Source organism: Ictalurus furcatus, chromosome 8, assembly GCF_023375685.1.
Source record: "Ictalurus furcatus strain D&B chromosome 8, Billie_1.0, whole genome shotgun sequence".
Taxonomy (NCBI): domain Eukaryota; kingdom Metazoa; phylum Chordata; class Actinopteri; order Siluriformes; family Ictaluridae; genus Ictalurus; species Ictalurus furcatus.
The window spans coordinates 24,959,223-25,087,801 of record NC_071262.1 but is presented as its reverse complement, the minus strand read 5'-3'; the positions used below and the strand labels follow the sequence as shown (position 1 = coordinate 25,087,801).

At 40.2% G+C, this 128,579-nt stretch overlaps 11 protein-coding genes across 19 annotated transcripts in view; 6 read left to right on the top strand and 5 right to left on the bottom strand.

Annotated features, from left to right (window-relative positions):
- The window catches only part of LOC128611860 (C-terminal binding protein 1), a 30,707-nt gene extending 26,703 nt beyond the window's left edge, over nt 1-4,004 (bottom strand). Inside the window, exon 1 of the mRNA XM_053631692.1 lies at nt 3,618-4,004. Within this exon, the coding sequence (XP_053487667.1) occupies nt 3,618-3,624 (7 nt within the window). The 5' untranslated portion in view covers nt 3,625-4,004. The remainder of the gene's footprint in view (nt 1-3,617) is intronic.
- A 3,813-nt stretch (nt 4,005-7,817) lies between these two features.
- Nucleotides 7,818-19,193, top strand: maea (macrophage erythroblast attacher, E3 ubiquitin ligase). Its single transcript, XM_053631693.1, has 9 exons — nt 7,818-7,991; nt 10,486-10,671; nt 11,989-12,192; nt 12,406-12,528; nt 12,765-12,841; nt 12,952-13,060; nt 13,879-14,012; nt 14,404-14,599; nt 17,334-19,193. Exons 1-9 carry the CDS (start codon nt 7,896-7,898, stop codon nt 17,427-17,429), a joined length of 1,221 nt encoding a protein of 406 aa, XP_053487668.1. The 5' UTR covers nt 7,818-7,895; the 3' UTR covers nt 17,430-19,193.
- Nucleotides 19,194-20,990: 1,797 nt separating this feature from the next.
- On the bottom strand, nt 20,991-25,978 carry aldob (aldolase b, fructose-bisphosphate). Its single transcript, XM_053631694.1, has 9 exons — nt 25,821-25,978; nt 25,018-25,130; nt 23,737-23,948; nt 22,751-22,805; nt 22,462-22,622; nt 22,283-22,366; nt 21,786-21,960; nt 21,503-21,702; nt 20,991-21,322 (listed from the first exon to the last, which is right to left on the bottom strand). The coding sequence occupies exons 2-9, from the start codon at nt 25,127-25,129 to the stop codon at nt 21,227-21,229; spliced, it is 1,095 nt and encodes a 364-aa protein (XP_053487669.1). The 5' UTR covers nt 25,130; nt 25,821-25,978; the 3' UTR covers nt 20,991-21,226.
- A 4,470-nt stretch (nt 25,979-30,448) lies between these two features.
- On the top strand, nt 30,449-42,532 carry rnf20 (ring finger protein 20, E3 ubiquitin protein ligase). The gene is made up of 22 exons (XM_053631679.1): nt 30,449-31,240; nt 32,265-32,444; nt 34,498-34,566; nt 34,663-34,761; nt 34,945-35,092; nt 35,197-35,382; nt 35,550-35,665; nt 36,744-36,890; nt 36,999-37,073; nt 37,251-37,370; nt 37,612-37,791; nt 38,011-38,146; nt 38,263-38,384; nt 38,680-38,833; nt 39,408-39,675; nt 39,766-39,883; nt 39,996-40,145; nt 40,589-40,801; nt 40,895-41,020; nt 41,297-41,437; nt 41,573-41,677; nt 41,791-42,532. Exons 2-22 carry the CDS (start codon nt 32,286-32,288, stop codon nt 41,965-41,967), a joined length of 3,009 nt encoding a protein of 1,002 aa, XP_053487654.1. The 5' UTR covers nt 30,449-31,240; nt 32,265-32,285; the 3' UTR covers nt 41,968-42,532.
- Nucleotides 42,533-43,841: 1,309 nt separating this feature from the next.
- Nucleotides 43,842-53,587, top strand: si:dkey-74k8.3 (transmembrane protein 109). The gene is made up of 3 exons (XM_053631680.1): nt 43,842-45,486; nt 47,896-47,998; nt 52,119-53,587. The coding sequence occupies exons 1-3, from the start codon at nt 45,268-45,270 to the stop codon at nt 52,490-52,492; spliced, it is 696 nt and encodes a 231-aa protein (XP_053487655.1). The 5' UTR covers nt 43,842-45,267; the 3' UTR covers nt 52,493-53,587.
- zgc:66433 (uncharacterized protein LOC321250 homolog) lies at nt 53,582-85,628 on the bottom strand. 4 transcript variants are annotated; one of them, XM_053631677.1, is made up of 13 exons: nt 85,550-85,628; nt 73,687-73,769; nt 68,827-69,001; nt 65,562-65,694; nt 63,121-63,279; nt 61,748-61,813; nt 58,958-59,113; nt 58,565-58,676; nt 58,078-58,463; nt 56,615-57,947; nt 56,091-56,218; nt 54,700-54,787; nt 53,582-54,258 (listed from the first exon to the last, which is right to left on the bottom strand). In XM_053631677.1, exons 2-13 carry the CDS (start codon nt 73,751-73,753, stop codon nt 54,095-54,097), a joined length of 2,967 nt encoding a protein of 988 aa, XP_053487652.1. In that variant the 5' UTR covers nt 73,754-73,769; nt 85,550-85,628; the 3' UTR covers nt 53,582-54,094. The 4 variants fall into 4 exon arrangements, with proteins under 4 accessions (XP_053487652.1, XP_053487653.1, XP_053487651.1 ...); XM_053631678.1 differs by having other exon boundaries at nt 73,687-73,766; nt 85,550-85,568; XM_053631676.1 differs by lacking the exon at nt 85,550-85,628 and adding an exon at nt 80,661-82,212.
- A 134-nt stretch (nt 85,629-85,762) lies between these two features.
- On the bottom strand, nt 85,763-89,371 carry LOC128611858 (lysozyme g). Of its 2 annotated transcripts, none has more exons than XM_053631688.1 (5): nt 89,113-89,371; nt 88,873-88,953; nt 88,562-88,761; nt 87,659-87,797; nt 85,763-87,318 (listed from the first exon to the last, which is right to left on the bottom strand). In XM_053631688.1, the coding sequence occupies exons 1-5, from the start codon at nt 89,114-89,116 to the stop codon at nt 87,185-87,187; spliced, it is 558 nt and encodes a 185-aa protein (XP_053487663.1). In that variant the 5' UTR covers nt 89,117-89,371; the 3' UTR covers nt 85,763-87,184. The 2 variants fall into 2 exon arrangements, with proteins under 2 accessions (XP_053487663.1, XP_053487662.1); XM_053631687.1 differs by having other exon boundaries at nt 88,873-88,956; nt 89,113-89,369.
- Nucleotides 89,372-93,134: 3,763 nt separating this feature from the next.
- On the bottom strand, nt 93,135-103,449 carry LOC128611859 (lysozyme g). 2 transcript variants are annotated; one of them, XM_053631689.1, is made up of 6 exons: nt 103,344-103,449; nt 95,437-95,459; nt 95,130-95,213; nt 94,845-95,041; nt 93,922-94,060; nt 93,135-93,461 (listed from the first exon to the last, which is right to left on the bottom strand). In XM_053631689.1, exons 2-6 carry the CDS (start codon nt 95,438-95,440, stop codon nt 93,328-93,330), a joined length of 558 nt encoding a protein of 185 aa, XP_053487664.1. In that variant the 5' UTR covers nt 95,441-95,459; nt 103,344-103,449; the 3' UTR covers nt 93,135-93,327. The 2 variants fall into 2 exon arrangements, with proteins under 2 accessions (XP_053487664.1, XP_053487665.1); XM_053631690.1 differs by lacking the exon at nt 103,344-103,449 and adding an exon at nt 101,244-101,262.
- On the top strand, nt 97,060-99,242 carry LOC128611857 (lysozyme g-like). Of its 2 annotated transcripts, none has more exons than XM_053631686.1 (5): nt 97,060-97,171; nt 97,333-97,446; nt 97,529-97,725; nt 98,140-98,278; nt 99,031-99,242. In XM_053631686.1, the coding sequence occupies exons 1-5, from the start codon at nt 97,153-97,155 to the stop codon at nt 99,162-99,164; spliced, it is 603 nt and encodes a 200-aa protein (XP_053487661.1). In that variant the 5' UTR covers nt 97,060-97,152; the 3' UTR covers nt 99,165-99,242. The 2 variants fall into 2 exon arrangements, with proteins under 2 accessions (XP_053487661.1, XP_053487660.1); XM_053631685.1 differs by having other exon boundaries at nt 97,062-97,171; nt 97,330-97,446.
- On the top strand, nt 101,301-108,886 carry LOC128611856 (lysozyme g). Of its 3 annotated transcripts, XM_053631681.1 has the most exons (7): nt 103,693-103,784; nt 104,668-104,742; nt 104,990-105,256; nt 105,662-105,745; nt 105,827-106,032; nt 106,265-106,403; nt 106,955-108,886. In XM_053631681.1, the coding sequence occupies exons 3-7, from the start codon at nt 105,163-105,165 to the stop codon at nt 107,086-107,088; spliced, it is 657 nt and encodes a 218-aa protein (XP_053487656.1). In that variant the 5' UTR covers nt 103,693-103,784; nt 104,668-104,742; nt 104,990-105,162; the 3' UTR covers nt 107,089-108,886. The 3 variants fall into 3 exon arrangements, with proteins under 3 accessions (XP_053487657.1, XP_053487659.1, XP_053487656.1); XM_053631682.1 differs by lacking the exons at nt 103,693-103,784; nt 104,668-104,742; nt 104,990-105,256 and adding an exon at nt 101,301-101,457; XM_053631684.1 differs by lacking the exons at nt 104,668-104,742; nt 104,990-105,256 and having other exon boundaries at nt 103,661-103,784; nt 106,955-108,884.
- A 709-nt stretch (nt 108,887-109,595) lies between these two features.
- Nucleotides 109,596-121,923, top strand: ids (iduronate 2-sulfatase). The gene is made up of 9 exons (XM_053631674.1): nt 109,596-109,883; nt 110,076-110,212; nt 111,896-112,073; nt 112,233-112,321; nt 115,861-116,061; nt 116,180-116,350; nt 116,571-116,697; nt 117,945-118,118; nt 120,183-121,923. The coding sequence occupies exons 1-9, from the start codon at nt 109,811-109,813 to the stop codon at nt 120,722-120,724; spliced, it is 1,692 nt and encodes a 563-aa protein (XP_053487649.1). The 5' UTR covers nt 109,596-109,810; the 3' UTR covers nt 120,725-121,923.
- Nucleotides 121,924-128,579: the final 6,656 nt, after the last annotated feature.

Genomic DNA, 128,579 nt, shown 5'->3' with positions numbered 1-128,579 from the left:
TGGTCTGGTGCTTTAAAACCTTTATCCACAGATCCTCCTTGTGACGAGCTAGTGATTAACAAAACTAAACGATATCACGATAATTCACGCCATTTCTACGATGCGCGGTATCCATAACGACGTATGGGTTTGCTAAAAAAAAAATCATAAATAAACAAAAAATAACTATGCTAATAAAACTGTAATGTTGCATTTTTAATTGGGGAAACTCTACAACTTTGAAAATATGTGGAGTAAAAAAAAAAAATGGGTAAAAATTTTGAACATCTTCCGATTTTAAAATTCAGTACACAGATTTTATCCTGAAATCAGCTACATCCAGAATGTGTCACTGTTTTTCAAGTACAAAACAATATTACCGCAAAGTGTATTGCGTCATAATCACAATATCAGTGTATTATATTCATCATACTGCCCAGCTCAATAGCTAAAAATCCTAGCTCAGATACTGAAAACTTGACCGTGTCGACCGATGAGGAAACGTCCGCTTACTGAACTTTCGTGTTTAAATAGTCAGCTAGTTGTTTAGGATAGTAGGAGGATTCTGGGGCGCCTTCAAATGGCATAATTCACAGATTCATGACTAATCCTAAAAGGGTAAAGGTTAGAGATGTTCAGCCTATTTAGTAGTCACTTTCTTATTAAAAACGAAAACAATTTTATATCCTATAAGTAAATTAAAAGTTGGATTTAAAATGAGATATTTTAAACAAGGAACCCCTTTTATTTCTTTATGTCCCTATTTAAGATTATATTTAAAAGTACATTTCATTACAACCCAAGTATTAAGCATATAAAGCCGGCCAATACTGATGTCTTTTGTCCATTAGTGGCATTTTCCATCATGCTCTGTTTCCACTGTGAAAATGGCAAAGTAATAATGTAGTAATGATTTGGTGACACTTTACACCCACACTGGTCTGATCAATCAATTGATAGGAAGAAAGGAAGACATAGGAAGAAGAGCGGAAGAGAGCCGTCAGAGGACCGTGACAGCTGGATGGCTTAAAACTACAATATGCCATTGTGGAATGGAACGAGAGAAACTGGGGAAAAGAGACGAGTGGGGAGAGGAGAAGCCCCTGAGAAAGAAAGATTAAACTGTATGAGGCATGCACGGCTGCTGCCTCGCTGACACACACACACACACACACACGACAGCATGGAGAATTGTTCAATTCAACCCTCCCACTTGTAATAAATTCTGTGTGACCGCACGCCTCCTATTCAACTCCGCTTGTAACGAATACAGAGGCTGTGGTTATGAGGCAGTTGTGCTAAAAATGACGCTGCAGTCCACCATTACAGTAAAGCCCATTTTATCCAAACGATCCCTGCAGCGGTAAACCTATCCCTACAGCCAAGGTTGCCATTTCCTGAAATGATCCTTCTCCTTATTTTGAAGGCGCTGATTTGAGGTGCTTACTGTTGACAGTTCAGCATGACCTTTGGACAATGTTCCATTGCTAAAGATCTCACCCGAGATAAGAACGATGACTAAATGTGAAACCAGAACGAGTGGTACATAAGAAAACAGACCAGTAAGTCTGAGGGGAAAGGGGAAAAAAAAAAAAGAAAGGAATATTCACCCACAACACTACGTCAATCAGGTTTGCTGTTGTTTTGTGCTATATGCACCATGGAGATCGCTCTGAACGAGGCGTGTCGCAGACTCGCATCGTTTTCCTACTTACGCTAAACGTAACAGCTAAGACAAATCTGGTGTAACCAACTGCCTCTTTAGTAGTGCACTGGAACTTCAAGACTAATGTTCCTCACACCAAAACCCTTTTACTTAATGCAGACTTTCATTACTTGTGAGCTACAATTCCGTCTTATTTTTGTTGTGAGGCACAATCTTGGGTTGTACTCGAGTTGTTTTCATAGCTGTACTAACTCCCACACCCTCTCTGACAGGATTTTAGCTGGTCTAGTTGTGCTACTGTGAGGATATGTTGTTCTACAGAGGCCAGAAAATACTCGTGTAATGCTTGGGCCTGTCCTAGATCATCCCTCAGTTCTCACTCGTGTTTAACGGTAGCTTAACAAGCTAGATAAATATGGAGAACAACAAATGCTGTCTCAATTCGCCTACTTATACTATGCACTACAAGTATGGACTCTTTTTGTGAAGAAAAAGTACATACTTTTGAGTGTGTAGCAAGAGAGTATGCGAGTACTGGGACACACTAACACGTCACGTAACGTAATAGAACGTTGTTGCCTAGTTAAGCATGCTGCCGCCGTAGACAACCTCCTCGTTGCATTTCAGCTTTTCTTCATTCGTCATTTCTTATATCATTTATACTATATCATTTAATTTCCCATTTCGTTGAGTTATTTTTCCACATTTCATTTACGCCTCTCTAAAATACGCATCACAGACGTTACACTCCTCCACCATGTTTTCAGGTTGAATTCGGCGAAGCAAACTGTCACAAAGCTCCTCCTCCTCCTCCCTCACGCAAGAAGCTGTAGACCATACGGGTACTTTTGGGATGCTCGTTTCAACATACTAGGATCTGGGACACGCTCATTCTAATCTCGGATAGTATTTAGGATGGATAGTAGATAGTAGGCGAATTGAGACGCAGCAAAAAAGAGTTTTTAACGAGGGCCTGTTTTTAACGGTGGAGGCTTTCCCATCATCGTTTCATTTACCCGTCCCTCCTGGAATTTGCGATCGCAGAAATTAACAGAAAACCAAGGAAACGCCACGATATTCGGAGGAGTTAATGCAGATTTTGGCCAAGACACGTCACGTGAGGTCATCACACTTCGTTCAGCCAAAGCCCTCTTTGTTTCACGTGCGTCGAACGAGTACAATGAAAAGGACTCATTTACCAACAAACATCACCATGAAAGACCACGCAAGATAATTTCGTGCGATTGCAGTTTCGCCAATTCAAGTAGTTTTCTGGAAAACAAAAAAGCACAAAAATCTCAAACAAAATCAAACATTTTTGGCCGAAACAATCACAAAAAAAAAAAAAAAAACTCGGACTGATTTACACCTGTCCACTTTAACGAGGACAACAGCCGAGCCTATTCTATCCTACCCTATTCTATACGTTTAATTGGCGTTTAATTGGACGAACACAATACTAGTTCAGGATGAGTCATCGAAAAGAAAAAGTTGTCGTTTTTTTTCGCCCCGTAATGCTATCGTAATAGTGTGCATAACATTAACGGACATTTTCAAAAAAAACTCTGAAACACCCATTTTGATATCTGAAGGTTAATTAAAATAACTGATCAGCCTGGTTGGTTAGAAATTCAATCACAATCATAACCCTGAAGATCTATAATCTTGTATTAGTGTGTTTCTCTAATGTAAATTCACATCCTACACACCAAATCAAAGGCTTCACTGTTTTGTTGTTTGTTTGTTTTGGGGTTTTTGGTTGTTTTGTTTTTTTTCTTTTTACACCTAACACTCTTCCCGCGAATGCAGTGTGTTTAGCTAGAAAGCCGGCCGACACTAAACCAGTCCCTCCTTACTGCCTCTCCCTGCCTGTGGGGAAAACAAAAACAAAGCCTGTGTCAATGCACATGACGAGCCAGCTGGCTACAGCACACAGGAAGTAGGTGAAAAGGGGGCAAAAACAATCACAAACCTTGCATATCGCCCGCTTTCGGAGCCTCAATCAGTCCCTCAGCGTGCCTGAGATTCGGGTATCCATTGCAGGAAAAAAAGCTGACCAATCACAACCGACGGAACGCGAACCAACCAATCAGTGCTGGGCAACCTTTGGGAACGAGCCAATCGGATCACGGCGTGCTGTAACTGCTGTTCCAAACCCCTCCCTACTTTCTACTAAGGCACACTATTAAACCGTGTATAACACTGACTTTTACAGAATATGTAGTGCACTATTTAGTGATTTGGGATTGAAGTATGAATGGCTCATGAGGGAGGGTCACTGTCACTTGCTAGGACAGGAAAACGAAATCTGAGCACGGGGTGGAGAACCAGGGGAAGAGGGGAAAGAAGGGAAGGAGGTGAATGTGTGGGGGAGGGTTGTTTCACCAGAGATGAACAGGGAGTGAGGTGGAATGGCCAAGCTAACATGAGTTGTTTTTGCTGGCTGAGGATGAAAGGTTAAAATGAGTTTTGGTATAAGGCTGGGTTGGTGAAAAGGTTTTCCATTAGTTTAGAAACATTTCCCAACACAGTAAGTTTAGAAGCATTCCCCCATTTTGACCAAATACAGGGTCGGTTAAGGCAGACTACAGTACATTTTGTAAATGTCAGTACCTTACAAACTGCTTGACTACTTAAAGGTGCAATAACTGTTTTTTAAAAATGTTCTTACGTGTACAAATAACCTGGAAGATATGTAAAACACAATGAAATACAACGTTTTTAACCGACGCCTCAGCACAAGTGTATACAGTGGTTGAGAAAACCGTGTGGAAAATTGAAGTCCGGTCCAGAACGCTTGTTTGTGTTCACACCTGGAGCGATCAGATGACAAGAGAACAGCCGAGACGCACACCTGGCATTAAAGTGCTTCTCCCGTGTTTCCAAATGAAAACGCTTTTCACACACATTTATTACACCAGCCTGCTGTTGCATTTCTTTTCAGTCTTTTCATGCAAATCTTATTTTATCTACGTTTATGGACTGTTTCGAAACGTTTATCGTGTGGTCTGTTAACGAAACTTATAAACGAACGGGAGGTGAGACTGCAAGAAGCAGCTGCTTTCATCTAGGATCGTGTTTATCCATGATCGTAGCAGTAGAGTACGGAAGCCCGTTTCCAACATAGAAGAAGAGAATAAATAAATAAATAAATAAGGTCATTGCAACTTTATTTCTCACAATTCTGACTTTTTTTTCCTCACAACTGCAAGTTCATATCGCACAATTTTAACTTTTCTCACAATTACAAGTTTACATCTCACAATTCTGGCTTTTTTTCCCCTCACAATTTCAAGTTCATATCGCACAATTTTTCTTTTTTTCTCTCGCATCTACGAGTTTACATCTCACAATTCTGACTTTTTTTCCTCGCAATTACGAGTTCACATTGACATTCACATTGACTTTTTGCTACTTTACATACAAACACATGCTGTAAAGTAAAGATGCCTTCAAAAATAATTCATATTTTTCTACATAAAAGAAAATAATAGAAAGTGTAAACAGTAATAAACTAAGGGAAGTCGGTATGTTGTGTGCTTCCTTTTAAATAGTAATCTCAGGTATTATTTGTGCCATTTTATAAGGAAATTAGCTGGTAAGTTTTCTGAGCATCTTGGACAATCTGCCACAGTTCCTCTGGAGACTTTGACGGTCACATATGCGTCTTCTTTTTTTCTTTTTTCCCCCGGAGCGGTCTGTTATGTAATATGTTGTTTTCTTTTCTGGCGTACAAATATTTTTCTGAAACATTACATTTTTTCTTGGAAAAGTAATGTTTGGAAATATGAAAGATTTTTTTGTACTGACTCAATAATGCAGAAAAATAAACATCTAATACAAAAACTGTATAAATAAAACTACAAATAAAATCCTTGTTTGCAGAATAATGATTTTACAGGAATCATTTTACAGACTGCATCTGCTTATATACGAGCTAACAATGTTTTTAGTTCCTGAAACATTCTGAGAAAGTTCCATTTTTTTGTTCCTGTTTGGTTTTTCAAGAAGGTTTTCTTTACGGAAAACTGGAGTTTCAATATGAATTACGTTCACAGAACGATACCCTAATATTCCCATAACTAATGGCATGTTAAGTTTGTAGTAACAAAAATAATAGGCTTACCTATTTGGTGACCTTCCTGTTATGAGCAACATTATAGGAACATTCCTGGAATATTAGTTTGTAGTTACAGAAAAATAGTACCTAAAACAACCTTTGGCAAACATTCCTTGTCAATTGTCACATAATCATAAAGGTATTTTTCTAGAATGTTTTGGGAAAAGCACTGACTTTGCTAACTGAAGTAGAATGTTCCCAGTCTGTTATGAAAAGGTTCCCAAAAAATAACTAAAATCAAGGAAAATGATAGTGTTAGGGAAACGCTCTATGTTTGCTAGGATGAAATTATTGTGTGTCACAGGCAAATTGTAAAAAATGGGGATTGTGGGCACAATCCAGTTATCTTTTACATACTAAAAATCTAGCTATGCAAGAAAAATGCATATGGGCCAGCCTACTAATCTAATAGTCTAATAGCCTAATGCAACATAGCATGATTACCTCTTAAGACAATCTCACATAAATATCAATTAAAATGTCCTACTTTATTAACTCCATGAAACATTTCTATCATTCTATCATATACAATGCCCTCCATTAATATTGGCACCCTTGGTAAGTATGAATAAAGAAAGCTGTGAAAAATTGTCTTTATTGTTTAACCTTTGGATCTTTTGTTAAAAAAAATATTCACAAAAATACTCTGCTCTTATGGATATCAAACACTTGCAAACAAAACACAGATTTATATATAAAAAAAATTGTTAAAAATGTGTGTGGCACAATTATTGGCACCCTTTTAGTTAATACTTTGTGCTACCTCACTTTGACGAGATAACCGCTCTGAATCTGCTCCAATAATGCCTGATGAGCTTGGAGAATACATGGCAATGGATCTGAGACCGTTCCTCCATACAGAATCTCTCCAGATTTCAAGGTCCACTCTCCTCTTCAGTTCACCACACAGGTTTTCTGTGGATTTCAAGTCAGGGGACTGGGATGGCCATGGCAGGACCTTGATTTTGTGGTCAGTAAAGCATTTATGTGTTGATTTTGATGTATTTGTCCTACTGGAAGATCCAACCACGGCCCATTTGAAGCTTTCTGGCAGAGGCAGTCAGGTTTTCATTTAATATCTGTAGATATTTGATATTTGTTAATGCCATGTATCCCAACAAAATATCCAGGTCCTCTGGCAGAAAAACAGCCCCAAAATATTAAAGAGCAACCACCATATTTAACCGTGGACATGAGGTACTTTTCCATATGGCGACCTCTCTGTGTGTGCAAAAACCACCTCGGGTGTTTATTACCAAAAAGCTCTATTTTGGTTTCATCTGCCCATAGAACCCGATCCAATTTGACGTTCCAGTAGTGTCTGGCAATCTGAAGACGCTCGAGTTTGTTTTTGGATGAGAGTAGAGGCTTTTTTCTTGAAATCCTTCCAAACAACTTGTGGTGATGTAGGTGACTTCAGATTGTAGCTTTGGAGACTTTCTGACCCCAAGACACAACTAACTTCTGCAATTCTCCAGCCGTGATCCTTGGAGATATTTTGGCTATTCGAACCATCCTCTTCACAGTGCGTTGAGACGATATAGACACACGTCCTCTTCCAGGTCAATTCATAACATTTCCAGTTGACTGGAACGTCTTAATTATTTCCCTGATGGTGGAAATGGGCATTTTCAATGCTTGTACTATTTTCTTCCCATTTTGTGAAGCTTAACAACCTTTTGCCGCACATCACAGCTATATTCCCCGGTCTTACCCGTTGTTATGAATGACTAAGGGAATTTGGCCTGTCTGTTACCTTATATTTATACCCCTGTGAAACAGGAAGTCCTGGTTGAACAATTTCCTGTTCCTAGTCACCCAGGTGTACTAAAAATGTAAAATATCAATGGGAATACACACAAATTTGAATGCTACAGCATGCAAAGAAACGCTACACAGTTGTGCACAACAGTTTAAGGGAAGACCCACATAACTTATGTTATGATCAGGTACTTACAGTGCATACAGCGTATATCTAATTAATTCCCTTAGCAAGGTTCAACATTTCAGAGCTGTAATTCCTCATATCGTCAGCAGGGTGCACTAGAGAAACCTTTTACTGTGAAATCCACTGTAAGGGCGACTCATGAACAAGCGTATCTGTCACTAGCGCCTCGGTTTGCTCTGCGCATGCGCAGCGGTTTCCCCAAAACCAAGATGGCGGTGCAAGAAACAGCTGCTCAACTCTCTATGGCTCTTAAGGTTCAAGAATATCCAACTTTGAAGGTTGGTAACTGCTTCATTTTTTAACCGACACACTCGTGAGAACGGTCGGGTCCGGTTAAGCTGGTTTAGGCCAGCTGTGTGGCGAACACTGTAGTTTAAATGAGATGTCAGGAGATTTTGAATCAATGTACAACTGTGCGGGTTTGTTCAGGGAGCTAAAGCTAAACAAGTTAGCAAAACAACTCAGCTGAGAGAGAGAGAGAGAAAGGGGGGGAGACACAGACAGACAGATAGACAGGAAGGGGGAGGAATGAGAGATTTATTGGATATCAAGGTTTTAGTTAGTGTACTGGTTTAAAAACAAAAAAATAGAACGAAGTTGTTTTTGTCCAGTCTCTGCCGTAAATGTAACCCAGCTCCGTTAGCGTGCTTTGTTTAGTAAAATCAGCTTTAAATTCTGGATGTCATTAGAAACGCTCTGATGCTCATCGGATCATGTTATAGCCTCCCCTGCAGGCAACGGCTGTTTTAACTGCCCACTGAAACAACCAGCTACCTCCTGAATGAAATAAACGGTGCATTGGAACTAAAATGGCCTGAGATTGCTACTAGCTAACATGGCGTCAATTCAACATCCCATTCTGATTATTTTTGCCGTTAGCTTGCCATCCATATAAGATAAATACTGTAGCTTGCATTATCTACTAACCTTCCCTAGTGATTGTAATTATACGCACACACAGGAGCACTGTGCACACATGCAATCGGTGTACTCTTTTGTACAAGACACATGTAGGTGCTGATCAATAACATGCCCATGCGGGAAATGCTCACACTGACCAGGATGTCTGTGCATGCAGATGAACTACATCCCGATCACATTCACGTGTGCACAATCATGGCAGAACATGTGATGGCTGCTTTGCCACCTTTGTTCTCTGCGCCACTGCTTTTTTTTTTTCCTTTTCTCTCCTCCTCCTCCTCCTTCAAGCATGAAGCATGCTGTAACACTGCTCGGGAGAGCCTCATGTCGAGATGCTTAATATCTGTGGATTGCTTGAGCTTAAACCAGAGAGAATCTGTAGTCATTGCATTGCATTGCCGTCCGTGTGCACGCAGGGAGAATTTAAATGCCACGATCTGCTCATTTGTGCTGCTTCCTGTCAGATGCACCTAGCACATCCAGATCATTCGTGTCCACCGTTGGAGGCACGACATTGCAAGCGGGTGAATTAATTTGTTCGTCGTCTTATAAACCATGCCGACGGAATCCACGGATGACTTGCGTTAATCTTTAGAATGATCTTCAATGGCATCCAGCTCATAATTTTTTTGGAATCATGGGCTGGGTTGGGTATTTCAGAAACTTCTGGGATTTTCACACAGGACTCGTGTCTCTAGAGTTCGCGAAGAACGGTGGGGAAAAACTAAAAACATCCAGCGAGTGACAGCGGGCGGAAGCGCCTTGTTGTTTTTAGAGGTCAAAGGAGAACGGTCGGACTCGTTTGAGCTGACCGGGAGGCTGCGATAACTCAAAGCACTCTTTGCAAGAACGGTGTGCAGAAAAGCATCTCAGAATGCACAACATGGTGAACCTCGTGGTGGATGTGTCAGTGCCGCAACAGCGAAAGACCACGCCGGGTTACAATCCCATCAGCCGAGAACAGGAATCCGAGGATACGGCGGGTTCAGGCTCACGGAAATTAGAGATCCCAGGAGATCAGCCAGTTCTGAAATACTCAAACCAGCCTGTCGGGCATCAACATCCATGCCACGGTCAAAGTCACAGAGATCATCATTTTTTATTATCTAACGTTTGATGTGAATTTACATTGTTTATTATGCGGCCACGTAATAGGCTGGTTAGGTGATTGCATGAATAAGTAAATGTACAGGTGTTCCTAATAAAGTGGTTGGTGAGAGTATCACCAATACCAAATTAGCACATACCTCTAACAGGACAATGTGAGGTAAGGAAGCATATACACTATATGGCCAAAAGTTTGTAGACACCTGACCGTTACTCCCGTATGTGCTTGTTGAACATCTGGGAAGGCTTTCCACTAGATTTTGGAGCGTGGCTATGGGGATTTGTGTTCATTCAGCCATAAGAGCTAGATAGAGTGAGATAAAGGCACTGATGTTTGGTTAGGAGGTCAGGGGTGCAGTCAGCGTTAACGTTCATCTCAAAGGCGTTCAGTGGGGTTGAGGTCAGGGTTCTGTGCAGGACGCTCGAGCTCTTCGACTCCAACCTTGGCAAACCTTGTCTTCACGGAGCTCGCTTTGTGCACAGGCACATCGTCATGCTGGAACAGGTTTAGGCCTCTTGGTTCCAAATAATTTTTCACCGCACTGTACGTCATACTTTATAATAAATCTCAGCTGGAGTGAGTGTATCTTGTATGTTTACATCCAAGTGACCAATCCATGTGACCAAAAGGAAACTATTAATACGAACAGGAGTAGCTCCTTTAATGAATCAATAATGGTTATCTTTATCCTATCAACTGACATAGTTGATTCATGACCTGATTCATGGTTTTGTCCTCCGCAGGTTCCTTATGAGACCTTGAATAAGCGCTTCCGTGCAGCGCAGAAGAACATAGACCGCGAGACGAGTCACGTGACCATGGTGGTGGCCGAGCTGGAGAAGACCCTGAGCAGCTCCTTCCCTGTTGTGGACTCTGTGGTCTCCCTGCTGGATGGTGTGGTGGAGAAATTAAGCGCACTCAAACGGAAGGTAAGTTCCTTAGCAAGTTTAATCGTCAAAAAACCCCATTTAATCGCCAAAAAAAATCATGTGCTTTATTTAATAATTTTTTTTTCTTTATATTTGCAACAAAGGGACTCTGATAGCTCTTTTCCATCAAGCTGGCCCAGTTCTTATTCCTTCCAGGCTTTTCCACCATAAATGAGCCACTTCTCAGTCTGCAAGGTTTCTTCCAATCCTTTTAGCAAAATGTTGTTGGACTGAAATAAAGGACCAGTCATGGTCAGGGACTTTCCAGTATCATTTTAGCACCATGATAGCTCAAGTTTCCTTCCATTCAAATAACATGTGAGGGTGGTTTTGAGGAATTTTAGCAAATTAAATATTGGAACTGTGAATCAGTGGTCTTAAAAAAATAAAGAAAGAATTCCACTGAATTGATTTGGAGCTACATTGCTGGTGTTCATTCTAACAAAATGTCCGTTGAGTAGTTACACAGATTAAACACATAAAAGTGTTAAAGTATATACAGGTGCAATTGCGGGTGTTTTGAGTTAACTCGCTGATTAGAGCTCTTCTCAGGTCGAGGTTTCTGTCTTATAAATTCTTTATTCTAATATTTTGAGATAGTGGATTTGTGATTTCCGTGAGCTGTAAGCCGTAATCATTGAGATTAAAACAGAAAAAGGCTTCAAATATTTTACTTTATGTGTAATGAATCTAGAACATATGAAAGGTTCCACTTTTTGAATTAAATTACGGAAAAAAACGAACTTTTCCATGATATTCGAATTTTTTGAGACGCACGTATAGAGCAGTGCTGCGCAAGTGGAGACCATGAAGCATAGTTGCGATTTTTAAAAATTGCAACCCACCTTGTATTTACTGTTGAGTATTTATAGATATTAAGCTATGTGACTGAAATAGGTTTAATCTGAAACTTAATAAATAAAAATAAAAAATCTGTTCTATCAGTGGATAATTTGAGAATTGAAATCTCTGTGGCTGCAGTCTATTGCCATATTACTGTACACATTGAATAATGAGCCTAATATTTGAACATTTCATGAAATAAACAAATCTTATTAAAGTGGTTCATGGAATTTATTTTTCAAAAGTTCAAGAGACTCTAGTCTATAATGTCTCTGTTGTGTATAGAGACTGAAGAATTTAACGTTGGATGTTAAAAGATTTTTTAGAGCTAGTGGTATTACACTTTACACACGGTGTTCGGAAACTTTCATAATGGTCCAGCACTCAATCTGGTGGTTTTCTGGTTTCTGGTCATTGGAGGTGTAGGGTATGATATCTACAGGGTTCTAACGCTCGTTTTAACATCTCCTGAAGGCGGCAGAATCAATCCAGGCTGAAGACGAGAGCGCTAAGCTCTGTAAGCGGCGTATTGAACACCTGAAGGAGCACAGCAGCGACCAGCCGGCTAACGTAAGCGTGTGGAAGAGGAAACGCATGGACCGCATGATGGTGGAGCACCTGCTGCGCTGCGGCTACTACAATACCGCTGTCAAGCTCGCCAAACAAAGTGGGATCGAGGTGCATCTCTGGTCCTCACTCTGGTGTTTTTTTTTTCTGTGTGTGTGTACATCAAACCAGACATATAATTATCTAAATTACTGACCTACGACACATGAGGTGCCGAAAAATGTCAAATTCATCCCTTGAGGGTCAGGAAAGGTTTCTACGTTTGTCTTTAGTCTTTTTTATTTTTATGATGAATCAATTTCCATAAATTTACATATTCGCCAGGATTTGGTCAACATCGAGATGTTCCTCACTGCAAAAGAAGTGGAGGAATCACTTGAAAGGCAGGAAACAGCCACCTGCTTGGCCTGGTGCCATGACAACAAGTCTCGTCTGAGGAAAATGAAGGTAACGCTGTTCAGTTCGGAGTTAGAAATCGGATAGCTTCGGTTCTGATCTAAAATCTGATCGGCTGAGCTGTCTTGGAAGGCGCTTTAAAATCCACTGCTGTTTCTTGCATACTGGGATACTGAGTTTATACTTATTTTATTACTTAATTCCATAACAGTTTTACTGTCATCTTGTATTACATTTGCATAGGGACATTGCTAACGTACTGTTTTAAAATCGCTCCTCTGTCTCAGAGCTGTCTGGAGTTCAGTTTAAGGATCCAGGAATTTATCGAGCTCATTCGACAGAACAAACGCATGGACGCAGTACGGTACAGTGACCTGCTTCTGTGACCTAAACAGATTAAGGGCTGTTTAAGTACGTATAGTTTGTAAAAAAATTTTTAAAAAATAATAATAAAATGACCCGTGTGTGTTGTAGACATGCACGGAAACACTTCAGCCAAGCAGAAGGTGGGCAGTTGGATGAGGTTCGGCAGGTGATGGGCATGCTGGCATTTCCTTCCGACACTCACATTTCCCCATACAAGGTGAGGATTTTGTACAGGAGTCCTTTATCTCAAAATGAACGGATGTGTAGATCTAGGGTTTATCCCAAGGTGAACAGCCCCTAAGTGTTTTATTCCTGCTCCCTAAGTGTTTTATTCTTATAGCCCATTAATTTACCAACAACATGTGCACTTGAAACTAAAGACTCCTTCCATTAATGTTAAATAAACATCTCCTTACAGAAAGCTTCCTCGTTTCAACAATTACGATTGGTTTTCTTTGTTAAACAGCACATTTATAATCTGTTAATTATAAGCGTCAGTCATTAGCTGTTACTATAGAAACGGGAACGCATTCGAACATGTCTAATACCGATACAGATTCGTGTCTAATACCGATACAGATTCGTGTCTAACCTGATCAATTCGATAATTCTGTGAAAGGGTTGGGAAATGTTGGCTATCGAGGATATGTATGTTAGTACCTGCTCAGCTGAAATCACGTGTACATATGAATATCTAGAGAGAATGTTCTAGTGAGGCCTCATAAATGAGAATCCCAGTGAGAGTGTGAGTTGCTAGTGCTCAAATGATTCTTATATTTATTCACTGATGTGTGCTATATTGAGGTGAAGGGTAGCGGTTAATGTAGGTGGAGTTAATGAAGGTTAAACTCAACTGCAGTTTGAAACACCCACTGATCACTGAGAAAACCGGTATAATTATGTTTCAAGGAAGGTTAGTTGAGATTGGAAAAGCCCAGGAAAAACGATTTCCCCCCCAAAAAAGATGTGAACAGTTTCAGACTTTGGGGCTGGAAGCAGTGAAATGGTTTACATTAAGCTTGCTGTCTCTCGTAGGACCTTCTGGATCCAGGCCGCTGGAAAATGCTGATCCAGCAATTCAGATACGACAATTACAGATTACACCAGCTGGGGAACAACTCTGTGTTCACCATCACTCTGCAGGCAGGGCTGTCTGCCATCAAAACCCCGTATCCTCACAGCAATGGGCTTGATTACCTCCAGCACACCACATTTTCCTACATTTTCCTAATAGCATCTAGAGTTACTGTTAACGCATCCTTAGTATACAGTTGAGTGCAAATGTTTGCACATCCTTAAAGCAAATGTCATTTGTAGCATCAGTATGTTTACTGTGTTCGGTTCCTCACAAGATTCTTCATTATTTAGTTAAGAAACAGTTTATGTAAAGGTATTAAGAGTAGTATTTCTCTTCATGAACGATAAATATTCTCTAACATACACGCATGTATATAGATGTAATTATTTTCAAGAGAATAGGGATTTGGTAACAGTACTGAACTTCTTTCTCTTTCCAAAACTAACCAGTGTAAGTTGCTGGCCTTGACTCTTGGCTCACAGACAGTGTTACAAAGAGGATGGTTCCTCTAAAAACCCAGACTGTCCTGTATGCAGCAAGTCCCTGAACAAACTGGCTCAGCCTCTCCCCATGGCCCACTGCGCAAACTCTCGCCTGGTGTGTAAAATCTCCGGGGAGGTCATGAACGAGAACAACCCACCCATGATGCTGCCTAATGGCTATGTTTATGGCTATAATGTGAGTAGAGAGCAGGTGCATGGCAATCTTGTAGGGTGGGGGGGGGTTGGAGTTGGGGGTTGGGGGAGGGTGGGGGGGGCAAGCATTTATTTTGCTGACATGGTTTGGGTCTACTTGTCCCCTGCTTTTTTTCTGACTGATCGTCTTTATCCTCTGAAGAAACATTTCTATAGGATGGGAGTGCTCTTTTCCAGGACGACGCCTCCCGCAATCTGCAGGGCTTTCTGAATGGTGTTCATTGTTCCAGTACAGTTCCAGAAACTAGTACAATGTATGCCAAGGCACATTGAAGCTGTTCTGGTGACTCATGGTGGCCATGACATTTTGTTTTTCCTTTAATTTGTCACATCTGTGTGTGTACATATACAGGCAGGTCCATAAGTATTTGGACAGTGGTACAATTTTTATACTTTGGTCTCTGTAACCCACCTCAATGGATTTGAAATGAAGCAGAAAAAGATGGGATTAATTCAAGCAGTTTGACCAAAAAAATATTGCATTAACTGACTGCCTGAACACTCTGGAACCCATGGACATCACCAAATGCTGAGTTTCCTCCCTGGAGGTGCTTTGCCAGGTCTTTCTGCCTTCAGTTTTGCCTTCAATAAGTGAAAAGCAGTCACATCATCAATAAGCACTGTTGACCCAGTTCCACATATATGCCCATGCCATAACACTGCCTTCACCATGTTTGACTGATGACACGGTATGCTTTGGATCATGAGCCCTTCCTTTCCTTCTCCATACTCTTCACTTCCAATCATTCTGGTACAAGTTCACCTTGGTTTCATCTGTCTAAATAATCTTGGTCCAGAACTGGTCAGTTTTTTTTTGTTTATTTGAACCTAGACGGTTCTTCCGATTTTCACCAGTATTGGCTCAGATCATCTTCAGACTATGCTGGCAAAACATTAAAAGTTTTTTGATAGACCCAACCGTTCTTGATAAAACGGGCAAACGAATTCAACGAAGAGCACGCCAAATTGGACACGAGGCTATATCTCTGCAATGCTTTAGCATATTGAGACAAGTGTTGGTACATGTCATCACAAGCATGACCTGAAGCTACATGCAGTGTTTTGGCACAGTGCCACCTATTGGTCAGGAGATATGAAAAATGGAATTTTTTGCTTATAACTTGGCCAAAAATCACAAAACTGGTCTCTTTAGATTTGATGCAGCATGTCGACAAGTTTTTCCCCTGTTGGTCATTTTGGGCGTCAGCCATTTAGAATTTTGTCGTAAAATGCTTTACTTGTATGCTATTATAAAACGCCTTGGCATTTCGTAGGAAACTTGGTATGTGTCTTTGGCACCATGCCCTGAAGGTACTTTAAATGTTTTGGGGCAGTGCCACCTTCTGGTGAAAAATTATAATGAAATGCCAAAAAAATGCTAATTGGTTTTGATTTTGCGTAGTGAAATGAAACTGGTCTTATTACATTCCTTGGGTCATTCTGAGAACATGGATACCAATTTTGCCATAGTCAGCCAAACTTCCTATCCGCCATTTTGATTTTCTTTAAAAAACCTACCTTTTTGAACTCTTAGAACTCCTAGAAAATTGTTCATCCAATTTTTACAAAATTCTAAGGCGATCTGACAAAAAGTTATCAAAAGCTTTTTGATAGACCAAACCATTCTCGAACAACACACAAATGAATGGCGAGCACACCAATATGGATGTGAGTCTCCAAAACGCTTTAACGTTTTCATACTAAACTTAGTATATGTCATAGCCATCATGACTTAGGGTACCTGTATCATTTCAGAACAGTGCCACATAGTGGTCATGATATATGAAAAAAGCACATTTTTATAACTTATGAAAGGTTTGCCCTGAAATCATGAACCTGGTCTCTACAGATTCAGTGGGGCATAACAAGTCGTTTGATATTACATTTTCGAATGTCAGCCATTTTGAATTTAATCTTAAACACTATATTTTATGAACGACTCGGCGCATTGTCACAAAAATTGGTAGGTGTCATCAGGACCATGCCCCGAAAGTACTCAAAAATTTTCAGGACCACCTTGTGGTCAACAATTGTATTGCAATGAAAAAAATGCTAATAGCTTTTGATTACTTTTGCCCATTGTCATGAGACTAGTCTTGCTAGATACCATAGGTCATGCCGAGAATGATGATGCCAGTCGATTCAGCTTGCTGTCTGCCATTTTGAATTTTGTTGAAAACTTGCTTTTTCAAACTCCTATTAGACTGTTGGCCCAATTTTCACCAAATTCAATTCGGATCATCTTCGGTTTATGCTGGCAAAAACTTATGAATTTCGTGTTGATATACCAAACGGTTATCGTTTAACGTATCAACAAATTTGATTGCATGATCCCAAAATGATTCGGAGGCTGTATATGTGCAAGGCTTTAGCATATTGACACCAAACTTTGTGCGTCACTGTGACCCCACACTGACCACACCCCATATAATTGGGCACAGCGCCACTTATTGGTCAAGCATGATAAGCAATTAAATCATATAACAATTGATTGTATTTATGACTTTTCATCCATTTTGCCTAAAATTATATACAAATGACTAAAATTTCTCTTTTTCACAGTTGGTCTTGATGCTCCCTGCCATGCTTGTGTAGCTCCCCCTTTACCCTCTTTTGTGTTTGGCCCCTTAAAATGCAGCTATATTTAAATTTTACTTGGCTTTTATGAATACAATGGTATTTAAATAGTATGTTGATGTTTTTTATTCCCTGTACAGTCTCTCTTGTCTATTCGTCAAGACGACAAGGTGGTGTGCCCCAGAACCAAAGAAGTCTATAACTTCTCCCTGGCTGAGAAGGTTTACATCATGTGATGAGGCCTCCAGAGCATAGTTCAAGCTGTTTTTGTTTTGTTTTTTGTTTTTTTGTAATGATACCACCTTGGGCTCGACGAATCCCAAAACGATGAAACCTGTAGTCTGAAGACCTCTGTTCCTCAGCCTGTGTTCCATGAGACTGAATCCAGTTGCCCTCTGCCAAACCTTTTCTGAGAAAAAAGGTTTCTAGTCCATTGGAGGTTTTTAACTATACAACTGAATGATGAAAATAGGGAACAACGTGGCATAATTTCAAAAAGTTTGATATTTCAGCATTTTCCTTTACTGGCTTCTTGACAGTTGTGCGATGACAAACGGACATTGTCCCACATCATATATCTGAGAGCTTCTGCCTTTTTAGTGTGCTTAAAAATGACCGTTCGTTTTAATCAAGAGTGCTCATGTTATTTTTTTAGACCGAAGTGTTTAGAACATAATAGGGTCCACTTTCTAATATCTTTCCTGAGCACCTGTAAAATCTCTTACCAAATATGGTTGGGTAATACCGGCACATTCTCACACTCCATGCTCACTGCCGTTGCAGTTACCTTATAGAAAGTGTAGTAGCGTCAGTGGCAATACTTCGCACATAATTCTCAGTTGATGTAACTAGGTGTAGAAAGACATTGCAGTTTGTTGGTAGCTATTTGTGAAGGGTTGTTATTAGACTAAACTTTACATCACATGCCGTGTTTTGACAGGTTCATCATTACAATACAGACTACTTGTGTCCATGACCAGCATACAACGTGTTGGGTCAAGTGTAGCAGGATTTTATTGTGACAAAGTCGAAAATATGAAGGTTTGTGAGGACAGTGGTTGTTACTATACAAAATATCCGTGATCTCATGCTAGATTTAGTGGTGTTTCAGGATTCAAGAAGAATGCATTCGTTTAGAGGTGTGCAGAAAAGATTTTTTTTTTTAAATAGCACTCCCGCCTGCTATAGTAGAAAGACCGATTCTGCAGTGTCGCAGTATATTCTGATGAAGCTAGCTGGTTTTAATTACCCAAAATATACAGAATCAAGTAATTACTACCACAGCTACCTTACCCAGGATTAAGCAGGTAATGAAATTGAAACTGAGTGATCCACGGGGATCCACAGGGATCTCACAGGGATCCTAGTCTCGATGCACACCTCTGCATTCATTCACCAAAGCAATGTGTAGTGTCTGAATCTCAGGTTAGATTCACATCGTACATGCTACATACCGTAAAGCCTGACTCACTGTGTCTCCGTACTTCACAAGACCATCATTTGTTGCTTCCCTTTTCCGAAAAATAGACTGTCTTCCTATTTTGTGTTAGGTCTTAATGGTAAGGGCTACATAGGTTTCGGATTGATAAGGTCTTAACCACTTTGTCATGTGAGTTTTAAAAAAAAAATATATGCTTCAGATAATCATAAGCATTTTTCGACGAAGCACTAAATAGTTTTGTGTCGTTGTTCGACCATACATTTTCTATTCTAGACTCCACACCATTCAGATTTTCCCAGTCAGATAGCGGTTAGGTTGTCTACAAGGACCTATTTTATTTTATTTTTTAAGCACACTGTCCTTTTTTTTTTCTTTTCCCCTTTATACTTGGCAAGCTGCTTTCAAATGTGCTATTTTATTGTAAGTGTGGAAAGGCTACTTAGATACTGCTCTTGCATGTGTGTACTCATAGAGTAGTTGGGTTGTTCATGTTTAGTCAAATAAAAAAATTATTTGAATAAATGCTGTGCTTGTAAATGACTTAAACACACTGCACGAAAAAAAAAAAATACAAACACTTGGGTACCACAAAATAAAGAAAAATGGAACCTTGATTATGGTAGAAATGAAGATGTATAAAAAAATTATCTATACTGCACACATTATATATAAATTACACATTTTTATTGTTGTAATTACTGTGGTACAAGAGGAATAAACCTCTGTGAGGCATGTGGTTATAGGAAAACAAACAGCTGGGTGATGTAATGGCCTAATGTGAGATGGAGTAACTGTTACCACCTTGATGCTGATTATTTTCCAATGACAACGCACCCCCAAGGGTTTTATTCCTCTCATACAACAGCAATTTACCAATTCTCACTGGTATTTATTAAACGTTTATATATTATACAGGATATCATAAGGGTATACTTTTGGCTAAACGTTCATGTTAATAGACATTTTCTGTGTTAAATGAATAAGGGAATGTACTTTATTTCCCTGAAAGGTTACCTCAAAATACTGTTGTCTTTCAGCCATTTTGTTACAACTGTGGAGGTATACTTGGAATCATTGACCTCCTGGAAGACACAGTTGTTTTAACTTTCTGGCCGATGTCTTGAGGTGTTGCTTCAGTATTTCTAGATAATCCTCGTTCCTCATGATATCTATTTTCTGAAGTGCACCAGTCCGTATTCCATGACAACATGATGCTGCCACCATCATGCTTCACAGTTTGGATGGTTAAAAGCCTCACCCTTTTTCTTCCGTTAATAACTCCCAAAATTATGGCAGAAATGGTCCCGTTTTTGTTTCATCTGACCAGAGAAAACTCCTCCAAAAGGCTGGTGATCACCTGAAAACTTCAGTCTGGCTTTTTTTTATGCTGGTTTTAATGTAAGGGCTTCTCTTAGTTGCTTGGATTTTCCCATGGTATCAAGAACAAAAAGGTCCTGTCTCTACATACAGCCACAGGAGACTCCCAGTTAAATCCTAGTTATGACAACTCAAAGCTCAAAAGCTTCTAAAAGGCATTGAATACGTTTTTCAATCAAATCTTTTCGACTGTTTAAAAGAGACAGTCAATTTGGTATGTACCAAATTTGACCCACTGGAAGTATGATATTGCGAATTAAAGCTGAATATATCCTTCTCGAATCAGTTGTTTCAAAATGCCTTCATGAAATCTATGGTAAGATGAAATGTGCGGAGTTGTACCGAACTGAGTTTGAATATTGTCCACCTAGGTGTATGTAAAATTTGGACTTAAAATTTGAATAAAAAATGTAAGTCTGAATTGATTCATTTAACTGAGTTTGTATGGGGTGAAGAAATTTAAGTGCATAAAAAGAAACAATATGTATTAAAGGAAATGACAAAAATCTCAAGTAACCACTCTTTACATCCGGGGCGAGCAGAAAAGCATCTCGCGCAACACACAATGCATCAAACTTTGAGGCAAGAACAGGAATCTGAGGCTACAGTGGACAGGCTCACCGAAACTGGACAGTCAAATATTGAAAAAAGACCAGGCAAGGTTTTCCTTAATCTTGTTCAAATGTACTTCTTTACACAGAAAGACAAGAGAGAATTGAACTGGTCATTAGTGATAGTTTTCTGTTTGTCCTTCTATGAGAAAGAGTAACCTTGCCTCATACATAGCAGAATAATCCGTCCTTTATCCTACAGCTATTTCACTCCCACTTCTATGATGGCTCTTGCCAATCAGTCAGTGACTGATGACCTACATACTGCACACTACATACAAGCACAGGACCTTGTTGATCTAAAACGTATAATTCATGTTTGTCTCAGACTCACACGTACTAGAGAAGAAGGAGAAGAAGAACAAACCCCCAGTGCATGTTTCTTTTATTTATTTAACATATAGTTTGATTAAAGATCTTTATAAAAAGCATTTGCAGATTTGGTCATAAGGTTGTAGAATAGGAATCTGCGCATGCAGAAGGTATATGTCTAGAAATCAAGTTAATATTACATACAATGTTATCTTGAACAGTTTTTGGTCACTTTGTTTTCACAGTTTTGTGTGGTCCAGGAAAAGTTGGCGTTAATGGTGGTGTGTTTGGTCTAGTAGATGTAGCTGGCAGTGTGGAGGGACTGCGTTGCAGCCTGGTCAGCCTGGCCTGTCGGTTTGTACTCGCCTTTAGATGCCAGACTGTTAATCTGTGGGAGGGAGGGAGGAAACAGGACAAGCATGATGTTCACGTGCCAGATCTACATCTGCTGCTTCATAAAAAGATTCTCCTTCCCTTCTGTTTCATAGAATGAATTTTATTCACCATTGGCACAAATTGGACCATCCTAGGACGTCCTTTTGACAAAGTTGCCTATTTCAGTGCTCACCTTAGCACGAGTGCAGAAAGCCTCCTGTGCAGCCTTCCGGTTTTCTGTTTTACCCTTCCACGCGGCGAGCGCTGAGGCCTGGAGAGCGCGTCCGTAGGAGAAAGTCAGCTTCCAGGGCTTGTGCAGTGGAGTCTGGTTGATGGCACTGAGATTGAGTGAAGCTTCCTCCTCACTCTGACCTCCTGACAGGAAGCAGATGCCTAGAAGACAAAATAATCACAGTGAGTAAAGATTCAAAGAAAGATTCTTTCCTAATAAACTGTCCGAACGTGCTCCAAGTCACCTGGAACAGCGGCGGGTACAGTGCGTCTGAGGGCACTGACTGTTGCCATGGCAACCTCCTGCGGGGTGTACTTCTTGGGGCAGGAGTGTCCAGCCGTGACCATGTTAGGTTTGAGCAGAGTACCCTCCAGATACACATGGTGGTCAGACAGCGCCTTGTAGACTGCAGCCAGGACCTAATGAAAGAAATAAGGATTAGGAAGACTGGCAAGTATGCCTCACTGCAGAACAAAAAGTCCATTGGTTTGGAGTCAGACCTGATCCAGCTCCTCCTACCAAGGTAGAGCTGTGCAGAGTCGTGTATTTAATTTATTTGTTTACTTCCATGTTGTACAGCATTGTGTGTGTTCAAGTTAGGTTTAAGGCTTAGGCTTATAGGAGGAGTTAGATCAGATCCAGCTCCACCGCCTATTGGTTCTGCAATGAGGACTATCTTAAGACTGAAGCGAGTCGCAGTTTTATTCTTGCTTTCTTTTCACGGTCGTAGAGGAAGCTCACCTTCTCTGTGGCGTACTGGCAGCGCTGGAGGTCATGATTGCCATCTGGGAGAATCTCAGGCTCGACGATAGGCACCAAGCCATTCTATTAAAAAGAAAAAGAAAAACATTACTTGCTTGCTCAGATGCCTTCATGTATTATGAACAAGTTTCAGAATCGTTTGTGCTCTGGGGGTGTACCTGTTGGCAGATGCTAGCGTATCTGGCTAGTACGTTGGCGTTTTCAGCAATAGCAAGAGCCGAAGGGCAGCCGTCAGAGATCTTCAGCACACAGCGCCACTTAGCAAAATCACACCCATCCTTCTTATACTGAGCACAGCGTTCACCCAAGCCATCCAGCCCTAACACACACAGGGGTAAGAGACTAATCAAGAGCTGACAGATGCTCATAGATCTAAATGACCTGATCAAGTCATGAAGCGCTGAACGTTATTCTAATAACAGCCTTGAACCATCATGCTAGGTTTACCCTGTGTGGTTGTCTCGCCATCTGTTCCATTCAGCCCTGCTGTGCCTTTGTCAACCTGGCAACACAAGACAAAACACAGCATTATTAAAGAAAGACAATAAAGAGTACCAATTAATACAGTAAGGGATTTTTCCATTTGTGGACACAGATTATATTATGTGAAGATGATTTTCAATGGATAATTCTTACAGACAGTGTGTGTGTGTGTGTGTGTGTGTGTGTGTGTAAAGCTGGTCTAACCTGTTGCAAATTTAGACCTAAAATTACATCATGCCTCTGTCATTTGTGAAGCTTCAGTTACATCAAAACCCTGGATAACGAACTAACATGACTGTTGTTGAAATTCAGTTTCCTTTGAATACTTCATGGCTATTGAAAACGGTTATGTTTTAAATCACACTAGCGCGTTACGTTATCACTTTGGACACTACGGACTTGATGATGTCCAATCATCATGAAACATTCTGGTTTTATCCTCAATTAAAAAACCAACAAGCCATGTTGCTGCTTCACTAATCACACCATCGAGGGTGGTGGTAAAAAAAAAATTTCTTTCTTGATGTGATGCATCAGGGAAATTGACAGTTTACAGTAATTAAAGTAAATGCTAAAGTAAAGTAAAGGAGCTGCAATTGTTCATGTTTAAAAAAAAAAAAAAGAAAAAGAAAAGAAATTGGACTATAATTTTTCATACACTCATCAGTTCTTATACAGTATTTTTCCTGTGTTTAATCAGCTGAAAAAACTTTGCTGGGCCTGCATCTGGACCGCAGTGTTTTAGAGTTTAGCGGTGAAAAGAGCTTTTCTGCCGTTACGCAATCTCTATACTTGATTACTCTACGTGCACTTTGTCCTCATATCCAAGCAACGAGCTGATCGACTGCACTTTGAACATGCAAGACAAGAGTAAGCAGCTGTGCAACTGTAATAATATGGCTCAGATGAATGGTTCTGTACGACAAACAGTGCAGAAACAGCATTATTACCTTAATGCCAACCACAATTCCCTTATCCTTGACGACCTTGGGGAAAAGGACACCCTTGTCTGATTTCTGATACAGTGTCTCGTGGAAGAAAATGACTCCTCCTATACTCTGAGAAATGGCGGGATCAACGGAGAACAGGAGGTCTCGGAAGAAGCGGCGGTTCTCCTCTGTGTTCTCCACGTTGATCTTCTGCAGACGATTTGCCATGGTGCCTGAGTCAGGAATGATATACGTGATTATTTAAAAAACAATTTTAAAAAATCTTATACCACATTACCTTTGAATGCTCAAATCTGATTGGTTTATATTCATGTGCTTGTTCTAATACGTTATTGTTCCTACAGATTTTGGCGAGGATCTGTAAAAGCGCTAAAGCTGTGACTTTCCGACATGTAAAAATCTTCAGGACCGAGGGCTTTCCGGTTACACAGTAATGTGACAAGCTGGCAAGGTTACAACTTTATACCAGTTACAATGCAAGTGATAACAGGTTAACTAACTTGTTAAATGTAACTCCAAATGGATAAAAATTCTGATTATGAATGATGCGTCATTCTTTAATAAATAAAAATTATTTGTGTTGACAAATTGCAGGACTGAGTGGGACGGACTAAATAAAAGGAATAAAACACTTCAGAAAGTCCTGTTATTGAAAAATAATCCACTTTGGGGTCGAAATGGAACACCGTCCCGTCACTGATTATTTTCCTGTAACAACATGCACCGTTGTGTGTTATTGCTGTCTTGCAATCCTACGATGAGACATTATATTATGTCAGCAATTTCAGCGAGTTCAATTTCAGGTTCAACATGCCACTATACTTTTTCTTGTCGCTTGTGTAGTACCACCAAGAGTACATCTTTTATACCTGTAGTACGTATCTTTTACCTATAACAGTGTATGAGGTTTCAAGTAAAACATACATAAGTGGTCCAAGGTCCAATTATGCATGCTAAATTTTTATATATATATATATATATATATATATATATATATATATATATATATATTAAAGGTATAAATATGTACCCTTGATGATCTCAACAGAGTGACAAGGAAAAGTACAGTTTGGTACCTTTATTTCCAAGCATATGTAATGCAAATGTAACAGAAACTTTCATTTGAAGCCAGTTGTCTCTTTTCTAACAGGTCTATTTGTGCAATCCAGGCTTTGTGCAATCTTTTTGTCCTCGCGACTCAAGTGAACCTTTTGTTCCTCATCAACACCATGCAACAATGATTAACTCGGAATGATTAACTAAGATAACACATGCATTAACCTGTGGACTCATCTGCAGCCAGGATACCCTTTCCAGGAGCCACAATACGTTGGGCGATAGTGGCCAGCTCCTTCTTCTGCTCTGGAGAAAGGGACGGGTACTGGTGGGTCATCCTGGGGGGAAAAAGTGATCAGACGATATATTATATGTGGTTTAATCAGTAAATCTTAATGGCTGCATATTTGTTTTCCTTATGATTTAGCAACCGTCTGCCCTCTTGCACATTTAGTAAATATTTAGCTGATCTTCAGTCCAGAGGTGCTCCTCCCCCTGAATCCATGGTCTCAGTGTTCACTTCTACGAGAAGACAAGCCAATGAGCTGGAGTCAGTTTGAAACAGGGTTTCGAAAGAGACTATGTGTACTCTGAGCTTTGGTGATTTGTTCCAAGTCAGAGCAAACACTGAGCCATTCTACTATGCAAGGCAGAATTGAGTCTATTAGTCTGGGCTAGTTCTGCAGATTTGACATGTATTGACTCTATACTTTGAGTCATGCAGCGTTCATAAAATGATCACTTATAGTACGTTAGAATGAATAAACGTGTAGCAGTCTTACACTGAACTCGATTAAAGAAAGTTTTTAGAAATATAATTACACAAAAAAAAGTTTGCATTTGTCTCTTCAATACTTCACCTGGAGTACATTTTTCTACAGTAACACAACTCAAACACACCCAGCACGTTTCCAACTGGATCCAAACTGCACGGCTGCTTCTCAATACTACTATTCTTTTCAAATACAGGATTAAATATAACAGAACTATATATATTTTTAAAAAAAAAACATTATTATTATTCTTACTTGGTTGTTGTATTTTGTGTACCGCCGGTGATGAGCGATGAAACAGGTACTTTATCCCTCACTTGGGCTGTAGTGCAGACTGCAAGGAGCAAGTGAATACAGCGCTATTTATTTCAGCCTAAAATGGAGGCTGTCTCAGTGAGTCTGTATGGGAGTTTACTTTCTGCAGTCGAGCTATTGGTCGAGGTATATCAGAATGTCTACGTGTGTGTGTCCGTGTACGTGTAGCCACGCTTGAACACGCAAAATGGCCTTACATCATCCTTGCAATATTTAAACCCTGTAGCAAATGCACAGTTTTTCCCCCCCTCTCAAGCTTGGCCCATGGCACAACAATCCAAACCCCAAACTGAATGAGTAATCTCAAATGAACTTTTAAGGGTTTAAATTAACATGCTGTATTTTGAATGTTTTAAAGTTTGAATGCTGCTTAGTGTCATAGATTTATATAAAAGAAACTAAATGTACCTAAGCAGGAAGTATGGGGCAAAAAGTTACAGGCAGATCTGTTTAGATAGACTTGCCAGTCAGGTTTTTTAAGTTTCTGCATTTGTTTTGTACTTAGTCAGTGCTTGTTTTTAACTTTGGTGTCTGGGTTACTGATCAGAAGGTCAGGGGTACCAGCCACAGCAACGCCAAGGTGCCGCTGTTGGGCCCTTGAGTAAGGCCCTTAACCCTCCTTGCTCCAGGGGTGCTCTGACCCCAACTTCCTAACAAACTGGGATATGAGAAGACAAGAATTTCACTGTGCTGTAATATATACGTGACCAATAAAGTCGCCTTCTTCTTCTTCTTCACTCTGTGATGTGAATTGTAGACTCATGCACAGCATGTTGTTATGCGTTTGAGTGCAAAAGTTTGCATCCCCATGGTTTCTACAGGTGAAAAAAGAAAAATGTATGTTGAATTTATGTAAAGAACGCAAAATGCAACAAGGCGAGAAGTTTCTGCGTTTGCTTCGTCCATAGTCGAGAGCTTCTTTTTAACTTTCACTCTGTTGTACGAACTGTAGACTCCTGCACGGCCATGTTGTTATGCGTTTGAGTGCAAAAGTTTGCATCCCCTTGGTTTCTAGGTGAAAAGGAAAAATGTATATTTATTGGGGGGGGGGGGGGGAAGGCTGAGATATTTCAAAATGAAATGTGGACTTATACTGCAACAAAGCAATAAACTGCTGAAATGAAATTTAACTTAATGTCACAATCAGCTTGAAAAGAGGTGTCTGGAGACAAAGTCTGGCAATGCAACTTATTTAATACCACATTTATAAAGGGAAATGCAATCTCTTGAACTGTTTTTTTTTTTTTTTTTAATATAACTTGCCATAGACAGTTGATTTTATTTATTTATTTAATTTAAATTAAATGTCTTGTTGCTATAATTCAGAATGAATTAGTGTTATCAGGCCCTAAACAGATATGAACTACTCACTATCACACTGTCACTTATACAAACTAGAGATAATCTGTACAGGTACAGACTCAGTGCAACACTCGGCACATAATACCTGAGAGACAGTACATGACACATCCTCACAACTACTAAAACCCACAACCTTCCACTGTCCATTTTATTATTATTGTTGTCCATATTGTTGGTACTGCTGCACAACAACAATTATTATTATTATTATTGTTGTTATGCTGTTATTATTCATTCATTCATCTTCAGCAAACTCAGTCAATTGCAGGTACACGCTCCATTCACACACACATTCATACCTAGGGACGAGTTAAGTAGCCATTGCACCTAGGTTTTTGGGCGGTGAGAGGAAACCGGAGAACCCCACAACCATGAGGAGAACATGGATTGACCCAGAGACCTTGTAGCTGTGAGGTGGAAAAACTACCCACTGCATCACTATGCTTCCCTTTGTTGTTGTTGTTGTTGTTAACACTACCATTATTATTGTTATTGTCAATATTTTTTCACGATTTGGCCACATTGTACTTGTACTAAATGCTCGGTAAAGCCAGTTTGTATTTCTTGCATGCATGCAATCTTTTCCACTTGACTGCATAATAGACATTTTAATAATTGCATTCAGGCAGTATAAAAACAATTTTTCTTGACAAGATCAAATAAGTACTTGGTGTCACAGAGGGCCGATTATTATTATGCCAGATCATTTCTGACTTGCACAACATGTACCATTGTGTGTACCATGGACTTATATTTTCAAAAGAAATATAAGAATTTAATTGGACCCTACAGCGCTTCAACACACTTGTGAAATGTAGGTGACATGACTCTCAAAACATCTGAAAAGTCTCAAACGACATGTACGTTGTATTGTTTTAGAAAAGAGTATAAAATTATATTTTCTGTGAATTGTATGTTTTGAAAGGAATATTGATTTTACTACTTTGTGAAAAAAATAGCTCTTTATCTGAAAGAGATTATCTGAAAGGTTGCCAATTACATACGTAAAAGGATTGAGTAGGGGTGGTGGACAATTGCCCAATAGCTGATGTTATCATATCAGCACATTAGAGTGGGCCAATGGAACTGATGCATGGTGCTGAGAGTGAAAAGAAGAGCAAACTAAGAAACACTCATCAGTGATGTAAAAGAGCTGAGTGCTGACGTGCATGCTATTACCCCAATAGTAAAAAAAAAAAAGCTGAAAAGTTTCACAATATGGACTCTGGACCTTGGGACAAGAGTCGAAAATCATGCAGGAACAAAGTTCTTAAGCTTCTGATTCATGCCTAGAGGACAAACAGAATGTAGTAGTGAGATAATCCGCACTGCAGAATGGCGTGGACCTGATATAACTCCTCCTATAAACCTACCCTCTCAAAACACCCTACGCCATACAACTAGCATGCTTTTCCAGCCTGATACACACTGATATCTCTCTTGCACTTGAACTTTAGGCTCCGCAGTGAGGGGTACTCAGACCAATTTCAGCACAGGCGTGATGCTCACGTGGTGGTGCTGATTCAGGTGAATCAGACACAGCCTGACCAATGTATTCCCTCAGCCCATATCAGGATATCCATCACAGACTCATGATGGCTTTTAAGACAGTAATGTCTGAGGGATCGGAGATCACGTGCATTCAGAAGTGGTTTTCGGCCTTGCCCTTTACACATCGAGATTTGACCGGATTCCTTGAATCTTTTAATTATATTGTGCACTGTAGAAGGTGAAATGCCCCAAATTGTCTTTGGGGAATGTTGTTCTCAAATTGTTGGATTATTCGCTGATGCATCTGTTGGCAGATCGGCGAGCCTCGACCCATCCTTGGTCTTGAAGGACTAGGCCTTTTTTGGAGGCTCCTTATATACTATGATTAGATGATTACCTCACCTGTTTCACATCACCTTCTTATTTCAACTCGCTACATCACTATTAGTCCTAAATTGCCCCTGTCCCAACTTTTTTGGAATGTGTTGCATGCATCAATTTCAAAATAAACGTTTATCTTCAGAAAAATTATGCAGTTAATTAGGTAAAATATCAAATACTTTGTCTTTATACTTTTTTTTGTTTAAATACAAGTCATTTACAAATCATTCCTCTTTGTTTTTATTAGCATTTTCCATACTGTCCCAATTTTTTCCTAACTGGGGTTGTAGAATGGTGGGCTATAAAATGAGGGTTTCAATTTTTCAGAGGACGAAACTAAAACAGTCATTTTTACAAGAAAAAGGAAAGACGAAGAATTACATTTGAAGTTATATGGTAGAATAGTGGAAAGAGTGCAAGTATTTAGTTTTTCAGGTATGTTTTTTTTTTTTTTTACTCAAAACTGACATGGGGAACTCATATAAAGAAAACTAGAGGAAAATGCAAAAAGGTGATTAATGTCATGAGGTGTCTGACGGAAACAGAATGGGGTGCAGACAGATGTTCTATGAAGACAGTATGTGTGGGCCTAGTGAGGTCAGTACTGGATTATTGGTGTATAGCGTCAACAACGCTTTTAAAGAAACTAGATGTGAAACAAGCACAAGCACTAATAGCAAGCAGCGGGACTTATAGAATGACTCCAGCTGCAGCATTACAAGTACTGATGGGTGAAATGACACTGAAATTAAGAAGACGTTAAGCACGTATTGGATACAGTTAAAAGGATACAATGAATCCTATCCAACAAAAGAGGTACTGAGGCACTGTTGGGTAAGAGAACCAAAGGGAATATCAAGTTGTGGATGGGTGGGTAATAGGTTGGCAGAAGAATTAGCTCTTTGTAGGAGGGAATATAGTCGAATTGTGGCAATCTCATTTACACCAACATGGATGTTGCACTCCCCAGTAATAGCTTTATCGGTATTTGAGAAAAACCAAGGAAATAGGATAGGACCAAAACATCAATAATGATCAGAAGTATGAAAAGATATCCACTGTTGGATCAAAAGCTCCTGAATCTGGACACACAGGATTCACGTTTGCAGTCCCAAGCAGAGGGGTAATGGTCCATAAACGCACAACAGATCACTTGGGAATGTTCACAGTAGAAATGTTGGCACTGATATGGACATTAGAATAGGTGGAAGAGGTGAGAATAGAAAAAGTGGTAATATGTACCAACTCTATATCAGTCCTACACAATATAAAAAGTTACGCATCTAAAAATAAACAGTAGTTAGTGAATGAGATAATGCAAAAACAATCCAGGATAATTAGCCCTGGAACGAGGGTGTGTTTTACATGGGTGCCAGCACACGTGAGGATAGTAGAGCAGCGGATGTGGGAGAGGGTGGACGTAGACGTTCCAATGAGCAAAATGGAAGGGGAAAATATAATCAAGAAGACAGTGTTGCAAAGATGGCAAGAGGGGTGGGACACCGAATCCAAAGTGAGCCACTTTTTATTTATTTATTTATTTATTTATTTATTGCATATAGAGAAAGGTGGGACTAGAAATATCTTTTGGAGGAAACAGAAAAGAAGAGGGGATATTTACAAGGCTTAGACTAGGGCACTGTGGGTTAAATGGAACATTAGTAATCATAGGTAAGCACCAAGATGGACAATGTAGGCGCTGTAGAGACAGGGAGGATGTGGAGTGGAGCATGTTATTTTACAGTGTCACCAGTAAGCTATAGACAGGAAAGTGGATAGTTTAAAGGAGAAGGGACCGTGTTTAGAGAAAGATGTCGGCTCGTACTTCTACAGGTTTTAAAAGATACAGGATTTTTTTTAAGGATATAGGTGGTGGTGTTTATTTATTTATTTATTTGTTGGCACTCTACGCATCGAAGTTCCTCTAGGTGGCGATAATTCTCCAACTCATGGTAGCCAATCGAGGTTAAAAACCTAACGAAGAAGAAATAGAAGAAGAAGTGCAGTACGGTAGTTACGCACTTTCAGACGTAGACTTCATTTCCGTTTCCGGGAGCTTCCTCCCCTTCCAAATGTTCCGCAATATCAACATTTAGATACTGAGCAGTTAAACACACTAAAGCGAGGTTTGTATGTATAAAACGGCATTGTATAAACTCTATTAATAAGCGGGGTTTTAACAGGATTGTCTGTACTAAATTATTTCCTCTGTGTGGGTTGTTTTATGGAGCTTATGTCTAATAAGAATTCCGGTTCTTTTTCATATTTGCCAACTGTAGCTCTCTAGGTAGATTAGAATGATTTAGAAATTATTTCTGAAAATAATTATTGGATTCCAACCGCATATGAAATCATCATATATATTTCTTCTTCATAAAGTAAGTCAGTAACACTACAGAGTAGCCCGTTGGCGTTATCTAGTAACGTAGCCTCTTGAAGCTAGCTTTGGAAGCTAGTCACTGATTAGCTAACGCTAGCTTAGATGACTACATTTACAAAGAATAAACCAGACAGCATTAGAGTAACGTTTAATATATCAGAAATAAGCTTGGTTATTTACTTTACCTTTACACTTAGGTGCAAAAGTGTTAAGATTTTCTCCTGTTCGAGCTTAACTGTGTGTGTGTGTGTGTGTGTGTGTGTGTGAGAGACAGTTGGATAATATATATATTATATATTATATATGTATTTACATTTCTAGAACGTTCTGGGAACGTTTGTTATCAGTTCCTTCCTAAAACATGCTGATATCATAACCTTCCCATTCATCCCCCTAACATTCCTATAACCTTTAAATAACGTTAGTTTATAGTTACAAAAGTAATAGTGCAATCTCTTTAAACATCCTGAAGGGAAAAAAATGCATATAAACACAATCTTTGGTGTGCTTTCCTTATTTTTAACCCGTTCTTGTATAATTATATTAATGGAAGGATGTAGTGTATTAAAGTCCCTGGAATATTCTGGAAACAGCGGTGACTTCCTGTTATGAAACGGTTCTCTTTAGGGAAATGTTCTCTAGACTGTTAGTTCGCTTAACCAGGTTTAAAATAAGGACTTTTCTGTCATATCTGAAGCTCGGCTTGTCCGGTAGGAATCTTTTTATTTTGTGTAACCAGTGCGCTTAACGTTTCTTCTGTTGTGTTGCAGAGGGACAGCCGGCGGTACAGGATGTCTGCTCAGAAGCGGCCGTGTGATCCCAGCAGCTCCGCTGGTGCTCCGCCTGAGAAAAGGAGAGACCGAGACGGAGGAGACGGAGGCGAGGGTCTCAGCACCGGAGCAAGCAATGCCGTAGAGACGGTCATCAAACTGGGTGGCGTGTCCAACTCGGTGAGACGTGTGAGGTCTATGAAGATTTTAGGTCATGCAGTCAATGAGTGTCTAGGAGGAATTGGTGTAGAGATAGTGGAGATGTTTCTCCAGGGATGGAAACCTAACAAAGCAGCTCAGATGAGTGATGAAGGCTTGTCGAGCTGATTCTGTGTGAGAGAGAAGTTGTCGAAGAAATCTTTGTTAAATGTTTGTATTTAACAGAATCATTTGCTGAAAAAGCAACCGTTCGTAATTTTACTCTTACCCCAAACGTAGTCCGATATAGGGACGGGCGATATCTTATGGTTTGCGATATACCGGTAGAAATTCTCCCCACAGTAAGAATTAGTCTTCCAGGAATAAAAACGATAAAGTCTAGTTGATAATGTATTTCTGTGAGCGACGGTCTGCGACCCATTCACAGCTCACGTGCAGAGCGAAAAGAAGTACGGCGGAAGGCGGACGGGAAACCGAGGAGGAGTTTATCGCTAAACGAGGCGCTACTGTACCTCTACAATCTGGAACTGGTTTTACTCTTAGATCAGTGTTTGTGTTTCTGAGACTCTCAAGACTGCGTGCAGCTATCACTTGTAGCCAAAAACAGTGGTGCACGGTACTATATTTATATCGTCACTGATATCGTTATCGCAATAAATACCATAAAATATCGTGATATAGTTTTAAGTCCATATCGCCCATCTCTAGTCCGATATACACAGTGTGACGTTTGTGCCTTGTTTAGTGTTTGCCCTGAGCTACAAACCTGCCGTAGAACGCCAGTAATGAAAGTCTCTCACGTAAGATCTGTTTTGCGAATACAATGTCCAAGCAAATTGTTAATCCATGAAACGTAATATTTAATAACCGAGTGCCGTACCGGAACATAGCAGGTTGGTATTTACAGATGTTTTTAACAGAATTGCTGTTTACAGAAATTATGTTTATTCTGCTAAACCAGTTGTAAGGTATAGATGATGTCCATACTGTTACACTGTTGTATACGTCTACATGAGAAAACTACTGTGTGTGTGTGTGTGTGTGAGTGAGAGAGACTTCAACTCACAATCGCTTGTGCTGCGTCCGTTTCAGTGCTCTTTTCATTCGTCTGCTCTTCTCTTTAAAGTAATCGTTCACGTGATGACGTGTCGAAGCGTCGACATTTACCGTAGTTTTGTTGATGGGGAAAGATATTGAGTGTGTAGTCCTGTGCTCTATGGCTGCACTGAATAATAATAATAATGATAATTTAAAAAAAACAAAAACAGAATAAGATCAAAGAAATCGATACATTATAGTACATCCTTTTTAGCTTGGTTATTCACAGCTTTTTTTTTTTTTAATAGCTAAGAACGATGAATATTGAAGTTCACTCAATATTATAATCAATAAGTCTGAAGTTCTGTCTACGTTTAAGATCAAATCCAACGGATGCGTTTATTCTCCTCATGTCAAAATCTTTTTAGTAATAGATTAGCAAGTGGAAGAAAACCAAATCGGGACCTTGGAATAATAATACGGTTCTTTCTGGCTTTTTAGTTTTTGTTATGAATGATACGTACACACCACTGAATTTATGTGAGAGGTTGTGCACCAAAATATGACCTAAAAGTTTGGAAGTTGGATTTGCTTTAAATTTATTGAAGATGAAAATCAGATTCCCAATAATAACACACTCTAATGTTCCCGAGGCAGCCATCTTGGCCATCGCTTTTACAGTACGTTATTATTGGGAATCTGTTTGACGCTACTTAAGGACTAGACGTTTTAACGCGCGTACACATGCAAAGGATTTTGGATGAGACCGATTTCTATTTCTAGTTATCTGCATTCTCGACATTAGCCTGGAGCAGTGCAACCAGTCATTTATCAAACATCTTCCTTTCCTGTTTTTCCATTCGTCAGCTACTTTGATTGCTAGCTCGTCTTCATCTTTATTTGTCTGTGAAATGTTTTTAATGAATTAACGAGTGTGTTTTTCTTATTTATTTATTTATTTATTTCAGTGATATAACTATTATGGCAATGGCGGTGTTTATGATTGATTGATTTATTAGTTTATTTATTTTTACAGGAGGAACAGGATATTAAAGCACTGCAGGTGAAAAACAGAAAGTTGGGAGATGCCTTGGACCAAAGACAGGTACGTGTAGCCATACGTCAGACGCACGTAAATGCGAACACCATGAATGTGATCCTAGGACAGTTCGTCATGTATATTCTGTCTTCCCGGTTTAAGGTTATAGAAGATGAATTGAGGGAACGAGTGGAAAGGCTTGAGACTCGCCAGGCTACTGATGACGCTAGCTTACTCATCCTTAACAGATACTGGAACCAGGTAAGTGCCCCTGCAGACTGCGCATATCATTTACGTCCCTGTATACCATGGCCACAGAACACGGTCGCTTCCGATCGTCTAACAAGTGTCACCTTATTCATGGCGTGCCAGTGGAATGCTGACGTCTTGCACTAAAGACCGTAAACCTGATAACGTTCATCTTCCTCTCGCGTCTGCTTGTAGTTTGACGAGAATATGAGGTTGATTGCTCGCCACTATGACCAATCAGGAAGCCAGCCAGTGGACAGTCAGCCTGGCGAGGGGCGCAGCCTAAAGCCAGGGACACCGGAGCCGGATGGGGATTCTAATCAGGAGAGAGCAAAGGACAGAGGTGAACGGCGAAAAGTCCAAAATCTTCACGGAGTTGTTGCGATGACACTAGCGCCTCCTGACACGGACAGTGTTTGTAAACGTGTAACTTCTTTGATCTTCCAGGTCCGCAAGGAGAAGGAGTGAGCTCGTTTCTCGCCATGCTGGCCAGTAGTAGCACTGAGGAAATGGAGGCGGAGCTACAGGAGAGGGTGGAGTCCAGCCGTAAACAGGCCAGTTGCGTGGTAGAGATTTGCGAGAGCTTAAAGAGCACCGTAGATCAACTTAAGAAGGACCAGGATTCTGACGCAGGTGAGAGGTGCATTGTAGGATGGCTCGTACTAGTGTACAGGAGAATAGTGTGTAAAGTCTTTCTAAGCGCTTACTCTCTGTGTGTGTTTACTTGTGTGTGTGTGTGTGTGTGTGTGTGTGTGGGGGGAATTATATAATCCTTTCTTGTGTGTTTGTGGTCACTACAGACGGTAGCCTCTTGGAAATTGCTGCTCGATTAAACACCTTACTGGCCAATGAGAACGAACGCCTTCGTCAGCTGACAGATGACCTCAAACAAAAACATAGTCACATGACCAGTGAGGTGAGAGAGTGTTTTTGTGAGCTAGAAATTTCTGTATTTTTCTGGTTCTTGTTTTTCATTTGCCGTGTGTGTGTATAGTCTAAAAAAAAAAAAAAATCTGAAGCACAGACCTTTCACTTAACTGAGCTCGTCAAACCTCAAAAGTGATTTTACTGGCTGTTTGATTAGAGCATTTATATGTAGACAGTCCTAAGCAGATGTAATCTTGTTACTTTTATGTCTTGCTCAGCCCAGTCCTACATCGAACGCTCACTTTTCCTGATCTTTCTTCTTCGTTCACATTTGTTTACACATGAGTGCTGTGCATGTGCAAGATAGTTTGCAAGAACCCTTCGAAAGAAAACTTTAAATGCACATTTACAGTCTATTCCTCAGAGCAACTGCTTTCGTTATCTCTTATAATATGTTTTTAATACATCGATGCCCTAAGTGAAGTGTTTCAGACGTGACACAGTGAAGCTTTAAAAGCCTCCTGATCTCAAGAACAGCCTCGACGTCTGAGTGCGGTTATACAGATACAGGTGTTTGTGCCATATTTGTTAACATAGTGCAGTAGGGACTTTCTCTTTTCTATTTATAACAGAAACCTACTTTGTGAAGATACTCATTTGGAGAGCTTTACGTAGACATTCGAGCCAGTCACAGGTTTCGCTTATGTCAAATTCGGCTATTTGGCATGGCAGGAGTAATGAATTTGTGCACAATTTGCATATTCATATACACTACCGGTCAGAAGTTTGGAGACCCTCGACTGAAAGGTTTCTCATGATCTTAAAAACAAAAGGCTGGAAAACAGCTGGAGGAACATTTTGCAACTAATTCGGTTAATTTGCAGCAGGTCAGTAACATGATTCGGTATAAAAAGACTAGCTTAGAGAGGTAGAGTCTCTCAGAATAAAGATGCACAGAGGTTCACCAATATGTGAAAAACAAACACTAAAAATGTTTTTTTTTTTCTCCTAGTTTTAATCTTTTAATTTGATAAGTTCAGGGATAAATCAAGTGTTTGGTGTGGTATGATTTTTGCTGATTTAAAAATAATAATGATTTTATCCGTGTGTGTATGGATATGTTTCAGTCTCGTTCCCTGGCGCGTGCTGCTAGTCGTGCTGATAACAGAATAAGTGAACTGCAGGTGTCAGTAGAGGAACTGCAATGGGACACAGAGAAGATCCGCCGCAGGGAAAACCGTCTCAACACACATCTGGGGGAGGTGCTGGAGAGGGTGAGTGTGTGTGTGTGTGTGTGTGTATGTCTATGTGTGTCTGTCTGGGTTTTAGGCGTGCTGAATCTACCACTTTGCTGACGTACGTGTTCGATTTTGTTTGCTCAGCTAAACAGTAAAGGCTATAAAGTATGCGGCGAGGCCAGCAGTGTGTGCGGGACCATCACTATCAACAAGAGGAAGGTAAGTGCTTATTTCGTTTTCTCGTTCATTTATCGGCCTCGTAATCAACGGCGCCCGAGTCTTTCTTTTGATGAAATGTAATCGAATAACTCTTTAGGGCGGAAAGGAAGTGGTGCCGGTTGTTATTAGCCTTCAGTGCACTCGTGCAGATTTGGACTCTTTCTTGCTCTTTTCAAGTTCGAGGAGATGAACAGCGAGTTGGAGGAGAACAGGGAGCTGGCAGACAACCGCCTTAGCGAGCTGCAGAAACTACAGCAGGACCTGCAGACCGTCGTCCAGGAGAACAACAACATGAAGGTACGTTTGTGTTTTCGTACACGCGTTCTGTGAGATCAGTAAACGCTGCTTTCACGTTCATGAGCGGCATTTTGGACACAGGAACCTTTTTAAGTTCATTTCCACCAGAAGTTCTAGATTTATTATTTGTTAATAGTGACGTTAATGTCACATGATGCTCTTTCCTTGTGTTATAATAATGGCGATATAAAACATGTTCCACTTTGATGGTTGTGTGTACGTGTATGTGTACGTCTCTCAGATGGAGCTCATGTGCAGGGCCGAGGGATTGGTGAGAGAGACGGCAGAGTATCGGTGTCTGCAGTCCCAGTTCTCTGTGCTTTATAACGAATCTCTGGGGCTGAAGGCCCAGCTGGATGAGACCAGAGCTCGCCTGAACACAACCAGAGCCGCCCGCCTTCGCCAACTCGACCACATGGAGGTACACGCAGACGGTTCATAGTAAATTTGTGCGCTCACACACAGTTGATCAGCTTGGGATCCAGCCTACCCTGGGTTCAGTGCAGGCTCATCGCTAACGTTTTGTCTACTGATATTACCACCTGTCTCCTCTGTGGACGTCTCATCAGGCCGAGTCGGAAGGGTCTGCACTCTGGGATTCTGACAAAAAATAAAATGACCTTTTGTGTGTGTGTGTCAGAACGATGAGGTGTCTCTGCAGCGTAAAGTTCGTACCGAAGTGATTCAGCTGGAGGACACGCTGGCTCAAGTGCGCAAGGAGTACGAGATGCTGAGGATCGAGTTTGAGCAAACGCTCGCCGCCAACGAGCAAGCAGGTAACTCTCACGTTCATGTTTCGCTGCTTGGTGTGACCTTTATCTGCCATGTTGTCCCAAAAAAGGATCTGTTTTTCTTAGGTCTCTCTCTCTCTCTCTCTCTCCCTCTCCATAAGGCCCAATAAATCGCGAGATGCGTCACCTTATCAGCACGTTGCAGACGCATAACCAGCAGATGAAGGGAGAGGTTGTCAAATTCAAACTCCGACTCAGAGAGGCCCAGCAAGAGCTCAACCAGGTTAGAGAGACCTACAAAGATATTTTGTCCCATTTAAAAAGCTGGAACATGTTATGTAAAACAGAACTTCCTAACAGCAATAACGAAATACAGGTCTTGAATACAGTAAATGTAGAAAGCGTGACTCCAGTAATTAAGGTAGTATTAATGTGATTTGAAATTAAATAAAGAAACAAAGAATCTACACTAGTATCCGATATACACAGTCCTCCATGTATGGGAAACACCGAACAATAATATACTTGGATTATAAGTCAATGAAAATGTCACATTCAGGTCTTTTTGTTTCTCGTAGCTGCGTGCTGCGAAGGGTAACCCTGCCGTCCAATCGCAATCAAGCACAGAGATGGATGTAAAAGAAGAACCCGCCTCCATTTTAACGTCTGCTGCCTCTGATGTCACTTTGAAAGCGGGATCAGATAACGACCCGTCCACACCCACTACCACTGGTAATACTTCAGCGAAAGACGTTTTTAATACAGGTTGTGCTCACAAGTTTGCATACCTCTTGCAGAATCGGAAAGGTAATAGTTTTGTAATAGTTGTGTACGAGTCCTTCGGTTGTCCTCAGTGTGAAAAGATGGATCTCAACAGTGGGCAGTTTAACTGCTCAGGACAAACAAGGGACTCATGAACAACTCTCACAAAGCATAAACACATCCAGGTAACGACACACAGGATTAAGAATCGAGCGTGTGTAAACTTTTGAACTGGTTAATTTGTGTAAATTCAGTTATTATTGTGTCTTGTGGACCTCCTGATATAAGGTTCGACCCCAGCCAGATCAGAGCTGATCTAGATTGCTGCCTTTCTTTAAAAAAACAAAACAAAAAACACAAGGCATATGTAATTTCAGCAGAGGGGTGTGGTTGAGAGAAAGAAAGGGGTGGGGGGAAGCTTGTCAGCGTTTGCTGTACAGGAAAGCTTTGAATGTTATTAAAATTCATAACTGCTCTTCATGTATTAATGGAGAGAAGAAGTGATGGTTTGTCATTATGGATGGATTTCTGTGTCTCTTTTCAGGAGTTTCAGTTAAGACTGAGCCTGGAACTGAACCTGAAGGTGCAATAAAAGAAGAAGAGAAGGAGAAAGACAGAGAGGAGAAGAAGGAAAAAGAGAAAGATCAGAAAGAGAGAGAGAGGTTAAGTCGCGTGGCAGTGAAAGAGGAGAAGGAGAAACCAGGCACTAGCAGCAGCCAATCAGACGACACACCGGCTGAACGCTGTGCTGTGATCGGAGGGCCAAAGAGAAAGGAAGTGGAGCAACTGAAAATCGTCAGGGTGGAGCTTAAGTAAGTCGTTCCGATAAGCTTATTGATGGATACATTGCGATTAGAATGATAACGATGTTCAGGGTTATATAGTTGTTACGTATGTGGCAGGAAAGCCCAAGAGTCTCAGAGAGAGATGAAGCTCTTGCTAGACATGTATCGCTCTGCCCCAAAGGAACAGAGGGACAAAGTGCAACTGATGGCTGCAGAGAAAAAGACCAAAGCTGAGGTAAATCTCTCTCTCTCACACACACACACACACATGCACATCCAAATCAACTTGTGCTTACATGAAACTGGAACTTTTCACTTTATATTACGTGTGTGTGTGTGTGTGTCAGGCAGAGGAGCTACGTCAGCGCCTGCGGGATCTGGAGGAGAGGGAGAGGAGGGAAGGAAAGAAGATGGCTGATGAGGAAGCTCTGAGAAAGATCCGCTTAGTAGAGGATCAGATTGACATCCTCAACAAGAAGCTCTCCCTTGCCAAGCAGGTCTGTGTGAGTGAGTTATGAGTGTGTGTGTGTGTGTGTGTGGTTAGTAGTGTTTCAGTGTAGTTTCTATGTATGTGTGCAGAAGCAACACATTGTTACTAATATATGAATAAAAACAGTGTTTTTCTTTTTGGAAGACGCTAAGCTCTAAGGCAAAGTTGTGACCTGAGTTTTATTTACTTTTTTTTTTTAAAAAACAAAAAAACATTTTCGTTAGGCATTTGTTAATTGAGTAATTGTTCCTGAATCTGTTATGACGTTATATTGTGTGTGTAGTGCAGAATATCGGACCAGAAGTGAATCCGACAAAATAAATGCCCCGCCCCACAGTGTAACAGAGCCCCACTGCGTTTTCCTGTCGTTTGTCAGCCGTCTGTGTAACAGTATTCTGATAGTTAGTTCTAATGAGGATGATAACTGGTGTAATGTGTGTTTTTGGTCAGGAGGAGGACGCCTTGCTGAGCGAGATGGACGTCACCGGACAGGCCTTCGAGGACATGCAGGAACAGAACATCCGCTTGATGCAGCAGCTCCGCGAGAAGGACGACGCCAACTTCAAGCTCATGAGCGAGCGCATTAAATCCAACCAGATCCACAAGCTCCTGAAAGAAGAAAAAGAAGAGCTGGCCGACCAACTGCTCACGCTGAAAACACAGGTGGGGCGAGTCCGGAAACACTACTGCCGGTTCCGTCGTCGATTACACCGTGCGTGTTATCAATCAAGTTCTCTGTTTTTGTCTGTGTCTCAGGTGGATGCTCAGCTGCAGGTTGTGAGGAAGCTGGAGGAGAAAGAGCGCCTCCTGCAGGGCACCATTAGTGCTGCAGAGAGAGAGCTGGCTCTGCGCACACAAGCCCTGGACATGAACAAACGCAAGGTACAGCTGTCACAGTTCTGCACTCTGTGTGTGTGTGTGTGTGTGTGTGTGTGTGTGTGTGTGTGTGTGTGTGTGTGTGTGTGTGCGCGCGCACGCACAGAACGTCTACACAGGTTTAAGTTTAACAGAGAATAAGTGCTTCGGTTAATTGGGTATCCACTGAACTGGCTGATAAAAGACATATTAAAGAACACTGCTTTATAATAGTAAAAGTTTTTAAAAAGAAAGAAAAGTGTTCCTAAAGATCTAATTCGGCGCACGTGCTTGTGTGCCCAGGCCCAAGAGTCTGCAACGCTGTCGGAGGATTTACGGGCTCAGCTGGAAGGAGTGCAGCAGAGACTGAAGGAAGTCCGTGAGGAGGTGATCGAGAACAGCATCTCCAGGGAGAAAGAGTCCTTCAATGCCCGCCGTGCACAGGTACACATGCACACAACGATAATAACGCCTGTAATTCCATAATTATAGAACTATTGGAATTTACTGAAACCAGGCCAAATGATATTTAGGATGGAAATCCTGAGTGTGTTACCATGGTTATTTTTGCTTCATCAGGAGGACATATCCAAACTGCGCAGGAAGATTGAGAAAGCCAAGAAACCCGCCGAGAGCATGCGCAACGGCGACGAGATACTTAACGAGGAAATTAACGAATACAAGGTAAGGAATCCTAGCGGAAAAGTTTTGTTTAAAGCACGGCTTTTCGTAAACGGGAGTCGATCTTCTTCAGCACGGCTACGGTTTGAGAAAACGAACGTCTCTTGTTCTCGCAGGCCCGATTGACGTGTCCGTGCTGCAACTCTCGCGTAAAGGACGCCGTGCTGACAAAGTGCTTCCACGTCTTCTGCTTCGAGTGCGTGAAGACGCGTTACGATACGCGCCAGAGGAAGTGCCCGAAGTGCAACGCCGCCTTCGGCGCCAACGATTTCCACCGCATCTACATCGGATAGGCCGGTTACTCGATTGGTCCTTTGCACCAATGCCGAACGAGCCGATCGTTTAGATGTAGATGGATTTGCTGTGAAGAGTGCTCTGTTGTCGAGATTCTTCACTAACTCCAGCCACCATCAGCTGAAACTCCACATTCCATCATGTTCGCTTGGTTACCTGCTGACTATGAAGCACATTAGCTGTTCAGGTTTAAAGGAAGAACCTGGCGTGATATCTCAGACCCATCATGACTGATCAGCTCGGGCCTTTAGCTGCTGCTTGTGTTTTGGTATGTTTAATCTGGTGGCTGCTCTTTTAAAGTGGAACTACTCCGACTTGCTCTTGCTCTCCATTCCACCTCAACCGGTTCTGCTCCACCGGAACAATGACATTAGTGATAAGCTAGAGACGTCCTCTGAGAAAGAGGCTTCTAGTTGTTGACTTGCAGTCTTCTAGACTGATCGGTGGTGTTTGTTTTTGGGTTTTTTTTTTTGTACTTTTTTATTTTATTTTATTTTATTTTGAAAACTGCCTAGTTATGTTAGTTGATCATTTGCAATTCATTAAAATTGCTGTCCAACTGTGTGTATGATTTCTTGAGTTATTTCTCCTTTTAATACTTCTCATGGTTTAATTCATGTGTCTCTCTCGCTCTCACTGCCTCGATCTCGCTCTCACTGCCTCGATCTCGCTCTCACTGCCTCGATCTCGCTCTTACTGCCTCGATCTCGCGCTCTCTCTCTCTCTCTCGGATCGAACCAGTCTTATCCCAGGAACAATGGGTGTGAGATGAGATACCAGTCTATTGCAGTGCACCACACACATTCACACCTGGGGGCAATTTAGCAGCCAATCCACCCCTCATGTTTTGGGGAGATGGGAGGAAACCGGAGAACCCTGAAGGAAACCCCGCATGAACATGGGGAAAACCTTACACTCCTCTCGGAGAGTAAGCCGTGTGGGGTTTCCTGCGGGATCTCCAGGTTCCTCCTTAGTCACCATGTCTTAGTCTTTACACTTGTCATTTGGATGCTGTATGTCCAGGTGCTCCTGGGGATGTTTTTTTTTTTTTTTTTTGTCCTTCCCTTATGGTCTGTGGTACTGCTGTCACAGGTGCTTCTACACCGGCGGCTCTCTCCGGAACCTCATCGACCACTGACATGCGCTATATGGTCAAAAGTGTGCGCATACCCGATGTGCTTCCTAACTTAAACAGCAACAAATCAGTATTAGATCAAGCATTAACTATTTAGTATTTGTTGATTTGAGAGTTAATTTTTGTATCAGTGGCTAATACAAAATACCCTGGAACTACTGGAGCAGGTACACACACACACACACACCGACCTACTGTCGGGTGATTTATTTTTTTTTAAGAATTATAATAAAGGGACTGTGTGTATACTATGGTTAAAAGTATGTACACACTTGACCATCACACCCATACATGGCTCCTCCCCAAACTGTTGCCACAAATTTGGATGCATTCGATTGTAAAGAATGAGTTTATCTGCTGTAGTGTTGCAATTTCACTTTACTGGAATTACAGTTGCAATCAAAACTTCTGTGGCTTATTCACATGATTTTGAGCTGACTTTTCTAGTAGTGGTGAATGTCTTGGAGTTCTGGCATGGAAACTTTCTGTGTTTAGTACGCACCTTACTGTGCTCACTGAAACCTCAGTGCCGGTTGCCACCAAGTCTTGCTGCAGGTCTTTTGCAGTCGCTCGAGGGTTTTTCACAACCTGCCTTCTCAGAAATCTGCTTGCAGCCGTTGATGGCTTCCTTTTTCTGCCCCGTTCAGGTATTTTACGAATTTTTTGCCCTTAGCCAGTTCAGGTATTTCATGTGTTCTAGCTCAAGCACCCGTGGTGCAACTAATGAAGCCTTTAATAAGTTGCATCAGGTGTGCTTTAAACAACACCTGTTCTGCATATTTGTGCTGTTGTGAGGGATTCTATTCAGGGCGTTGAATAATCTTGAGACTGGAGAAATCGTTATAAGTTGCATTTTCAGTCGTATTTGGGGAAACCACTTCAAGCATTTCAATTGCTTTTGTTCGATTTGTACGTTGCAAACAGCTGAAAGTCTGAACATTTTCACAATAAACCTGATTTACACTGGGGGTTGAATCATTTGATTGCAACTGTTTGAGTCCCTAACCTGTTCCAGCATGTGAGGTCCATGAAGACACAGTTTCCCAAGGTTGGAGTAGAAGAACTCGAGTAGCCTGCACAGAACCCTGACCTCAACCTTTGGGATGAATTGGAGTGCCGATCGCACCCCAGGCCTCGTTGCCCACCATCAGTGCCTCACCTCACTAATGCTCTTGTAGCTGAATGGGCAGAAATTCCAATAGCCACACTCAAAATCTAGTGAAAAGATTTCCTTCCCAGAAGTTTATTATTGAGGTTATGTTCAACAAGCACATACTGGTGTGATGGTGGTGTGTCCACGTTTTATTTGGCCATGTAGTGTATATTTTCTTCACTTGTTTTGTTTTTTGTTTTTATAATTTATCTCTCATCCAGTGTAATCCAGGACCCCTTCCACATCTCAGCTGGCATCCCAAAGCTGAGAACCCAGTGCTTTACAGTTTTGCGGGTCCCAAGATTACAACTTCTCTAGGACAGGGCGATGTAAATTATGCTCACAGGCTGTGACAAGCAGCAGTTCAGGAACCCCATGCATTAAATTAGAGTATGTTTTCCTCCCTGTCCTCCTCCTCTCCCTCCCACTGGTAGTTAAACGAGTTTCACCTGCATTACGTGTACACTTGCCAAAAGGAGAGCGAGAGAAGCTTAGCTAGGACTCAGCCCCAAAGACTTTTCATTTGGGAGGACAATTAAATACTTCTTTTTCTATCCTGTGTTTCTTGGAGCCTGTAACAAAATGCCTTGACTTCTTCTGCGCGTTTTCTTTTTCTCTTCCAAAAATTAAACCTAGAGATCTTTTTATTTGAACACTCATTTCTTCAGTACCTAATATAGCCAGTGAAAGTGCCAAACACTTCTGGCCTATAAAAAAAAAAATGAATGCAATGCCAACTGGCGCACACGGTTAAATTGGGCTATGATTTGATTTTCTGCTGGTTTTGTTTCTCATTGAAACTTGAACACGCTCCGACATGAAATCTGCATCACTGAAATAGATCGTCACACTCGTCATCTGGATTTATTTTAGAAGTGCTGATTTATGACTCTTGAAGGCTGACACTCGGGTTTGTGGTTAGACGACGTTACCCGCTTCTGCTCTCCCAGAAGTCGAGTTTCAGTCGCTTTTATTGCTCGGACATATTTGCAGAAGACCCTTTGTTTAAAGATGATTTTGCGTGGCGGTCGTACTGAGAGTGCGGTCTGGAAGAAGTTGCTCGGTGTGGGGCTGCTCGTGCTCACGACGCTCACAGTGAGGTGTGAAGGGGGAAAGATGAAACTCGAGGACACATTGAGAACTTGCTACAGACTGACGGATGTGGCGGAGAGTCTGCGCCTTCGTGTGGACTCGGTAGTTGGAGCCCACACGACCGAAAAGTGCTTGATGGTGAGTGAGTCAACTTTGTGAGTTTTTGAAACAAGTAAGTTTTTATTATTATTATTATTATTATTATTATTATTATTTTTTTTTTTTATAAGTAAACTTTGGGTGTAAGCGAATAACAATTTAAAAGCAAAGTTTAGTATACGTGTGTTTTCATGCATCCCACTTTTGGATGCATGTTTTCATCCCCTCCCCCTTCAAACAAGTGGGGAGGTTAAAGGCTAAAGCTGCATTCAACTAAAGGGTGTAACCCAACCTCCGACTAAGGGAAAAAAAAAAAAAAATCAAAGAAAGCACCTACTCAGCCCAGATTTCCTATTTGGGAACATGTGACATGTCTCATCAACCCTGAGTTTCACAAGTGATCTCAAAACAGCATGGCTGCTCACGGCATGAACGTTAAACAAATCCTCACCTCATATCTTTAAATACGTCGTAATTCTTAGGAATTATCGTGTGTACGTTTACAAAGTAAACAGTAAAATGATTATATTTTAAAATGAATATCTCAGTTCTATAATTTAACTAGATCAAGTGGACAATTCATGGATGGTAAGATGTTTATTGTTTTAATTTGAAATAAATTTATTCTGACAATTAAAAAGAAACAAAAAAAAAAACACACACACAAAGTAGAACTCCTTGCCAACACTGTCAGCCGTTACGCCTTTACCATCAACAAGTCTAGTCCTTCTTGTTACTAATTTGCATGCTTGAAATGCCCTTAAAATATGCTTGAAACAGAAAGGAAGCTATTAAACTATTTCAGACATTTGTCCTTGCTGTGCTCTTGAACCTGTTTGGATTCATAATCTAATCAGTTCATTTGCTGGTTGCTAAGACAATTCCATATAAATCCTACAAAACATTCAACAATTTCTTCGTTAGATATTTCACTAATTTGCTAAAAAATCTTGGATGGACAGACGGACAGATGAACAGATGTATAGACAACCTAAAACCATGGCAGAGGCATGGTAATGAACATGCTCTACAATAGTAATGTGTGTTCAATTTTGAGACGGACCATACTACACCGATCAGCCATAATATTAAAACCGTCCGCCTCATATGGTGTAGTTCCTCCTTGTGCTGGCAAAATAGCTCTGACCCGTCGAGGCATGGACTCCACAAGACGTCTGAAGGTGTGCTGTGGTATCTGGCACCAAGATGTTAGCAGCAGATCCTTTAAGTCCTGTAAGTTGCGAAATGGGGCCTCCATGGATCAGACATGTTTTTGTCCAGAACATCCCAGAGACGCTGGATGGGATTGAGATCTGGGGAATTTGGAGGCCGAGGCAACACCTTGAACTCTTGGTCATGTTCCTCAAACCGTTCCTGAACCATTTTTGCAGTGTCGCTGGATGCGTTATCCTGCTGAAAGAGGCTTCTTCTATTAGGGAATACCGTTGCCATGAAGGGGTGTAGTTGTTCTGCAGCAATGTTTAGGTAGGTGGTACGTGTCAAAGTAACATCCACATGAATGCCAGGACCCAAGGTTTCCCAGCAGAACATTGCCCCAAGCGTCACACTGTTACATTGGTTGATCTGGTGCATATCACTAGGGGAATACACTCTGAATGGAATGACAGGGTATATTACCACCTACCAGCATGTTTTTAAGAGGTTGGAGAAAACCAGAGAACCTGGAGGAAATCCATACAAGGAGCAGGGCAAACCCGAGCTCGGGATCAAATCGAGAGCTGTGAGGTGGCAGTGCTATCTTCAGTGTTGCCTCGACGCCCTGTCATAAAATCTCATTTTATAAAAATGAAATGTTTTGTAAACAGCAGTAATAATTCGTATTTACAAATAGATGCTCAAAGTGGAGCCATGCTGTGATCCAGCTTTACAGGACAATTCTACCTTCAAAATTTGGGAGGTGGGGCCTAAGGGGTGATATAATTTTGTCTTGGGATCAAGACAAGAACTGATTCTCCAAAATGGTTGATTGTCCAAGATGGCCGTTCCTGTAACATTGCAGTATTCAGCTACACAATGCAGCTTTGTTCATTTTTTTTTTTTGTATTGCAGCCAAAACCTCACCCACAAGTCTGTGTAAATTTACTTAAGAAGTACTTGGGTGACTGTCTTGTATTACTTGTTGGCTACATTGTCGTTTCAGTCCAAAGCTAAAGAATCAAACGTCTTGATTGATCAATATTTGTGGTGGACTTTGATAATCTACACAATATCTTCAAACCCTAATGCTTTTGCTTATATCCTCTGAATGCTCATTATGTGCAAAGCAGCGTCTGGTTAATGATCGCTGAAGTGCTGCGGCTTGGCTTCTGTTATCTGTGTGTGGATAAAGACCGTCTCGTTCACACAAGTCCGTTCCTCCGTGCTGTCAGATCTGATCTGACCCTTCTCACACGCACACTATTCTTCTTTCTTCCCTGTCCGTGGTAGGTCTTAGACATGGCGCTGCACTTTGTAGCAGAAGGTGCTGCTGGTGGCCTGAACGTCATCACTGTTTACGTGGCTGAGATTCTGCGCGCAACTGGAGTAGGCGGTGAGTGGCTTCACTTGTTTATCAAGATAAATACATATGGTTGAACATAAGGACTCAAAGGTTTGCTGTCTAAAAAGAAGCGATTCACCCATATGTATTATACAGTTGGATGCCCAGACATTGCTTGCTTCCAGACTGAATGTGAGTCGCATGTAATCCACACACCCGGGAAGGGTCAGAGTTCACAGTTGCGTAAGAGTGAAAGTATGTTTGAGTAACTACTGATGTAATCAGAGAGAGAGAGAGGGAGGCAGTCAGAAAGAGAGAGAGAGGCAGTCAGAGGGAGAGAGAGCGAGATAGAGGCAGTGAGAGAGAGATGGAGGCAGTGAGAGAGATTGAGGCAGTGAGAGAGAGAGATAGAGGCAGTGAGAGAGAGAGAGATTGAGGTGGTGAGAGAGAGATAGAGGCAGTGAGTGAGAGAGATAGAGGCAGCCAGAGAGAGAGAGATCGAGGCAGTCAGAGAGAGAGATCGAGGCAGTCAGAGAGAGAGAGGTCGAGGTGGTGAGAGAGAGATAGAGGCAGTGAGCGAGAGAGATCGAGGCAGTCAGAGAGAGAGAGAGGCAGTCAGAAAGAGAGAGAGAGGCAGTCACAGGGGGAGAGAGAGGCAGTCAGAGGGAGAGAGAGCGAGATAGAGGCAGTGAGAGAGAGATGGAGGCAGTGAGAGAGATTGAGGCAGTGAGAGTGAGAGAGAGGCAGTGAGAGAGCGAGATAGAGGCAGTCAGAGAGAGAGATAGAGGCAGTGAGAGAGAGAACGAGGTGGTGAGAGAGAGATCAAGGCAGTGAGTGAGAGAGATCGAGGCAGTGAGAGAGAGATCGAGGCAGTCAGAGAGAGAGATCGAGGCAGTCAGAGAGAGAGAGATCGAGGCAGTCAGAGAGAGAGAGAGAGAGAGAGATCGAGGTAGTCAGAGAGAGAGAGATCGAGGCAGTGAGAGAGAGAGATTGAGGCAGTCAGAGAGAGAGAGGAATGCTGTCTAAGTGCAGCTACTTTATAAGATATGTTTAAAAAAAATTGTGTAGAATTAGTGCATTTAACTATTAAAAAGAGTAATCTGGATAAATAGCAAGTAGTCTTTACTTATGAACATAATATTGTGTTCTTATTCTTGCAATGTTTAAGAAAACATTTCACTTGCAGTGAAGTCAGTTTCTAAAACACACCCATAAAGATTCTCACATTCTTCAAATGCCTCGTCCTTTATTCACAGATATTTCTTCTCCGTGAATACCCGAACGCTGCTTTATTGAATTCTAACGTACAAACCGTACCAAGAACAGAACAGTCAACAACGTCGGAGGGAAAAAAAAATACACAATAGACAAATAGGAAGCAAGTCATCTATCATCAGACGGCTCTAACATGGCTTTAAGGAGTAGAAAGAGATGAGTAATATTGGGAGAAGAGAAAAGTTTCCAGTTGGTGGTCCCCAAGGACACTGTACAGTTCCAAGAAAAAAAAAAAAAATCAGTCATAGTAGTAAAAAAAACGTGTAAAATTTCAGTTTAGGATGCAACAGACAATAATAAAAGTAACCAAAGGGGAAAAAAAAACTGCATATGTGTATATAGATCTCCATCCATCCATCCATTCATCTTCTATACCGCTTATCCTTTTCAGGGTCGCGGGGAAACCTGGAGCCTATCCCAGGGAGCATGGGGCACAAGGCGGGGTACACCCTGGACAGGGTTGTATATAGATCTAAGCGGACTAAACAATAAGGGGCGGAGTATGAATGGAGTGGGTGTGATCTGAGTAGATCACCTAGTGTCTATCTTTCAACAGTAATTCAAAAATCTAAATTATTCATCCCTCGAGCATTGATAAATCCCTGAAACCTGTAAGTACTCAGACTATATATATATATATATATATATATATATATATATATATATATATATATATATATATATATATATATATAAAATCTCAAAACCACGTTACTGCTGCCAGTCAGAAGACCACCAGAGCTGACTTTTGTTTAAAGCAATGGTGCGGAATAAATGATTAGCATGAGGTTATAAATTTTTACATCCTCCGCTGAGGACGACCCAAGCAGTGCAGCCTGGAGATTGCTGAAGATGATGCCGCTTGAAGTATCTTGGAAATGGTTTTGGATCTCAAAAGTCCAAATGTTTTTGGACATTTTTGCTGAGGTTGCTGGGACTACGGTTGCTGCGATGGCCTTGGGACTGCAATTACCACATGCAGTTTTGCACTCAAGTCTCCTTTAGTGAACAGTGGACTAGTTCAACAAACAGACTTCATATAAAAACCTTTTAAGAACTTTCTTTTCCTTTCACACTATCCGTTGTTACCCAGATGATTCCGGTTCCTCTCAAGGTTTCTTCCTCATATCATCTTAGGGAGTTTTTCCTCGCCACCGTCGCCACCGGCTCTCTCAATAGGGATAAATTCACACGCTTAAAATCTGTATCCTGTGTTTATATTTTTCTGTAAAGCTGCTCTGAGACAATGTCCATTGTTAAAAGCGCTATACAAATACAATGGAATTGAATTATAAAGCGAGTATGTGGTCGTCTGAGTTTTTGATTTAGTGTGTGTACGATTATATTGAGCTTTACCATTTCCCCCTTTGGTCATTGTTTTACGGTGTTATTGACTGTAGTGTAGAGTGAAACATTGGGGCTCATTGATCAATCTTTTAATAAAGATGTGTGTAAATGTTTGTGTAAGCCAAACCGAACTAAAATTCTCTGCTGGATTTACAAAAGTTTCAGAAACGCTGATCTTCGTTGTACGTACTCATAGGCGTATGCTGATCACCCGTAAAATGCGGCGTGTTCCGGATACAGCCCGTTTGTATGTCGTGACGTTTCACAAAACTCTATAAAAGGTCAAGCGCACAGACAGCTGGCAGCACGAAATGAATGATCAGGGTCAAAGCTGAAAGGCAGAAGTGGAAGTTATTTTGACTCACTTCTACGCCAACAACAATATTGATTGATATTTAATATCAGTAATAATAAGTGTGAGGTTACTCTTCAGTCAGCTGCTGGTCCCCTGGTTTTCCCAATGATATTCTTAGCAATGGCATACCCACTGTATCGAGTGAGAGGAAATCATGTCAGAACCTTTTTCATCTTTGTCAAACTTTAACCTATTAATTAAAGTGAAAAACAATAAGAATAATTTTAGGGAAATAAAAAAAAGTACAATAATCTGGTTGCATAAGTGTGCACACCCCTAAACTAATACTTAGTTGAAGCACATTTAGATTTTATCACAGCAATCTTTTTGGTTAAAGAAGATTGAATGCTCAGTTTGGTACGTCTTGACTTAGCAATATTTTGCCATTATTCCTTGCAAAAGCATTCTAACTCTGGTGGACATCTCCTGCACACAGCCTTCTTCAGGTCACCCCACAGAGTTTTGACTGGATTTAGATCTGGACTCTGGCTGGGCCATTCCAAAACCGTGAACATGTTTTGGTGAAACCATTCCTTTGTTGATCTGAAGCTTTGCTTTGGGTCGTTGTCAGGCTGAAAGGTGAAATTCCTCTTCATCTTAAGTGTTTTCGCAGACGCCGTAAGGCAGGGATGTCCAATCTTATCTGGAAAGGGCCGGTGTGGGTGCAGGTTTTCATTCCAAAAAAGCAGAAGCCACACCGGAGTCTATTGAAAGCCAAGATCAGCTGATTAAACAGGTGGAATCGGATGTGGCTCCTGCTTGGTTGGAATCAAAACCTGCACCCACACCGGCCCTTTGCGGATAGGATCGGACACCCCTGCCGTAAGGTTTTCTATTTGGAGCTGTTCATTATTCGCTCCACCCTGATTAAAGCCCCAGTTCCAGCTGACGAAAAACAGCCCCGAAGTATGATGCTGCCACCACCATGCTTCCCCGTGGAAACGGTGTTCTTTTGGTGATGTGCTTTGTTTTTTGGTGCCAAACTTATCTTTTTATATTATGCCCAAAAAGATCAACTTTGGTCTCATCAGACCGTAACACATTATTCCACATGCTTTTGGGAGACTGGATGTACACTAATTAGCATTTAACATGAACTTTTTATCATTTAATAGCTTTATAATATTCAGTTCTCTGCGGAAACACTACTGGTGTATTTAACAGATCTTTTCTCTTTTTTTTCTGATTCTCCAGATCCCGTGTCCATTCCTCACTTCACCCCTGAGGGCATGGCCGTTGCAGCAAAGTGGATGTTACTGGCGTTGATTAGTTACTGGCTGCTGTGCGCGGTGTTGCGTTTAACTGTAGCATTGTTACGGCGGGGGTTCTGGATGCTGAAGATCATCGTGCTCGTGTTTTTCTTCAGTCGGATCATCAGTGATCCAAAGGCGTCCTCTGAAATCACGCTCATGCGTTTGTTCCTGCTGGTGATGTTCACGGCTGTGTGGAGCGTAGCCACTGGGAGGAAGAGCGGGACAGACCTGACCAGCCTGGAGAGTCGATTGGCGAGACTGGAGGACAAAGTGGCCGTGATGGAGAAGTGTAAAAACGGAGTAACGAGAGACTAAATAAAGGGATGTGTTTAGAGGCGATGGAGAGATGGAAGAAAGGAGGAGGAGAATGATCGAGAATTAAATGAACGTTGTAGATTATATAATCACGATAAATCGCTTTCCGGGGTTACTTTGTAAAATCTATATAATTGATTTTTCAACTCGTAAGGTTAATTTCTTTGTTTTCTAAATATTTTGAAGTCATAATGTGTAATGAAACTCTTCACAGGTGTGCTTAAAATGGACTCCTTCTTCTGACTGTGGTGTATAATCATTCAGTAAAAGCTAATTTACTCAGCTTAGTGGAAAGACGAGGTGATTTCTACATTGAACATGGATCCAAGATGTCATCGTAACGTACACTGTGATTATAGTGGAATGGAAAAACCATAATAAACCACAAAGCTCCTCTGTCCTGAAGACCTTCCCATGTCAAAAACCGTAAAGGAGCTTCACCTTGGACTGTTACGTAGCGGTGACGCTGGAGACTCCTTCCATAAATAAACTGTTCCTCACAGAAAACTTTATCAACACATTTATTTGTAGAGCTTCTGCAATATGTTCCTCTGTAGGTTCTTACTATAGAAACGCTAATGTATTACAGCAAGTGGATTAATATAAACCCACGATTTGTCTTGCAGCTGAACTGCTCTCCAAGACGTCCTGTCCTAAAATGAATCAACACCTTCTGACCAATCAGATTCGAACAAAGACATTACAGGGGATGAAAAGATAGCTTTGTTATGACGTTTTCTTCTTCTTCCTTCGAAGTCCATTTACAGACTAATTTTGGTACATGGACATTTCAGATTTAAAAAAAAAAAAAAAGATTGGCTCGTTTATTGAAAATAAGCGAAAAGGAAGTAAAGACCTGAACTGTATCAAAGCCAGAGCTCAGACCTGAAGAATCTCTCATGATTTATCAACTATGATTGCTCCACACTATAAAATACAGATTTCCTTAATGATCTTTGTGTGTTACGATATCGCCTTAATGTTTTTCTGTTCCTCTGTGTGAAAGTAATAAATAGCTTAGTACAACATAACTTAATCTGGGCCCAGGTAAAGATTGTACTGCCTTTAAACTGGATAAAAATCAACCAATCTGGACAGTTTTCTTTTTATTAATGTTTATGTACAGTAAACACAACTTTAAAGGAAATACAAAAATAGAACAACACTGCATAAAACATTACATGAATGAGATAAATAAATACAAAGATGTCTATGTTGTTGTTTTTCCCCCCCCATAGACAATTACCTCAAAAACTGATCAAGGGTGAAAAGGTATCGTGATGTATCATTGATTAAAAAGAACATGAAAACAAATTCAGACAAGCCTCTGGAAAAATGTTTAATTTAAGCTTTAAGGCCACTTTATCCGTGTTAACAATTAAAACTAGTGTTTTCTTACCTTTAGGGTACAAGGATGTTCAAACGGGGGAAATCAATTCCAATTATATTGCTTAGAAGTCTGTGTGTGGGTTTTTTTTTGTGTGTGTGTGTGCAAAGCGAAAGATGAGAAAGATAGAGACATCTCAATTACTGGACAAGTTCATTTCTGTGTGTGCAAAAATGTCCTGGAAAGAAGCTCTGAGCCTGGTGTTTTCTTGGTCTTTACTGCACAATCTGTGGCATTTCGCTCCAGGCTTTGGCTTTCTTCTTGGCCAGGGCCAGCCATGGAGGCTCATCCTGGGTTAGAGGAGCTGGAACCGGGTGGCTGATGGTCCTCTTCTCCTTTTCCACCAGTACTGGTTTGGATATCTCCAAAGAACATGACACTGATCACAGAAAAAACGAAAAGTAATATCATTTGTAATATATGCGCAGCCTTTCATGCAAGGCATATGATTTATTCCGGCAAAACGAAAAAACAAGATTGCATTGTGAATCAAATAAAAAGTACTACTGACTAAAACATACACGTACATGTGATGTACAGAATTAACACCGAGACGTACTTTTGCACAAGAGTGCTTACAGTACAATAAAGAAAAGCTGCTGTAAGAACTTGTCCACTAGAGGACAGCAATGTAGAACTTTCACTCCATTTCATCATATTATACAGTACATCCTCCAGGTTGTCCTCGAAGCAGTCCCATAACTAAACGAAAGGCTTTAGCAGCTGTTGTTTGGTGCTGCACTTTGAGATACAAACAGAATAACCATGCATGTGTATCTTGATAAGGTTTATACAGTATTTGAAGCAACAATTTCATTACCTTTAACTGGTGAAGCAACAGGTTTTAGCTGCTCCTTGGTAACTGGACTTGACGGATCGTCCATTAAACCCTTCTTGTTGAATTCATCCTAGAAAAGAAAAGTTGAAATGAAAATGAAAACAAAACAAAAATCTTGAGCAAAAAAAAACAACAAAAAAACAAGTGAGCCAGCTTACAAAATCTATGTGTTCCCTAGACGGAAAATAATGACTAAACATTTATAATCAGACATATTCAAATCATTTATTCATTCATTTATTTATTTTTTAGAAACGCTAATGTATTACAGCAAGTGGATTAATATAAACCCACGATTTGTCTCGTAGCTGAACTGCTCTCCGAGACGTCCTGTTCTAAACTTAATCAACACCTTCTGACCAATCAGATTCGACCAAAGGGGAAGAAATATCAACAACACCGATATTGTAAATTCCTGATATTACTGATATTGTAAATTATACATGAATAGATGACTTGGTTAAACTCTCACTGCCCTAAAAAAATTTCTTCCCCCATCTTCCTTCAAAGTCTATTTACAGACTAATTTTGGTATATGGACAAACCGTGCTGTCCACATACACGCCTGCATACCTTTTGTACATCTGAAGGATCAAAAGCTCTCCATCTGGGGGCAGGTCTGACCAAAGCGTACCTCGTCAGCACCGGAGTACCGTCCATTACTACATTCTTAGATTTTACAATAGTGAGTGAAGTGGGCTATGATAATGTTCATCTTGAACAAATGCCATAGAATGTCCCTGGTATCACTTACTGCTTGCTTGCTAAGAGTAGCAAGATTGAAGTTCAGCTAGCTAGACTCCTCACGCATGTGCGTTTCAACAATGGGACTCAATGAGACAAATTATTGAATTTAATGAAGGGGACGGTTCGAGTGGCCAAAATATCTCCAAGGATCACGGCTGGAGAACTGCAGAAGTTAGTTGCGTCTTGGTGTCAGAAAGTCTCCAAAACTACAATCCGAAGTCACCTACATCACCACAAGTTGTTTGGAAGGGTTTCAAGAAAAAAAAGTCTCTACTCTCATCCAAAAACAAACTCGAGCGTCTTCAGATTGCCAGACACTACTGGAACGTCAAATTGGATCGGGTTCTATGGGCAGATGAAACCAAAATAGAGCTTTTTGGTAATAAACACCCGAGGTGGTTTTTGCGCACACAGAGAGGTCGCCATATGGAAAAGTACCCACAGTTAAATATGGGGGTGGCGCTTTAATATTTTGGGGCTGATTTTCTGCCCGAGGACAAAAGGTTAAACAATAAAGACAATTTTTCACGTCCTTCTTCCCTCATATTTACCCAGGGTGCCAATATTAGTAGCGGGCACTGCATTTGGTAAGATTGATGATTAAGGATATGGATAAGAGTACTCACCTGGGTAGCGACCTTGCTCTCAGGTGATTCGTCCAGGGAGTTCTCTTTGAAGACTTTCTGCTTCTGTCTGGCCAAAGAGATCCAGCTTGGAGACTCTGAGCTTTCCACTGACGCTTTACCAGCCACATCTGTAAAAATCACAACACGACTATAATAAATGCTATGTCCTCAAATGGGCAGCACAATTAATCAGAATGTATTCATTATGTTCATTGGTTTCCTTTAACATTTAAGCATAATAGGCTGTGATATGTGCGAGGTTAGTTAATAAGTTAAAGTTAGCTAATCATAATGGTGCTGATTAACTAGCACATTAAAATCACATGACTATGTTTTCCCTGTCTATTTAGCTGCACAGTCACAGTGTCAACCACTAAACATTTCACTACACCTTGTACCCTTTACTGCGTAAATAAAACCTTTGCGTTCTTGACTCCAAGCCATAAGGAACATTTCATGAAATAAATAAATTCTTGATAGCTAGTTAGATCATTGAGTGTAGATACTGAATAAACAGTTAGTACCTGAGGTTCTTTTGGGCTTCACAACACCATCAGCCACCTGATCAGGCTTCTTGGGTAAAGCAGGTTTCCTGGAAAGTTGCTCTAAGAACGGTGATTTCTGTGTCTCCATGGGCTCCGTGTTGGGAGGTGGACTTTCTACTTCAGAAGCGTAGCGGTGCAGAACTGGCGTCTTTCTCAGCCGTACTCCAAACGGGTTCTCTGGGGTTGTGTCCTCATCAGCTTGGCATATCTCTCTCTGGAGAGGGGATGATGGCAGACTCGGAGTCTCCACTTGGCTGGCAGATGGCTCAGCTCTCATGGAATCAGAAGACTGATCTCTGCTCGGGGACTTGTTGAATACAGGATCATCTGTTGCAGATGGTGAGACCTCCTGAATTGACTCTTTAGCAGCCTCACTTTCAGATGAGCTTGACTGGTGACTCTCAGACAGCACCTCCTCTTGACGCAGCTCTGAAGATTCATCATCAATCTGCAGACTTTCTGTGGACTGATCTTCACATTCTTCCAGAAGTTCATGCTGCTCATTGGCGTCCTCCTGTAAAATTTCAGGACCATATTCTGTCTCCTTGGGCTGGTTTGAGGTTTTCTTGGGAAAACTGAGCTCAAGAGAGGTCATGACCATAAAGGGAGGTTGCTCAGTACACTCCTGTGCTAAAAGATCCTCAGGCTGGTTCACAACCTCTGTTGACACTGAGGCACTTCGGTCGGTCTCATGGAAGCTTTCAATTTTAATGCTTGTATTCGACTCGGTCTCTTGTTCTTCATCGTCTAATGGACATGACTGATCTTTGGTCTCATTTTCTTCTTCTTCTATTTCTTCTTCATTTAGTTCTTCACCATCATCGTCCTCTTTATTGTCTTCAACCATCATCTGCTCCTCTTGATCAGCTTCCTTTTCTGCATCTTCCTCACTCTCATGCTTCTCTTCCTTATCCATATTTTCCTCCATTTTTGTGTCCTCATCCTCTTGTTCCATGACTACTTCCTCCCCAGCACAGTCCATTTTCTCACCGTCTTCAGCTACTTCCTCCTTCAAGTCCTTCCTGTAGTCTTGGTCTTCCTCAACCTCATACTCCTCTCTCTCAATACTACCCTCATGCAATTGCAGATCTTCTTCAAATGGGACATCCTCAGCAAACTCTTGCCTCTCTGGCACCTTTTCTTCCTGTAAAACATTCTCTACCTCTTGTAGAAGTGTAACTGATTCAGAAAGTGTGTTTTCAAAAGGCAATTGGTCGTCCAGGACTGAACATGGATCTGTAGAGTCAGGGTGTTCTGTCGTGTCGTCCACATCCGGGTTATCTAGCACATCTTCCTCAGCTGTGTCTTCAACCTGAGGTAGAACATGACAAGATTGAAATATGGTTAGAGTACACTGTCTGATGTTTTGCTTGGGGATTACTAAGGCCTATTTTTTTAAAACTACACAAAGAGGTTATCCCCCTCAAATTTTAGATTCCAACCTCCATCTGTTCAACTGTAGCCTCAGACTCCAGCACCAGGCCTGACACAAGGGGGCCCTTCAGGGAACTCAGCACTTCCTCTAGCAGTGAACCCTGCTCTTCTGAGACAACCTCGCATCCTTCATCCAGCAGGAAGTCATCAGTCTGGAGCTTCAGTGTTACTGTATTCTCCCAGGAGGATTCTAGGATCCCAGACATGGCGATGTGATCCTTGTCAGGGACGCATTCGTCATCCTCAGAAGCCTCAGCGGGGCTGGAAATCGTAGATGATCTTTGACTTTGAGAAGATGCCGGCAGCTCCTCCTCATTCTGTGCTAATACTGATGGGCTTATTACAGAGTCTTCCTGGACTTCGCTGATCTCCTCGTCATCTTTTGAAACATTATCTGATGACGAATGAAACTTTCTCTTGAGAGTGTACACATATTTTGGATATAAAATGAATATCCTGTTGTCAGACTTAAGCAGAGAAATGCATGTGAAGTACCTTTATTCTCCTCCTCTTCTGTGCTTGTTCTTGCAGCTCTCAGTTTGTCCTCTGTGTCTCGAAGTAGTATTCTTTCTCTCAGGTCCCTTCTCTTGGTTTGTAACAGCTCCCTCTAAATACAATCAAAGTGGTTGCTTGTTTAAAATGTCCCAGTAAAGGCTGTCATACGATGTCTAAATATCTACTTCCGTACACCCAAGTAATTAGCCAAACTACTTGGCTAATTTCACATAAGTAAATACAAATCTCTGTGGTGGGTTTGGACATGGTCCAAAAATGCTTTCCAGCAGCTCTACAAACTGAGGAGGGTCTAAAACCATATAAACAAGCCTTCGGTATGACTTCAAGCTCCCAGAAAAGTGAGTGAGTGAGTGAGTGTTAGGGATTTCTCACACTGGCAGGCTTCCTTTTAGCACAGGCTCTGGATTTGACAGCAATGCGATGGTGGGCAGCGGAACAGTCCAGGCAGGAGAGGGAGCTGGCTGGCTCACTGAAGTCCACAGGAATGGATGCAAGTGGGGTTACTGGTCTCGATGAAGCCCCAGACATCTACATACATAGACAACAGAAAGGAAGAGTTACAATCTGCATCCATGTCCATTACCATGCATAACCAGCAACGTGGTTTTAATGAAATACTTCATTTACAAAAGATAATATTCGGTTCTTTGCAGATGTACAGACACTTTTGTTTGTCTTTCTATCCTTGTACAGAGCTTCCATTGAAATTATTACTAGAATAATCCACAAATGAATAGAGCAGAGTGGACAAGCGGAGATGGAGGTTAGAACTAGCTTGCTCCTAGAAACATAATTGGCCTTTCACTTGCCCTACTGTTAAGAATATATTCATGAATTTCCTTCCTGCATATAACCACTGGAGAAACAGATAAGCAATATGTTTTATGCCCTGTTTCATTTAAGGTCACATTTACCTAAGAATAGTCTTTTGGTGCTGCTCTCCTTTATTGTTTTGAAGGATCTAAATGTACTACGGATTTTTCAGTCTGAAACCCGAAACCCCAAACATGACTCTTTCCTCTCAGCTTTAGTGGACTCTGACTGGTGTCTTAAGTTATTTCCTTTTTTGAAAACAAAAGAAAAAACAACAAAAAAAAAAAGCTTTTTCCAGTTGGATCAACAGTGGGACAAGGGTGAGGGGCAGCATTTTTTTGCTCTGACATCACCGATGGCTAGAAACCTGATAATATGTTTTGACCTCATAAAAAACAGCCTGTTTAATATATTACGTGAGCAGTGGTGGGTTCCTCAACAAAGCTATATCTAAGTGAGTATGACATGACAAAATACACAGATGTCTATTAAACATAGGACTGTTCCCATTTTTTTTTTTTTTTTGCAAGTGAAAGATCCTGAACAAGGACGTTATGTATTCCCTACAGATCACTCAATAACAACAAAGCTTTTTCAGAAATCTCAAAGGTGATTTGACATTTTATCAGGTACACCCAAGGGAAAAGACCACCCAAGAAATGCTGCTAAATATTATTTGGGTGGTGGACCATTCCCAGGACAGGCGTGACACCCACATGGTAGTGGCTTATTAGTCGGTGTTGCACTGGTATACATGTTTTCAAAGCCTCTATGTCACTACTGATCCATCAAACAAAAATATCCAGCCAACACCAGCATTACAGTTAGAAACTATTATTATTGTATTCAAATTCATGACAAAACAGAAAAACAATCAAACACTGAAGATCCGATTGGACAATCTCATCTTTAAACATTTCCAAACGAACCCTTACTGTAAGAATCCGAACAAAAAAATTCCCATCAAGTTCTTAGATGGAGGTCCAAAAACTGCAGATCTTTAAAGGCTTTAAAGGCAACATTGATATTCAGATTCATTTTAAGAAGCAGTTATAAAGCTGGGGAAATCCTAAGGGAAGGAAAGGGGAAAAAAAAAACAAAACAGTGTGCGCTCTATTCTTTGTGTGTATGGAGATCACGAGTGCCATGTGGCTATAGGCTATGAGAGAAATGAGTGTTTGTGCTGTGGCGAGGTTCAGCCTGGCAGCCTCAGTATACTGTAATAACCCATTTCTGGCAGACAGAAAGACTGCCAAGACGAGCCACTGGAATGAGAGTTCACCACAACTTTGATGAAAACCTCTGGAGTGAAGCAACAGATGATGAATCCTACAGAAATGACTCGAGGCACAGAAAGGCCCGTCATTACAGTCAGATCATGAACTCATAGCCTGGTTAACTGTGGTAGCGGGCACTGAGGACGCACTAGATCACTAAAATAGTTTTTAGAAAATGTGATTAAAAGAGCGTAAGACACTTCCTTACTGAGTCAGATATAGCAGGAGTTAGGCTTTACGCCATATATACAATATGTTGCAAGTGTGTTACCACCCTTATGTGGATTATTTCCCTATAACAGCATGTCCTGAAGTGTTTTATTCCTCTTATACCATAGCAATTTGCCAACGGTTAGCGTTTTGAATTAGTATTAAATGACATGTCAAGCTTTTTAACCCTTTAATATGGTGGAAAGTCTACAAGACAAGTTAGTTTCTGTTATCTCTTACGTGATAGCAGCTATAAACAGTTGCTCTCTCACCAGCTTCTCTTCTTTCTCTCTTGAAGTTAATAAGACATAAAAACAAAACAACAACAACAAAAAAAAAAAAACGCAGCCTGTCAATATTGCCAATTTTGATCGATCTAGATATTGAAAATCTACACATCTACACATCTAATAAAAACAATGATCTCAACTGGTAGCACAGCTATAAACTAATATTTAATGTGATTTTGAATAATGAATACTAATGCCTCAATGACTACTAGGCACTTTGTAATGATGCTCAATATGCTCTATTAGTCTGTGAAATCCCACTTCCATCACACCACAGAATGTCAACGCAATGAAGCCCATTTCTTTAAATGATACTTTATACGCTTTGACAGTCTTTTGTTCACGAGTCCCTTGTTTGTCCTGAGCAGTTAAGCTGCCCACTCTTCTTCAGAAAAATCCTCCAGGTCCTGCACGTTCTTTGCTTTTCCAGCATCTTCTACATATTTCACCCCTTTCACCTTTCACCCCATGATGTCGAGATGGATCTCGACATCATGTAGCCGCTGTTAACTTATGACCTCAACTGTACACTTTCAATTACATTTGTATAGAGAAAGTGAGGAGTGTGTAACCTGGTCATCATCGCTGTCTGATCCCTCCAGGCTAAGGGAGCCACTCCTCTGGACCACACCTGATGACTGGAAAGAGAAAAGGTGAGAGTTTATCTATTAATACGGCTGTTCCTACCACCTTAATTCCCATTAGTAGTTTTTAGTCTAAATACAGAATGATGAAGGTTGTCCATTTAGTTAGTTGTTTTTTCAATCCTTCAACCAGATCATTTTTTTTGGAGCTGACTGTATTAGGGTTTTGTCCAGAATATGCTTTCCTTAGCATACAGTATTTGTGTCATTATTAAGAATGGCCACATATTTTCTAGCTACCCTGAAAGAACAAGACCTCTGGATTAGATCGTCGCCCGTCTCTACACAAACGATGACTAGTAAAAGACTCAGATTATACCACAGCACTGTTGAATTTTCAAATCTGATTGGTCAGAAGGTGGTGATTCATTGAGTCTGACAGTACAGCCACATAAACGAATAAAAAAAACGGTGTAATTGTTGATAGAGTGATGTTTCTCAATGTTACTGACTGCTAACGAGTCTATTCTCAGGTTAACTATTACTCGTTTTTAGTCATGATTGAGTTGTGATTGCAAATTGCACACAATGCTGTCCTTCTTCGTGCCATCAAACGGTTTCTCTATCTGATTGTAGATACATGAGAAGGAGAAGAAAAGAAAAAAAGAAAGCTAAATCTCTCTGCAGTGGGAAGAGAAAGAAACCTGGACGCTAAAAAGGGAGCTCGGTCGTCAATAGGTGACTCAAAAGAAAAGGGGAACAGTATTGAACGTGTTGAAAATAGACAGGGTAAAGACGAGTATAAATGCAGCACTAGTGCTGTGCCACGCTGTTTCATGTTTTTGTAATGCATGGAGACAGAGAGTCCTGAAATGGAGAGACAGGTACAGACAGCGTTAATTAAATCCGACTGAGGACAAGCTGCAGGATTAATCCATTTAGACAACTCAGCAGGGAGCTTCCAGTCTCCGCATGTCTGATGCTATCATGCTAACTCAGTCCTGACTGCTCAATGATGTCTGATAAAGGGACGTGCCTAGTTGTACGAATTCTACAAATAGATTTGGAGTACAGGGTGTACGGGGAGTACAGGGTGTCCAAAAAGTCAGGAATCAATGAGAGTAAAGCTACATATAGTTCATTTTGTATTTATTATTTACAACAAAAGCTCTACATGTTCACCCTTACACTCTGTGCATTTTCTCAGCTGCCATTGGTTCCTGACTTTTTTGGACACCCTGTATGTCTTTTTTTTTTTTTTTTTTTTTTTTTAAAAAGCTCCTTTGTTTTCTAAAATCACTTCCAGCACTTGCTGGAAATTCCATTATTTCGGAAGTCAAGCAGGAAGCAGAGAGTCATACCCTCTGAGAGGAAGTTGTGAGCACGGTGTGGATTGTGGAGTACTCCGGCGGACTGCATGGCAGACCGTCATCCTCCGAAACCACCTCTCCATCCTCACTCTTCTTCACAGAGATAACAGCTGGAGGAGAGCCAAGTCGGATCGCCTGCTTCAACTGCATCTGCACAGCGAACGTAAACATTAAAATGTTAAAAAAAACAAATAAAACAGAATCAGATCCCTAAAAAAATACCTGCAACAGTTTTTGGTAACACTTTCTAGTTATATATAATATCTACGGACATGTTCTTACTGTGGTTTAATGCATTCATAAAGCCTTATGCACATTGTTGTAACTGTTCATGAAAATCCATTACAAACTAAGAATCATTAAAAAATAAATGAATAAATTTATATAGCTTGCAGCTTACAAATACTATTTATACATTATTATACTGTACATTTAGTATACTGTTAATAATAATAAGGCAGAAATTGACATCATAGGGGGCTTTGAACTCGTCTCGACCCAGGGAATCCAGTGACGCCTTGGAATTTTGGACACATGGTTTAAAAGTTACGAGCATAAATTTACTTCCAAATTAGGCCCAAATTTGACTCAATGGTGTTGCTAGATCGTTGGCAGCACTTAGCCCAAATTTGGTCAGAATGTTCCTTACACCCTCCCGAACCAGTGTGCCAAATTTCACAACGTTTTACCAGACTGTTCTATGGGCTACCATAGACAACCTAGGAAGAGGGGAAGAAAAAGAAAAAGAAGAAGAGGACGAAGAAGAGGAAGAGGAAGGACAAGAAGAGGAGGAAGAATAACAAGAGGAAGAAGAAGAAGAAGAAGAGGAGGAAGAAGAAGAAGAGGAAGAACAACAACAACAACAAAAGGGAGAAGAAGAAGAAGAAGAGGAGCAACAACAAGAGGAAGAAAAAGAAGAGGAGGAAGAACAAGAAGAAGAAGAAGAAGAGGAAGAACAACAAGAGGAAGAAGAAGAAGAGGAAGAAGAAGAGGAAGAAGAAGAGGAAGAACAACAAGAGGAAGAAGAACAACAAGAGGAAGAACAACAAGAGGAAGAAGAAGAAGAGGAGGAAGAAGAAGAGGAAGAGGAACAACAACAAGAGGAAGAGGAAGAAGAAGAGGAAGAACAACAAGAGGAAGAAGAAGCAGAGGAAGAAGAAGAAGAGGAGGAAGAAGAAGAAGAACAACAACAACAACAAGAGGAAGAAGAACAAGAAGCCTAAGCACATTCGGTGCTTGGTCCCCTAATAATAACAATTTACATAACATGCTACAACACATGGTACAATACCATAATAACAGTACATGATTTAATGTAATACAATACTGAACTTGAGTTTCTTTGCCAATGACAATGTGTTATGTTCATTTCTTTAAGGCATTATATTAAATCTATTAACAATTCATAATAGACATTGCTACAAAGTGCAACACATTTCACAATTATAACAACACATAAAATCCCATACAAATGTATTCATAATATGCGATGACTGTATTTATCTCATGATACATATAGGCTTTTTAGAAAGCTTTACCCAGATTTGACCTGGCCCCTTTAAAATGAAGCTCGAGTAGGAATAAATATTCTTCGCTGAACACCATCACTGCACTCTCAACATTTATGGTTCAATGATGATAGTGTGTGTCACTGTGGCATAAATTTCAGGCAGAACCTAACCACAATAAGAATAGGACAGTTATGTTTATCCCAGTGTCAGCAGACATGGCGGAGACCGAGGCATTAGGTTACACAAGCAGAAAATGATTGTGACATGACTTTCAAGACAAAAAAAACTTCCCGAAAACTAAAAAAGACATCGTTCACAGTACCGGTTCAGGTAATGAAGCACATTCACATGCTGAAATTCTGACATTTTCTACCATGTTTGGAAAACTACAGAACTGAATCTGGCACCCCCAAAAGTGAAAAGGAAAAGAAATTGTATTTAATGATTTCATTCTGACTGTAGCGCGGAAACATTGTGGACATTTTGACAGCTGGTATTTAATTACAAACTGAACTGATTAGGATTCTGTCCGTTTTGCTACGGCACGTAACTATCCAACAGCTCGATCAAAGCGTGACTTTCACTGCGTGGGGAAATCACACTTAACTAGAAAGGTTTTATACATCTTCAGGCAGACCGACTGTGCCTTGAAAAGCACTCTGAAGGAAAGAAAGATGTCAAATCGGAACATGTCAGCTCTTGTGTCTAGGGATTTATGTTCAGACTTGTTAATTTGATACCAAAACCCTGTGAGGTGCCAACTCTAATATTAATTAAAGTGAACAGGATGACAGGAGTGATACACAGCTGAGCCCTCTATTCCTGCTATAGTGTATATAAGCTTTCAAACAGGAATCTCTGATGAAGTATATACACCAACAAGTAACGCCAAGAACATGAAATACAAAGTTTCTATAATACCTGTAGGGATTTCACTTTGTTGTGAATGCTGTCGTGTGAGGTTTGAAGAGCTTCAATTGTCTCAGGAGAGGGTGGATCAGAGGTGAAGACACTGTCCTGTGACAAGGCCTTGCTTCCCACGTTGATAGTGGAACTATGAAAAAGGAGACGGATGAAGGATATGCCGAGAGAAATTCAATGGCTTTATTGTATGTTTTAAAAATTAATTATTATTATTATTATTTTTACAAACTTTTGTTTGAACATTTGTACATACGCTCCTACCAATTAAAGCAGGGTAAAGCAGTACTGCGTTTTTCCCCCAACCTAAATTCTATCCATGTCTTCTGTAGCACACGTGCAGAATTTCAACATACTCCTTGATCTTAAAAAAAAAAAAAAAAAAAAAACCCCAGCTAATTCAAACTCCTTTACAATGGAAGCCCAGGCGTAGTTGAACAAAACATCTGCTCCAGGGGCGTCGTATCAGGGCTGAACCTGCACTCTGACCCCAACTTCGTAGCACACTGGGGCATGCGAAGAAAAGTATTTCACTATGCTGTAATGTATATGTGAGCAATAAAGACTCATCATCATCATCATCATCAACATGCTTCTATACAATGCAGTGGCGGTTTATTGAACTTTCCAACACTAAAATTTGGTTCCAATCAATTGATGTGTTCCCGGATGTTTTCTCGTAGCAGGCCCACACAACAACTTTGGTAACAAATTGGACAAATTCTTCCCCCTGAAACCGAATTTCTATAGGAGATCCACAACTAACTTTGGCAGAAGGATTCACGAAAGCGTTCTGCAAAATATGCGTAAGAAATAAAAACACGTGGGACATGCCATTATACTAAAATTATCCACAATGGGGTGGTGTGATGCAACCTGGCATTACTGTTATAACCCAGAAGGTGATTATTATGCAATAACAACATATCCTGAAGGGTTTTGTTCCTCTTATACCACAGTGAGTTGCCAGTGATAATTTCTTTTATTTTGTTCATTAATGAACAACAGTGTGCTTTTTTTCTGGTGGAAAACTTACTGAGTGTTACAAAGCGTTAACACTGGAGACTCCTTCCATAAATGCTAAACAAACATCTACTTAGAAAGCTTTGCCCTATCAATTATTATACATATGTCTTTATTAAATAACACTCTTTTTTTTTTTTTTACTATTTATTATTAGCTTGAGATACGATTATATCTGATATTATTTTTATTAAAAGCTTCAGCCAAACAAATCCATGTGAATGAATTACTAGAGAAATGATAACATATTAGTACGAGTGCATTAATCGAACTCTCATTTCAATTATAGTTGGCATTACAGTCAGAGCCATTCTGTTTTCGGGAAGAAAAAAAAACACCACCACCTTCCGATCAATTATAATTAAGAATTCAACAGCTCAACAACTTCCCTTTGTCTTCAGTAAGGGAATTTCAAGTAAACTCATTATTTTATTTTATTTTCTTACTGCGTAGAAAAGGCCTGTCGGAATCATGCACATGCAACAGACATGGTGGATAGAGATTGGTTTAAAAATGGCTGGAGTACTGCCTTAAGTTGCATATTAAATTATCCCCGCAGTTGTTGCACTATGGATTTCATCTTATATGATTACAAGTTTAAATGTGCTTTCATAAGGATGGCTTATTTTGTTTGTATAATCCATGTCTCTTTTACCCAACTCATATTTAGAGCATTTTCTCAATTCCTCTGCTGGCTTCTTTGGCGTTCAAAACCCTCCTCTTTGCCTCTCACATGCAGAAAAACAGGCTGTTTATTATACAGCTGATCATGCCAGGGGAAATCTTGGCTAATTTCCTGCAACGTGTCTGAACTCGGTACAGAAATAAAACTGGAGGCGTCTCGACAGCAGCAGCACAGCTCATTCCAATTCCAGTGTGGAGCAACAGTATGAAGCTCTTAGCTAATCCATGCGCTGATATCTAATTGATATGTAATTGCTGTTTTGGTGTGTGCAGCAGAATAAATGGGTTTAAATCAGTTTTTGTGTGCTAACTTTATTTCGTGTGTTGCTGAGGCAAGCAATAGCTTGAGAGAGGGCAAAGTCAATACCACACTGCTTATGCAATATATGAAGACAACACACTGCAGGAGGCCTCAGCTCCAGCTGTGTTTATCCAAATGTGCAAATTAAAAACACAACACACGGCATGGTGCCCCAAAATTCTGCCAAATATAGCAATCTAGATTGAGAGTTAACAGATTTAGTGATTTTAATAATGCTAATCCGTTCGTAACTGGGTGGAAATAGCATTAACCAAAGAAAATAAACAGCCACATTCTTATTTGGCAAGATTAGCCAAGCTAGGAAGCTGCGTAAACATAGAATGTTGTCAATTAAGTAGTTAGCTTTTAGCTAATGCTTCCTCACCACCAGTAGCTATTCCACTTTAGGATATACAATAGTTTGCTAACTAATTAATTACACGTAGCCCATGTATTATATCAGGGAATTAAAACCAAACTACAAGAAGTGTGCTAAATTCAATTCAATTCAATTAAATAGTGTATTATGTAGCCCAGGTTGTATACAAACTAGCTCATATTAGGCTAGCTTATATTAGGTAACCTGGTAGCAAAGGTCACTAGCAAGCTTTGCGAATATTAGTGCTATATATATATTATATATATATATATATATATATATATATATATATATATATATATATATACACATACATACATACTATAATGTATATATTTATATAATGTATATAATAAACTATAATGTAATAAATCAGTAGCCAGGTTACTTTGAAATGAGCTCACATTAGGTTAAATACTGTGTAATTAAAACTTTTAGCCAGGTTTGCTAGCATACTAGATAATACTATGCTTGTTATTTAAACCAGTAGTCAAGGTCATTAGCAAGCTAGCTAAGTTTAGGCTAACTATTTTATTGTGTAAAACATAGGTGTAGGAAACCTAGCTGCCACATTGGGCTACAATTTGCATGCCAGTTGCATCATGCTTGTGGCTGGTCCGCCTTTCCATTTTTCCTCTACTGAATTTAAGCATTTTATGGAATAAACCACCAAGTGCGAAAGCACGTGTTAGCCATTACAGTCAGAGATTGATCGTTTTCATGAGGGCAGCTGAGCTACAGGGTGGGAATCGGGAATAATTAAATTGGAGGCAAACACTACACATTTCTATTTTCACTTCACGCTTCCATCTTTCTATTTTTTAAACCTGTTTATTAGATGCTTCTTCCTTTTATTAATCCTTAATCATTAATCTTACCTGGAGTCACTGTCTTTGTCAGTGTGGATGGAAGTTGGCTCAGCAGCGTTAACATCTTCGATGGACTGACTGGACTTCAACTGGACTTCGCTCTCCGGCACTGGACCTGCAGCCTCCTTCCTCTTCTTCTTCGCAAAAAAGTTCTTAAACGTCTGGAACCTGGATTTCTTTTTTCCTGCCGTGGAAAAAAAAAAAAAGGCATTTCATTTACGACATTTAGATGAGAACTTTGTAGGAATGCACATTCCATCGACTGGCATGTGTTATGAAATGCCGAAATGTACGCATTCTTGATTTAGAAAACATGTTTTGTCGATCGTTCAATGTCAATAATGTGAAATTCTACTGGAATCCAATTGTAATGGTCTGAGAGTACACTGAGAATGTGAAATCAAGGAAACAAGCCCTTTGGAAGTATTCCGCTCAGCAGCTGTAAAAATCATTTGGCTAATATTAGCACAAATGGTGCTAATATTAGTGCTGATAATAGTGGTTCAGATAACATTAGCACAAACTCTCATGGTTGCATAACCTTGTCTTTTCACCTTGTTATAAAAACCCGGTGGATGTTTTCATAACTGACGGAACATTCTTGTGATAAAATGGAATGCTTTGCCCATGATGATAAGAAGATTTCATATTAAACAATCATGATGCCAATGATGTCAATTCTTTTGTTTTAGGTGGTACCATGAAAATAGCACAAGGCACTGGAGTTCAAAGCTGAAAAATCTTTACCAGGTGAACACTTAAGCTTATATATAGGTTGTCACTCAGTGTTAATATTGAATGTTAACCAATCGCCTGTCTTAAGGAAGGAGTTACTTAACCAGTTATTTTTACTCTCGTGTTCTTTACAATAACAAAAGGGTACGATTCCAAGTCCTTAAATGTCAAAACCTTCCTAAAAAGTTGGTCCCATTCAATCAAAAAAGTATTAAAATACACTAAACAATCACAGGACACACGGGGACCTTTAATAGTGGGCAGGTCTCTCCTGTACATGATGCATATACACATTGGTGGATACACCCAGATCCTGGTGACAGGGGCCATAATTAAATGCATGATATCTCACCAAGACTGTAATCAACAACTAACATTTAATTACACACTCAGACTAAGGCTTAGCTGTGGTTTAAAAAGCAGTGCAGTCACTTAAGCTTTCGATCCAGTTGGCACAGCTCTTTACGAATCAAAGGAATTGCATTAGTTAAGTTATGATTAAAACTTGATTAAGACTATAAGGCACTGCATACAGCTAATCAAACCTATGGGGATTTCATTTCCATTCCTCTACCACATATTCACCAAATTTCAGCCCAATGGCATATATAATATTAACCAGCAAGAGACCATGTGTCTATTATAGAGCATTAGGTTGAGATTTAATAATGAAACACTGGTCAACTAAGTCTGGAGTCATATGAATGTTAGTATGGTGGTGCATTATTTAGATTTGCCACAACTCCAGGGTCCGCGCATTGATGTGAGAACCTCTGGGTTCTTCGGTTTCCGCCCACCTCCTAACAACATGCTGGTAGTCGGACTGGTTATGTTAAATTGCCCCTAGGTGTGAATGAGTGTGTGACTAGGTGTAAGTGTGTGCATTGATAGACTGACATCGTACTCAGAGTTTTATTTTGTGATTGTCGCGGCCCGAATTGCTTGATTTTGCGGCATCTTTTTTCAAAATTTGTGATGCAAAAAATTGTGTGCTTTTTTTTTTTGCAGAAAACTACTGCGGAAATTGCACTTGCACGAAATTGTTTTGCACGCTCTTTCGCAGTGATGTTTTTTGGTAACCGAAACGTCTTAGCTGTACTCATGTTCGACGCACGTGAATCAAATGTCGCACTGTGATGACGTCACATGACAGGTCTTGGTCCGAATGTACAGAATTTGATCTGCTGTAATGTTTTCACGTTTACAAGCTCCTCCGAATATTGCGGAGTTTCTTTGATTTTTCATTGATTTCCGCGATCTCAAAATCGCTAAATCCTGGAGGGACTGCGTGAAGTGTCCACAGAAGACGAATGAATCAATGTCATGACTTTCCCATATTCTCATTCTCTCTGAGATAAACTGCCTTCACAAATCTCATAAGAATACTTAAGCGGTTTCATTGTAACTTTGGCACATGTACAAATAACACAAACAATACGTTTGATGCCTTTTGCTTGTATTAAGGATCATCAGACAACCTTTTCACTCTACCAGTGAAGGCATTAAAACACATGTCTTTGGTTGAAATATTGAAAACACAAAACCATACATTCAGAAAACGATAAATTATACAAATTTTGAAACTAATTTACAAACATATTTGACTGAACGTTTAGGAAAAAAGGTTGTGCTTTGCATAAACGTTTATTCAACAAACGAGTTCAACAACTCCCCTTAGACTTCCATTACAAGAGTTTTCAATCAACAAGTTTTTCTGTTTTATTTTTTCTAAATACAGGGACATGTTGAAATTATTGTCTTAGGTAATCGCACACACCACGTAGTAACTTAAGGAATACGCAGTAAATAGAGCCAAGGTTAAGAAAACTCTGGAGTATTCCATTTTGACCATTTAAAAAGATTTCGTTGAGACATCTGCATTTTTCTAATAAAAGTTCCCTTTTTATTTTGAGACTCTTTGTCTCTCTCTCTCTCTCTCTCTCATCACATGCTGCAGTCATGTTGGCAGAGTCTGCAGCATCCAGCTGTGGCCTGTCTAACAGCAGTAAACAACAGACAAAGAATGAGTGCTCTATCTATCCCTCTCCCACCCTCAATGATCAATCATTAACTTATTCTACAATGCACACTATATATGGCCTTATAAGGACAGACTTTGTGAACATAGATGCCTAGTCTAAGAGGGATGATGAGCTGTACGAGTGTGTATACGCTCAGGAATGTGTGATAACGTGTACTGCTTCACTGTAAACTTCAGTATTTTTCCCAGAAGGCCTGCTGGACACTGCTATATTACAATACATTGTTCAAATTTTATTAGTATGGTTGTAAATTCAAAAAAGCTTTTTGTTGACATGAATGAATGAATCTTTCCCAAATTTTACTCCCCAATTTAGTCACCTGCCAATTCCCCACTATAATACTACCAACTGGGGAAGGTTTATGAGGATATTTCAAATTGCTGCTCATGCTGAATCACAGGGCAGCAGAACACACTCAGCGGAAAATGCTATCTGCCCTCTTCCACATCCATGATCTCACAGACACTGGTGATTGGCTAATGTCTCTGTGACTGACAGGGAAGACAGAGAATATGTCGTCCCTCCCACCCAGACAGCATGTCCAATTTTCCTCACCTGGCTCCCAGCCATGGCCAAGTGTGACTTTGTTGGGATTTGAATTTGCGTTCTCCTGACAATAGACCAAATGCTTTTCAGTGTTGGCAAGAATGTAAGAAAGACTAGTAAGAAAGTATTTCGGTCCTTTATGCTAAACTATAGCTTCACTGTAAATCTTCCCTCTTGATTTTCAAGGCTTGTTCTTGGAGGCTTCTGGGAGTCCCTGATTAATGATTTATTGACTCTAAACTATTCTGCTACATGCACAGAGGATTAGTTGCCTGGCTTGCTGCCAAACCACTGACTCTTAGGGTGTTTTCAGACCTGCAGATCTGCACTATGTCCCGAAACAGGGACTTAAATTGTTACAACGTTGTATTTTCTCCTTGGCTCGGTTCGCTTTCATTTCAAAGGCAACATTTCAAAGCATACCAAAATATGTTTATGCAAGTCACATGTGAGTAAACTGTCCTCTCATTGGTTAGAGAGCGCCTGTTTATGTTCCAGGATTCCACTCATAGCGGCCATCCATCAAGATGGATAGACACCAGCTCTGCGAGCTTATTGTTGTTGTAGCTGTAGTTACTATAATTCATCACTTTGAGCGGGAATCGATGTTTCACGAGGACAACATTGTTGTAATTCATCCGTTTCAGAGAAGAGCCATTACACACCATTTTAAAAAACGAAGAGGTGCGCTTTGTTTTTGAAATGCCATGATGTGCTCACCCACAGAATTCGTCACCAAAGATCTATAAGGAATGATCGTAGTTATCAGCATATCTATCAACGATCAACGTATTTAATCGCTATAGCTTTTCAGGATTTCACGACACACGCTTTTTATGTCACGCAATTCCCATCATGCAATGCTATACAGGTTGATTCGTTGGTCTGTTTGGTTGGATTGCATTCTCACCACAAGCGAACCGCTCCAGAGTTCGTTTGCAACCTGAATGAGGTGGTCTCGGACCAATTGTTTTGGTGAGAATCCAAGCACGACTGCTATATTCATGTATGTCTAAACGAACCGAACCAAGGGAGAAAACGCACCAGGTTCCCGAAACAAACGCTACAAACGAGCCAAGTGTGAGAACGCCCTTAATCTTGACACAAATGTATTCCGCTGCTTTAGACCTGTGATTACTTGCCTCTTTAGAGTTGCCCTTTCTGGTAGGAAATGCCTAACCCATGCTTGTACACAAACTCTGGTGGATCTAACACAAGTACTCTGGGACTTCCGTCTTCCCACACTACCCTGGAGGGAAGGGTCAAGTGTGGGGAAGCAGAAAGCTTATTCTTGTGGGAGATGAAAAAAAACCCCCAAAAAACTCTGCCTTTGTCTCTAAGCAACTTGACTTCCTGCCAGTGTTTCCAAGTACCTTGTGCAAATTCTCAAAGGCCAGCTCAATGTAATCCTCCATTTATAAATGATTCATGTGCTAAGTGTTTTCAGAGTAGATTAATAAAGTTAAGGCTGCAGTTTTTCCAATTATTAATGTTAGCATTTTTGGGTGAAGTTATGATTTAAAAGACATGTGTTGAAGGAAATTACCTGGGCACTCCTCCGATGCATCTGATGACTCAGGGGCTGCGGAGGCCTCTGCAGATCCTGAAGCCATGATGCCAAAATCACTGCTGAAAATTGAAGAAAAATAAGTTATTATTTGTTGGACCTTCTTTATAAACATTGCTGTTTGGCCACACAGAAAAAAAAAAAAGTCCTTTGTGTTCTTTGTCACTGTCTTTATCACCTCAATGGTAATGCAAAAAGACTCAAATGGGAGACATAAGTCTAGATACTCTACCCAGGTATCTAGCATGACACAAGAAAATAGTCCTTCTCATGAAGACGGACACTTTAAGCCGGTCCTTATGTCATGTTCGGACTGCCAATCACAACAGTGTGAGTAGAATGATGGTAGAGGCTTAACACCACCCAGACCCTGGCACAACTCATGGCCCTGATAAGCAGATGCTGCTTCTTACAGATTACAGACAGTGAAACCCAGCCTCGCCAAACAATGACACATGTTCAGCAGCCTAGTGTTGCTTATTCTTGATCAGCTGAGCCCATCAAATATATCCTGAAGCTAATGAGGAAGACTGGGGGGAGGTTCAGAGGCTGATCCTAATTAAGCTCACAGTGGAGAGCCTCTAGTCCTCCATGAGGAAGCTGTCAGCAGAGCCTGTGACAGGAAAAGCTAAACAGGATGTGAAGACAATTTGCAGCACTGGCTGACATGTCTACACATGATCCACGGCTTCTTAGAGCAGGGATGCATCCAGGCAGATAATTTCCTGACGATTGCATTCAGAATGGGAGAAATGGCATCACTTCCATTCTATCCCAAGAATAATAATAATAATAATAATAATAATAATGAGTACTCATTTAATTCGCTCTCTGTCTCATTATGTTCCCTGTTTCCTTCCAATTCCAAGATTTTCAGAGGCTAACTCGATCCATAAATTCATGAGTTTAGCCCAAAGCGTCTGCATGCCAAGTCAAGTCATGTCCATTCATACATCCATCATTAGTTACGGAAATTACCTCAGAAGGTGTCAACTTCAATCCTCCCTAATCCTTCTCAATCATCTCTTAACAGGAAATCCAACGGTTGCTTCCACCCACCCACATCCTGTACACGATGACATGCCCTCTCACTAACCCAACAGTCCTATTATTTCAGTTATTTTTTGCTGTATTTTCTATTACATTGCCTGTTTATAACTCTTGTTCGGTTCAGAATACTGCAAACTAGATGAACTGTGGTCCAGAGTCAACCATTGGGAACATCTCATCCTATTTTCCATTTTCGTTGTGATACCTATATCAGAACCTTGAATATTGGTTTATACCAGATATTGATCAGATACTTTGACCTTCTGCTGCGCCACAAGTGTGGTGGTGCCATGCATTACTTCAGTTCATCAGTCAACATCGCAGAAATTCAATTCAATAACGATCAAGGGTTTCAGACCAGTATCAGCTCCAATATCAATACTCGGTACCAGAACGGCGCATTGTTAGCCAGAGACAGAATCGTTTAAAGGCAAGAGAAATAGAAAACAAAAAGTCATGGCTTTAAACCAATAAAAACATGCCTGCTGGCTAGTGATAACTCTGCTGTAAAGCTGGCACATCTCAAGTGTTTATCTAGTAAATATACCAGGCTGAGTCAGCAACAGCAGCAAGTTTCACCCTTTAAGCAAACACCCATTATCAGAGCTGACATGTTTAAAACCAGGCAAGTTGAACCAGAGTATGTGCCTGAACCTTGTGAAAATATTTAAACCTTTCTCTCTGGTTGACCATTACGGTCATCGGGTTACTACTTTAAGTTTCATTGAAGTGTATCCCAAAGTTTAAGGCAATGTTAAGCTTACAAGCCATTCATTAAGTCTCAGACAAAACCTTCTGATATGCCTGCCAAATATGTCAAGCTTATTCTGCTTCATTATCCTGCAATGGCAAAGCAAAAATGCCGATTTATCCACGAAGTACAATTACAGTCGTAGAACGAGGCGTTTTGAGTGAGTGAGAGAATTTCAGTCTGGCCTCTCTAGACACTATTTACTCTGTCATCAGATAAGAACAGACTAATGGTTGACCTTTTTCCACTGGTGACTGATGTACTTTTGTGGTTTTGCGTTTTATAATTAAAAGTTTGGATATTATATGACACTGAACCCAGAACAAAAGGACAAATTATACCCCTAGACATCAGATGGTGTCCATTCATGTTTTTGTGCCTGTCCCAGAGGAAATTCCCAAAGTCTGCTTCACAGATGGGCATCTGTGTCACATGAGCAAATAAAATGCCAATGAACTACATATCAATGCACCCCATGGCGACTTCCTAAGCTTGTCCTCAAACACTGTTGGGTGTCCTTCATGTCACATCTACTCACGGTTAAAATAAGAATATGACAAGATATATCTTAAATGCGAAGAACAAATAGAAACATCATACAGGCTGTAGTCCAGATCTTATAATCAAGCTCGAACACTCTGAATAGTGGTTATGATTACAGCCACAGTTCTTAGGTACAAATCTATAAAGCAAAAATGTTAGCTCCTAAAACGGTCAGCATAAAATCAAGCAAGAACCTTAGTGCAATCAGGAATGTTAGTGATCGATTGGGATAGTTAATGCTAGGCTAAGGATCGCTAGTTTTCACACAGATGGCCTTGTTTCCTCACATCTCCTCCACAGAAACAGTATATTGAGGTCATTGCCAAAACTTTAAGTGAATGTCCGCAAGAGCAAGACTCCATCCTGTAGTTTTAAAACGGCTATACTTGAAAACACTTTGCAGCTTGAAACTAAACCCAAATTAGCAGATGTTCCTTTTACAGTAATATCATCCCTCCTTAAGCTTGTCAGTCAGGTTTTTTTTTTGTTTTTGAGCTTCAGACACTTCCCAAGTATGTGTGTGTGTGCGTTCCCATGACGGAACGAAAGTCGTTGTCCCTCAGAATCACGTTAAAGCTTGTTTCTCTGCAGCAGCTAGTGCACTGACCTTGGAGAGCCTCCGGTGCTAGAGCTGGGTGATGACGTCCGCCGTTTCATCTCTTATCTCATGGAGTCAGAGGAATGAAAGGACAGGGGAAAGGAAAGAAAGAAAGAAAGAAAGAAAGAAAGAATGAAAGAAAAAGGAGAAAAACAAAATTGGAAAGAATATTGAGGAAGGAAAGAGGAGAAGATCATACAGTTGTTAATCATGTTAGTGAACAGGTTTTAGTAGAATGTTAAAAGGATAAACAGTGAAATCTAAGATAGTGGTAAATTTGCAGTTATTGAATATTTGGTTTTACTGTAGAACTATTACATTATCTTTGTCTAAAACTATTATTATTGTTATTATGATCAGGTAAATCACTAGCCTGGGAGCCTAGGACAAGATGCTTACTTGTCGGCTATTAATTTTTCTTAGACAAGGATAATGACTGGCTGTGTCGTCCCCTATGCAGGAATTGATATATGCATTTGTGCCTGTATTAACACACTTAACTTGCTAACTAGATCACCATACTTGCTAGAAACAGAATTTATTATTTGTCCATCCCTGATTATTGTTATTAATTCATGTGTCACTATATTTATTTTATATATATGTACACACACATAGATCAGCCATAACATTAAAACCACTGACAGGTGAAGTGAATAACACTGACTATCTCATTACAGTGGCACCTGTCAAGGGGTGGGATATATGAGGCAGCAAGTGAACAGTCAGTTCTCGAGGTTGATGTGTTGGAAGCAGCAAAAATAGGCAAATGTAAAAATCTGAGCGGTTTTGACAACGGCCAAATTGTGATGTCTAGACGACTGGGTCAGAGCATCTCCAAAGCGTCAGGTCTTGTGGGGTGTTCCAGGTATGCAGTGGTTAGTACCTAACAAAAGTGGTCCAAGGAAGGACAACCGGTGAACCGGTGACAGGGTCATGGATGAACAAGGCTCACTGCGTGTGGGGAGTGAAAGCTAGCCCGTCTGGTTTGATCACAAAGAAGAGTTAAAAGTTAATGCTGGCTATGATAGAAAGGTGTCAGAACACACAGTGCATTGCAGCTTGCTGTGTATAGGGCTGCGTAGCTGCCAGAGTGCCCATGCTGACCCCTGTCCACCACCGAAAGCACCTATAATGGGCACGTGAGCATCAGAACTGGACCATGGAGCAAATCAAGAAGGAGGTCTGGTCTGATGAAACACGTTTTCTTTTACATCATGTGGACGGCCGAGTGCATGTGCGTTGCTTAACCTGCGGAAGAGATGGCACCAGGGTGCACTATGGGGAAAAGGCAAGCTGGTGAAGGCAGTGGAATGCTCTGGGCAATGATCTGCTGGAAACCTTGGGTCCTGGCATTCATGTGGATGTTACTTTGACACCTACAACCTACCTAAACACTGCTGTAGGCCAAATACACCCCTTCATGGCAACGGTATTCCCTAATAGCAGTGGCCTCTTCCAGCAGGATAACGCATCCAGCGACACTGCAAAAATGGTTCAGGAATGGTTTGAGGAACATGACAAAGAGTTCAGTGTGTTGACTCGGCCTCCAAATGGGATGTGCTGGATAAACAAGTCTGATACTTGGAGGCCCGACCTCACAGCTTACAAGGCTTAAAGGATCTGCTGCTAACGTCTTGGTGCCAGATACCACAGCACACCTTCAGAGGTCTTCTGGAGGCCATTCCTAGATGGGTCAGAGCTGTTTTAGCAGCACAAGGGGGACATGCACAACATTAGGCAGGTGGTTTTAAAGTTATGGCTGATCGGTGTACATCCTCTAGAGAGCATACTCCATTGCTTGGAAATGATCTGTAAACTATAAATGTTCCCTAATATAAACGTTTCCACATTGTAGCATCACTTCATCACTGGGTTGAACTTGCTACCCATCTCTGTTCTCACAGTTATGGATATGTCATTGCAGTCCCTTCTTCTAATCATTCAGATGCACACAGATACACAGTCGGCTTTGTTATGTACGGTTACACATTCAATTACAGCTTTTCCATAAACTCTACACAGCTGCACCGAGTCATTTTGCTTAAAACACACAGGATCTGCTTCAGAATGCACACCTAAAGCCGATAACACTATCGGGTAAATTGGTAGCAAGCTACATGATCTCATTATCTAAATTTGCAGCCATCCCCATCACATGGCTTAAATCGAGGAGTCAAGTATGCTAGGACTGAAATGGACAAAAATGGTAGAGCACATAACAAGGCCTTCAAGAAATCTGCGAAAGATCTCCCATTTAACATCGACTTCTCTACCCTTATACTCACACGAGCAAGTGCTCGCGTCGCTTATAGTTGTTGCACTAATCAAAGTGTATTAAAATTGATTGTTTGATTTACATGTTACATGCTAGGCTTCATAGACAGTTTAGCAAAGCAAGCTAACCGTACTAGCTACATACATACATACACTCACCAGAGGCACCAACAATCTCTAACTTATCTAGCTTCCATTTTACAGTTTGCTGCGTTAGCATTTCTCTTCAATCCACCAGTTAAATGTCAAGAACTCATGCGACCTTTCGGATATCCAAGCCAAACCATGTCATTTTTGCTCACTAGCCACCTCCAAGCCTGAACTTACTGCTGTTACTCTGTAATTTAGGAGGCTTTATGCAGTGTTTTGCCATTTCAAATTACAGATCACGTGCAAGGCGTGAATCACGTGCGACAAAATCAGGTGGTGTTATTGAACAGTCAGGTTTACTTGTCTGCATCGAAACCTGAAACTCTGTACGAGTTGTGGTGTGTGTGGTTGCCAGTGAATTGTTGGTCACTGATGTTGGATTCAGAAAAAATACGACCTCAACTGGAATACCACATCAAGAGAGTAGAGGCTTTTTTTTTTTTTTTATTGAAGAAAAAAAAAAATCTTGTGGGATGAACAGCTTAGACGGGGCACGGGTTGGTTTCGAAAATTGAAGTCTATGAAATATGTGTTTCAAATGGTTGCGAAACTAAGTGTTACTATGTTGGACATGAAACCATAGACCAGCCATTTGACCACAGGAAAACAAAGAAGACCCCCCCCCCCCACACACACACACACTTTTCAAAGTCGTGTGTGGTCTTAATAAACCATATTCTGTTGGTCCTGGCCTTGTCTCTTCTACAAGGTTACATTAGAACCACCAGGTCCACTTGGATGAGGTTTTGGAGCTGCTCATCATGCCACCAAGTTCAAACTCGTGATGGAAAAACATCAACAAACTCAGCACTGATACAGTGCAGATGCTAACACTGAGGAGCCTTCACGTTGTTCCAGAAGATGTTTTCTACAGCTCTGTGCCAAACTGGGCATGATGTGGGACAGTCAAACAACTTTACGAGGACCATAAAAGGCAGGAGGTAAGGCAGAGGGTGAGAAGCAGAGAGTCAGTTCACACCTAAGTCAAAGAACACTCAAAGGAATTAGCAACAGGAGGCCAAACTTTTCAGCGCCTGTTCTTCTAGGCACTGCAACAAAAACAACTGATCTGCAGAAACAAGTGATAAGTAGAGACATGCTTTCAGTCTGATAAACAAGACTTTCTCTCAGAGCGGTCTGGCTACTGAGCATGACTGAAGAACAGTGTTGTTTTTGTTTGTCGCACCACAAGCCCGTTAGATAAAAGTCTGAAAGAGTCCCTTATTGAACTAATTAAACCACGGCTCCGATATAGCACACAGCGGACGCACTCTTCTACACAAATACGTGTTTGGGGGCTCATCTTCGAATAGGGTTCTTTAATCTTCCTGCTGAAAGAATCGTTACTCAGTGACCCACTTGTAAATACATTTAAAATAAAAATAAAAAAAAAGAATATTCATATACAGCTAGGTATGAAATCAGATGCAAGCACGTTCAGTCAAGATGATCTACACTTCCAGGATAACCATTAGACCAGACAGGCACTCACACAAATGAATAAATAAATGAATAAATAAATAAATAAATAAATAAATAAATAAACGTACGCTCTGCTTAGTCCCTTTAATGTGAGAAACTTACTTCTTTCCTCGCAGGCAGCTGTAAAATGTAGCCATGGTGTCGAAGTATGCCAAACCACAAGACACAGGAGTTATCCTTATTGCATCCTTTGTATAAAATAATAATAATAATAATAATTAAAAAAAAAAACCTTTTGGATGTCAAAATAAAATGGCACTCAAATCTCAAATCTGCCTTGCCGGATTATTAATCCCATTTACATGCATAATCTAGGACAATAGGGATGAGAGATCAGTTTGAGAGGAATCTCCCTTCACAAAGAATGCAATATCCTTGTAGGGCAAGGTAGAAGTGTACTCCAGTAAGCTGCCTCCCAGACAGTGAGCATGCTCCCTCTCCCTCTCTTTCTTTCTCTCTCTCTCTTCCTCTTTCTCTCCACCCACTAGCGCCGTCACCTAATCCCCACAGCCCGCTGCTATTGTTTTAACCGAGCAGTTTAAAGCGGAGTCTGCGAGGCAGCTCTGTGTTAATTAGGTGGGGGAGAGACACCAGTGTCCTGGCTATAAAACCATTCGATCCTGCCAAAACCGTGAGAACACCGCCAGCGCACAGGTCCCTAATGCATCAAACTATCCATTTCATTTCTCACGAGTGAAAACAATGTGAAAATTCAGTCATCAAAGAATCTGAAGGTTCCTTCTGATGCTAACTGGAACCGCATACCTGACGAGTCGGGCTTTCCATCTTTGTTTTCGTTGTCTGTTTAAACGTCTTGCTCCATTTTCCCAGACTGAGAGGGATTTCTGGCACCAACTTGGACTGAAGTGACCAGATCTTCTAGGCAGTTGTCCAACTCTGCTTGTTTACTAGGAAAAATAATATGTAGGCCACAAAATACAAGTCTCTACTCCTTACAAATAACAGCACAGATATTCTTCGGCCTCCTCGGGCTTAACTCTTCACGACTCCAAATGAAGTCGAAATTCTCCTCGTATCCTCCTTACGCTCACCAATTACATTAAGAGAGAGAATGTAGAACAGAAAAGTGATCCGGGATGGCTTACACGTCTCCTCTTTCTTCCCGAAGACATCTGGCCAACATGGATTGAGCACCTGAATTTCAATGAATCTTAAGTATATATGTCCTGCAACCACATTTTTCAGCTTGGTGGAATGTCGGTCAGCTCTGCCTTTGAGAAAAAAAAAGGTTGGTATTTCCTGGAAGGTTTCCCCCAGCTCCAAAAAAAAAAAAATCCATATGTGCTTTTATTCAGACGTGCATTTCTCTGATGTCCAAGAAATGCAATAAACTATAAGACACCCTTCGAGGTACTGAGCAGACTTTGTCTTTATTGTTCGATTACATCATTCACCCAAAATATACAAGAAGGCCGAACAGCATAGATGGATACATAATAAATAGGTTTGGCATCACCAAAGAATATTCACACCTATTCAGACATGATATTTGATAGCAAAGCGATGACATTTTTTTAAATGAGGGCTTCTGTGAAATTCCATACAAACAGCATACAATGTCATTTCTATTCGAAATCTTGGGGTGATGGTGTCCCACTGGACTCAGTGTGAGGCCCCTCTCCATTTTGTTCTGTCAAACCCCCCCCCATCCTGTTGAGAGTTTTCACTGACTCGAGTTTCTCCAGTGCACCCCTGCGGAGTGCCGATTCTTTTTCTTCACAAACCTTTTCGGCATTCCAGCTCACATCTGGAACACATCTTCCAAGGCCGCGCTCGAGCCTGTGCTCTAATTAAGGCCGTGCATGTTGAACTGTAAATAGCTGACAAAAAAAAAAGAAAGAAAAGCACAGGGAAGACGAGGAATAGTTCACGACTGTCCACCAAGTAGACGAAACGAGTCATCGTATTTCTCAAATCATGAAGTGAAGGTTAAAGCATTACGTTCTGTGCCTCTTCTAATAAGGCTAAGAACATGATCCTGTTAAAACGACCGAAGAGCAGCCCAAATGCAGCGAGTGTATCTGGGTTAAGTCCTTCCTCTGCATAAAAAAGGGACCCTGCTGGGTTTGCACAGCTTGATCAATCATCCCAGCCCCCTTTCGCTCCGTGTGTGAGCATTTAACTTTACCTCCCCCTATTCTGCAGACCCTTTAACACTCCGTGTGTGGCACTTTCCAAAAAGAACTCTCCCCAACTTTAACAGGACGACAATGCTATGATAATTGTGCCTTCGGTTTTTACAATGTGGCACTCTCTTTCGCAAGGCTCACAAAGGGTTATTAAAGACAAGTGGTCAAATAAAGTTAGTTTACGCAACAACAGGCTTTCTAGCTTGAACACAAACTTATGTGTATTTAATAGCTCTAAACTAGTGGACTGCTTTAAACTGGTGGCACCAAATAAACAGGATAGCTCGAGGATACCACACAGCAAATCCTTTATTAATTGTAGCTTACAATATGCAACTTTCAATTGACTAGGATTTTACTCGCTATATGACATACAACGCTTTTCCAGTCCAGAGGGATTAGAACCATTATGACAGAATATTGTGATAAAAAGAAGGAAGTTGCTACAACGTTTTAAGGGACTTGTAAATGAGAGAAAAGCCATTGCCCAATTGGGGCCCAGGTATTCCTAAGTGTCTGTGAAGGGTCATGGGGTGTTGGACAGGGTGCCAAACCATCACGGAGCACAATCGCACACACATTGACACACTACGGACAATCTGAAAATGCCAATCAGCCTACAGTACATGTCTTCGGACTGGGGGAGGAAACCGGAATACCCCTGAAGCACAGAGAGAACATCCATACTCCGTGCCCACAGGGCAGAGGCAGGATTCGAACCCCCAACCCCAGTGATGCGAAGCAAACGTACTAACCACTAATATTAGGGTGGTGGAAAGTAATATCAACTAGTCGCATCAGCTAGGTTGTTATGATTATTATTTATCAGAGTTACAAGCCTAATTGGTTAATCTAATCCCTAGTAACAAAAAAAACCATCTATAAATACTTTTGAACCGTAACTGAACTTTTAATAGAACTATGTGATTAGTATGATATACAATGTTCAGAAAAAAACATGTTCAGGAAGAAAACACTATAACAAGTTGATATAAAAAGGTACATATTTGCGTTAATGTTCTTAGAATTAAATCTGTACTGTGATCATAAGGTTGTCCATGGAAATCATTTTTCTCCAGAACGTGTCCCGGGCCTGTATTCAATGATATGCAATTTTCATATCTGTTAGAATTGTGCTAAATTTATATTATATATATATATATATATATATATATATATATATATATATATATATATATATATATATATATATATATAGCCCAAATTATGTGTGCACTACTGCTGAAAAACAAAACAAAGAAACAAACAAATAAACAAACAAACGAAAACCTCATAGAATTTATAATGGTTTTAATAGTTATAATGGGAATTGAATTGGTTTCCCTACTCGTACCAACTGGGGTCTGTACTGGTAATTTGTTGCCTATTGGTGGCATGTTATGTCTAGTGGATACCATTAAGGACCAATAATGGTAATGGTTTTAATGGTTGGGCGATGGTTTGTAATGGTATTTCTAGTGGAAACCATTAGGGGGAATTCCCATAATGGGAATTGAATTGGTTTCTCTACTGGTACCAACTGGGGTCTCTACTGGTAATTTGTTGCCTTTGGTGGCATGTTATGTCTAGTGGATACCATTAAGGACCAATGATGGTAATGGTTTTAATAGTTATAATGGGAATTGAATTGGTTTCTCTACTGGTACCAACTGGGGTCTCTACTGGTAATTTGTTGTGTTCTATTGGTGGCATGCTATGTCTAGTGGATACCATTAAGGACCAATAATGGTAATGGTTTTAATGGTTAGGTGATGGTTTGTAATGGTATTTGTAGTGGAAACCATTAGGGGGGAATTCCCATAATGGGAATTGAATTGGTTTCTCTACTGGTACCAACTGGGGTCTCTACTGGTAATTTGTTGCGTTCTATTGGTGGCATGCTATGTCTAGTGGATACCATTAAGGACCAATAATGGTAATGGTTTTAATGGTTAGGCGATGGTTTGTAATGGTATTTGTAGTGGAAACCATTAGAAGTTCTGTGATGTTTCTATTGTGTTGCAATATATTCTTTAGTGTCATATTCTTGAAGAAGTAAGCAGTTACTATACACACTGTAAACCACGATACAGCTTGTCAAATGATTGTCAAACTCTTCAAATTATTTAAAAGTACAGTGCATTCACAACAGGAACAAAAGCACAACTCTCTCTCTCTCTCTGTCCACAGGTGAGTTTAATCATTACTCGATTAATCGATTCGAAGGTACACTTCAGGTAACGCCTTTTCCCCACTTCAGACACGCTTAGGACTTGTTTGAAGGCACTTCTCTGGACCTTTTGCTAAAAATGTTCAAAAGTAAAAGGGTGAAGGGTGTAAATATATATTTGTAAACCGACTTCCAGAGGTTTGTTTACATTGTGGCTCAGATACAAAAAAAGAACCACTTAAAGTCCAAATACTCCGGAAGTATGTCCATTTTATTTGAAGTGCTGTGTATATTTGATACATTTAGACATTTATACATACAATATAACCTACTATCTTAATTTATTTAAACCATGTTTACGCCAAACATCAGAAAACTGACAGTTTTCACATTTTAACAGCTGATTATTCGACTCGCGTGCTGCTGGTCACGGATATCGCGCGAGGCATCAATTAATAATAATAATAATAATAATAATAATAATAATAATAATAATAAACTGTAACAGACTTCAATGCTTTCACGGGAAAATGAGAGAAGCTTACAAACATTTCCAAACCCCCATCTGTTTCATTCTGGTAGTGTAAGACTTGTATAACGTCTCCCAGCAAAACAAAAAGGCCACCAAAATGTTAAAGAGGTCCAAAATATTTAATAAACACGCTACTTACAGGATCAACAAAGCAGCACTGAGTCGAGCTGTTATCCATCTAAACCTGAAACACGACTGATTTGCTCTAATCACACAGCACTGACTCAGTTAACTGTGCTATATGAATGAAATTGAGGACTAACAGCTCCCTCTGTCGGCGGAAATGAATATAACAATGTACTAAATTCATTAATTGTTCACGTATTGATCGGTCTAGGTATTATCTATTAACTAGTCAAGTGCTTCCCATTGTGGAGACTATGACAAATATCTAGGAGTTTGCATTTGAAAAAAAAAAGAGTACTGTTCTTTCACTAGGGAGCAAAATAGAGTAATAATCACCCCCTATTTCATTTCATTTGAGTGGAAAGGCTCAAGGATGTACGCTACATGGTGAAAAAGTTTGTGGATAGAAAGCTGTTACAGTTGTAGGTAGTGTGGGCAAGCGCCAAAACATACAAATCCTAAAATGGACCAACGTGGGTTTTCTGTAGACAGGCCAAATTTTGGGATGCGCACACAAACCCCATGTAGGACCACTGTGGCCTGGTCCAGGGGTTCCCAAACTTTTCCAGGGCTTCTGAAAAATACAGACTTCTGAATATATCCCCCCCTTTTAAAAAAAAAAAAAATAAATAAAATAAAATAATAATAACGATTACATCTGACATCTTTACATTACATTACATTAGGAATTGATTGTGTGTGTGTGTGGTTGCCTGAGAGTGAGAAAGAGAAAATCATGTAATTTATTTTTCACACCAAATTGTTGAGGCCCCCCGGGCACCCCCTGGCCCCACTTTGAAAACCACTGGCCTAGTCCACATTGGGCCAAAAGCTATTTTCAGCCATATTGGCCCAACTGTGCACAGACTGAGGCCAATACGGTGGAGTCAATGCCACGCTGATATGCAAATCCCCAATGGCATAATGTGGGCTGCTCATATGGGGACCTCACTGGCCCAATGGGGGCATGTTTGCTGGGTAATGAGCCTAAAATTTGAATAGTTTGATTATGTTCTTTAAATAAATAAATACTGAGGGAGTTTGTGGAATTTATTTAAAATCGAATGGGGTAGATGGCATGCTGGTGCAGCAAGTACTATTGTAATATCTACAGTAATATCTAGTAAGTAATATCTACTGTGTCTAGGTTGGACGAAACCCCTTCTACGAGCAGGAGTGTCCAAAAGTTTGACTGGTAGTGTTGGTATTTTTGGTGAGATTTCAATTATAAGTACAGTAGTTTTAATTTACAACTAGAATGGATTTGAACTCATATAAAGCGCAGTGAATTTAAGCAAAAACGACTGATTTTTTTTTCACAGAATGACTTGACAACTAAAAGCATAACCTGTTATTTATTTGTAAAAGTTCTTATTCTAATTTCCAGCAGAAATCATCTGAACATACAGTGCAGAAATGCAAATTTTTTTGTACACGATCCCAATGCCAATTGTTACCAACTTATTGCCGATCAACAGTTCAAACAGCACAGGTGTTTAAGTTTTTAAGTTACAAAAGATATAAAGATTGCTATGTAGCCCTGTCACTTTGTAAGTATAAGCTTCTAGTTGAAAAAAATACAGCACATGCAGTTATACAGTCAAAAATGTGCCAAGTATGCAGCGTGAGATAGGAATAAAAATACTGCTTAGTAGCCATTGCGTTTAAACCATTGAGCCCGGGCCACCACATCATTGGCATAATCATCTCCTGGTGTGCCCTTGTCCATGAGCTCATACGTGCGGACGTTTCCTGGACCTCCGTTGTAGGCTGAGATGCCTCCTGAAGCAGGAGACATACATGAGAGAAGACATAGAATGTAAGGCAGCTGGTGGTTTGAGGTCTTGGTCATAGACCTAATAGTACCGCACTAGTGGTTACTAGCACAGACCATTAAAATGCTGGCATGTATTAAGATAATAAAGCAACATGCTGCTGCCTGAATGTATGAATGAACACCAAAAACATTCATTCATTAATCATGAGTAAGCACTTTATCCTTGTCAGGTTCAAGGTGGAGTTTTTGGAGTGTTTATCCCAGGAACACTGGGCATTCCACAATAAAAATACCAGAACACATTAAGTGTATGTGTGGTGGGATGAGGATGAGGAGATCTTGTACCTTTAAACTGGTGCTCCTTGGGCCAGGTAGGGAATTTCTTCTGAATCTCTTTAATGAAGCCGATTAGAATCTCTGTGCCTTGAGTGACATGCTCCTCACTATTCCATGCTCCCCTTTTCTCATGGTAGCCTGTGTCAACCTGAAGAAAATGAATCATAAAAAATATATGTACAGTCAGGCCCATAAATATTTGGACAGCGACAAACGTTATTGTTGTTTTAGCTGTCTATCACAGTGTATTAGAGTTGAAATTAAATAATGAATGATGACCCTAAAGGGCAGACTTTAATTTAAGTGTATTTGCATCCAAATCAGATGAACAGTGTATGAATTACAGCAGGTTTTATACTCTACATTACCCTCCCTCTTTTTTAAGGGAGCAAAGTAAACGGACAAGCTAACATAATCCTACAAGCTAATCCTACAGTACATTGTCATTTTTAATATACTGTATACTGTGGCACTGTGGATAGTTGAACTACCAATAAAGTAGTGACTGAAAAGTCACTAAGTTGGCAACACTGGTCTGCACTTACACCTAGATAAAAGGCAGGCTAAGCTCCGCCTCTCCCCAACAAAAATAAAATGCAGAGGGAGCGGGAATGCAGGGTTTTTCATTTATGCACATTCTATTTGAAAAGCAATAAAAGACACCCAAATGATGCCCTGTCTGTGTTTTTTTTCTTGAAAACAATTTGCGCCCCCCTTCCGATCTCTGAGAACCACTGCTATAGATGTAGTCTGAATACAAAGAACTTTCCCCAATATAATACTGATGTAACATTTGCACTTAAGTCGGCAACTCTGAATACGGCTTATGGTGTGTAAAACATTATTAGGCAACGTTCAGATAAGTTGAAAGTTGAACTCAAATATATTACTGAAATATTGCTTTAAACCTACCTGCATTAGACCAAAACCTTTGCCAACTTTCTGAAAGCCTTCCTTCGTAAGGTTTAATCCACCCCTTGTCTCTCTGGATATGATACCTGCGATCACAGCTGGGTCCATCTGCTTAGCTCTCCCGACTTTCAGGATGATGGCCTTGTATTGGTCTACCCTCTTTAGATCAGTCTCAGCCATTTTGTTTGAGGCTTCCACACCTATGGAAGGAAAATGATACCTCAAGTTAAGTTTCCAAAATAATGCACAAAACGATCATTATTACTTTGGGTACGTATTTATTCTTTCAAATATAATGTGTAAAAGTTGACCTTTTAAAGTGAGTCCATCCCTACTAGCTGTTTCTTTCGATGCCCCGGTTGTGCTGATCTTCGTAAGGTCTCCAAAAGTGCCTGCTAGGATTGGCATAGAAAAGCTAAACTGAGATCCAAGAAAACCGAAATAACTTTACCTTTGCAGAACATTTTGCTATATAATAATAACAGATGAAGAAAATTATTATTATTAATGGTAATTTGGAAGACTGCGTTTCGGTTAAAGAATAAACTCACCCATGGTGGTGCTTCTGAGAGCTTTGTATAGAGAAAAGAGCTGTAAGTGTTCGTATGAGGTTAGGCTATGTAGTTTACATATTCATAAGCAGTTCCTTTAAATAATATAGGTGATGACACATTTTGATACATTCCCACGGCACACCCTTTTGTCGTTTGGCATACGCCTAATTTTCCACCAATGTTATGCTGTTTAACAGCGAACACGGTTGGGTGTGTTGAGATATAGTAATGGGTTGTGGCAGGGTTTGCAGCTTATACTACATGCTACAGACTCATACTGGAAAATAAATACTTCTGTCCAGACAAGTAGCCAGGGATAAAGAGTAACTACCTGTATTCTCGCTATTGTACTTGAGAACATGGTTTATTAAATTACTTTTAAATGGACTTATTTTTATTTTTAAATATGATATTTAAAAAAATTCTATTTATGCTTTGTTCTCCATTACAGAGTAAACACTAATCTTTAAGCAGTGATTTAGACTTTAAGCAACGATGGCTGCAGGGACGGCTTCGTTGGCTGGAAGGAACACTGAGCTGTACTGTGCATGCATGAATTTTTCTTCTTTTCTTCTGCTGCTTTAGCCCACGTTTCTGTTCTAGCAGACGTACTCCTCAAAATGTGAAGTTTATGCAAGTTTATTTCAAGTTTTTCACTTGTGTTCAATTATATTTTCACTAGACACCAGTGTCATTTGTTCAGTCCACAATATCATTGCGTTTAATGTACAGTTGAGGTCATAACTTTACATACGCCTTGCAGAATCAGCAAAATGTTAAGAATTAATTAAAAAAAAAATCATAAGAGGAATCATAAAAATTGCGTTTAGTTGTTTATGTAGTTCTTCCCTGAATAATCTATTTCACATAACAGATATTTACATATAGTCCACAAGACACAATAATAACTGAATTTATACAAATGAACCGGTTCAAAAGGTTACACACGCTCGATTCTTAATCCCGTGTGTCGTTACCTGGATGTGTTTATGTTTTGTGAGAGTTCTTCACGAGTCCCGTGTTTGTCCTGAGCAGTTAAACTGCCCACTGTTCTTCAGAAAAATCCTCCAGGTCCTGCACATTCTTCACTTTTCCAGCATCTTCTACATATTTCACCCTTTTCCTTTTAACAGCAGCTATATGATGTCGAGATCCATCTTTTCACACTGAGGACGACTGAGGGACTCGTACACGACTGTTACAAAAGGTGCAAACGTTCACTGATGCTCAAGAAGGCAACACCATACATTAAGAGCCAGGGGTTGTAAAAAAAATTAGTACTGCCCTTCAGAAGCTACATAAGATATTTACATGATTCCCAGAAGACAAAATAATAACAATTTACAGCGATCATCCTGTTCAAAAGTTTACATGATTCTCAAGAAGGCAACATGATACACAAACAGTTTCTATAACATAATAAACAGCAGAAAAAGCTTGGTATCGAGATGAAGGACACTTGCAAGGAATGATGTGCTTTAAATATTCTATAAGAAGTTGGAAATGGTTAATGTAAGTGCATTAGAGTGCCAGTGCCTAATGTACAGGTGTGACAGAGGGCTTTACTGAGGCAAAATGTGTAGATATTGTAATATACCCAGTTGATTTCTCTTTTATCACCTGATCCACACCCTGCCTGATTTTACCACTCATAACCACTTTTTGTGCACATGTAGAAATTTTAGTCCTGGCAATGTGTGACACCATATTTTGTTTATTGATCCTACAACAGGCTCCACATCCCAATTCAGATACTTTCAAACGTCTTCCGTAGGCCAGATAAAATATCTTTGCTCTTTCTACCTCGTAAATGAGGAAATGAAAAATTATCTTTGAAAAAAGCCGTAAGTATTCAATAGTATGCAGGTTTGTTGACAACAAAACTTCACTACTTAGAAAGTACAGTGTTTGCTTTTCGTTCAGATGACTAACCTGTCTATCTGATTCACTCTGGCACTAGATGGACTATTTATTCAGATGGTTGATCCAATTGTTAATTCTTCAACTGTCGGTGAGAGTAGAGCTGTTTCCTGATAGACATGGGTGTGTATACGTGAGGGAATGCCAACAAAAAGTGGCAGAACTTGTTCTTATATTTTATCATTTGCTGCAATTTGTGTCAAAATGAAGACTACATGTTCTTGTAGTAATATTTACAGAAGAGTATAAGCCCACTATATTGGCTTTTTTTTTTGTCCAAGACCGTATAGAGATTGGTCGATCCTTCTGTTGTATTTTACGACTTTACAACTTATAGCTTATTCATTTGAGATAACTCATGGACGCGTGAAGTGGATATTCAGCTACAGTTTTTGAGAAGCATCAAGAGTGTGGCAATATCAGTTGCACGGCATCATAATGTGGCATCAATGAAGATAACCCATGGCAAATGTCATCTATGATCAAGATGACATTCCTGTTTCCAATAGGAGATACTATTATGTTGGCATGTTAATTAAAGGTACGAGGAACAGTACATTAATACGCATTTGACATATAAGAGCAATCATGACATCATGCACTTTAAAAGAAGGTCAGTACTAGAAGCCCCTAGACTGTTGTTTAAGGTTATTTCACTCATAAATGTTCAAAAGACCTGCATCATGGTGCATTTTATGTATGGTGCAGGAGATATGCTGTGAATCTTTGTAAAAACTAGACCTACATACCATTTGAATCATTGCTCTGTCGTCTATTTCCATACAATAAAGGAGAAAATAAAGAACTTTGTATTGTATTGTTCCAAAAATAAGTTTTACTTGTATGGAAGCAAAAAATGTGACAAAGATATGAATTCCAAAAGCCAACGAATTTTTTTTTTCAGATTGGAAATTAAAGACCAGTGAATTCATAATATTAAAATATATTAGGTCAAAAACCACTATATGTGTTTTTTTAAATTATTATTTTCAATTAACCATGTTGAAATGAAAGTTAGAAAGTTAGTTAGTTAGTTATGAACCTATGTGATTGGTCACAGATTAATTTTGGCCCCATTTGACCACAGTACATAATGACAACTGTAATTCTTAAGACGCTTCACGTGCTGCATCTTATGAGATACTCTCAGGAAGGGCTTCCTGAAGGGTCCATGAAGCCATGGTTTGCCAAGGTTGGTGTAAAAGAACTTGAGGGTCCTGCACAGAACCCTAACCTCAACCCCAATGAACATGTTGTTGATGAATGGGAACGCCAACTGCACCCCTAGACTTCCTCACTCAAAATCGGTGCCTTGTGGCTGAATGGGCAAATCCCCCCAGCCATGCTCTACAATAAAATACGCAGGATTTACTTCAAACTATTTTTTACTTAAAATAAAGTGTTTCCCCAAACAAGTAGCTTTCATTCACGTTACATTTCATTTACAAGAACGTGCTCGGCGCTCGACCATGCCAAAGTTTCATCAAAAATACTGTTAGAATTGTAAATTATAAATTAGTTTGAATAGTTGTTAAACATGTTTTACGTTTTATGCTTTCACGTGTGTCTAATAGTGAATACATTAACACAATGAAAGTTAATGTATTCACTATTACTCTAAAGAAATTATTACAAATTAAGAAAACCCTTCTATGAGCAGGTGTGTATTAACTTTTTTATTGTCAATATAATTAATTACAATTAGTTTATAACTCAGTTAAAGTAGAACTTATTAGTTATTGCTATTTTTGAAAGTTTTTTTCCACAAATGTTTCCAGCGGAGACCAAACACATATTTACAAGACCCACCTCTTCCGTGAACACCTAACCAAGTCATAAAAAAATAAATTAAAAAAAAAATAAATAAAAATATTGCACTTACACCTCTACTCTGCGCACTTGGCTTCTTCTGGAACTCAATTAATGGATCTTGAATGTTAGCACTACTTGTATTGTTCTCTGCTTGATATATCGCTTTGCTGGTATTTTCTCATTTGTAAGTCGCTTTGGATAAAAGGGTCTTCTAAATGAATAAATGTAAATGTAATGTAAATATATTTTTTAACATAATAAACACAATACAGTCTGTTAACAAAATGTTCACAAAACGGTGTGTACCATTTGCATAGCACCAGTGTTTAATTCAGCATTGCTCGGAGAGATACATACAGTAAGTTGCTAAATATGTCTTATAAGTACAAACTTCTAGCAATTGTGATTTATACTTTTCAAAATACTTGTTCCAAACACAGTGCAGTTATGCGGGGCTAGAGAGCGAAGAGAGAACATTGCTCAGTAGCCATTGTGTTTAAACCAATTAGACCGGGCCACCACATCATTGGCATAATCATCTCCTGTGGTGCCTCTGTCCATGTTCTCATACGTGCGGACGTTTCCTGGGCCAGCGTTGTAGGCTGAGATTCCTCCTGAAACAGGAGACAGATGACAAAGATAAAATAACTGTGAGGAAATTCATTGTAATAATACTGGAAGGAAGTTATGAGCAGAAAAAAAGAATAGGACACAGGTGATCAGTCAGAGGAACTTTGTATTGTTTTGCAGTGATGCTTCACTCTAAGAGAACAAGTGGATCCAAACCACGGCAGGAAAATAAATAAATAAATAAATAAATAAATAAATAAATAAATAAATGTTCTCCTGCAGCATAACAGAACCACCAGATTTTCCTTTCATTTGTTTGTGTGTATGTGTAAAGGACATCAATCTACATTTCATCATTTGGAAGATCTGATGTTGTTAATGCTGTTAAGTTGTTAAGATATAGAGGCATAGTTCAAGGGCCATACTGTGGTCCTCTGATAGCCCTGTGATTGAATTTACAACCTTCTGTTTGAAGCAACATACTGACAAAGTGTTAGTTTGTACCTTTTAACTGATGCTCCTTGGACCAGCTGGGGAATTTCTTTTGAATTGCTTTAATGGATTCTATTAGAATTTCGGTGCCTTGGGTGACGTGCTCCTCACTGTTCCAGGCTCCTTTTGGAGTGTGGTGGCGCTTGTCAACCTAAAGACAGTACGAGTGAGCAAGATCATATAAACTCCACCAAACATTTCGAATGTATACATTATTTCTCTATGGTGGTGCTCAATCACAAATATTTAGATCCATGCACCCATTTCCTGTATCCTACACAAGGTCGAGCAAAGCCTGGAGTCTATCCCAGGGGACTCCTGGACGGGGTGCCAACCCATCAGAGGTCGTACACACACTCACACACTACAGACAATTTGAGACATGAAAATCAGCCTACAATGCAGGTCTTTGAGCTGGGGGAGGAAACCAGAGTACCTGGAGGAAATCCCTGAAGCTCCGAGAGAACATGCAAGCACCGTGCGCACAGGGCGGAGGCGGGAATTGAACCCCCAACCTCATGCCCCACCTTACCCCCAGGATAAAAGGATAAAAGTGAGCAGTTGAGAGTTAAGCGATATGCTCAAGGATTCCACAGTGCTTTGATTTGAACTAACAATCTATCAATCAGTAATTAACTTCCTTAACCACTGAGCCATCACTCCCCATGAAAACTGGTTAAAAACCACTATGTACACAGTCAATGAAAAAAGAACCACAATTACTGCATTAAATGAGTTATATTTTCAACAAGGGCTATTGCCTTTTAGAATGGCTTAACCTTTCTCAGTTTTACAGCATCAGAATTCATAAGCCCCACTGTGTTGACCTGTATTTGGAGTATGGAGTAACCCATGTCCACACGTTTCAACAACTCTAACTTCCACTTTTACCTCACATCTCAACCGCATTACAACAGGTTTTAACTTAACGCAACCTGCATGAGTCCGAAACCGTTGCCGTGGTCTCCCCAGCCATTCACAAGAATTGCTCCAGCTCTTGACTCTCTGGATATAATGCCTGCGATCACAGCTGGGTCGATCTGCTTAGCTCTGCCAACTTTGGTGATGATGCTCTTGTACTGCTCCATCTTCTTCAGATCATGCTCAGCCAGTTTATTTGAGGCTTCCACCCCTATAGAAGAAATCAATCATCATTGCTCGATATCGCAAGTTAATTTTCAAAAATAACAAGCAAAAATATGCAAGTTATGATTCTGCACCTTTAACAGTGAGTTTATCCTGCTTGGCTGTTTTTTCCGATGCCCCAGTCGTGTCGATCTTTGTGACGTCTCCAAAAATGCCAGCTAGGATACACATTAAAAAAATAATCTGATACCTCAGAGAACCAACCAGCTTTGCACTTTAGAACTTTAGAATGGTGCTAGAGGATAAACATTTCTATAACTATAAAGGATTGAAGTGAAACCAAAACATCAGGCACTTAGTACTTGAATAATGGTACTATTACACAAGTATTTCTAGTACAGTTAATGGTAATACTTAATATGAGTCAGACAATAAACTCACCCATGGTGGTGCTTCTTACTTCCCTGTACAGAGAAAAGAACTGAACGTGAGGACAGTTTTAACTGTTATATATACCTAAATACTTCCTCTGAATGAAGGAGGAGACTTGTTTCAGTGCACCACCCCAACATCAGTGGAATTTGATACAGTTGATTCACCAATCAGAGCAGCCTCCAGCTCCACAGGCTATAACAGTATACGCTCATTCCTTTCATGATAAGAAGAGAACTTCCAGTTATGTGCTAAAAGTGGCATACTGTAGCATGCAGCACACTTTCATTTCACAAAACATAAATCATTGTTAATAATCTTTGGTAACTACTGCTATCAAATATATCAAAGTAGCAGGGGTGGAAAATCCTTGAGTATCCTTGATACTTTGTTACTATACTTAGGTATTATTTTGACATATGTGTACTTTACTTGAGTATTATTGAAATTGAATAATACTGTACACTACAATCAGTTGAATGTACTCAGCTTAGCATTCAATCATTTCAGTTCAGCACTCATTCGAGTTAATCAATGTAAAAATAAACTATCAAGAATTCGTAATCTGTGGTAACCTTCTCATGCTACACGATGTAGTTAGCACTACAGCTATCCGTGAAAGTCTGAACGTGGGTTCAAACTTTCATAAGGTACCAGACTGCGGTGTGGAACTTGAGGTTGAGAGCCTCTGGCCCTACGTCAGCAAAAATGTTCAATATGCTGGAGTGCTAAGACTCGTATTAAATGAAGCGTCATCTTTGCCCCTGTACAAGACACGAACTGTATTCTTTGCTAATGCAGGGTTAGACTACCAATGATTTCAGTAGCTAACATAATCGGCTAGGCAACAAGTCAAATTCTAGCTAATAAAAAAAGTTCAACTGCATCCCTCCCACTCAGAGAGAATGAGGAATTTTGCTGTCTTGACTCCTCTTCATGGATAGCCCCCTCCAAATGGGTTCACCTCCGAAAGTATTGGAATTCTATTGTTTTTGCTATACACTGAAGACATTTAGGTTTAAGATCAAGGGATACGCAAAGAAAATATGAAGTCCTATTTACTTTAATTTACTTTAAGACTACCTGTTCCAACAATTTTGCTCACCTAAAAACTGGGTGGTCTGCCACCCAAGGTGCCATGTTCTAAGTTGTTTAACACATCTAGATGTAAGTATCAGGGAATTAAAGCTGAAATTATGATCTATTGTCTCATATTCATCTTTTGCTCTCAAACCAAAAATGTCTTCAGTGTATAGCAACAAAAAAAAAAAAACGGCCTTGCCGTTCCAATACTTTCAGAGAGGGCTGTATGTCCTTTAAAAAGAAGTGGTATGCCATGACAAGAAAATTAAAATTAAAACGTTTTAAGCTGGAAACAATGATCCTCATTGTCTTATGGTGCTTTAATATTTCTCCTGTTTAGAGTACAAGCTTCATTTAAATGGAATCAAGGACACTGATATGATATGTCTACATGAAACATATGGCATTTAAAAGTAATATCCTTTATATTAGCCAAGACACAAAATATGAACCCATTCCTCTATGGGCAGCACCTGGTATAGTTCCAGTTTTTTTGATCCACGCAGTGGAAATTTCCAGACATTGCAATAACAGTGACCAGTCCTTACTTCCTCCTTTATTTAGAAGTGTCAACTCGTGAATCCCACTTAGATTTGTCTGCCAAAGGGATCTGCACAAGAACTGATTTCTCACTGAAGCAAGATGAAACTCCTTATCATAGGTGAATCGCTCGTTTGGATCTGTGATCTGCCACAAAAGGATTGGAAGAAACAAATGCCTTATCTGTTCTTAAAACCAAACGGGGAAAAAAGCAATAGCATTGAGAGAGTTCGTGAAATAGACTGACTCTTTATCTTAAACCTGTTTCTGTCTCTGTAGCAGCGCTGGCGATCTTCTACGCCTCAGCTCTCTCATGCATTTTCGGAGATGTCATGAAGATCGACACGACTGGAGCATCTGAGCAAACAGCTCGCCAAGACAAGCTCACTGTAAAGGGTATGTCTGCTTAAATTGACTGTATCTGTCATGGTTGTGGCTAGAATCTTGAATCCAGAATTGAAGGTATTTCTTGTTAAAGGGGTGCAAGCTTCATATACACTGGCTGAGCACGATCTGAAGAGGATGGCGCAGTACAAGAACATCATCATGAAAGTTGGCAGAGCTAAGCAGATGGACGCAGCTGTGATCGCAGCTATCATATCCAGAGAGTCGAGGGCTGGAGCAGCGCTTGTTGATGGCTGGGGAGACCACGGGAACGGCTTCGGACTCATGCAGGTTGGGTTAAATTAAAACCCGTTGTAATGCAGTTGAGATGTGAGGTAAAAGTGGAAGTTAGAGTTGTTGAAACATGTGGCCATGGGTTACTCCATGTTAAAAATACTGGGCTGGAGCAATGCTTGTCAATGGCTGGGGAAATCACGACAATGGCTTTGAACTTATGCAGGTTTGTTTGCAGTAATCATTTAAAGAGTGAAGGTCAGAGAAATACAATATGTTACTATTGTTTTAGTTGCTCTTTCTGCGATTGCGAAATTTCGACGATTCCATTTGGAACTGAAACTGTTGCAACATTGTTCCTGTTTTCAAAGACTAAATGTTGTTCTAACTCGTGCCTACTCTATTTGATGTCAATTCTCTGAAATGAAGTAATCTACTGTTTATAATTATATGTAACGCCCATTTCTCAAGGTTGATAAACGCTACCACAAACCGAGGGGAGCGTGGAACAGTGAGGAGCATGTCACACAAGGCACTGAGATTCTGATTGACTCTATAAGAGCGATTCAGCGAAAATTCCCAAACTGGCCCAAGGAGCACCAGTTTAAAGGTATACAGGGCATGCTAAGCCCTACTTCTCTTTCAAAGTAAATCAAAATAAGGTCGATTTTTTTTCCCGCTCTGTACATCTTATTCACTGTTAACAAATGCCATATGGTTGATTATTTTGCACTTGCAAGATCAATAGTTAAAATCAACGACCATAAGGAACATACAAAGAATGGTAGGAAGTAATTTTTACATCATAGCTGTGGCTGGTTAATTTCTAAACCCAGACAGTAGATTCACACAGCTAGTTGTTTGCATTTGTATTAGGGAATTAAATATAGTGAAACACCCTTTAAATCTGGTCTCTGTTTGAGCTCATTTTTAAGCCCACTTCACTGACACACCTATAACACATCATCACTGGGGATCAAGACGGATCAATTCTCCCCATTTATTCATCTTGGCTTGTACATACACTCACAGTCCACTTTAATAGGAATACCTGTACACCTGCTCGTTTATGCAGTTATCCAAATAGCCAATCATGTATCAGCAGCATAATGCATAAAATCATGCAGGTCAAGAGTGTTAGTTAATGTTCACATTAAATATCAGAATGAGGAAACAGTGACTTTAAACGTGGCATGTTTGTTCGTGCCTGATGAGCTGGTTTGAGTATTTCAGGAACTGCTGATCTCCTGGGATTTTCACAAACACTCTTTAGAGTTTAGCAATCAGTAAAGGTATTAACTGATATTCTTCACTGCAATTTATTCGTATTATTTGACTTCTTTTACCTGTTTACTGTTTCAGGGGGAATCTCAGCCTACAACGCTGGAGTAAGAAACGTCCGCACATATGAGGCCATGGACGTTGGGACCACGGGAAATGATTATGCCAATGATGTAGTGGCCAGAGCTCAGTGGTTCAAACGCAACGGCTACTGAACAGCATTCATATTTCCTATATTGTAGCACTGCAAACTCATGCAACACTGGCTGAATAAATCTTTATTTTGCATTGATTGTTGATGTGTTGTGTTGTTAAGTGGGTATTTTAAGACTACATAATTGTTCCTAAGCATCAATCACAGTGCTTATTACAGAAAGGGAAAGAATTATTGGCTCAGAAGAATTATTGGGAGTGTTTTCACCTCACAGCTCTAGAGTAATGGGTTCCTGAGATCTGAAGTTCTTCATATATCTACAGTATATGGGTTTCTTCCCACATGTCAAAAACATGCTGGTAGGTGGACTGGCTGCTCTATATTGTCCCTAGGTGTGAGTGAGTATGTGGATGTGGATGTGAGGAATCATTTTCAGGAGGTGATATACAGTACGGGAGGAAATACAGCAATCTAAGTGTGGCTTTTACAATGAAATTAAAGTATGACATGCTCATGTGCTTTGGATGAATGCCAGGCAGTAGGAGAAGAGGTGATAGTATTCAGAATTTACCATTCAATATTCAAGCACGAGTTAAACCTCCTGAAGGGTTTCAGGGGATCAAGTGTGGATCCATTTCTAATAAACACACTCTAAATACACTGTAATTCTATACTCTTAAAAGAAAATCTAGAACCCTTAAGGGTTCTTCAATTGTTCCTGTGGGGGAAGCCTTAAGGGTTCTAGAGTGAGAGTTGTAGAGTGAGAGTTCTAGTCTTTTGTTCTCTACTACTTTGTTATTGTTACATAGAAAATTTACATAGCAAAATTTTAGCAAAAATTTGTAGTAAAAAATTTACGATTTCAAGTCAAGTGGGTTTTTAATGTCATTCCTCTCTATATATTGTATACATTGGAACGAAATGACATTTCTTCAGGACCATGGTGCGACACGGAACACACAGGAACACACAGGAACGCGGAACAGGAACACGGGACACACAGGAGTTCGTTTGTCCATTTTCCATTTCCGTCCAAGTTTCCATTTCCGCCTCCATTGGAGATGACTTGACTTGCACGTGAATTGGATTATAGTGAGACTTGCACACCTCACTCTCACTGTTTCTGGTGACCACCATGATCCTGTGGCGAGTCAAGACGACTGAAGATGGCCCCCGGGCGCAGGATTCATACACTACGGACACTTGGGAAATGCCAATCCACCTACCATGCATGTCTTTGGACTGGGGGAGGAAACCGGAGTACCCGGAGGAAACCCCCGCAGCACGGGGTGAACATGCACACTCCGCACACACAGGGCCACGGTGGGAATCGAACCCCCAACCCTGGAGGTGTGAGGCAAATACGCTAACCACTAAGCCATGAGATGAGTGCGAAACAATAAATACACAGGACAGTAAATTCACAGGACATGGACTGTAAACTGTAAGCTATTGTGTAATGTAGCAGCACAAGTAAAGCAGCAATACTGGCAGCAAAAAAGAGTTCCATAATATGAAGTGCCTAATACAGCTATGTAAAGAGCTTACTTAAGAGTCTTACTGGCTTAGTGCATGTACAGTGGTATGAGTCATACTGGGTTGGGTGTTTGATGAGCCCAGGTGAGCATTGGAAGGCAGAAGGGTGTTGAGTAATCTGACTGCCTCAGGGAAGAAACTGTTGCGGAGGTACGGATACTCCTGTACCTTCTGGCAAATGGCAGGAGGGTGAATAAATGGTAAATGGTCTGCACTTATATAGTGCTTTTTTCCAAAGCGCTTTACATTGTGTCTCATTCACCCATTCACACACACACTCACACACCAGTGGTAGCAAAGCTGCCATGCAAGGCGCTAACTTGCCATCGGGAGCAACTTGGGGTTCAGTGTCTTGCCCAAGGACACTTCGGCATGTGGAGTCACGTGGGACTAGAATCGAACCGCAAACCCTACGATTAGTGGACAACCCGCTCTACCACCTGAGCCACAGCTGCCCCATAGCTATACATATATGTTTGTTTATTTGTGTAAAATTGCTCCAGAATTCTTAAATTGTCTGCAAGACTACAGCAGTTTCCTGTTTCCTGATATACATGAGTGTGTGTGAGGGAGTGGTGAGAAAGTGGCAAAACTAGATCCATACCTTGTATCATAATTGGCTGTATATTACTGTCAGAAAGACTTCATGTTCAGTCTCTGTGTAATAATAATAGAAAAGTAAGCTCATGTCAATATCGTCAGTATTGATAGTTTAGTAAAAAACCCTGTTTGTTGTATTTCATGAATTTATAACCTATTGCCTATAACTTTGGGAAAAGTCATGGAAACCTGTGAAGCTGGATCCTCTGCTACAATTGGTGAGAAACAGTTTAAATTATAATGCGGGGTGGGCTGGGAAAGAGAGATACACACTAGATTTTTAATTCTGTAGTTTTGTTCTAATACGAAGTGATATCTCTTTGATTAGATTTGTTGCGCCAATTCAAAACTTCTGCTCACTCCTTCTTAAAGTTACATTCATCATTCATTCTCTCGAGCAGGTATGTAGCATAAAATACACATTCAGCACTGAAGACTATACAGACGCAGAATTTCTGCAAAACAATGCAGTGTGTATGTATAGTTTTACTGCACTTTTCATATCCGATGATTACACTGAGATGGTACAAGAAGGTAAGATAACCTACATGAAAAGGGTATGATGCATGTGAAGTGCACCTTGAGATCAAGTAGCACATCAAATATATTAAATATGAACTCTAAGGGGGCGGAGCTTCCAGGGTTCGTGTTAAGACAGGAGAGTTCAAAACACTTCTCGATCTTTCCAGATTCATATATCGATTAGCCAAGCTGCCGGTTTAATTGGTGGGAAAAGAAGGCATATTTTTGAGTGATAACTCAAAGCAGTGTATTCTGATGTTAAAAGGCAGAGCTCCTACACAAAATGAGGGAAAGTTTGGAGCTTTGCACACATCTGTCAGCCTACACAAGAACTGTGTTTTCATTAATAAAGGTTCAAAATCAGTGTCATGGAAAGGTTTGTTTTTTTTTTTTTTGGGCGTATGACAAAAATTCTGGGAATAAGAAATGTCTTACCAGAGTAATCATAATAATAAAAAAAGAATGAAGCGGCGAAATCAGTTAAGGTCAGTTCTCGATCATTCTACCGATATGCTTCATATATTGAGGAGCAGATGAACAGATCGACACTGTAAATGAAAAAGTTAATTTTAACTATAAGTGACACTAACTCGATTGTATAAGTTAAGAAACATTCTTTATTAAGTAGCTTTTACTAGGTCATTTTAAACGACACTAACTTAATTTCACGAATTAAAGAAACATTGTTGATTAAATCATTTTTACTAGGTATTTTGTGTTTACAGTACAAATTAAAGTACAGATAACAAACATTTTTATTATCTACATCACAAAGTATTTAATTTCTCAGTAATAAAGACTGCACTTTATGTTAACGTAATGTTTTTTCTTTAAGGTAGGTATAAGTTTAAGTTTACTTTAACTTTAAGTTTAATATCAACGAAGATGTACAAACTCCCCTATAATTGAAAACTGTCATTCATTTCAACTCAAAATTGCACGATAGTGTCCGTATTTTCATTTTTGAAACTGATTACAAAAAAAAAATATTAAGCAACTTTAACTCAAAATTGCGAACTAAACACATTTTGAAATAAAACAAAACAAAACAAGTTAACACGTTTATATCTGAAGATATTACCTGGTATAGAATTTGGTTTGGAAAGTTCATAAATGCCAAGAGTTCTTTATTTATTTATTTACTTGTTTCTTGAAATAACAACTTTTTTTTTTTTTAATGTTGGATCTTTTTCCAACTACCAACCAACAAAATTCAAATGAAAAACAAAAAGAAATGTTTTAGGGGAAAAAAGACTTCTGATATGTAATACAGAGCTCAGTCTTTTTGTGTACGAGTCTACCGCATCTTGATTCGCGGCATCAACTTGATGTTGGCATCATGTCTCATATACTGAGGAGCAGATGAATTTATCCATCTGATCCATCTGTTCATCTGGCCACAAATTTTCTAACTTTGGTTAATCTGAACAAATAAAAAACTCTACATTCGTGGACAAGCAATTATAAGTGAAGGGGTTAAGTATTAAATAGAAAATAGGTTAAATAGAAAACAAAGCTTTCCACAAAGCTGCTGGCAAAATAAAGAAGGCCCTATTTCCTGCTTTATTTTCAAATGACTCACCTGACTCTCTGATTCACTCAGGCACCAGGACCATCTGGAATCCACTGTTTCTCTTTATACTGTTTCAAACTGCTTCACGAAGCGTCTCTAACTGTGTGTGTGTGTGTGTGTGTGTGAGAGAGAGTGTATGTGTGTGTGTGTGTGTGTGTGTGTGCGCGTGTTTTTGTGTACGTGTATTAGTGTGTGTGTATATTTGTGTGTGTGTGTGTGTGTGTGTGTGTGTGTGTGTTTTGAAAGTGAAAGAAAAGACCTGTCCTGCACTGCTATTTGCTGCGTCTACACGGACAATCTTTATGTTAAACTACTACTACTACTACTACTACTACTACTACTACTACTAATAATAATAATAAAGAAGAATACGTAATAGATTTTTTTTTGTCTAGTTCAGTATCGATCAACTTTTTTCGACTTAACTCATGGAAAATTGGAAAGATACTGGTGAGAAACTATTGAAATTATGTGCGACACACACACACACACACACACACACACACACTCTTTTACAATTATTACTTTTGCAAGTTTGTTATATATTTACAAAGTGTAAACGAAAGTGTGCGCATGCGCAGTACAGCTCGAGCGGCGCTACCGCTATTCCATCCACGAACTGTCTTTGCACATGCGCAGCGCGGATCGTCTAACGACGCGGTCTGTACTGCGCATGCGTTAATGTCTTACTGCAATAACAGCAATATCCTGTTTTGTTTTATGTTTTTATTCAGATTATGGTTATTATGGTTAGATGCTAGACTGCATTTAGTTGTACTAGTGCTCTTACTCTGTGCAGTGACAATAAAGTTGAATCTAATTTTATCTATTACGAATATTGCTTCTATATTGCTACTTTTCTAAAGTATGACCACGGTCTCCCTTTCATTTGTTTAGGGATTATATCTTTTTTGGTAGTGTTGTATCTAAAAACGACTAGAGGTGCTAATGACCTTTTCCCAGAAGTAATCATACTCAAAAACACAATTGAAAGTCTAGAATCCAGTTTATTATTCACGAAAGCAGCGTGAGATCGAGATGGTGAGACGTCCCAAAGTGATCTGAATCTGTACACAGACTCAATGCCCTATTTATACAGTCTATGCCCAATTATCAAATTTTTTTTAAAAATCCCAATATGTTTTAATGATGTCTTTTTGAATTCCCCTTAAACTCTATTCTTCTCATTTTGAAATCCCATTAGAATCAGCTTTCCACATTTTGAAATCCCCTTAAAACCCATTTTCAGTCATTTGATATCCTCTTAGCTTCATGTTTTTCTTTCTGGTATTTAAAATTTTTTCCATGTCCTTCACGGGCATTCCTCGTCCAGCGGTCGATCTGTGCAGATCTCATCACACCCATGCTCTGGAATTTTTTTGGATATTTTACCATTTCTCCATTATGGGTAAGCCATGTTTTTCATTATAGCTTACTGTTACACATATTTTCTCTCTATTCCTAAGCTTATTATACGTTTTTGGTGTCTCTTAAACAATTTGTGTGTCTATGTATGTTTTAAGATTTGTGCTCTTTTCGTGCTGTGTATTGATACCTGTATCTTACATTATTTGCATATACTTGTACATGTATATATATGTATTGCCACTACTGTTTCATTGTGTATAATTGTATCATTTTTGTCCACTGCCCAGCTGGCCAACACCCTCAATCAGCTGGGCCTCCTCTCTCTCAGCTATTCAATTTCTCACGCATGGACCAAAATCTGTCATCAGCTGGCACATTTGGCAGTGGACATTGCTGATTTGCTAGAACGACTCTGCTCTTCACCTGGTTTCCTCATCCTCCTGCTTATCGTATTATTCCGATGGCGACTTATGCCCATGCATCTACTCAAACTGAGGCTCACTTGTCTCCCATATCCTCTGTGGACAGTAGTCTTGCTACGACCACACCTCCAGGTTACCCTTCCCCCACTAATTATTCTCCAACTAGTCCTGTCCCCTCCACAGTGTATGATATATATATGATATCAGTGATTCTCATTAAACTACATACTTTGTTACACTCTTGTTTTCCTGTGTCCTAAATTTATTCCCACAGTAGGCCAGTACTGCCAAAATTACATAGACCTAGCTCTAAATTTTGTCACACAGTCCTCTTTTGGTGTTTTGAAAGGTGAAACCATTAGTATTAACTCAAAATATTGCTCTTAAGAAGTAAGGAAACTATCAAACCTGGAATTTTGGGGTATTTTGCATACTTAACTTCACAACCTAAACATGTCAGCCTGCACAAGAACCGTTTTCGTGTTAAACAAAGCTCAAAGTTAGTTGTTGGTTTTTTTTTTTTTTTTTTTTTTTTAGATTGCATTTTTGGAGATCTCATGAAGATCACTACGACTGGAGCAGCTATGGAAACGGCTGCCCAGGACAACTACACCATAAGTGGTATGACCCTTAACTTTCACTGTACCTGTTTCTTGTTATGTTCAGAATATTAAACCTGACATTTAACATATTGTTGTTAAGGTGTGCAAGCCTCACATAAAATGGCTGAAGTTGATCTGGAGAGGATGAACCAGTACAAGACCATCATCATGAAAGTTGCCAGAGCTAAAAAGATGGACCCAGCTGTGATCGCAGGTATCGTATCCAGGGAGACGAGGGCTGGATCGTGTGGATCAGGGCTCGTTGATGGCTGGGGAGACCAGGGCAATGCCTTTGGACTTATGCAGGTTTGTTCAAACAACACATGAGTGATGCATTTAAGTGTGGTGAAAGTGACACATCCATATTACAATACAGTGGTGTTCTAGTCATTCTTTCTGTAATTGTATAAGCTGTAATTGTCTGAGCTGAAATTTATCATGTTACACCAAACATTGTTATGGTTCTAGCTTAAATGACTAAATGTTGTTCTAACACATGAGGTACATGGCAGATGATGTGTGAAACCATTTTCTTTAGGTTGACCAACGCTACCACTGTCCAGCGGGAGACTGGGACAGCGAGGAACACATGATCCAAGCTACTGATATTTTAATCACTTTCATTAAAACAATTCAACAAAAATTCCCAGACTGGTCCAAGGAAGATCACTTCAAAGGTATAAACTGTCACATTTGTGTCATTTCTGTTGCTGTTTTGTTAAAGAGAAGTAAAAAGATATGTGAACGTACTTAAGTTCTTATATGCTACAATAACTAGACTTGACATTTTGATTGATTAAACAGTCAAACAGTGTAGTGTGACAACTTTCTCTAAAAATATAGACGAGAAGGTACACTTTTTGCCTTATTAACCTTAAGAGAGAGCGAAAAAAGAAAGGTTGGTGAGGGAACAACTGTTTATAAATGTTATAAGTGATAACAGGAACTAACTTTCGCAGACAGTCCACAACAATCAGCATGGGTCTAAGAGGATTTTAAAAAATGACGACGTGTTATTCTTTCATACATTTTTAAAAAAATGAAATCATTGACAAATTTCTATGGAATAAAAGGAATAAAATTGAAAAATAATCGACTTCAGGTTGGTAACAGTAACTGGATGCATCACACCACTACATCCTTGATTGCCTTCCTGTAACATAATGCTCCGTCATGTCTTGTTCCTTACTCAGCTAATCGTTACCTGTTATGCTTTGTCCTGTTTCAGGAGGAATCGCAGCCTACAACGCTGGCCCGGGAAATGTCTGCTCTCATGAGGGCATGGACATCAAGACTACAGGGAAGGACTATGCGAATGATGTAGTGGCTAGGGCCCAGTGGTTCAAACGCAATGGCTACTGAGCAATATATCTCAAGTGCAATGTCTTCTGAGCATTATATCTCAAACACAATGGCTATTGAGCAATATATCTCAAACGCAATGGCTATTGAGCAATATATCTCAAACGCAATGGCTTCTGAGCATTATATCTCAAACGCAATGGCTACTGAGCATTATATCTCAAACGCAATGGCTATTGAGCATTATATCTCAAATGCAATGGCTTCTGAGCATTATATCTCAAACGCAATGGCTACTGAGCATTATATCTCAAACGTAATGGCTATTGAGCATTATATCTCAAACGCAATGGCTTCTGAGCATTATATCTCAAACGTGATGGCTATTGAGCAATATATCTCAAATGCATTGGCTACTGAGCATTATATCTCATGATGCACTGCATAACTCATACACTACTTTTTGAATTTATCCTTATATTGCATTGATGGATCATGTGGATGATTTGTGACTATGCATTTCTTCCTAAGTATCAAACATAGTAATTACAGTATTAGTCTTATGAAACGTATTTAACAATAAAATATACAGAAGGTTCATTAAATAACCTGTTGATTAATAGTAGTACAAACAGTGAATGTAACAGTAGGATGTGGTTTTTCTGAGGTGGCTCTGTTATGGTGTGAGGGGCGTTTAGTTTTGCTGGCATGGTTTGTATCCACTTTTTTTCCTTAAATAAAGGCGTCACTACAAATCAATACAAAGTACTGATCAGCTTTATTCTATAAAGAAACTTTTCTATCTGGATGGGCGTGGTCTCTTCCAGGATGACTCTACCCCATCCATAGGGCATGAGGGCTCACAGAATGGTTTAATGAGTATGAAAATGATGAAAATCATATGCTTGGGCCTTCACATTCACAACATCTCAATCCAACTGAACATTGAGTAGTTGTAGAATTGGGCACATTCAGTCTGTTCAGGCTGATCCTTGCATCTCAACACCTTACCTTAGTAACATTTTACAGCATTACCATTATCATTATCGACTGTAGGAGGAAAGCTCCCCCTCTTCAGCCTCTTATCATTAAAGGGTTTGATGTGGAGCAGGCTGATAGTCACAAGTTTTCTTCACATGATGGGAAACCTGAGCCTGGCTGATAACACCATGGCCATAGTGAAGAAAGCACAGTACTTCATCAGGGTGCTGAAGAAGTCCGAACTCAGCCGTCAGCCCCTCACCCAGGCTTACAGAGGACTTGTTGAAAGTATTCTCACCAGTGGTATTACCGTATGGTTTGGAAATACTACCCAGGCTACCCTCTATGAAAATATTATACACACAACGTTTCAGGAGAAAAGCGTAGAGCATTCTTAGTGATCAAAATCACCCTGCTCACTCTTTGTTCATGTGGAATAACTCAGGCCATCAAAGGCCAATGAGGATCGCCACTCATAAGGCACATATTTATAATAGTTTTTTTTCCCCAGCCACTGTCAGACTGATTGCAAAAGACATTGAGGCTGGAGGGAAATATTTCACCTCCCATCTTACTCATAACAGGGACACTTAATTCATACACACGATGGTCTATAAATGGGTTGTATTATTAATTATCTTATTGGCTATGCCCGATAGAGTTTTTATATAATCATTTATTTTACATTTATTTGTTAAATTAAATGAATATGTATGTATAGGTTTTTTTTGTAATGTTGTGTTTATTGTGTCATTCTTATAAAATTTGACTCAAAGAGTTATGCACAAAAATTCCAATGTACCTGTACTGCTTTGTACCTGTGCAAATGGCAACAAATCTAATCTAATCTAATCTAATCAACATTTACAGCATTTATTGGCCTTAACAGCTGCCTGGTCAATGTTGTAGTGGATTAAATTAGGCCACTAGTTTGTTTATATTTTGTGAACTAGAACCGGCTAAATTTGTTAGAAAATATCACAGGAAGGCATGAATAAAAATAATAACTGTGCAGGGGGGGTTGGGGGGGGGGGGGGACAGTCCAATGTACATTTCAGTTATAAACTTGAGAGATGTAGCTGAGGTTGAAAAACAGCCAGAGCCAGACTTCACACTGACAGCGCTGACATTTCTATTTTTTTCAGTATTTCCAGGAGCACTGTGGTAGGGTTCATAAAAATACAATAAAATAAAATGAAATTAAGTAAAAATTAACCCCTTCTGGTTTAGGCCACACCCACGTTGGATTCAAATCCTAATATAGATACAAATATGGATATTATTATTATGCCAGTAAGAACCCAGTAACACGATATCAACAAGCCAGGAGGCCAGGGCAGTAATTAATAAATAAAATGGCTTTAAATATATATATAAAGGCAGGCATTCACAGACACTAATATTAGTCCCAATTAATCCCCAAGTCAAATGTTCTTATTGCTTCTAAGTTTTCTGAAAAGACTCAAAATAACTTTTAAGAGACAAAAAAGAGAGGTTTGCACTTTGAGAATTTACCTTTATAAATATGGTACTTTGCTAATAAAAATATAAGCTTTATATAGAAGAAATAACGGATATGTGGAGCACTGAATAGATAGCCTTGATGTAGATGTAAATATAGAAACCTGATTGACAGATCAGCTGACCAATAGGAGCGGCCAAATGGGGGAGTTGAACGCCGAAGGCGGGGCTTCAAGACCCAAACAGGAAGCAAACACGGCTGGAGAGGGGAAGACAAAAGTCTGCAGAGCTTTGGGGAGTTTTTATGTGATGTCGCATTTACGTGTTAATAAGGTTAAGGATGTTTTCAAGGGCTCACACAGGGCTGCCTTTATTTCTGCTTTGCCTTCTGGACCTGTGTATATTTGCAAAAGGTAGCCTGTTAGCTCTAAGCTTATTGACGCATTGCTAATGTTTATAATGATTTCCCCACATCACTAATTCATGAAGCAGCTCTTTGTGATTATTGAATTAATTCACGTAATCGTTTAATGTTCATTATACTTAATTATAAGCCATTTAGCATGATCACATCATGAACCTTTTTGTTTTTCTTCTCTTCATAGGGAAATTAAATGTGCTGTACATAATAGCTGATGATTTGAGACCCTCTCTGGGTTGCTACTCTGATCCAGTGGTAAAATCACCCAATATTGATCAACTTGCCTCTAAAAGCACCGTGTTCTACAACGCCTTTGCACAGGTAGCTTTAGTTTATATATATACACACACACGTAATCATCAATCTCTCTGTCTAATACACAGGATCCCAGCCCTGGTCCTGGACAACTTCCTGTTTTGTACATTGTATTAGTTTCCCTTTTCTAACACACCACAATCAACTTATCGGCTAATTAACAGCTTGAGGTGTGTGTGTGTGTGTGTGTGTGTGTGTGTGTGTGTGTGTGTGTGTGTGTGTTCGGACAGGGAAAACACTAAAAAAACACTCCAGGATCAAGGTTGGAACCTGTGGTCTAATTAATGATGGGAAGTTCTGATCATTTTATTGACTCGGATCTTTGAATCTCGTTCAGCAAAATGAACTTATCTTTTATATATATATATATATATAGTTAAAATGTCTGTCTGTCTGTGTGTCTGGAAACGAATCACTCTCTGAGACAACTCGTTGTCCCCGAGTCATATTAAAGATTTGTTCAAAATGAACGACACATCACTAGGTCTAATGCATAGACCTAGAATTCATACATACATTACCTGTCAAAAGTCTGGACATGGTAAATCCTTTGTACTTTTCCTGTTCTTCACTATTACCTGTAAAATACTATAGACCTTAATGCTATTAAACAACACACGTGACCCTATGAAGTGACTGAAAAATGTCATTTGTAACTTGTTTTTTGTTAAAGTAGATATATCTGTATGTATGTATGTATGTGTGTGTGTGTGTGTGTGTGTATATATATATATATATATATATATATATATATATATATATATATATATATAAGGTATATGTGTATGTATATATATGTGTGTGTGTATGCATCACAAATTAGAGAGAGAGATGTAGCTTCTCTTAGTAGAGGAACTAAGAGAGGACTATCTGATTGTTTTGTTGAGCACCTTTGTACCATCAGAATGATGAATTTCTCCTTTGAGACACTTCGATGGTGATGGACATCTCAGTTTGCATTGCTAGTTGTTTTTATGGGAGGAATGAAATGCGAAAACTTAAGGAGAAAGAACTCTACTACATACGTCACTTCCTACAGCAGCGTAATTCGCACAAACTTTATTACCTCTACTTTACTTCCTGGATTCTTCTTCAGATATATCTCACTAGAAAAAGCAATGCCTGGAATGCTAATCCCGTCTGAATTGTACGTATGTTGTTCAAATATTAAATAAGACTAAGATTTCTGATTATAAAAAACACGCACATTTTATTTGACAAATATTTGACTTGGGGCGCACGGTGGCTTAGCAGGGTTGGGGTTCGATTCCCGCGGCTCTGTGTGTGCGGAGTTTGCATGTTCTCCCCGTGCTGCGGGGGTTTCCTCCGGGTACTCCGGTTTCCTCCCCCAGTCCAAAGACATGCATGGTAGTCTGATTGGCGTGTCTAAAGTGTCCGTAGTGTATGAATGGGTGTGTGAGTGTGTATGTGATTGTGCCCTGCGATGGATTGGACCCTGGTGTACCAGGTGTACTGTCCAGGGTGTACCCTGCCTTGTGCCCGATGCTCCCTGGGATATGCTCCAGGCTCCCCCGCGACCCTGAAAAGGAGTAAGCGGTTGAAGATGGATGGATGGATGGATATTTGACTTGTCCTATACATTTGTAATTGCTTATGTAGTTTAAGTAGCCAGCTTTTATATTTCTATATTGCTTTATAAAGTTTCTTCTGTTTTTCCTTCCTCCTAAGCAAGCAGTATGTGGCCCAAGCAGGACGTCTTTCCTTACAAGTCGAAGGCCAGACACCACCAGACTGTACGACTTCAACTCCTACTGGAGAGTCAGCGCAGGCAACTACACCACGCTGCCGCAGTATTTCAAATCCAACGGCTACACATCGTTGTCTGTGGGGAAGGTCTTCCATCCAGGTGCCTGATCTTTTTTTGAAGTCCTTCACTGATTTTGTTCCAGACTTATTGGTACACAAACGTCCCGTCATTCTCTTACTCATTCCTCACACCCATAACGTATAACTATGCTGTCTGCATTTGCACTAATATAGTCTCTGTCTCGTGTCTGACATAAAGGCATCGCCTCCAATCACACGGATGATTACCCATACAGCTGGTCTGTACCACCGTATCATCCACCCTCTTTCAGCTTTGAAAACAAGAAGGTTAGTGTGTTGGTGTGTGAGAGAGAAAGCGAGCATCCTCGCTACATTGTTTTAGTTAAAGGGGTGTCAAATATACGGCTTACGGGCTAGGGCCGGCCCGATAGAGGTTCTAATCCGTCCCACCAAATCAATTCAAAATCTAAATTAAAATTGTCTTGTGGAACACAATTAAATTGCAAGATGTGGAAAAGAGTGGAAGTGGAAAAGTTCAAGGATATACGCTATATGGCGAAAAGTTTGTGGACACCTGAGCACCACACCCATATGTACTTTACCCACTCGAGATTTAGTCCCCTTTTGCTGTTAATATAAGCTCCACTCTTCTGGGAAGGCTTTCCACTAGATTTTTTTTGTGTTCATTCAACCACAAGAGCATTAGTGAGATCAGGCTCTGATGTTTGCTGAGGAGGTCTGAGGTACAGTCGGCGTTCCAGTTCATCGAGCAGGACGCTCGTGTTCTTCAACTCCGACCTTGACAAACCATGTCTTCATGGAGCTCGCTTTGTGCACAGGCGCATCGTCATGCTGGAACAGGTTTGGGCCTCTTAGATCCAGTGAAGTGTAGTTGTAATACTACAGCATATAAAGACATTCTATACAACTATAAGCTTCCAACTTTGTGGCGATAACTTGGGGGGTAGGCGACCATATGTGAGTGTGATGGTCAGGTGTCCACAAACTTTTGGCCGTATAACTGTATGTACAGTATCTAAGTATGTTTTTTTTTTTTTTTTGTCTGGCCTATTTGACATTAGACTACCTGTAATGTGTTCCTTTACCTAAAATGAATTGGACATCCCTGTCCTAATTGCTGTTTTCCCAAACTGCAGATTTGATTTGATTAGAAAAAATACACTGTGGGAGAGATCTCTAGCCTGGGACAAACCTGTTACACAACGTCCATGTTAAAAGTTTTTCGTTCAAACTTGCAAGCATGTTCAGTAGGCTGTTGATATAAAGGCCGTGAGCATTTTATTTACTTTACTCATTAAAACCAGAGAAAGAAAAAACCTCTACTCCCTACTGAATTTCCTCATAGAAAAAGTTTTACTTCATACACTTTTTATTTAGTTATTTATTTATTTTTTTTGGTTTTGGTAGGAACTCTTTTTGCTAGGCAAATTGATTAGCCATGAATACAAATGGATATGGAATCAGAAACAGTGACAGAAGTGCAGGAAAGCATGAAAACTGTTCTATAACTACAGTCCTAGTGCAGCATGACGTAACCTCATATCTACAGTGCATCCGGAAAGTATTCACAGCGCTTCACTTTTCGCACATTTTGTTATGTTACAGCCTTATTCCAAAATGGATTAAATTCATTATTTTCCTCAAAATTCTACAAACAATACCCCATAATGACAACGTGAAAGAAGTTTGTTTGAAATCTTTGCAAATTTATTAAAAATAAAAAAAACAAAAAAAGCACATGTACATAAGTATTCACAGCCTTTGCCATGATACTCAAAATTGAGCTCAGGTGGATCCTGTTTCCACTGATCATCCTTGAGATGTTTCTACAACTTGATTGGAGTCCACCTGTGGTAAATTCAGTTGATTGGACATGATTTGGAAAGGCACACACCTGTCTATATAAGGTCGCACAGTTAACAATGCATGTCAGAGCACAAACCAAGCCATGAAGTCCAAGGAATTGTCTGTAGAACTCCGAGACAGGATTGTATCAAGGCACAGATCTGGGGAAGGGTACAGAAACATTTCTGCAGCATTGAAGGTCCCAGTGAGCACAGTGGTCTCCATCATCCGTAAATGGAAGGCGTTTGGAACCACCAGGACTCTTTCTAGAGCTGACCGCCCGGCCAAACTGAGCGATCGGGGAGAAGGGCCTTAGTCAGAGAGGTGACCAATAACCTGATGGTCACGCTGACAGAGCTTCAGCGTGTCTCTGTGGAGAGAGGAGAACCTTCCAGAAGAACAACCATCTCTGCAGCACTCCACCAGTTAGGCCTGTATGGTAGAGTGGCCAGACAGAAGCCACTCCTCAGTAAAAGGCACGTGAAAGCCTGCCTGGTGTTTGCCAAAAGGCACCTGAAGGACTCTCAGACCATGAGAAACAAAGATTGAACTCTTTGGCCTGAATGGCAAGCGTCATGTCTGGAGGAAACCAGGCACCAGTCATCACCTGGCCAATACCATCCCTAGAGTGAAGCATGGTGGTGGCAGCATCATGCTGTGGGGATGTTTTTCAGTGGCAGGAACTGGGAGACTAGTCAGGATCGAGGGAAAGATAAATGCAGCAATGTACAGAGACATCCTTGATGAAAATCTGCTCCAGAGCGCTCTGGACCTCAGACTGGGGCGAAGGTTCATCTTCCAACAGGACAATGACCCTAAGCACACAGCCAAGATATCAAAGGACTGGCTACAGGACAACTCTGTGAATGTCCTTGAGTGGCCCAGCCAGAGCCCAGACTTGAACCCGATTGAACATCTCTGGAGAGATCTGAAAATGGCTGTGCACCAACGCTCCCCATCCAACCTGATGGAGCTTGAGAGGTCCTGCAAAGAAGAATGGGAGAAACTGCCCAAAAATAGGTGTGCTAAGCTTGTAGCATCATTCTCAAAAAGACTTGAGGCTGTAATTGGTGCCAAAGGTGCTTCAACAAAGTATTGAGCAAAGGCTGTGAATACTTACGTACATGTGATTTTTTTTGTTTGTTTGTTTGTTTTTAATTTTTAATAAATTTGCAAAGATTTCAAACAAACTTCTTTCATGTTGTCATTATGGGGTATTGTTTGTAGAATTTTGAGGAAAATAATGAATTTAATCCATTTTGGAATAAGGCTGTAACATAACAAAATGTGCGAAAAGTGAAGCGCTGTGAATACTTTCCGGATGCACTGAATACACTACATTGAGCGAAAATGAAGATTCTAGTCAGACTCAAACCTGTGGCGAGAGATCACCACAGTTCACAGCTGAAATCTTAGCCAAAGACTTTCTGGCCTTTTACTGGCGACGGAAACATGATGCTGCTTCACCATCGTTATCAGGACATTAGATATTACTACTAGATATTATCAGGACTATGGCTACATAACCTTTTTTTTCAGCCTCTTAACTAGGTGGCTAGATTGTCCACCCCTGCAATAGGTCATATTAGAGTCACTATTTTTACATTATGTAAACATTTTCATGCCAGAGAGAATTGGTCTTTTATTTCATTCGGTGATGTTTTCAAATTCCAATTTGAATTACGACTTTCCTTTTTGGTGCACACGCGCAGCAAAATTGCTTTGGTGTCCATTCAAGGGATTTCATGCAAAACGGGGAATAGGAATCAACACTGGTTAAAGTAACGCTTTAAAATGTTGACATCTTTTTTTCTGTTTTGATTTTGTGGAATCATTTGGCTGTCGATGCATGGAAAAAGTTCCAGAAAAACCTACAGTATAAAGGAAATGTTTGACCGAAAAATATTGCAGTTGTGCATCGATTTAGTGCATAGATGTGAAAGCTGACATGGGTATGTCCCGATTCTCAACTTCACAACTCCTTATGATTCTGCTTTTAGGTCTGCAAGAACAAAGACGGCACGCTTCACAGTAACTTGCTGTGCTCGGTGAACGTTTCTGACATGCCTTTGAGAACTCTGCCTGACCTGGAGAACACAGCAGAGGCTATAAGACTGCTCAAAGCTGTGAAAGGTACAGAAAGTCCTTTCTTCCTAGCAGTGGGTTTCTACAAACCTCACATTCCCTTCAGGATCCCGGTGGTACGTAAAATACGACATTTAAAATAAATAAATAAATAAATAAATAAATAAATAAATAAATAGTGCTTGCATGATAAAATTAGGCTGAAATAAAAGACAGCGTGTTATTGTGTCACAGGAATACCTCAAGCTGTATCCCATTGAGAACATGACACTGGCTCCAGACCCAGATGTTCCTAAGAAGCTTCCAGAAGTAGCCTACAACCCCTGGACTGACATCCGGAAGAGAGAGGATGTCCAGGCTCTGAATATCAGTTTCCCGTATGGACCAATCCCTAAAGATTTTCAGGTGTGGCTCCTTCAGAATCGTTATGTCCGTTAGTTAGTTAGAAATATGTACTTATTTTGTTAAACAGCAGTTTTACTTTGTTAAACAGCAACACTTCCATTTTTGAATCCGTTTATTAATAGTCTTCGAGTATGTCCTGCTACATGATTGGCCGATCGGATAACTGCATTAATGAGCAGGTTGCTAAGTGTCTGTTCTTGCTTTTCTGTTTGATTTGTAGCTGCGTATTCGGCAGCACTATTTTGCAGCCGTATCGTATGTGGATGCCCAGGTCGGGAAGATCCTGCAGGCCCTCGATGATCTGGACCTGGCCAAGGAAACCATTGTGGTGTTCACCTCAGACCATGGTTTGTGAATTGTTATATTTTTTTTCCATAGGCTATAGAAATATGGAGTTGCATGCACCTCGCACTTTACCTTTAATTTAGCAATTGTTCTAATAAAAAACAAAAACAAAATCGTTACGTATTAAAGTCCCCAAGTTTTGTGGTGTTTAGTATGAATATGTTCATTTTAAGATTATCTATAAGCTATAGGTGTTGCTCCAAAACAATGACAAAATTCGCGTTTAAAAGATATACGCGTTCAAAACGTACCGTATTCTCTACCACCGATACGGATCAGCAATTTTGATGACATCATTCTGCACTTCAGCTTCTCATTCGATTTTCTGTCCAATCAGATGCTCTCTAGAATCTGAAACGTCCTGCCCCCAAGATTATAACAGTAACGTCGCAGAAAGTTGCTTATGTCGAGCGAGAGCAGTCTTATCAGCACGCACGGGTCGAAAATGTGTTCTTGGCTGTTTGAACGTGTGTCACTCAATAGGTCCCGCCCTGACTTCCTGTGTCAGTGGAAATTACGTCAACACATCGAATAACGCTGCGCGTTTCGAGGCACTTCACGATGACGTTAAATATTTTTTTTAAAAAAAGTCATGAAGCCTCAGCTGTGTCGTGAACATTTAATTCTGGTTTACAAAAAAAACAACAATCCAACAGACAGACATATAACAGATATACATGAAGAACACAGAGTATTAATGCTGCTCAATTGAAATAAAAAAAACAAACAAACAAACGATGGAGGCAGTTATAAAATTAAAGCATGAACATGCACTATTTGGTGAATTAGTTTTATGAAGTCACCTAATATAAAAAAAGGCCCCCCCCACTATTTACTTATAAAACCTTTCTCATTCATTTCCTAAGGGTATACAAACTTTGCACCTAGTTGCCAACTGTGTACGTTCCGCCACTAGATGGCAGTTTTGAAACATCAGATTTCTCCGCTCCGCTCCTGTTTAAAGCACAAACTCGGACGATCCTCGTGCACATGCACAAGTGAACTGTATATGAAACACACATCTCAGTCCTTGATCTCAGCACGCAGACGTCTAACCTTCACCACGGTGATGTTCAGCGTACGTGCTGACTCACGGCCTGCGAAAAGACAGCGCGGTTTCGTTTCAAGAATTATGCTAATGGGACAGCAAATCCTTAATCGTACGAATCAAAGAGTCATAGGCTCCTTTAATGAAGCAGACAGTAAAATGAGACTGTGTATCAGATCCTCACTGCAGCGTGTGTTCCAGGCTGGTCCCTCGGCGAACACGGCGAATGGGCCAAATACAGCAACTTTGACGTAGCCACCCGTGTGCCGTTAATAGTCTACGCTCCTGGTGTGACCTCACCCCTGCCTTGGCCCGGGGAGAAAACGTTCTCCTATGTAAACGTGTTTGAAAGCACACAGGAGCAGTTTGACGAAGGTAAGCACACTTGAGGCGTCTGTCTCGCTCATCGACTGTGCGAGAGTCCTCTGAGAACCGTTAGATGAAGCCAATTCTTCCGTATCTGATTTCAATTTGCAGGGAACATTTACTGCCTTTTGCTTTGCAATCGAGCAAAAACATCTCCTATGTGTACGCTGATGCGCTACAGTGTAAAATTGAATTATTTAACCCTTTTTTTTTTCTTCTTCCAGTTCTCTATCTTGTGCTACACTGTTATGACGTCCAGTGAATTAGTACTTGCACCGTTTGAACGAGTCGCACTTGATTTAGATGCCGAAATCGATAAATCTGCATTTTATTTTCGAGACTGACTGTAATATAGCGATTAGTATTAATAGTTCTGTAGCGTAGAGGTCCTGTATCGTGTTTTTTTTTTCTTCTTCTTCTTTCACTTGCTGGAACTGTTTTAAATTCTGCAGCTGTGCTCTCGAATTTCATGCCGAAGTCTGGACCACCTTCCTAAGGGAACACTGCCTAAATCCTGTGTAAGGATTTGTCTAGCTCAATGTTGCCTACAGCAGAGATCCGTGTAAAGACTTGTATAAATAATTTTTTAAAAATTATTATTATTATTATCTTCACCTGAAGTGAAGAACACACACATACCTATGTAGTGTCTGGAGTACTGTGCAAACTTAATCAGCATTTTCTCATAGAGCATTTGTGCTGCTTTTAATACAATACTCATCATTTTAATATCTTATTCCCTTCGACTCGCACAGCATCTGTAATTTGGGTTATTTTTAACGCAGTCAGCGACTGAAATCATCTCACGCGGCTAACGGAGATCCAACTAGAAAACACAACTGGAAAAGTCGTCATCGGTGGCCGTGAGATACGGTTTTTTTTTTTTTTTTTTAAGAAGCAGTACTAGCTAAAAGGCATTCTGTAGGTTTCCGTATTATTTATAAATATCGTCACGCTACGTTTTGTTTAACGTTCCTTTTAGTGTTGTTTTATACTATGTAGAATAGCATGTTGAATTCTCGAAGCTGATTGGTCAGGAGGCTCGGATTTATTATTATTATTATTTAACATCAGCTCCGACGGCTATAATCTATAAAATAACAGGTTTATATCGACTCGCACTCGTTCTAATTCGTTTTTGTTTCTATAGTAACAGCTCGATCATAGGGACTTGCATGGCAGATGCTTTACATAATCGGATCCTAATAATAAGCAGATTAAAAATAACGTGTAATGTAACAGTGAACAGTGTACTGTCGTATAGGCGTTTATTAGTGAAATGACAATTAGATAAATTACATTTATTTGATATTTCTAGTTACGAGTATCCGGTTAGTTTTATGCTGTGGGTTTTTTTTTTTGTAACGTGACAAGGCGCATATTTTTGTCGTGAGAGAAATTTCAAGAGAGAAATAAAGATGCTGGTGAGGCAACGGCTGTTTGGATCAGATATATCTGATTTAACTTTATATATCAGGAGTTAATTCGTGTCGTGAACAGTCCACAAGATTAAACATGACTAAAATGGTTAATAAATGAAAAATGATGACGATTGGCACGTCGCTATGGGAGAAGATTTCAGATTGACTAAGTGATCGACTTCGTGTGGTAACGATGGTTCTACTTCATGTCGCGCCACCTAGCCTTTGATTATTTTTCCTATAACAGCACACCCTGTCATGTTTTATTCCTTACTTATTTAACATCACCTGTTAAACATTGACAGACAGTCCTATCATCTGTGTTCACAGTCAAGCTTGCTTAACTTGTGTCTTTTGGCAGGCTTTTGTCGGTACTGGAAGGCATCCAAAATGGCGTCTATTATATAGCGAACACTTTTCTACTCTTTGAGGCCCTGTTGAAAGTGTGTTTTATAGGAACCAAATGCAATAGTTGGAACCTAGGGAACCTGCAAAATGGTCCAAGGACTATACTGGAGCAACCGAGTGCACTAATGGAGTCGCATATCATAGGAAATAAGTGGTAGCTTTATCGATTGCTAACGTCAGTGTATGGTAAGCTTGATCTTGCTTTTGTGTCATTCCATCATCCATACACTCTGATTTCCTCCAGGCTATCTGGTGCGCAGCATGGTGGAGTTAGTCGATGTTTTCCCCACTGTGGCGTCTCTGGCCGGCCTCGCCTCCGTTCACCACTGCCCGTTCCCTTCCTTTAAGACCGACCTGTGCACAGAGGGTTCGAACCTTGCACGTCTCCTCGGGCTCCACGAGCAAGTCGCCGACCACGAAGCGTACGCCTTCAGCCAGTACCCTCGCCCGAACGACACTATCCGAGATGACTCGGACCTGCCTTCGCTCGCTAATATCACCGTAATGGGCTACTCTGTGCGCTCCACTGATTTTCGCTTCACCCAGTGGGTGGGTTTCGACTCCTCTCGCTTCCGTGCCAATCTGACCGACGTGCACGCCGGTGAGCTGTACATCCTCTCGCAGGACCCAAATGAGGACAACAACATCTACTACGAACAGGATCACGCCAAAGCGTCGACGCTGAAACTCGGTACGCGGCACCCGTGGACGGAAAGTCTCAAAGAGCACGTGACGTACCTTAGAGAGGCTTTGAGAAGGAAAACGGATCCTGTGATCACTTTTTAAATATTCACGGCTGACGAATTTGTATAGTAACAATTTACATAGTTGCTGCTCTGAGAAAGGGAAGGGAAAAAAAAAACGTCTTAAACTTACATATTTTGTTGAGGGAACGTGAACACGTGGCCGGTAAATAATCGTGTTGAACGGAGATGGAAATGTAACACAAAAAGGAGAAATGTATTTCATTTTAACAGTCAACGATAAAGATTTAATGCTTGATGAGGTCTTTAAAACTGAGACCTGTGCAGATTTTAGCAGGGTCGCAAAACACCGATGAAAAACATACTTAAATCTACAACCTCATGTCGTACTGTCCTGCGGCAGAGTTACCACGGAAATACAGCGGAGAGGTTTAAATGTTTAAACTCGCAGATTACGTTACTCAGGTGCACCTCAGAGAATAGTTTAACAGTGATGAATGTTTTGTGTGATGTCAAGATAAGGGAAATGATTCTTCACACCTAGCATGCCTTCACCCAGCACACAGTGTTTTCAAGACCACCTTGCGCATTTTATTTTTTCAGATTTTGTTTGTCTTCTTGTTCTGAAAGCTTGTTAATTGCAACACCGTTCACGCCCACGGTGCATACAATTTTATTTCGGAATACGAATATCATGTAAATATTCATTCATGTGGAAGCCAATAAAAATGTCTATTTTTCAACCCGAACAAAACGCAAAAGCGAAAGTGTCTCCGTGTGTGTCTGTCCCTCCCCCCCCCCAGACGCATTTTTATAAATGTGCAGCAGGAGCGTGCTGCTGAGGGTAATCCTCAGGGAGTGTCGACGCATTTGGCGCCAGCAAACAGTCTTCGTTGCCAGCTGCTTTCTTTTTCACTGCTTTCGTCTAAAAAGCAAGGTTCGCGCGGTCGGATACGGATCCCCATGCTGATTGAAGCTGATATATAAACTCCACGCACCAAATTAGCATTTGTGTCCCGTACGCTTGCTATACAAGGCTTTAATTTATTCCTTTTAAGCAAGAAATATGGGTTTAATTTTGTATTGTGTTTTCAGGAATAATTACTCATTTAAAATAGCCACGGTTTTCCTCCATTGGAAACGATTACAAAAAGTGTTCCGTGTATTTTTATTTACGAGCACTGCTGTTATCCACTTGTCATGTTCTCTCATGTAAATGGGATTATGCTGAAGAAGACAAACACTCTGTGAGAGAGAGAGAGAGAGAGAGAGAGAGAGAGAGAGAGAGAGAGAGAGAGAATTTGACTTAGTGATGATAAATGATTTGTATTAACTGCATTAGTTTCAGTGTGATTCCTAACAGGGAATCAATGCAGACACGGTTAGGGATCACTGCTCCGAATAATAAGCATTGATTACCATAACCACGGCCGGGCTACGTTTGGATCTAACTAATGACGTGCTGGAGACTTGCAAAGTGGAGGACTGGTTGCAAATGTGTCTTTGAAAAATGGATTTTTTTGGGTTCAAGCCAAAACAAAAGCAGCCGTTAACATATCTGAGTGCAATGTTCTTGTCCTACCATGAATAGATAACAGCAACCCGCTGGTTTTGTAGACCCCTTTAACTGTAAAATAAATTCCACCGACCCCTCGCGACACATTTATAAACATGATCCGGCTATGCAAATATTAGGCTCATTATTCAAATGTGTAAAATAATACAGCGTGTCCCAAAGGTCTCCATACATAAGGGAAATTAACAGGGATTAATTTTTTTTCCTAATATAAAAGTCCTATCATGTGTTTATATATATATATATATATATATATATATATATATATATATATATATATATATATATATATATATAAAAATTTTTTTCAGATAACCTTTAAGGATGCCTTTGCAAAAAGAAGAACGCGTTGAAATCATTCTCATGGCTGGATCAGGAAGCCGTCGCAAGGTCGCGATGAGCTTTGACAGGAAACCTGAGGGAACCCCCGAAGCACGGGGAGAACACGCATGCAGGGTGGTGGTGGGATTTGAACCCCCGACTCTGGAGGTGTGAGGCGAACGTGCTAACCACTAACCCCCAGGTGCAATAATAACTCTACGAAAGCTAAATGACTCAATGAGCATGCTGACTCATGATTGTGCATCTAGTAATGTGAGCAAATCACTGGAACGTTGGTGTATATCTGTCAAATAGCAATATTTAAAAAATTTTAAATTGTTGGTCACTCAAAAGAGGAAATTAATATGTCAGAGTTGCGAATGAGGACTTTGAAGATTAACATTTGTTCAATGGCTGATGTATATGGATGCCCCTAAGTATGAGAAGCCACTGGTGATTTGCACTACTTTTACAGAATAAAATTCCATCCATCTATCCATCTTCTATACCGCTTATCCTTTTCAGGGTCATGGGGAACCTGGAGCCTATCCCAGGGAGCATCGGGCACAAGGCGGGGTACACCCTGGACAGGGTGCCAATCCATCACGGCACAATCACATACCCATTCATACACTACGGACACTTTAGACATGCCAATCAGCCTACCATGCATGTCTTTGGACTGGGGGAGGAAACCGGAGTACCCGGAGGAAACCCCCACATGGGGGAGAACATGCAAACTCCACACACACACAGGGCCACGGCGGGAATCGAACCCCCGACCCTGGAGGTGTGAGGCGAACGTGCTAACCACTAAGCCTCCCTAAGGACTCCCTGGCTAAACTTCATGGAATATACTGTTTTTATTTATTTATTTATTTATTTATTTTTTAAAAAAAACCTTTAGTTTATTTACTTTTTACATACCAATGGTGAGGTGGTTTTGTGTCGTTCTGCAGTATTTTTTTATTTGATATTTAATTTTGTTTGAGAATTTACAACCATGTCTGTACTTTAACTAGAAAAACTGTTTTTATGACGTTGAGGCTTTCCACTGCAACCTCTGCCAAGCAGCAATATCTTCGCATTGAAACCCAACTCAGCCTTGGAACTAGAAAGCCGTGAGTCCATGTTTATTCTAGCCCTAATGTGGGGCTCTATAAAAGACAGCTGGCCTGTGTTATGAAGTAGTCTGTGACCTATTACTTTTGAAATCAAAGCGATTTAGATCACAAAGGCTTTCATGATTAAGTCAGAGATTTTTTCGGAGTAGAAACCCCAGACACGGCTCGCAAACATCCAGCGAAACAAACCGGCTCGCAGGCAGCCAGAAGACAGGAACTTACTTTCCAGGATCAAAGGAGGACTGAAATTGCAGGACGAGTCTGATCAGTTTACAGTTAAGAGAGAATGACGGGACTGTTTGGACCAGGCGTCGTCAACTACGGGGTCCATGGAGCATTCGTAAATATACTGTAGCAGAAGCAATGAACGTGTGATTGAAACTCACTGTACATCAGTGAATCTGGTTTTTTTTTTTTTTTTTTTTTAACACAAATCATTGCAGCTTCTGTAGCAGATCCCCTGTTGCAGCCAATCACATGCATATTTGTAAATTATTTACCTGAAGGCAGCTCACCCGAGAAAGTTTTCCCGGATGTTCCTAGTCTTTTTTGTCATTTCGTATTTGAAAGAAGTTTGAGGACATTTGGAGTGAGAATGTTTTTTTTTTTTTCTTTGCATCGAAACAGTTCAAACCAGACATCTCATCTGTTCATCTGTTCATCTGTTCAGAATCCATGGCTTTAGTCAAAAGTGGTCTGGAAGTTTCCATGATTTAGCCTGTGGAACTCTTAAAACTGAATCGTTTCACCATTTTTTCAAGGTTTCTTTCTGATAATAGCAGCATTTTAATGTTAAATGAGTAACAGTATTGAAAGTGTTTTTTCCCCCCTTCATTTTAATACTTTTCTTAGTATTACATGTTTCCTTTTAATGAATAATTTACTTTCAATCTATAATTTGGGAAACAGAGTGGGACTTTCAAAGTGACCTCATCAGCCTATATCGCAATATCATTTCATCCATCCATCCATCCATCCATCCATCCATCTTCTACCGCTTACTCCATTTCAGGGTCACGGGGGAACCTGGAGCCTATCCCAGGGAGCATCGGGCACAAGGCGGGGTACACCCTGGACACGGTGCCAATCCATCGCAGGGCACAATCACATACACACTCACACACCCATTCATACACTACGGACACTTTAGACACGCCGATCAGCCTACCATGCATGTCTTTGGACTGGGGGAGGAAACCGGAGTACCTGGAGGAAACCCCCGCAGCACGGGGAGAACATGCAAACTCCATACACACAGGATCATGGTGGGACTCAATATCATTTCAAATAAAGACAGAAAAAAAAAATAGAGACTTGAATTTTCTTCTTCCTGTGACCTTCAGGAAATTCAGGTGACACAACTTCTTGTTGAACATACGACAAATTGAGGGGTAACAGGGTTGAATCAGTGCTGTATGAAATAAAGGAAAATGATGGAAAAATGAGCAATTTTTCAAAATCTAGAACGGGTGACTCATGGAAAAGGAGTTTTTTTTTTTATGAATGAGATGTTAAATGGATTCACATTCAAGTAAAAAAAAAATAAAAAGAGGAAATATTTTAATGATTACATTTCAAGGTGAAGTGTAGGTATAGTGAGCTGGGAGAAGCAAAAATACTGTTTTTCCTTTTACTTTACCTACATACAAGATATGTCCAAACCTGTCCAAACATCATACCCATATGTGCTTCTTCCCCAAAGTTGGAAGCACACAATTGTATAGAAAGTCTTTGTATGCTGTAGCTTTGAGATTTCTCTTCACTGGAACTATGAGGCCCAAACCTCATAGTTCCAGCGAGCTCCACGAAGACATGGTTGGTGTGCCAAGGTTTGTGTTGAAGGACTTGAGCTGCCTGCACAGAGCCCTGACCTCAACCCCACTGAACACCTTTGGGATGAATTGGAACGCCGACTGCACCCCAGACCTTCCTATCTGACATCAGTACCTGACCTCACTAATGCTCTTGTAGCTGAATCCCCACAGCCACGTTCCAAAGTCTAGCGTTAAGCCTTCCCGGAAGAGTGGGGGCTATCATAGCAGCAAAGCGGGGAGCAACTCCATGTTAATGGCTTTGGATTGGGATGTTCAACAAGCACATATGCGTGTGATAGTCAGGTGTCCACATACGTTTGGCCATATAGTATGGAAATATAATATCAATGGGATGCAAATGGAACCCCAATTGGAACACATACATTAAATACATAATACTGCTAGTGTTATGCCAGTCTGCCCCTTGTGACAAAACAGGATCCGACCCTGTAGTGTTCTTGGTTTACAGTGAAACAGTCATGCCCTTGGGTTACCATCATCCTGAAACTGTTCGCAGATCTCTCCCCAGCTTGTATGTTATTACAGATTGTGCAGTTAGGTTTACCCAGAGCTCCTGTGACTCAGATGGATCTGTAGATACAAGTCAAAATTCGAGCCAGGTTTCATGGTCCACAGGGTTGAGACATGTCGGTGGGGATGTCGTTCCTTGCTGACTTTCTCCCCAGGGCTCATTTCCTGCTACACACTGCATTATGCGCCACAGTCAGATCCCAGCAACTCTAAACAGATGTGAGAGTTCATGTAAAGCTGCAGGATTACAGAACTCCAACCTCTCAGTGGCAGTGCTTCCTCAGGACATCGCTGTAAGTGAGCAGGCACCTACAGTTGCTCACGGTTTGCTGTAGACACACTGAACAGCAAGGGTTTGATCAAATTTACACATGTAATGCAAGAGATGAAACGGAAAGGCGTTAAAAAAAGGGTTGCAGGTTTTGCTGCCTGCAAGTTTTTTTTCCCAATCATATTGTATTTTTTTTATATTTACAAAAACGCTTTACGTAATTATACCATGTTTGTATCAATAGTGTCATGTATATCATTGTACAGAAATGTATGCACATTTATTGTCATGTGATCTAGTGTAATGTGCAAAATTGTATACTAAAGTCGGGAGAGTTTTCATAGAGAAAAGTCGTAATTCTGACATCAGGTTCGAGCCACTTTGGTTGCAGCAAGATGGCAGCGTATACCTTCTCTTAATTAACTACAAAATAATACAGCAAGGTTTTTCTCTGGGAACACGGTGGCTTAGTGGTTAGCATGTTCGTCTCACACCTCCAGGGTTGGGGGTTCTATTCCCACTGTGGCCCTGTGTGTGTGGAGTTTGCATGTTCTCCCTGTGCTGTGGGGGGTTTCCTCCGGGTACTCCGGTTTCCTCCCCCAGTCCAAAGACATGCATGGTAGGTTGATTGACGTGTGTATGTGAAGGTGCCCTGCGATGGACTGGCACCCTGTCCAGGGTGTACCCTGCCTTGTGCCTGATGCTCCCTGGGATAGGCTCCAGGTTTCCCTGCGACCCTGAAAAGGATAAAGCAGTATAGAAGATGGATGGATGGCTTATTCTCTATTTCTAGAAAATGAAGAACAGAGAATGAGTATCAGGTGTGTTTTGGTTATTTATTTATTTTCAATGTTTTGAATCAATTTATGAAGCTACTGTAAACTTTATCGTTACATACGATATTGTAACTGTACAATGGTATCGTATTTTGTGCAGGCAATTAGTTTGTTTTATTGTAAATAAAAAAGCCTGACAATAACGTACTGCATATTCCAAACACATAATAACTCAAATCAGCTTCTGAGACGAGGAAACATTCAAATTCGTCAAATTTACCATCAATTACAGACGTCACATCCATTGATTATGGCATGTTTTCTTACTGACGTGCCCCCAACTCGGAAACTCAGACCTCAAAGAAAATCCCCACTCGTAATTACGACTTTGTTCTGCCGTTCATGTGCATTCAACTCGTAAAAAAGCGATCTTTCCGACATGACTTGAACGCACCAAGATAACCAAAACTGTCGCACCTGTCCAGGCACGTAGCAATGTGTACAAAACAACATTACATGTAAATTATTGTTCACAGGGTTCCCATATTGTCCTATTAGCTGTTAGCCAATGGCTTAAAGTGGATTATTTTTGACTTATGTGGAACCAAGAACAACAGGACCAAAAATATACAGAATGCTATGAAGTTAAGCCTAGGGCTGATTTTTTTCTAGCTCAGACTGTAGAGTCACATCTAAGCATTAAATCACGTTAAATGTTCTGTAATCGCGGTAATAAACGTGAACGAGTTGGATTACTTTCACAACTGATTTTTCAAAATGCCTTTGGAGGAGAAATTAGAAATAGATACTCTAAGCCAGTTGTTTTCAAAGTGGGGGCCCCTTGGGGGCCACCAGGGGGCGCCCAGGGGGCCTCAACAATTTGGTGTGAAAAATAAATTCTCACTCTCAGACAACCACACACAAACACAGTCAATTCCTAATGTAATGTGATGTAAGATGTAATTATTAATAAAAAATGGGGATATATTCAGAAGTCTGTATTTTTAATGTGTTTTAAAGACATCTTGCAAAAGGGTGGCCTCGGTCAAATGTTAATGCCATTTGGGGGGCCTTGCCCTGGAAAAGTTTGGGAACCACTGCTCTAAGCAAGCATTGTACACAAATTTGTGTACAATTTTGTGTACAAATTTGTGTATTTGCATTGTACACAAATACACAAATTAACAAATGAATGAGCCGGCTAACAACAGAGCTGTTAAACAGCTTTTCTGTTTACTGTGCTGTTCTTAAGAGAGATGGCATGATTACAAACTTTAAACATGTGACTTAAAAAAAAAGTTTACAAAAGTTATTGCCAAAGTTACAAAATTAAAAAAAGATCTAAATCGATCCACTTCGACCTCGCTCGTTTGAACTCAGTACAACTTTTTCATGAAATCTACTTTTTGTCCCCATTAAAGTAGTTTTAATATATGAAACTAACAGTTCTTGCACAGATATGATTGGCTGTGGCATCCATATAAAATGATGGGAATTTGATTTGATGGTTTAAATATAGTTAAA

Bases quoted from the DNA above. Each gene is read 5' to 3' on its own strand.
- maea (XM_053631693.1), top strand. From the start codon at position 7,896: ATGCGCAGCGGTTTCCCCAAAACCAAGATGGCGGTGCAAGAAACAGCT. The intron at 12,529-12,764 runs GTAACGCTGTTC...CCTCTGTCTCAG, and splicing joins CTCGTCTGAGGAAAATGAAG to AGCTGTCTGGAGTTCAGTTT. The intron at 14,600-17,333 runs GTGAGTAGAGAG...TTCCCTGTACAG, and splicing joins GCTATGTTTATGGCTATAAT to TCTCTCTTGTCTATTCGTCA.
- aldob (XM_053631694.1), bottom strand. From the start codon at position 25,129: ATGACCCACCAGTACCCGTCCCTTTCTCCAGAGCAGAAGAAGGAGCTG. The intron at 22,623-22,750 runs GTAAACCTAGCA...TGTGTGTGTTAG, and splicing joins TGGCGAGACAACCACACAGG to GGCTGGATGGCTTGGGTGAA. The intron at 21,961-22,282 runs GTGAGCTTCCTC...TTCTTTCATTAG, and splicing joins GCCAGTACGCCACAGAGAAG to GTCCTGGCTGCAGTCTACAA.
- rnf20 (XM_053631679.1), top strand. From the start codon at position 32,286: ATGTCTGCTCAGAAGCGGCCGTGTGATCCCAGCAGCTCCGCTGGTGCT. The intron at 39,884-39,995 runs GTAAATCTCTCT...TGTGTGTGTCAG, and splicing joins AGAAAAAGACCAAAGCTGAG to GCAGAGGAGCTACGTCAGCG. The intron at 40,146-40,588 runs GTCTGTGTGAGT...GTTTTTGGTCAG, and splicing joins AGCTCTCCCTTGCCAAGCAG to GAGGAGGACGCCTTGCTGAG.
- si:dkey-74k8.3 (XM_053631680.1), top strand. From the start codon at position 45,268: ATGATTTTGCGTGGCGGTCGTACTGAGAGTGCGGTCTGGAAGAAGTTG. The intron at 45,487-47,895 runs GTGAGTGAGTCA...TGTCCGTGGTAG, and splicing joins CGACCGAAAAGTGCTTGATG to GTCTTAGACATGGCGCTGCA. The intron at 47,999-52,118 runs GTGAGTGGCTTC...CTGATTCTCCAG, and splicing joins GCGCGCAACTGGAGTAGGCG to ATCCCGTGTCCATTCCTCAC.
- zgc:66433 (XM_053631675.1), bottom strand. From the start codon at position 76,708: ATGAAACGGCGGACGTCATCACCCAGCTCTAGCACCGGAGGCTCTCCA. The intron at 73,770-76,658 runs GTCAGTGCACTA...TTCAATTTTCAG, and splicing joins AGCACCGGAGGCTCTCCAAG to CAGTGATTTTGGCATCATGG. The intron at 59,114-61,747 runs GTTACACACTCC...CTATGTATGTAG, and splicing joins CAGACAGCGATGATGACCAG to ATGTCTGGGGCTTCATCGAG.
- LOC128611858 (XM_053631687.1), bottom strand. The intron at 88,762-88,872 runs GTCAACTTTTAC...TTCCTTCCATAG, and splicing joins GGATGGACTCACTTTAAAAG to GTGTGGAAGCCTCAAACAAA. The intron at 87,798-88,561 runs GTAGGTTTAAAG...CATTTTCTTCAG, and splicing joins AAGGTTTTGGTCTAATGCAG to GTTGACACAGGCTACCATGA.
- LOC128611859 (XM_053631689.1), bottom strand. The intron at 95,042-95,129 runs GTGCAGAATCAT...TTTCTTCTATAG, and splicing joins GGATAAACTCACTGTTAAAG to GGGTGGAAGCCTCAAATAAA. The intron at 93,462-93,921 runs GTACAAACTAAC...CTCCTGTTTCAG, and splicing joins CAAGGAGCATCAGTTAAAAG to GAGGAATCTCAGCCTACAAC.
- LOC128611857 (XM_053631685.1), top strand. The intron at 97,726-98,139 runs GTTGGGTTAAAT...CCATTTCTCAAG, and splicing joins ACGGCTTCGGACTCATGCAG to GTTGATAAACGCTACCACAA. The intron at 98,279-99,030 runs GTATACAGGGCA...TTACTGTTTCAG, and splicing joins CAAGGAGCACCAGTTTAAAG to GGGGAATCTCAGCCTACAAC.
- LOC128611856 (XM_053631681.1), top strand. From the start codon at position 105,163: ATGGCGACTTATGCCCATGCATCTACTCAAACTGAGGCTCACTTGTCT. The intron at 105,746-105,826 runs GTATGACCCTTA...ATTGTTGTTAAG, and splicing joins GGACAACTACACCATAAGTG to GTGTGCAAGCCTCACATAAA. The intron at 106,404-106,954 runs GTATAAACTGTC...GTCCTGTTTCAG, and splicing joins CAAGGAAGATCACTTCAAAG to GAGGAATCGCAGCCTACAAC.
- ids (XM_053631674.1), top strand. From the start codon at position 109,811: ATGTTTTCAAGGGCTCACACAGGGCTGCCTTTATTTCTGCTTTGCCTT. The intron at 116,062-116,179 runs GTACGTAAAATA...ATTGTGTCACAG, and splicing joins TTCCCTTCAGGATCCCGGTG to GAATACCTCAAGCTGTATCC. The intron at 116,351-116,570 runs GTGTGGCTCCTT...TTTGATTTGTAG, and splicing joins CAATCCCTAAAGATTTTCAG to CTGCGTATTCGGCAGCACTA.